The sequence below is a fragment of the Hyperoodon ampullatus genome, assembly GCF_949752795.1.
Source record: "Hyperoodon ampullatus genome assembly, chromosome: 13".
Classification (NCBI taxonomy): Eukaryota; Metazoa; Chordata; class Mammalia; order Artiodactyla; family Ziphiidae; genus Hyperoodon; species Hyperoodon ampullatus.
In genome coordinates, this window is record NC_136926.1 from 37,776,817 (window position 1) to 37,920,995 (window position 144,179).

Consider the following 144,179-nt stretch of genomic DNA (forward strand, 5'->3'; position numbering starts at 1 on the left):
AGGAAGAAGTAAACCTATGTCTATTTACATATAATATTATCTTGTATACAGATATTTAAATTATTTATTTATTTAACATCTTTATTGGAGTATAATTGCTTTACAGTGTTGTGTTAGTTTCTGCTGTATAACAAAGTGAATCAGCTATATGCATACGTATACCCCATATCCCCTCCCTCTTGTGTCTCCCTCCCACCCTCCCTATCCAACCTCTCTAGGTGGAAACAAAGCAACAAGCTGATCTCCCTGTGCTATGCAGCTGCTTCCCACTAGCTAGCTACTTTACAATTGGTAGTGTATATATGTCAATGCTACTCTCTCACTTCATCCCAGTTTACCCTTCCCCATCCCCATGTCCTCAAGTCCATTCTCTACGTCTGCGTCTTTATACCTGTCCTGCCCCTAGGTTCTTCAGAACCTTTTTTCTTTTAGATTCCATATATATGTGTTAGCATACACTATTTTTCTTTCTGACTTACGTCACTCTGTATGACAGACTCTAGGTCCATCCACCTCATGACAAATAACTCAATCTCATTTCTTTTTATGGCTGACTAATATTCCATTGTACATATGTGCCACATCTTCTTTATCCATTCATCTGTCGATAGACACTTAGGTTGATTCCATGTCCTGGCTATTATAAATACAGCTGCAATGAACATTGTGGTGCATGACTCTTTCTGAATTCTGGTTTTCTCAGGGTATATGCCCAGTAGTGGGATTGCTGGGTCGTATGGTAGTTCTATTTTTAGTTTTTTAAGGAACCTCCACTGTTCTCCATAGTGGCTGTATCAGTTTACATTCCCACCAACAGTGCAAGAGGGTTCCCTTTTCTCCACACCCTCTCCAGCATTTATTGTTTCTAGACTTTTTGGTGATGGCCATTCTGACTGGTGTGAGGTGATACCTCATTGTCATTTTGATTTGCATTTCTGTAATGATTAGTTACGTTGAGCATCCTTTCATGTGTTTGTTGGCAATCTGTATATCTTCTTTGGAGAAATGTCTATTTAGGTCTTCTGCCCATTTTTGGATTGGGTTGTTTGTTGTTTTGATTTTGAGCTGCATGAGCTGCTTGTAAATTTTGGAGATGAATCTGTTGTCAGTTGCTTCATTTGAAAATATTTTCTCCCATTCTGAGGGCTGTCTTTTCATCTTGTTTATGGTTTCCTTTGCTGTGCGAAAGCTTTTAAATTTCATTGTGTCCCATTTGTTTATTTTTGTTTTTATTTCCATTTCTCTAGGTGGTGGGTCAAAAAGGATCTTGCTGTGATTTATGTCATAGAGTCTTCTGCCTATGTTTTCCTCTAAGAGTTTGATAGTGTCTGGCCTTACATTTATGTCTTTAATCCATTTTGACCTAAGTGTTCTTGTTTCATTCTTTTACATGTAGCTGTCCCGTTTTCCCAGCACCACTTACTGACGAGGCTGTCTTTTCTCCATTGTATATCCTTGCCTCCTTTGTCATAGATTAGTTGACCATAGGTGTGTGGGTTTATCTCTGGGCTTTCTATCCTGTTCCACTGATCTATATTTCTGTTTTTGTGCCAGTACCATACTGTCTTGATTACCATAGCTTTGTAGTATAGTCTGAAGTCCAGGAGCCTGATTCCTCCAGCTCTGTTTTTCTTTCTCAAGATTGCTTTGGCTATTCCGGTCTTTTGTGGTTCCATACAAATTGTGAAATTTTTTCTTCTAGATCTGTGAAAAATGCCATTGGTAGTTTGACAGGGATTGCATTGAATCTGTAGATTGCTTTGGGCAGTATAGTCATTTTCACAATGTTGATTCTTCCAGTCCAAGAACATAGTATATCTCTCCACCTGTTTGTATCATCTTTAATTTCTTTCATCAATATCTTATAGTTTTCTGCATAAAGGTCTTTTGTCTCCTTAGGTAGGTTTATTCCTAGGTATTTTATTCTTTTTGTTGCAATGGTAAATGGGAGTGTTTCCTTAATTTCTCTTTCAGTTTTTTCATCATTAGTGTATAGGAATGCAAGAGATTTCTGTGCATTAACTTTGTATCCTGCTACTTTACCAAATTCATTGATTAGCTCTGGTAGTTTTCTGGTAGCATGTTTAGGATTCTCTATTTATAGTATCATGTCATCTACAAACAGTGACAGCTTTACTTCTTTTCCAATTTGGATTCCTTTTATTTCTTTTTCTTCTCTGACTGCTGTGGCTAAAACTTCCAAAACTATGTTGAATAACAGTGGTGAGAGTGGGCATCCTTGTCTTGTTCCTGATTTTAGGGTTAATGGTTTCAGTTTTTCACCATTGAGAACGATGCTGGCTGTGGGTTTGTCATATATGGCCTTTATTATGTTGAGGTAAGTTCCCTCTATGCCCTCTTTCTGGAGGGTTTTTAATCATAAATGGGTGTTGAATTTTGTCCAAAGCTTTTTCTGCAAGAGACTGCTGTCTTATTGTAACCACAGACATTAAGATTAGGTGTGACGTAATTCAGTAAGAACACAGCAGCAGCAAAAATGTTTCTGAAGCCAGGCTAAGGACCAGGCTTGAGCTAATGCACCAACTTCTGCCACAGGTTTACTGTCCACCCTTTCTACAGAGGATGAGGGATGCTTCCTACAACTGGTATCACACTGCTGTCTCCAGGTGCTCCTCTGGCTGGGGGAGGTTCAGAGATAAGTTTTAGCTTCTTGACTGGCTTGTTGCACCTGTGTGTCATTCGTCCTGCCTTTACCACAGAAGGAATGACTTGTTCTAAGAGAAGCATTTTATGAAATTGTTCACACAGAGACGTCCTACTTAGGACACACACACACAAACACTCTCACATCAACCTCCTTGGTGGAATTTTTTCATTTATTTTTCTGACCAGAAAATACCTATCAGAAATTGCTAATCATACACATATTTATAGAAATGCTCCCAGGATATCTCAGTCTCCCTTTATCACACTTTCCCCACTATGGCCCCTTAACTGGTCCCCTTCAAGTACTCAGGGTTTTCATGCTCTGAGTACATCCCTTCCCTCTAAACCTGTTCTTAAGAGGTGCTTAATTGTCCCCTTAACACTAGTGTGTGTTGCGTTTGCTGTGTTGCCGCTTCAGACTTCAACTCTAATTGTGGAACTCAGGGTTTTGTCTCCCTTGTAAAAGGATTCCTTGCAAGTAGGGAAGATTTCCTTTAGATGGGTAGTCTTTCCTGGCACAACTGAATCAATATATAGTAGGAAGCTACTGACTCCCACACACCATGCTAAGAATACTATACACCCCATTTTAAGAAGATGCAGACATAGAGAATGGACTTGAGGACACGGGGAGGGGGAAGGGTTAGCTGGGACGAAGTGAGAGAGTGGCATGGACATATATACACCACCAAATGTAAAACAGATAGCTAGTGGGAAGCAGCTGCACAGCACAGGGAGATCAGCTTGCTGCTTTGTGACCACCTAGAGGGGTGGGATAGGGAGGGTGGGAGAGAGACATAGAGGGAGGGGATATAGGGATACATGTATACATATAGCTGATTCACTCTGTTATACAGCAGAAACTAACACAACAGTGTAAAGCAATTATACTCCAATAAACATGTTAACAATAAATAAATAAATAAATAAATACAATCTTATCTTAAAGAAAAAAGAATACATGCTAACTATTTATTAAAACCATCAGAAGAGATGGAAAGATAAAGAAAGGAAAAAAAGTAACCTTTAGTCTGGTTCAGTTGCTTCCATTCAAACAACTGAAGACAAGTCTGGAAGTTCTAGTGTCACGGCTTCCTTCCACTGCTCCCAGAACCATCTTTCCTAAGTTGTCCAATTAACAGTACGTTGCACAATGTAGAAAATGAAACTATGTGAAACAGGGACTAAGAGATTAGCAAACTTCATTTTCAAATATTTCCTCCTACAACTATGATGCTAAGGAAACCCATTTTAATTAGAAAAACACATGGGAAAACTCATAATAAGCACTAAGTAACCACATTTGCAGAGAGATTTTCTCCAGGCGTCAAGCTTCAACGTCAATAAATAAATCCAAAGAGAATTTCTGGGATGCATTGCTACTAATTTTCTCACCAAAAAAAATGTTTTTAAGAGAAATATTACTCACTTTTATATTTGGCCCAAGTTACTGTTCTAATAATTATATTTACCTGTTTGTTTTCCTTCAAATATCAGTTTATTTTGGTCAAGTAAAGCTTTTTCCTTTATGCCACATCAGCCTTACTTTTTCTTCGTTGCCTAATAAATAACTTCTATCTCTATTCTCCTGTCATGATAGATCGTAGCTGTATATCATGTACACATTCATACATTATCCAGAAGCAAATGCATTTCTTAGTGCTTTTGTGAGTCACCAAAGATGCTATGGTTGATGTGTGTCTTCATCCTTAGCCTTTGACTTAGCAAAACAGAATATTTCTAAAGTCTTATATGTGCTTTGTTTAATAGATACTTTAATGGAAACTTCAAATTGAATTTATCTACCAAGACAGAAGAAATTCTCATCCAAAACTGTGTATGTGTTAAATATATATGTATATGTAATATTCACAGACACACTTTTACACTTTTTCTAATTTCTTTCCATCAATTAATATTTATAAGCATAATAATTTGGAAGTCAATCTAAGACAGGGATACAATCTCTAGATAAGACAACACAGATGGTGGCATGCTTTCTTGCAGACTATTTTTATATTGACTCCCTTAAAAGCAATCTGTTTCATCAGCTTTCCAATGAATCCACAGTACGAAAAACTCCAAAAAAGAAAATTCCAAGATTCTAAAAACACTTGGCTGTGAACAGATTTAGCGAGTATAGCTTCTCCCCCCTGCCAAGTCTCTGGAATATAAGAACTAAGAATATAGAGCATCATTTCCTTCTCCCATCCTGTTTCAGAACCTTGTTACTATATTGCTATATGCTGGTGTAGTCACTACCAAACTGACTCTAACGAAGATAGATATATGAGCTTTGGGCTATAAGGATAATGGAAATTTGCTACAGAATATGGTGGAAATGTATTAGACGTAAGAGCTATGTGATCAAGGAATGAATTAACAAACAGAATGACACCACACAAGCAATATTATAGGGTCATAGTTCAGGAACAATCTGTCTGCAGATTGTTATCTGAAAACGATCACAAGTAGACCGGACACGGAGCCTATTTCTTATACGCATATAGTAAATGAATATGCAATCACTACAGTAACATTAAGAGAACAGTCAGCTTCATGTCTACCCATTAATGATCAGTAATAAAAGTGGCAGTGTTTGTTCAGGGAGCAAGTGGGAGAGGAAGCTGTTTCCTATTGAAAAGAACACAACACAATTTAGTCAAAAGCCATTCATCTATGCGGGGATGGTGCCAACTTTGCCTAATTCAAAATAAATGAGTCTGGAGCTAAGCTCTGCTTTTAGTGGTAAAAGATAGCCTATTTCAACATGTAGAGCCTCTGAATTTTGAACTAAGGTAACACAAAGAAAACAAGTTAAATACAAATATGAAAGCATTACTAGAAATTCTAGGTTATTATCATTTAACTAGAAACAGTGCCAGAACTTAGGATCTCACACTAACAGTTTGAACATCACTGTTTTCTAGACAAGAAGATTGAGCTCTGTTAAATAGCTAATTAAAGAAGTTGTTAAGAAGCCATTTCACCATTTAAATAAGTAACTCAATTAGCAGGCAGGCTGAGCTCAGAGCAACTGTGATATGCACAGGAAAATAAAATGAATTTTATTGGTTGGGGAAAATGTTCAAACTAAATATTAATCCTTATGGTCCCTTGGATTTCAACAATATCTGTAAAAGTGTTTGTGGGAACATAATACTATACTATGGTATAAAGAAAAAGTCAAATGTTTTTAAAAGGTTTAGAAATTAGGACTTTATTTCACTTATAACAATCTAATCAAATTTGGAAGAAATTTAATTTTTTAGGTCAAGAAAATTGCCATAGATGGTCTAAAATTTCTGGAATCAGTGGCAAACTCAAAAAAGATATATCATTAAAGAGATACATACATGTTCACATAAAACAGAATTATTCTTCCTCTAAAATTATCAGCAAGAGTATAAATAGAGCCAGCCCCAAAAGTTTAATAGGTAAAGGTAAAATAATCACAATTGCCCTCTGGGTGCTCAATCCCTTACATTTTTCTGTCTCTGTAAAAGTAAGCCACTGACAACAGGGAAAATTTGAGACATCATTTAACTAGAAAATACAGTTTGAACTGAACCATAATGACCCTTCCCACTGTTGCCAGAACTTCCATGAGAAAACTGAATTACTATGCATTCATTTGATGGAATTGAAGATACTCCAGCTAAGTAGCATCATAAAGTAGCTTTCTGTCACCATCTTGACTCATAACCCATCATAGTTCTAATATATAAATGGTTAAGGGTAAGTCTTCAAATTTTAACCCGACAAACATGGAAACTTCAGAGAACTGTACCAATGGGGCAAAAAACATGAAGCTCTGAGGCAAGACACTTTTAGTTCTATCTTGACACTAACTGGCCTTTATACAGAGAATAACGCACTCAACCTCTCTGTGTTTGTTTTCTCATCCGTACAATGAAACAGTTGAACTAGATGATCTCAAAACATCCCACCCCAGCTTTGGTGATATAATACTTCAATCTACTCAAATATTTACCTACCCCATTAAACACCTATTTTCTAGAATAAAAATTAAATCAGTTAATATTTATTGAACTCTAAGTAAAAGCTGGGTATTAACTATATTAATTGCTGGGGAAAACACCCCAATCTAACAATGAAATCGAAAAGAATGTCAGGTTTCAATTTTAAAGGGGGGGCAGGGGAAGACCTACAATTCTTACTTGTTTACATTCTTTAATAAATTGAAATGAGGCATCAAATAAGAGTTTATTTTAATAAAATGTACTACAATAATACTCTATGTTGTTGGTTCGTACAAAATATGACCATAATTTTAAAGTATTCCCTATTACATTTTAGAGTGTTTCTTTATTCACTAAGATATATCATACATTGAGACACAAAACAAATAATAAATTTCAAAAGACTGAGATCGTATATACTCTGGCCAAAATTAATTAGAAATACAATTTCAGGGGAATAAATCAAATATTTGGAAATTTTAAAACACCCTTCAAAATAACCCATGGATCAAAGAAGATAACACATGGGAAATTAGGACTTTTCAACTGAATGGTAATAAAAACATTTTGCAAAAATTATGAGATATTATTTGAAGACTTTCTCTAAATGTACAGTAATTAAGACACTGTATGTAGTAGTGGCAAAAGGATAAAAACACAGATCAACAGAACAGGATGGAGAGGCCAGAAATAGACTATGCAAATACAGTCAACTGATTTTGAATATGAGTGCAAAAGTAATTCGATAAAGAAGGGACAGTCTTTTTAACAAATAGTCCTGAGACTACTGGACATCCATATGCAAAAATAAATAAATAAATCTAAACAATACTTCACATCACATAAAAACTTAACTGAAAATGGATCATAGGCCTAAATATAATATGTAAAGCCGTAAAACTTCTAAAAGAATGTAAAGGAAAAAAAATCTACATGACATTGGGTTTGGCAGTAAATTTTTAGAAGTCACCAAAAACCCAATCTATTTTTAGAATGATATATCACAATTTAAAAACTTATCAAAATTAAAAACTTTTAATCCACGAAGATTTTAAGAGACGAAAGACAAGTCACAGACTGGAAGAAGTGTTTGGAGGTCACACATATGATAAAGAACTTACAATCAAAATATATAAAGAAAAACAAAATTCAACAATTGGAAAACAAAAATCTCACTTTAAAAAGTGAGTGAGAGAAAAGTCTTCACCAAAGAAGATATATGGGTGCAAATAAACACATGGAAAGACGCTTAACATGATTTTTCATTAGAAAAATACAAATTAAAGCCACAATGAGATACTATTACACTATTAGAATAACTTTAAAAATTTTAATGACAATTAAAAATACTGGCAAGGATGAAGAGCACTAGGAACTCTCATTCACTGCTGATGAGAAAATAGTAAAGCCACTTAGGAGGATGGTCTGTATTTTCTTATAAACTTAAACAGACTTAACATACAGCTCATCAATGACATTGTTAGTTATTTACCCAAATGAATTGAACACTTATTTTCATACAACTGCAGGTAAATATTCATAGCAGTTTTATTCATAATCATTAAAAACTAAACAATCAAGATATCCTTCAGCAGTAAAAGGAAAAACACAGTACAACCATACAATACTGTGTATATACAGACAGAGAGAGAGGAATACTATTCACTATGCAGTGATTTTAAAAATTCAACTATTAATACCACAACCTGAATTACTCATTTTTAAAATGAAAATAAAACTAAGTGTTTCCTAAATCTTAATGAGATTTTATTCTCTAATTTTGAAAATTCAGTCACTCCAGCTTTCAAGTACAAAATTAAATGTTTGTGGTATTCCATACCCAGTGGTTCAAGAAAATTTACTAAGATATTTGCATTGCTTAAAATAAAACACCAACACAGAGGACAAAGAGTTATACTATAAAATATATTTTTTCAAATCAAATTAGAGACAAAAACATAAATTATTTGCTTCTCCTATAATTAGAAACATAATGGTATATATGTTTTTGCTATTTTATTTTAGCCCTTAAATTTGTCCATATTTGCAAACTTTAAGCTATGAATTCTTCTGAGTCCTGGCCAAAGATTTAGGACAGTTCTGCTATTAATAGAATACATTGACCCATCTCTATTTATAAAGTCCCAAACCCCAGTTTGTTTCCACCTGACCGGGCTCCAAAAGGGTGAAGGCAATGGAAAAGTTTGCATACGATGGCACAATGGAATGACACCTAGGCAGAGAGCACATTGCATAGAAAGAGGCACAAGGGAAATGCACATGTGCAGCAACTCACTTGCCTAGCAACTCACTTGTCGAATAAAGTAACCCAGGAAGGTACATTTTCCAGATTATGCTAAAGCTTTACTTAATCCCTTCAGTCATTCCTTCTTTATGTTTCAGGGTAATCCGTACAGATGATTATATCATAAAATAATATGGGAATATATAAATAATATATACTGTGAACTAACATAGTGATGCTCTCAGAGGACACTGCCCTACACTGAAGAGCCCAAATGGATTCATCATTAATTTATGTATTCAGATGTATAGGTTTCTATCTCTTCCTTTGCTGTCAGGCTAGCCACTATCTTAATTCTTTACACTATTTATTAGCTCTATCAACTGTCTAAATGTTTGTGCTTTGTCTCAAGTGCTTCTGCTTTTTCACTCTAAGTGAAAGCCTAGAAACTCTATGTAGAATCAAATATATAATACAGACTTTGATGTCAACAGTTTACACACTTATAAGTTTTTTCCTTTATTCTTTCTGAGAATCGTGACTATTTCAAGAGTTGGGGTAATTTAAATCTAATTACTAGATACTGCATTACTATTATTTGTATATATTTGTTCTTTTCAATCAATTTCTATTTTTTGAATCCTTTCTCAAGTTTCGGGTCTTTTCATTCTTGACAAGTATTGGCATTTTAATACAGCTGATATACAGAGTATGACTAAAAATTACTGGAAGATTTCACAGAAGTGTTTCTAGAAGAGTAGGAGAACACTGGGAACACAGAGGTGACTACTATAAGTAGAGTTTTCCCAACTTGAGATGAAGTACTCATAAAATTACTGGCCAATGATAGAGAAAATATAGATATTTCCATTATTTTCTATTCTTAAATTATTGACAATAAGAAAAAATAGATTACTCCATTCTTTAAATCAAAAGCATTTGACAATTCAGAATATTCTGAAGAACTACTATAATCTAAGATGCTACTATTGCATTTTTTTAATGCAAAGGTTTTTGTTTTTTTTTTTTACTTTTTTACTATTGCATTTTTATGAGCACTTAAAGTTCAGAACCATAGCTATGAACAAAATCAAATCAAACATCAACCCATTTGTTAAATCAGGTGCAAATATGCCTTGCCATATGTGATAGCGAGATATACTAAAAGTAATAAGGAAAATTTGTATCCGTCACCAAATCTTTTCCAACCTATTCATTATAATTTTAAAGACAGTTCAATTTCCAATGGATCATCAATTCTTTTCCAACATTTCAGCTCTAGGCTTCTCTGCTAAGCTGGTAAGACAAACAGCTAATGGTCTGAAAAATGCAAAATACACAAGAAGGGGCATTACTAAAGTAAAATATTTTTTCAGTACAAATTATTGCCCTGAATAACTGTTTCATAAACTCTGATTTGAGATGTGCTCCAGAATAAAACATGAATTAGAATTCAGGACACAAAAAGAAGGATGTTCTAGATAGAAAGTCATCCTAAGTTGTCATTGTTTTAAACTATTATGAGTATTTTAAAACAACACGCATAGGTGAGTCTTATTTCCAAGTTCAGACAACTTCTCACTGTCACCCCAGTATAGACAGTAATTTGCAGTCAACAATCATATTAACATAAAACTATGGGTCCCGGGCCAGAAAATAAAATCCAATGAATAAATAAGATCAGATAGTCGTTTTATATTGATAAAATGGTAGAAGACGTGAACCATCATGCACTAAGCATACCAAGCAAAGCCTAATGTAAATACAAGGAGAAACTGACAGAAATCATAAGTGTAGTGGGATATGTACTTCTATCAGTCTATGGCATTATGAAGTAAATGTGTATATGAGGAAAGTAGGTTTTAAACACACATGTATGCTGTATTTCCTACAAAAAATACAAGATTCTTTCAAGTGTCTCCAGAATGTGTATTTTTAAAAAATGGTATTTTGAAAGCTTTGGAACAGAATCTTCAGAGAAAAACCCAAAGTGGTAAAATATAGAGACCACACACTCTAAAGATAATGCAATTAAATTATAAACTAATAATAAAGCTTTAAATGAAAAACTGATTATTTTTTGAAAAACAAAACTATGATCTTATATAACAAATATTCAATTTAAAAGGAAATGTAGGGGCCTCCCTGGTGGCACAGTGGTTGAGAGTCCACCTGCCGATGCAGGGGACACGGGTTCGTGCTCCGGTCTGGGAGGATCCCACATGCCGTGGAGTGGCTAGGCCCGTGAGCCATGGCCGCTGAGTCTGCACGTCCAGAGCCTGTGCTCTGCAACAGGAGGGGCCACAGCAGTGAGAGGCCCACGTACCGCAAAAATAATAATAAATAAATAAATAAATAAATGAATAAAAGGAAATGTAACAAAGCTAAGAACATTCAATTTATTCAAACAACATTTATTTGACCCTTAATAGGTTAAGCACCATGCTTTAAAATCACAAAGGATGAGAAATCTTTAATGCCTTCATGAGAATTAAAGTCTAATAAATGGAGAGAGGCATAAAAACAAACAAATAAGCAAAAATAAAGTGTGTCACACATGCTCTGACAGAATACGTAGAGTATGGTAAGTATCCAAGGTAACCAGGGTTTAATTCTACTTTGGCTAGGGAATAAGTTTCATGAAAGTAATAACCTTTAAAATAATTTGTCTTGAAATAGGAAGAGTTTTAAGAAAACTATAGGGCTTGGTGACTTGAAATGGCAATCTTTTAAGCAGTGGGAAAAGATATAAATCATCCTGGCAGGATCAAGAATGATGGAATGTTGATCTGAGTCTTAAAGGATGAACAGGAGTTTAGTAAATGAACAGGAGTTTACAAGAGAATAAAGATAGAGGGAAGAACATATGCAAGACAAAAAACTACCTGGTATATTTGAGGAATGGCAGCAATTTATGATAAGTAAAACAGAGCTTTGATGGTCTAGCATAGTGAAAGAAGAGATTGAAGTGGTAGGAGGCAGATAATAAAGAATTCTGGGTGTCATGTATGAGAAATTAAGACTTCATCTTGTAGGCATGGTGAACACCCAACAACCTACACATATCATCAATATGTGCTTGTTGAATAAATGTATTAATCATCTTTTGCTGGAGTGGGTTAGTTAGATGGATACAGCTCAGAGTCTCTGATGAGGCTGCAAACATCTCAAGGTTCAATTATAGCTGGAGATGATGCTTTCAACCTCATTCAAATGACTATTGGCAGGAGGCTACCATCCTCTGCAATGTGGGCTTCTCCATAGCACTGCTCACAACATGGCTTCTTCCAGAGTAAGTGATCCGGTGAGTGGAGTACAGGCAAGCAACAAAACACCCAGAGAAGAGAGAGAGTGAGGCAGAAAGCTTACTCACAGAAATAATGACTGGAAACCTCCCTAACTTGGCGAAAGAAACAGACAGCCAGATCCAGGAAGCCAAAAGAATACCAAAAAAGATGAATACCAAAAGATCCATGCCAAGAATCATTATAATGAAACTGTCAAAATTTAAAGACAAAGAATCTTAAAAACTGCAAGAAAAAAGCAACTTGTTATGTACAAATGAACCCCCATAAAATAATCAGTGGATTTTTCAGCAAGCCAGAAGAGAGTGGGATGATATATTCAAAATGCTGAAAGAAAAAAAAAAAACTGCCAACCAAGAATACCTTACCCAGAAGAGTTGTTCTTCAGGATTGAAGGAGAGATGAAGAGTTTCCAGAACAAAATAGGCTGAAGGAATTCATTACCACTGGAATGGCCTTACAGGAAACTTAAAGGGAGTTCTTCAAGCTGAAATGAAAGGATTCTTATTATTAATATGAAAACATATGAAAGTATAAAACTCATCAGTAAAGATAAATATAAAAATTCACAACATCTTATACTGTAGTGGTTGTGGGAAATCACTAACAACTCTAGTATAAAAGTCAAAAGTATTAAAAGTAAAACTATAACTCAATAACATGTTAATGGATACACAATATAAAATATATAAATTACAACATCAAAAGTATAAAATGTGGGGTTGAGTGCAAACATGTAGAGCTTTTGTATGTGTTCCAAGTTAAGTTACTATCAGCCTAAAATAGGCAGTTATAAACTGTATGATGTTTTATGTAAGCCTTATGATAGTCCCTTCATCTTTAATAAATAGTGTTGGAAAACTGGATATCCACATGCAAAAGAATGAAACTAGACCCCTATCTTACACCACACACAAAAATCAACTTAAAATGGATTTAAGACTTGAAAGAACTGAAACTATAAAACTCCTAGAAGAAAACATAGAGAGTAGGTCTCTTTGACATTGGTCTTGACAGTGAATTTTTGGATTTGACACCAAAAGAAAAGGCAACAAAAGCAAAAGTAAATAAGTAGGACTATAGCAAACTAAAAAGCTTCTGCACAGCAAAGGAAACCTTCAACAAGACAAAAAGGAATGGAATGGGAGAAAATATTTGCAAGCCACATATCCAATAAGGGGTTCATATCTAAAATATACAAGAAAATCATACAACTCAATAGCAAAAAAAGAATAATAACCCAATTGAAAACTGGACAAAGGACTTGGATACACATTTTTCCATCAAAGACATGTAAATATCCAACAGGTACATGAAAAAGTGCTCAACATCACTAATCATTAGGGAAATGCAAATCAACACCACAATGAGCTATCACCTCACACCTGTTAGGATGTCTATTAACAAAAGATAAGAAGTAACAAATGTGGATGTGGAGAAAAGGGAACCCTTGAGCACTGTTGGTGGGGTTGTAAACTGGCACCATCACTATGGAAAACAGTATGAAGTTTCCTCAAGAAATTAAATTAAAATAGAGTTATCATATAGTCCAGGAATTATACTTCCTGATATATGTGCAAAGGAAGTGAAATTATTATCTTGAAGAGAGATCTCTACTCCCATGTTCACTGCAGCATTATTCACAACAGCAGAAGTACAGAAACAACCTAAGTGTCCACTGACGAATGGATAAAGAAAATGTGGTACACACACACACACACACACACACACTGGAGTATTATTCAGCCTTTAAAAAGAAGGTAATCCTGCCATTTGCAACAACGTGAGTAAACCTGGAGAGCATTATGCTACATGACATAAGCCAGACAGAGAAAGACAAGTATTACATGGCATCACTTACACGTGGAATCTAAAAAGAATTGTAAACTCATAGAAACAGAATCTAATGGTGGTTGCCAGGGACTGTGGCTGGGGAAAATAGGAGAGGTTAGTAAAAGTGTAAAAAGTTTCAGTTATAAGATGAATAATGTCTGAGGATCTAATGTACAGCATGGTGACAGTGGTTGATAATACTGTACTGTATAACTGAAATTTTCTAAGAGAGTAACACTTTGGTGTTCTCTCCAAGAGAAAAAGGAAAAGGTAAATATGTGAGGTGATGGATGTGTTTATTAACTCAATGGTGGGAAATCCTTTCATACATATATATGACATATATAAATCATGTTATACACTTTAAATACATTATAGCTTTACTTTTCAATTATACTTCAATACAAAAAAAAAAAGCATTTGACAAAATTTAACATCTTTTTATGGGTACAGGCCCAGATTATTTCATTGGTGAATTCTAATTAGTATTTAGGAAAGAAATGTTACCAATTCTACACAAACTCTTCCAGAAAGTTGAAGGTCAAGGAATTCTTCCCAACTCATTCTATAATGCCAGCATTATCCTCATAAAAGAACCAAACAAAGACATTACAGGAAATAAAACTACCTAACAATATCCTTCATGAACATATCTGCAAAAATTCTTAAAACCTGAGCTAATTGAATGTAAAAATAAATAAAAAGGATAATACATCATGATTCAGTGGGGTTTATCTCCAGAATTCAAACTTGGTTTAACCTTTCCAAAAAAATCAATATAATTCACCATATTAGCAGACTAAAAAAAAAAAAACCATATGATTATCTCATAGATGCAGAAATAGCATTTCACAAAATCAACATGATTCCTGATAAAAACTCTCAGAAAACTTTGTGAAAGACTAAACTTTCTCTCTAAAATCAGGGACAATGTAAGGATATTGCTCTCTCGTAAACAATGTACAAAAGGTTTTAGCCAGAATAATAAGGCATTAAAATGAAGTAAAGGCATCTACATTAGAAAGGATATGGTAAAGCTCTCTTTATTTTACAGATGAAAGATCATCTATATGGTCAATTCAATGACAACTACAAAAACAAAAGCTAGATCTAATAAGTTAATATTAATCTAAAAAGTTAATATTTTTAAGATATTAATTCTTCCCAAATTGCTCTAGAGATTCAATGCAATTCCACTCAAAATTCCAACAGGTTTTTTTGTATAAATTGAGAAGATTCTAAATTTATATAAATACCAATTATACCTCGATAAAGCTGGGGAAAAATGAATTCATATGTAAATGAAAAAAAACTAGAATAGTCAAAACAACATTGAAAATAAAGAATAAAATGGGGGACTTATACTCCGTGACTTCAAGACTTATTATAAAGCTACAGTAATTAAGATAATGTAGTATTGATATATAGGCAAATAATGAAACAGAATACATGTAGAGAATACAGAAAGAGACACACATATTTGGTCAATTGATTTTTGAGAAGGTACAGAAGGAACTTAGTGGAGAAAGATACTATTATTCAACAAATGGTACTGGAACAATTGAATGTCCACATGCAAAAAAATAAACTTCAACCCATATTTCATATGATATAGATATAACTCAAAATGATTCACAGACTTAATGTAAACCTCAAATTATAAAACTTCTAAAAGAAAGTATAAGAGAAAAATCTTTGTGACCTTGAGTTTGAATACTTTACCAAAATCATGGCCCATAAAAGGAAAAATTAATAAATTAAGCTTCATCAAAATTAAGGGTTTATGCTATGAAAGACACAAGAGAATGAAGAGCCAAGCCACAAACTGGAGAAAACATTTGCAAATCACATATCTGATAAAAGAGTTATATCCAGAATATATAAAGAACTCTCAAAACTCAACAATACGGAAACAAATATCTGAATTTTAGGAAAAAATGGCAAAATATTTTAAGAGACACTTCATCAAAAAAAAGAGATATGTTACCAAACCAGGTCTGTTTCCCTGAGGAACAGCAAAACAAACGCTGAGATGCCGAGGTTTGCGGCAAAGAAAGGGTTTAATCACCAAGCCGTCAAATCTTAAATCTGCCTCCTCAAAGGCGAGGGACGGGAAATATTTATGGGATATAGATGAGGCGTGGGAGGCGTGGGAAGCGTGGGGAAAGATAACTGAAGACAAGAAAAAGTGAGGTAATCCTGCACAGATGCAACTAAGGTACAGGCTTCTTCCTGTGCCACATACTCAGAAAATAGCGGCCTAGAGGCCTTACCATGCTGAGGGTGGAGCTTTTCGTCCTCTGATGTGAAAACGTCATGCCTAGGGAATAGGGAAATCAATAAAGATTATTTTCATGTTTCAATAACCAAGAATCAATACAATTCGGATGATGTATATCACTGTTTCTGGAAATAAGGAAAAAATAAGAATTTCTAAAAATTTTCAAGCCAACATAATTTCAACTTTCCCCAATTATACTAAATGCACCCCAAAAATCCACCTTCTTTGAATTTTAATTCATCAAAAGAAACTAGATAATCATGGTGAAAGTATAACTTAAGCAAGCATCTGAGTTCCCAAGAATAATATAAAGGGGCTCATATTTTCACTCTTTTAAACATTTGCTTTGGTTTGGATGATCACCAAGTTCCCTCTATGTTCCTGGAGAGGTCCCTGCAATAGTACAATCATGTGTCTCTAGAAGCCCTGATGGATTAAATCACAATCACCCAACTACTAGTAAATAAATGATATGTTGATAAAGTCAAGAGAATGGAAACTTGGGTTGTCTTCATCTCTCTTACTAGTTGACGTAACCAGTATTGACCAAAGGCTCGAAACTTCTCACTCACCACCTCCTTTGCCGATGTGACCTTATTAACTGCAGTTGAGGACTGAAGCCACAAAACTCTCAGAGGTCTACTTCATTACAAGAGCAATGAGAGAGGGCTGATAATGCCATTTTCACATCATTTTCTTTCTCTTATTCTGCTTCTCTATCTAAAGACCTCTCAATAAAACATCCTCAGAAAGCTCCTGTAACTTCTACAAGAGACTGACTCTTTGTCTTTAGGCTAAGCAAGCCAGCTTTCACTCCTCCCTTTTGTCATACAAAGTGCCTGCACTTCAGAAGTCCATATAAATGCTATAAAGAAAAAGAAATGACATTAGACTAAATTTATCTTTACTTTAAAATTCCTCTTCCCTGGGCTTCCCTGGTGGCGCAGTGGTTGAGAGTCCACCTGCCGATGCAGGGGACACGGGTTCGTGCCCCTGTCCAGGAAGATCCCACATGCCACGGAGCGGCTGGGCCCGTGAGCCATGGCCACTGAGCCTGCGCGTCCGGAGCCTATGCTCCGCAACGGGAGAGGCCACAACAGTGAGAGGCCCACATACCACAAGAAAAAAAAAATTCCTCTTCCCTTTTCTCTCTCACATACACATTTATTTCTTTGGGGTGGGGGGTGGGGTGCTGGATGGATAATGAACGTTATTTTCTCCCTAAAATAGAATTCCTTGCTCTCAATGCAAAGGAATCATTCTAAGGTATTTTTCAGGCAGCAACCCCTGGTAATTTTGTTGCATGAAAATTAGAAGAGTGAAAACAAAGTTTCAGCTTTTCCATGAATCTAACACAATAACAACATGGAAAAAGTACTAAGATATATACAAATAAAGATGAAAATTCCTGAATTGTGGATGTTTGAGACAGGCAGGTGTATGTCGGGAGATAATAGAGATTCAGGCAGTGGTGTGCTATAGCAGACTTGTATCAGTTCATGATTATACCAGCTTGTTATACCAGTTTTGTCAATTATTAAATTTTCAGAAATTTTGCAAGGTGGCAATTAAATCGTTGGTACCTTGAAATCGGCCATGGAGGAAGTATTTACATGTAAATCAGCAAATGCTACAAATCAGGGCTTTATTTTTGATGAGCCTGTTGTTAAACATTTATCAGCATACCACTGGAAGAAGGATGAGAGCACAGTCAAATACCCACCTTGCTGTGTCATAAGTACAGAGGAACCTTACTTTCTGCCAGGTTAACTTAAAGGTACTGTTCTGCAAATTTGAAATATTTACACAATCTCTTAATTACCAAAAATAGTGGTAACCTGGCATATTAAATGTAAAAAAACAATTGGAACTTTGCTAAAATGACAAAAATACACTGTATAAAAAGAAATCTAGCAGTTAAGTTGTAAATATGACAAGCTTTTATGTCAAGTTTCTGAAATTCTCTTCCAAAAGTCATATTCCCTAGACCTATCCAAACGACAAGTCCCCAGTTGACTTCCAAATTTAGACAAACTCTAAGTTCTGCAGGTGCTGTTTATTGAGTGTTTTGGCTGCAGACTCATCACCTGTAAATATTTCAAGAGATTCTGAAAGCACAATATGCTTCAAAACAACCACCTGAACAAAACAGAACCTTTGCTCCCTTGCAGGGACCCCGACGCAGCCAGCCCCTTCCTCCTTCCCGGCCGGTGCGCACAGCTCTGCGCGCAGCAGGGTGGGCACCCCACTGTCGCGGTCGCCGTCGCCACCGGGGACTTCCGGGGAAGATGGCGGAAGAGTAAGACGCGGAGATCACCTGCCTCCCCACAGATACACCAGAAATACAGCTACACGTGGAACAACTCCTACAGAACACCTACTGAATGCTGGCAGAAGACCTCAGACCTCCCAAAAGGCAAGAAACTCCCCACGTACCTGGGTAGGGCAAAGCGGAGAGATTCCCGCACAGAGGATCGGTGCCGACCAGCACTCACCAGCCCGAGAGGCTTGTCTGCTCGCCCGCCGGGGCGGGCGGCGCTGGAAGCTGAGGCTCGGGCTTCGGTCAGAGCGCAGGGAGAGGACTGGGGCTGGCGGCGAGAACTCAGCCTGAAGGGAGCTAATGCGCCACAGCTAGCCGGGAGGGAGTCCGGGAAAACTCTGGAGCTGCCGAAGAGGCAAGAGACTTTTTCTTCCCTCTTGGTTTCCTGGTGCGCAAGGAGAGGGGATTAAGAGCGCTGCTTAAAGGAGCTCCACAGACGGGCGCGAGCCGCGGCTGAAAGCACGGAGCCCAGAGACGGGCGTGGGACGCTGGGGCTGCTGCTGCCGCCGCCAAGAGGCCTGTGTGTGAGCGCAGGTCACTGTCCACGCCGCCCTTCTGGGAGCCTGTGCAGCCCATCACTGCCGGGGTCCCGGGATCCAGAGGCTTCCCTGGGAGAACGCACGGCGCGCCTCGGGCTAGTACAACGTCACGCCGGCCTCTGCCGCTGCAGGCTCGCCCCGCACTCCGTGCCCCTCCCTCCCCCCCGGCCTGAGTGAGCCAGAGTCCCCGAAGCGGCTGCTCCTTTAACCCTGTCCTGTCTGAGCGAAGAACAGACGCCCTCCGGCGACCTACATGCAGAGGCGGGGCCAGATCCAAAGCTGTGACCCGGGAGCTGTGAGAACAGAGAAAGGGAAATCTCTCCCAGCAGCCTCAGAAGCAGCAGATTAAAGCTCCACAATCAACTTGATGTACCCTGTGTGGAATACATGAATAGACAACAAATCATCCCAAATTGAGGAGCCAGGAGTCAGTGCTGTGCCTCTGAGGTGGGAGAGCCAACTTCAGGACACTGGTCCACAAGAGACCTCCCAGCTCCACATAATATCAAACGGCGAAAATCTTCCAGAGATCTACATCTCAACACCAACACCCAGCTTCACTCAACGACCAGCAACCTACAGTGCTGGACACCCTATGCCAAACAACTAGCAAGACAGGAACACAACCCCACCCATTAGCAGAGAGGTGGCCTAAAATCATAAAAAGTCTGCAGACACCCCAAAACACACCACCAGACGTGGACCTGCCCACCAGAAAGACAAGATCCAGCCTCATCCACCACAACACAGGCACTAGTCCCCTCCACCAGGAAGCCTACACAACCCACTAAACCAACCTTAGCCACTGGGGACAGACACCAAAAACAACGGGAACTACGAACCTGCAGCCTGCAAAAAGGAGACCCGAAACACAGTAACATAAGCAAAATGAGAAGACAGAAAAACACACAGCAGGAGAAGGAGCAAGATAAAAACCCACCAGACCTAACAAATGAAGAGGTAATAGGCAGTCTATCTGAAAAAGAATTCAGAATAATGATAGTAAAGATGATCCAAGATTCTATTTCCAAGATCCAAAATCTTGGAAATAGAATAGACAAAATGCAAGAAACAGTTAACAAGGACCTAGAAGAACAAAACAGAACCTTTGCAGAAGATAAAAGCAATTAGGGGATAGATTTAGAAGAAACACAGCATTCTCCCCCTTCTTCATTGGAAATCTATGTTGGAGAATGAGGTCATTGTGCGTTGGAAATACATTTGCATCTCTTTATCTACTGATTAAATAGTTTAAGATCAGAGCCAAGGGAATATGAAGTGAAAATAAAATTCATAAGAGTAAGCAGTCCAATTAAAATTGTGATTCCACAAAATTTTCTGAATCGACTGTAGGAATCATAATGTTTTAACTACCAAATTTGGAACACTAACAGTTTACTAAATACTAGCCACATCATTATATACTTTCAAAATTAAATGTGGGAAATAAGAAATCCTTTTTAAAAATTATAAAAGCCCATGGATATTATGAGTACTTTTTTGCACCAAAAATGCACTCATTTGAGGTTAATGAAGTTTAAGACTCAACAAATAACAAATAAAAGCTTGACAACAGAAACCACACAATACTGAAAGTGAGATATGCCTGAAATTTTTAAATCCTGGAAAATACAATCATAATATAAATTTGCTTTAAATAGCAATGCAACTTGATGCAGAGCAATTAATTTTGCTCCTAGCGACTCTTTATTTTTTTTCTGTTTCCCGCAGAAGTAGAGACTGATTTAAACCATGTATTTAAATGTGCTATTAATGGACGGATCTGTTTCATTCAAGGATAGATCAAAGGTTGATTAAATTTTAACCATAACATTCTAAAAAAAATGGAAAACTTGAAAGGAAAAAGTTTAAATCTTCATGAGGGAATTGCCTCCCTCCAAACAGATACGTGACTGACAAAAAATTGTATGAATCCACTTAAGGAAAACTCACAATGCAAAAATTCACTGTCAAGGAAATAATAGTTTAGGAGCATGATCGTTAAAACATAGTGGATATTCGGGAGAACACACGGCATGCCTCAGGCTGTTGCAACGTCGCAGCGTCCTCTGTCGCCACAGGCTCGCCCCTCATTCCACACGCCTCCCTCCCCCCAGCCTGAGTGAGCCAGATTCCTCTAATCTGCTGCTACTTTAAGCCCATCCTGTCTGGGCGGGAACAGACACCAGAGGGCAACCTACATGCAGAAGCGGGGCCAAATCCAAAGCTGAACCCCAGGAGCTGTGCGAACAAAGAAGAGAAAGGCAAATTTCTCTCTGCAGCCTCAGTAGCAGCAGATTAAATCCACACAATCAACTTGATGCACCCTGCATCTGTGGAATACCTGAACAGACAACAAATCATCCCAAAATTGAGGTGGTGGACTTTGAGAGCAACTGCAGACTTGGGGCTTGCTGTATGTGACTGACTAGTTTCTCATTTATATGTTTATCTTAGTATAGTTTTTAGTGCTTGTTATCATTGGTGCATTTGTTTATTGGTTTAGCTGCTCTCTTTTTTTAATTACTTTTTCTAATTTTTTATTTTAATAATATTTTTTAATTTATTCTTTTAATAACTTTATTTATTTTATCTTTCTTTCTTTTTTTTCTCCCTTTTCTTCTCAGCTGTGTGGCTGAAAGGGTCATGGTGCTCAGGCCGGGTGTCAGGCCTGAGTCTCTGAGGTGGGAGAGCCAAATTCAAGACATTGGACCACCAGAGACCTCCCAGCCCCAAGTAACATCAGTCAGTGAGAGCTCCCCAAGACATTTCTGTCTCAAAGCTAAGACCCAGGTTTGCTCAATGACCAGCAAGCTCCAGTGCTGGACATCCCATGCCAAACAACTAGCAAGACAGGAACACAACCCCACCCATTAGCAGAGAGGCGGCGTAAAATCATACTAAGTTCACAGAAACCCCAAAACACACCACCAGATGCAGTCCTGCCCACCAGAAAGACAAGATCCAGCCTCATCTACCAGAACACAAGTACCAGTCCCCTCCACCAGGAAGCCTACACAACCCATTGAACCAACCTCAACCACTGGGAGCAGACACAAAAAACAACAGGAACTACAAACCTGCAGCCTCCGAAAAGGAGACCCCAAACACAGTAAGTTAAGCAAAATAAGAAGACAGAGAAACACACAGCAGATGAAGAAGCAAGGTAAAAACACACCAGACCAGGGCTTCCCTGGTGGCGCAGTGGTTGAGAGTCCGCATGCCGATACAGGGGACACGGGTTCGTGCCCCAGTCCAGGAAGAGCCCACATGCCGCACAGCGGCTGGGCCCATGAGCCATGGCTGCTGAGCCTGTGCATCCGGAGCCTCTGCTCCGCAACGGGACAGGCCACAACAGTGAGAGGCCTGCGTATCGCAAAAAAAAAAAAAAAAAAACACCAGACAAAACAAATGAAGAGGAATTAGGCAGTCTACCTAAAAAAGAAGAGTAATGATAGTAAAGATGATCCAAAATTTTGGAGATAGAATGGAGAAAATACAAGAAACATTTAACAAGCACCTAGAAGAACTAAAGAGCAAACAAATAATGATGAACAACACAATAAGTGAAATTTAAAATTCTCTAGAAGGAATCACTAGCAGATAACTGAGGCAGAAGAACGGACAAGTGACCTGGAAGATAAAATAGTGGAAATAACTGCTGCAGAGCAGAATAAAGAAAAAAGAAAGAAAAGAATTGAGGACAGTCTAAGAAACCTCTGGGAAAACATTAAATGCACAAACATTCGAATCATAGGGGTCCCAGAAGAAGTAGAGAAAAAGAGAGGGACTGAGAGAATATTTGAAGAGATTATAGTTGAAAACTTCCTTAAGATGGGAAAGGAAACAGTCAATCAAGTCCAGATAGTGCAGAGAGTCCCATAAAGGATAAATCCAAGGAGAAACATGCCAAGACACATATTACTTAGACTATCAAAAATTTAATACAAAGAAAAAACATAAAAAGCAGCAAGGGAAAAACAACAAATAATATACAAGGAAATCCCCATAGGTTTAACAGCTGATCTTTCAGCAGAAACTCTGCAAGCCAGAAGGGAGAGGCAGGAGATATTTAAAGTGATGAAAGGGAAAAACCTACAACCAAGATTACTCTACCCAGCAAGGATCTCATTCAGATTTGATGGAGAAATTAAAACATTTACAGACAAGCAAAAGCTAAGAGAATTCAGCACCACCAAACCAGCTTTATGACAAATGCTAAAGGAAATTCCCTAGGCAGGAAACACGAGAAGGAAAAGACCTACAATAACAAGCCCAAAACAATTAAGAATGGTAATAGGAACATACATAGCAATAATTACCTTAAATGTAAATGTATTAAATGCTCCAACCAACAGACACAGACTGGCTGAATGGATACAAAAACAAGACCCGTATATATGCTGTCTACAAGAGACCCACTTCAGACCTAGGGACACATACAGACTGAAAGTGAGGAGATGGAAAAAGATATTCCATGCAAATCAAAAGAAAGCTGGAGTAGCAATTCTCATATCAGACAAAACAGACTTTAAAATAAACACTATTACAGGGGACAAAGAAGGACACTACATAATGATCAAGGGATCAATCCAAGAGAAGATTAACAATTGTAAATATTTATGCACCCAACATAGGATCACCACAATACATAAGGCAAATGCAAACAGCCATAAAAGGGGAAAACGACAGTAACACAATCATAGCAGGGGACTTTAACACCCCACTTTCACCAATGGACAGATCATCCAAAATGAAAATAAATAAGGAAACACAAGCTTTAAATGATACATTAAACAAGATGGACTTAATTGATATTTATTAGGACATTCCATCCAAAAACAACAGAATACACTTTTTTCTCAAGTGCTCAAGGAACATTCTCCAGATAGATCATATCTTGGGTCACAAATCAAGCCTTGGTAAATTTAAGAAAATTGAAATCGTATCAACTATCTTTTCCGATCACAACGCTATGAGACTAGATATCAATTACAGGAAAGAATCTGTAAAAAATACAAACACATGGAGGCTAAACAATACACTACTAAATAAGCAAGGGATCACTGAAGAAATCAAACAGGAAATCAAAAAATACCTAGAAACAAATGACAATGAAAACATGATGACCCAAACCTCTGGGATGCAGCAAAAGCAGTTCTAAGAGGGAAGTTTAGAGCAACACAATCCGAACTCTAGAAACAAGAAACATCTCAAATAAACCATCTAACCTTACACCTAAAGCAATTAAAGAATGAAGAACAAAAAAAAGCACCCAAAGTTAGCAGAGGGAAAGAAATCATAAAGGTCAGATCAGAAATAAATGAAAAGGAAATGAAGGAAACGATAGCAAAGATCAATAAAACTAAAAGCTGGTTCTCTGAAAAGATAAACAAAATTGCTAGACCATTAGCCAGACTCATCAAGACAAAAAGGGAGAAGACCCAAATCAACAGAATTAGAAATGAAAAAGGAGAAGTAACAAATGACACTGCAGAAATATAACACATCATGAGAGATTACTACAAGCAACTCTATGCCAATAAAATGGACAATCCGGAAGAAATGGACACATTCTTAGAAATGCACAACCTTCAGAGACTGAACCAGGAAGAAATAGAAAATATAAACAGACCAATCGCAAGCACTTAAATTGAAACTGTGATTTAAAATCTTCTAACAAACAGAAGCCCAGGACCAGATGGCTTCACATGCGAATTCTATCAAACATTTAGAGAAGCGCTAACACCTATCCTTCTCAAACTCTTCCAAAATACAGCAGAGGGAGGAACACTCCCAAACTCATTCTACGAGGCCACCATCACCCTGATACCAAAACCAGACAAAGATGTCACACAAAAAGAAAACTACAGGCCAATATCACTGATGAACATACATTCAAAAATACTAGCAAACAGAATCCAGCAGCACATTAAAAGGATCATACACCATGATCAAGTAGGGTTTATCCCAGGAATGCAAGAATTCTTCAATGTACGCAAATCAATCAGTGTGATGCACCATATAAACTAATTGAAGGATAAAAACCATATGATCATCTCAATAGATGCAGAAAAAACTTTTGACAAAATTCAACACCCACTTATGATAAAAACTCTCCAGAAAGTAGGCATAGAGGGAACTTACCTCAACATAATAAAGACCATATATGACAAACCCACAGCCAACATCATTCTCAGTGGTGAAAAACTGAAACATTTCCACTAAGATCAGGAACAAGACAAGGTTGCCCACTCTCACCACTATTATTCAACATAGTTTTGGAAATTTTAGTCACAGCAATCAGAGAAGAAAAAGAAATAAAAGGAATCCAAACTGGAAAAGAAGAAGTAAAGCTGTCACTGTTTGCAGATGACATGATACTATACATAGAGAATCCTAAAGATGCTACCAGAAAACTACTAGAGCTAATCAATGAATTTTGTAAAGTAGCAAGATACAAAATTAATGCACAGAAATCTCTTGCATTCTTATACACTAATGATGAAAAATCTGAAAGATAAATTAAGAGAACACTCCCATTTACCACTGCAATAAAAAGAATAAAATATCTAGGAATAAACCTACCTAAGCAGAAAAAAGACCTGTTTGCAGAAAACTATAGGACACTGAGGAAAGAAATTAAAGATGATACAAACAGGTGGAGATATATACCATGTTCTTAGATTCGAAGAATCAACATTGTGAAGATGAATATACTACGCAAAGCAATCTAAAGATTCAATGCAATCCCTATCAAACTACCAATGGCATTTTTCACAGAACTAGAACAAAAAATTTCACACTTTGCATGTAAACACAGAAGACCCTGAATAGTCAAAGCAATCTTGAGAAAGAAGAACGGAGCTGGAGGAATCAGGCTCCCTGACTTCAGAGTATACAACAAAGCTACAGTAATCAAGACAGTATGGTACTGGCACAAAAAACAGAAATATAGATCAATGGAACAGGATAGAAAGCCCAGAGATAAAGCCACGCACATATGGTCACCTCATCTTTGATAAAGGAGGCAAGAATATATAATGGAGAAAAGGCAGCCACTTCAATAAGTGGTGCTGGGAAAACTGGACAACTAAATGTAAAAGAATGAAGCCAGAACACTCCCTAACACCATACACAAAAATAAACTCAAAATAGATTAAAGACCTAAATGTAAGGCCAGACACTATAAAACTCTTAGAGGAAAACATAGGCAGAACACTCCATGACATAAATCACAGCAAGATCCTTTTTGACCCACCACCTAGAGAAATGGAAATAAAAACAAAAAGAAACAAATGGGACCTAATGAAACTTAAAAGCTTTCGCACAGCAAAGGAAACCATAAACAAGACAAAAAGACAACACTCAGAATGGGAGAAAATATTTGCAAATGAAGCAACTGACAAAGGATTAATCTCCAAGATTTACAAGCAGCTCATGCAGCTCAATATCAAAAAAACAAACAACCCAATCCAAAAATGGGCAGAAGACCTAAATAGACATTTCTCCAAAGAAGATATACAGATTGCCAACAAACACATGAAAGGATGCTCAACGTAACTAATCATTACAGAAATGCAAATCAAAATGACAATGAGGTATCACCTCACACCAGTCAGAATGGCCATCATCAAAAAATCTACAAACAATAAATGCTGGAGAGGGTGTGGAGAAAAGGGAACCCTCTTGCACTGTTGGTGGGAATGTAAACTGATACAGCCACTATGCAGAACAGTATGGAGGTTCCTTAAAAAACTAAAAATAGAACTACCATACGACCCAGCAATCCCACTACTGGGCATATACCCTGAGAAAACCATAATTCAAAAAGAGTCATGTACCACAATGTTCACTGCAGCACTATTTACAATATCCAGCGAATGGAAGCAACCTAAGTGTCCATCGACAGATGAGTGAATAAAGAAGATGTGGTACATATATACAATGGAATATTACTCAGCCATAATAAGAAATGAAATTGAGTTATTTGTAGTGAAGTGGATAGACCTAGAGTCTGTCATACAGAGTGAAGTAAGTCAGAAAGAGAAGAACAAATACCGTATGCTAACACATATATATGGAATCTAAAAAAAAAAAATGGTTCTGCAGAACCTAGTGGCAAGACAGAATAAAGACACAGATGTAGAGAATGGACTTGAGGACATGGGGAGGGGGAACGGTAAGCTGGGACAAAGTGAGAGAGTGGCATGGGCATATATACACTACCAAATGTAAAATAGATAGTTAGTGGCAAGCAGCTACATAGCACAGGGAGATCAGCTCAGTGCTTTTTGACTACCTAAAGGGGTGGGATATGGAGGGTGGGAGGGAGGTGCAAGAGGGAGGGGATATGGGGATATATGTATACGTATAGCTGGTTCACTCCATTATACAGCAGAAATTAACACGACAATGTAAATCAATTATACTCCTATAAAGATATTAAAAAAAAACACAGTGGATATTTTCCATTGTATATATTCCTCTAGATCAAGAAAAGCACAAGTTAAACAAGATTAACAGGCAGCATTTATTATGCAACTATTAATAGTATGTCTATGAAACGTGTTAAATGGTATGAGGAATTGTTATAATATAAAAATAATGAAAAGTAAAAATACTGATAGTGTGTCTACAAATATGGCTGAAAGTTAAATATATGATACACACATGTACACAAGAAAAAGATTAAAATATGGCAAAAACATTAACAGTGGGTATTTATGTTCCTTATGTATTATGTATCTATGTATATATATTATATATAACTATAGACTGTTTGTAATAGAAATACGTTATAATTAGAGAATACATATTAGTATACAAATTATTATACACAAATTTGTATACAAATACATATAGTATACTAATTAATACATATCAGAAATTAACACATATTAAACTTGCTTAAGTTTTTAAAGCTTAAAGCTCTTCAAAGTATGGATCTACTGAAAATGCCTTAGCTATAGAAACAATGCAGAAACTAACATTTGTCCAATATTTAGCTCACGCCTTGGGATTTTAAAGGAAAACATTTATTGGGGTTACAGAGGTTCAAGCTTATCCCTCATGGTGGGCAGAACTCTTAAGAATGGCTTCCAATGACCCTCACCCTTGTGTAGTCTCCCCCCTCTTGGAGCATGAATAGAACCCATGAATATAGTAAGAATCACTAATGAGTACATTATCTTATAAAACAAAAGGGAGATTAACCTGATGGGCCCAATTTAATCACATGAGCTCTTTAAAAGTGGATAGTTTTCTCCAGATGATGGCAGAAGGGGTATTTAAAGAGAGTCCAAGTATGACTAGGACCTGAAGCACCCTTGTGGCTTTGGAGACGGAGAGGACCATGTAAGAAGGAATGTGGGTGGCTTCTAAGAGCAGGGAGTGGTCCATGGCTGATGGCCAGCAAGGACCTCAGACCTACAGGAACTGGATCCGGCCAAAAACCCAAATGAGATTAGAAGCTAATTCTTCCCCAGAGCCTCCAGATAGGCGCCCAACACAGCCAACACCTAGGTATGAGCCTTGTGAAACCCTGAGCAGAGAAGCCCATCCCACCTCTGACCACAGGATTGTGAGATAATGAATGGGTGTTTTTTAAGCCACTGTGTTTATTGTAATTTGTTATGTAGCAATATCCCTATTCTGTTCTGCCAATAAAGAATGGCTTTCCAGGCAGGGTCATTTGAAGGAGGATTTCCTTCAAATCAGTTTAGTCCCATGAGAATAAACTTCTGGGAAGTTATTTGCGTTTTGAGACTTGAAGTCATTAATGTTTCACATGATTTTAGTTCTACATAATATAAGTTTCCAAAAGGCACTAGAATATTTTACATAGAGAGTTTTTGTTTTGTTTTGCATTTCATGTTGATATCAAAAAATTTCCCTGAGACAATGTTTCCAATCCATTATGCCAGTCATGGTGAAAACAATTTCATGGTCTGAAATTTGTTTTACAACCTATTTGGAGGAAAAATAAAACAGTATCATTAAATAAAGCACACCCGAATATAGGTATCTTTTTTTAAAATAAAGGATTGAACATTCTCGAATTTCAGTAGTGGAGCAGATTAATAGGAAAGAGAAAGTTTTCTGAAAACTAACTCTTACCCTTGTCCCATTTACTACAATTGGCCTTTTTCTTCCAGCCACCCAACAGAGCCATCCACGTTAGGATATCAGCTACCCAACCTGACAAATTTAAGGCCATCTTCTACACTGAATTTAGCTTTTACTAGCTTTAGATTTCCTTAGCCTGCAAGTCTACTCACTGTTCTTCTAACTTCTCAAATCTAAGCTTCTCTAGAGGAAAACTGCACTTTACACCAAAAGCAACTTTAAAAAATGATTTTTGTTTCCTAACCTCTAAATCCATTCCTCAAAATGCAATTGGAATTCACTCCCTACTGTCTAAGCTTATCCCAGGAGTAAAATATAGAAGATGGACTAAGTGATGTCTGAGATCCCTTCCAAATTTAATATTTGATGGATCAGGCATTTAATGTAATTGGCAATAAAGCTAGAATATAAGCGTGTTTTTACAAGATTTAAGCTAAGAGGTCAAGAGAATAACAAATGCTCCCTGTCATAATATGATAAAATGTCCTTTGAAGATCTCAGGGATCATTAGGTTAATACTGGCTAGTCTTTGCCCACAACCAACTACAGGCTTCACATCATTTCTAGCATCTCCTACTCCAACTAGATGGCTCAGGTACAAAATGTGGAACCGAGAAACTCTCCTGAGCTAAGGAACTATCCTTTTTATTTTAGGTATGTTTCTTTCAAATATTCTATTATTATCAAAAGGCAGGCTAGAAGAACACATTTTCACCCACCCCCAAATCTAGCCAAGTATTGTAACAAATTTTCCACCGGTATTTTAATTGATCTTTCCACAAAATGAAAGAGGAAGGTGTCTATTAGCTCCTTTCATTTCATTTAGCAGTAAAGTATTAAATAGACAAGAGAGAAGGATGAAAAGCAATAAAAGACAGCAAAGAAGCACAATCAGATTTTAATATGTAGAATCTGGATGACTTGTAGATTTATATCCCCAGACTTTAGGGAATTACCATATAATGATTGATACTTTGGAGAAATCATCAGGATATGAAATTAATTTCTTAGCCTAGAACTTTAATTTGACAGATGAAGAATTAAGACATAACTAAAATCAAATATCTTTTATTAGTCATAATTCTCCTCAGCAAAATTACTTTGTACTCCCACCCACCAACCCTCATCTCCACTCTTAAGATTTTTTTTTATTATTATTAGTTTCTGCTTTATAACAAAGTGAATCAGTCATACATATACATCTGTTCCCACATCCCTTCCCTCTTGCATCTCCCTCCCTCCCACCCTCCCTATCCCACCCCTCCAGGCGGTCACAAAGCACTGAGCTGATCTCCCTGTGCTATGCGGCTGCTTCCCACTATCTATCTACGTTACGTTTGGTACTGTATATACACTCTTAAGATTTTGATTTACAATATGATATCACCCACTTTTATTTTTAAACTGGAAGAAATAATGTAATTAAACCCAATTTCATTTGTCACTCCTACCTAAAGAATCAAGTCCAGAATTAAAAATAAGATTAGGAGCACTGCCCTACTAGACTCAGTTAAAAATACTTTCACAAGGAAGCACTTTACACAGGATTTTAAAAGGACAGATTTAAGGACAATCAGCAATTTGTCAAAATGCAATTTCAGTCTTTCAAGGATAACTTTTTCTGCACAGGATATATAATTTTATGCCTCCAGGTTTTATATCCAACTGGCCCTCAACCCCAAACCTCCCCATCCTGAACACTATTCTTATTAATCACACATAATTTCTTCTTTAAAGCCCACTCCAAATGCCACCTCCTTCCTGGAAACTTCCTGTATCAAGAGATCCCAGGTCATTTTTCTAATTCCTACTCCTATCTTTCTCCTCACTAGTCATAGAATAAACCTAGAGTTTCAAGAGAAATAAGAACCTATGCAAGGGTGCCGTATAATATAAACTGGAGAAGGAAACGCTGTCTTAGCATAAAAAAGCCAAGTCTTTCCTGAGAAACATTGGTAAGAAATACTTCTAATATTTTAATTAATATTTAAAATACTAATAATTAACATTAAAATAGTAATTTCTTAGTGTGGAAGAAAGAAACAATTCTTTGATAAAGAGGCAGCCATTTCAAGCTCGGGGAGAAAGCCAACTGCCAAACAGGGTAAAAACCCCTTATGTTTTCTCTCCCTATCCCTATGCTGTACCCATTCAAGGGTTTGTCCTCACCTCTCCCTTCTGCAAGGCCAACACAGCTGAGCAGAAGAGAAAGGTCTGACATTCATTTGACAATGAGGGCAATGAAAATGCAAGGAGAGAATAGTGGATTGAGACAAATATTTGAGAGGATGGAAGGGAAAAGCATGGAACATCCCAAGATAAGTCTGGGAGAACAGAAGGACACTGAAGACACCTACAGGGAACAAGTTAAAGAAAAAGTGAAAAAGAGGAGGAAGTTAGGGAACAGCAAACGGCTTCCATGTGGGACAGCCCTCAAGGTTTAGGCAGGGAGCATCATTTTGTAGAATGCAAAAGAACAAAACTAGATATACATAATGAAGCTAGAGCTGAATTTCTCCCCAGCTCAGGGTGGCTTGGGAAAATTACTTGGACCATTCAGTAGAGAACTGCTTAAACTTTCATCCAAGTTTATTAGGGAGGCATTACCCAAGACAAAGAAGGTTAAAAGCTCTTGCATTTAATCAACCTCCTCTCTGAGGGCCACTGAACAGCAAGGTGCATCAACCACAGAGTAGGACTCCACAAGACAGCCAGCAAAACTGCCCCTACTGCCCCTGCAACCCCCATGTCCCAAAAGGAAAGGAATCCTGTGGTCTACACTTTTATTTGACATTTGTGACTTCCTACTCTACTTATTTGTTTACTTGTCTGCCTCCCCAAACTTATAGAAGTTCTGTTTCGTCTTGGTGCCACGCCCAGCCGTATGCCCGTAATAGTTATTGGTAGTGGACACTGTTCGTTACCTAACCAACATCCACCCCTTCCTTCCTCTCCTAACAAAACTCTGACTTTATTCAGGTAACTCCAGAGGGCTTCTTGATTAATTTCTAAGCCAATCAATGCATTGTATTCCCCAGATGACTATTATTGGTGTGGAGTGGGAATGTAACCCAAGCTGGTACAACCAGACTGAAGGGAAAGACTTGTACTCTATGACTGAGGGGGAAAAAATGTCCTTTTCTCTTTATTTTGCTAGACATGCACCAGGAAATACATGGCTCATCGACACTGGCAGCCATCTTGGAATCAGAAGGGACATCAGGCTTAGGATGAAGAAAACACCAAGGAAGACAGAAGACAGACACTAAAGACACCCTGGACATTGTCGTCCTCACTGAGCTCATGACTTCATCATGCCTGTGCCCTGGCAGACCTCTGGACTCCCAGTTACGTGAGACAGTATTCGGTTATGTTTCGACTCAGTTTGAGTCACAGTTTTCAATACTTGACTATAAAGTTACAAATGAATTTTTTTAATTGAAGAGCAGTGAATGGCAGTTATTTATACATATTTTATAATAGTTTTAAATAGTTGTTAAAAAAATAAAAGGTAAATATCACAACAAAGGCTGTGGGAGCTTGGAAGATGGACAGACCATATGGGACTGAATGGAGAAAACACTAGCCCCTTAGGTATAGAGAAGATAGTGGGCAAACACAGAACTGGGTTTCAAGAGACAAGATTTAAGATCCTGCAATGACCAGATGGAAAAACAGGAATGGACTGGGATACTGGACAGAGAACCAAGTCAAAGATTTAAACACAGAGACTAAAGGCAATCTTGGTTACAGATCCTGGACTGTAAGTCGGTGGCTCGGTCAGAAGTTTTGCAAGACATACTTCCTTGAAATAGAGTATGATACCAAGACAGTTTTCAATAATTCAAGTGACATTTGAGAACCTGCTCTGTGCCAGGCACAGTGCTAGATGCTAGAAATATAATGGTAAGCAAGAACAAAGTCCCTACCTTCATGGATCTTATAATCTAGCGAGGAAGTAGGCATTATTCAAAGTTTAGAATTGTAACATTGCACCAGAAATGTGCAATTTAGGAGAGCCACCCACTTCTGGGAGAACATTTAAGCAGGGGATTGAGTTGAGCTGGTGGGATGGCAATTAAGAAAGGTCTCTCTGAGGTAGACACTCTTAAGCAGGATTAAGATCTATCAGCGGGAATTAACTAGGTAAAGACAGGAGAGAAAAGAGCATTCCAGGAAGAGAAAAGAGTACATGCAAATGCCCTGGGACAGGAGGAAACAAGGATGCTTGAGAGAGACTGGACAAAGCCCACTGTTACAAAGAGGAAGAGTGAGGGCTTCCCTGGTGGCGCAGTGGTTGAGAGTCCGCCTACCGATGCAGGGGACGTGGGTTCGTGCCCCAGTCCGGGAAGATCCCACATGCCACGGAGCGGCTGGGCCCGTGAGCCATGGCCGCTGAGCCTGCGCATCCGGAGCCTGTGCTCCACAACGGGAGAGGCCACAACAGTGAGAGGCCTGTGTACCGCAAAAAAAAAAAAAAAAAAAAAAGAGCAAGAGTGAAAGGGAGGTAGGCAATGAAGCTAAAGAAGTAGTTAGACAAGCAGGCAACACTGAGCCATGTAGCTCATAGTCTTTATCCTAAAGGCAATAAAATCCATTGGAGCTTTCTTAGCAAAGGGGGTGTATGAATTAAGATTTGTGTCTTGAAGTGATTACTCCAGGCTACAGATGGACACATGCAGTTGAGGAGGACCTGACAGGAAGCAATTACAGTCACCCAGGCAACATATGTTGTCTAGAGTAGTAGCAGTGACAATGGTGAGAGGTGGATGGATATGAAATATACCTAGGTGATGAAAAGGATATTATATAGGTGTTATAGAGCAAGAATAAAGGAAGACCAATGCCTAGGTGAAAGAGAAGAAAATGGGGTCATCCTCTGCAAAAGGGTGTACAGGGCATAGGCCAGTGACGTTGAGTTTATTTTTTGTCTTTAATGGATGATTATGAATTCATCAGTGGTGCTAACTTGAATGTCAAGGTCTGGAGGCATGTAGTACCTCCTCCCCCAACAGAATAAAATTTGATTATTCTAGTTGTAAGGACAATAGTTCCCCAGACTGAAATGTTCACTCATGATGAACATCAACAGTTACCAAGTCATTAATACACTCACCTCCAAGCTGACATGTAGCCTCCACTTATTCAACTCTCTTTCCTTCCACTTCTCTTGTTGTCTCCTGGTCTCTTTTTGAAACCCCAATAAAAATTTATTTCTTTTATCTAAAGCTTTTCAAGAACCTAGGGGCAAGACAGGAATAAAGATCCTCAAGTCCATTCTCTATTCTCCAAATAGAGAATGGACTTGATATGGGGAGGGGGAAGGGTAAGCTGGGACAAACTGAGAGAGTGGCATGTACATATATACACTACCAAATGTAAAATAGATAGCTAGTAGGAAGCAGCTGCATAGCACAGGGAGATCAGCTCAGTGCTTTGTGACCACCTAGAGGGGTGGGAGGGAGGGAGATGCAAGAGGGAAGAGCTATGGGGGCATATGTATATGTATAACTGATTCACTTTGTTATAAAACAGACACTGACATACCATTGTAAAGCAATTATACTCTAATAAAAATGTTAAAAAAATAATTAATTAATTAATTAATTAAAAATAAAGCTTTTCGATTGTTTTTTTTCCCCACAAGAATCAGGAATACTCAATGGAGACCCAAAAAATTTTTTTTCAAAGGAAATATATCACCTTTGGCAGAAGTGACAGTGATTCTTAACTGTTATTTTATATAGCCACATGGCATAAAGAAAAATTATCTAATTTATTTAACCTTCTTACTTAAAATTTATTTAAAAGGTAAAAAATACAGTTGTATAAATTATGGCAGTTACTCTTAAAGCAACCTTCTTTCCCTGGGATAATTAGGAAGCTCCTCATTTATACCTACAAAGCAAGAGGCCTGGCCCTGTCTATGCACAGAAGATTTTACTGAAATTAACAGATGATTAGAAACTAACCTAAGGTAGACACTAGATTTCTATTTTTCTTGAAGTGGCCAAAATGGCATGCATTTATGAACAAGCATCCTGACTCAAAGGACAATTGTAAAGCACGGAATTTGCAAACCTAATGGGCTCTATTTCTGAGTGGATAAGACCTCTGACTAAAGATAGTGGTAAGTATACTTTCTTTGATAAAAAATAAGGTTAGCTTTCAAAGTAACTAGACTGACATTTTTTATCAATTTTGCCAATCCAAAACAACCATTCATATTCATTTAGGGATATGAAAACGTGGTAAAACTTCGTTAGTGGGTGGCTTAGTTCAGCAAAAGACTAATGAAAAGTTAAATTCTTTCTTCCTTCATTGCCCTCCACTAAATCATGACAACTGGACCTGTGAATGCCGTCCCTGGCCACACATATGTCAAATTAGGTTGAAAAATAATAATGATACTCTTTGTCAGATAGCATCTTATATGAATTATCTCTGACACCCACAACAATAATGAAAGGCAGAAAATTTTATCTTGATTTCATAAACGGAAAGAAACTTGAAGAGATAATAAATTGTCCAAGGCTAGAATGCCAGGAGGTGATAAAGCTGGGAATCGAGCCTGAATCTCCTGACTCCAAAATCCATACTCTTTACCACATGATACTACACTGTCAGCTTGAACTACCAAAGTCCACTTCCGGTGCATCTTTGGATCCTACAGTTGGAAGAGTTAAAGTTTCAGTAGTACAAGCTCCTTCCAACAAGGGAGAGAGGCAGCTAAATTCTGAGGCAGCCAACAAAATACGGTGGAAAATTTTTTCCTTGGGAGGCATTAGTGAAAAGCTCTAGCTCTGGAATCAGACTGAGTTTGAGTCTCATCTCTATCAATGTGTGAGCTCAAGGAAATTTCTCTCTGAGCCTCAGCCTCCCCATTTATCTGTAACATAAAGTATCTATCATAGGGTTATTGTTAGAGTTTAAGGAAGTAAAATAAGATGTTTAGCACAGTGATGGCACATACCAAATGTTCAACAAATGTTAGCTATAATTATTTCAAAGAGTAAAACTAGCTTCACTGTAACTGGTACCTATTCATTCACCTTGGTGAATGAATGGCTTTCTGGAAAAGCACAGGATAACTCTTACATGGCAATGAAGCTCTTCAGAATCATCCCGCTTTTACTACAGTTTTCATATGGCTGACTTCCTGCTCCCACACATTGTTATTCAGTAAGAGATGGACTAGAGGGATCACTATACAGTTGGTTTCTATTAGCTTGTGGTCAACTTAAATCTTTTTGATATAAACAGATGTTAAGCCACCTCGGTTCATAATATTCATTTACAACTGACTTAGGAATTTAAATGCAAACATTTAAAAACGGGCTTGTTAAATATCACCTTGCTTACATAAGACATTCACAAGGACCCTGAGATGATCCATATGACAGACTGCATTGAAGTTTTTGTGGAGTTAAAAGTTCTCAAAGCAGGCACTAAACTTATGTCAACTGACCTTCAGAGAGTGTTGTTTCTGTCTAATGCCACGATATCAGCACATCACCACAGATGGCAGCTTGAACAAATATAAGAATGTGATCTTTTCAGCTATTACTGGATTCTGTATAATACACCCCCATGGAGTCTATATATGATCATTTCAATTCATGTGGAAAAGAAGTTCTAAATCAGTCATGTTTGCTGACATCAGAAAACAAGCCATTTATAGAAAGAATTCCTCTAAGCACAGATATTTGTGGAAAGGTTCCTCTTCAGGTGGTAATTTGTGACTAACATTTTTGACTTTGTGCTTAATTATGCATTAGTTAGCCAAGAAATATGCATCAAGTGTCACTTTATCTTCCTACATTTGATTAAAAGTATCTGCTAAGGGGACTTCCCTGGTGGCACCGTCATTAAGAATCCTCCTGCCAATGCAGGGGACACGGGTTCGAGCCCTGCTTCAGGAAGATCCCACATGCCACGGAGCAACTAAGCCTGTGCGCCACAACTACTGAGCCTGCACTCTACAGCCCGCAAGCCACAACTACTGAGCCCATGTGCCACAACTACTGAAGCCCATGGGCCTAGAACCCATGCTCCACAACAAGAGAAGCCACCACAATGAGAAGCCCGTGACCGCAATGAAGAGTAGCCCCCACTCACCACAACTAGAGAAAGCCCACGCCCAGCAACAAAGACCCAACACAGCCAAAATTAAATAAATTTATGAAAAAAAAAGAAAGTATCCTCTAAAGGTAGGTACCAAAAGTTTGAACTGCATTAGCAGTTCTCTAATTGGCTGCACATTTGAATCACCTGGAGAACTTTTTAAAAATACAAATGTCGGGCTTCCCTGGTGGCACAGTGGTTGAGAGTCCGCCTGCCGATGCAGGGGACACGGGTTCGTGCCCCGGTCCGGGAAGATCCCACATGCCATGGAGCGGCTGGGCCCGTGAGCCATGGCCGCTGAGCCTGCGTGTCCGGAGCCTGTGCTCCGCAACGGGAGAGGCCACAACAGTGAGAGGCCCGCATACTGAAAAAAAAAAAAAAAACAAAACAATGTCTAGGCCTCACCCTAGATTGGTTAGGTCAGAAGCTCTGCAGTGTTTTTTTTCTTTAATGGTTATTGAATTTTATCTTATTTATTTTTTAATTAATTTTTATTGGAGTATAGTTGCTTTACAATGTTGTTAGTTTCTACTGTACAGCAAAGTGAATCAGCTATATGTATACATATATCCCCTCTTTTTTGGATTTCCTTCCCTCTGCAGTGGTTTTTGGAAAGCTCCTCAAGGCATTCTAATTTGAATTGAGATCAGATGATCTCTGAGGTCCCCTTTACCTGTCCTTCATTTTAGAAATACATTGAAGATTTTCCTCCCCCAAGAAGCTTTCCACGATCTTGCCTACTAACGTTAAAAGTAAAAATTGAGAAAAAGTATTCCGTTCTCAATAACTCTGCATACACATCTGTTATGCTTTGACTAAACATCTGCTATTTTCAGCAGTTTCCTCTAAACAAAATGCACTTAGCCAGAGCAAATTTAAGGATTAAGTGAAAGAAGCTTCTATTTTCTTCTTCCTGAAATCAGAAAGTACAACTCAGACCTTATTCCTTTTTCCCTGCATTGCTGCATCTCGTCCTCCTCCTTTCTCAATTCTGAATCCCTCCCACTTCCTTCCTGTGGGATCTATAGATCCTCACTACTCTTCCAACCCTCCTCCCCAAAAAAACAAGCTAGAAATCGACTGCTTCCTCCCTCAACTTCTACCCCATAAACAAAAGTCCTGAAGCCCAAACTATGAAATGTTACAACAGGGAAACCTAAATTCAATCATGATGTTCCAATAATTTTCACCTTGTCTCTCAGAAGTCACTTAGATTTTCCTAACACTACTAAACTTTTCAGAAATCAAGAATATACTAAGGGAAAGACATGCATATTGAAGTGGACCAGAATGAAGGACACTGATACCAATAACATATTTTGAAATGCATCAAAAACTGGATTGATGGATGGATAGATGGTATAGCAAAGTGATGGCAGTGTAGAACCTGGAAGGAGAGTTTGTGTGTGCTCACTCACAATCCTTTCAATGTCTCAGTGTTTGACTTTTTTTTATTGAAGTATAGTTGATTTGTAATATTATATTATTTTCTGGTGTGTGACATAGTGATTCAATATTTTATAGATTATGCTCCATTTAAAGTTATTACAAAGTAATGGCTACTTTTTAACTAAAATATTGGGAGGGAAAGAATGTCCTAGAGAAAAATCTGGATGCATCTCAACAGATATAATGATAAGTGAAAGAAGCCAAACAGCAAAAGAGTACATATTTTACAACTCCAATTACATAAAGGTCAGGAATAGTGAAATAATCTGTGGGAACCCGAATAGTGGAAACCTCGAGGTGGGAAAATATTGATTGGGAAAGGTCATTAGAAAGCCTTCTGCAGTGCTGGAAATGTTCTGCATCTTGATTTATTTCTTGTTCTGTTTCTGGATGCCTGAAGATAGATAGATAGATAGATGGATAGATAGATAGATAGACAGATACATAGATAGATAGAATCCATTGAGCTCTGCAGTTTAGTTCGGTAAATTGTATCTCGATTTTTTAAGAAAAAGCTTTAAAGAATTTACCAATGAAAGGTAGTCATACGAGTTTTCTGTATTACTTTTAATAACTCAGTGTTATTCATGTGGTACTAACTTGCACTCTGGAGCAAAGAACCACTTAATCATACATAGAACTATAACTCCCACAGATTTTGCTAAGAATCCTCCTTTTCCACACTGAAGGCCTAGGCTAGGGAGACCACAGGTGAACTTCATGGACTGCTGATCTGCCTCTCTGGAGACCTAAAATAAAGATCACTCCAAGCTAAATGTAACCCAATTTAGAAAGTCTAAATGCAGGAAGAAAGGAGGGAAAAGAGGAAAGGAGAAATAAATAACCTACCACAGTTACAATGCTCGTCTGTGGCCATTCAATCTTTTGTGTTATTCGTCCTTTAGCCTTTGTGCAGAGAGAACAAAAAGCCTTGTTGGTCTTTTCCTCCATTTTTCAGCTTAATGCTTCCCAGCCCTTCCCCAGGGAAGTCTGATGGAACAGGATGAAACAACAACAATGAAGCAAAGCTGCAGAAGTGGGTGACAAAAGAGGAGCACCCTTTCCCATCAGTGTTTTTCATCTAAAACTTACAATGATTCCATGTAAAATCCTAAACAATAGGCAAATCAGATCACTTTTTACTGACTTATTTATCATTCTGAGGTTTTGTGATGATAAAACAAAAGAGGAAACACAGCAAAAGAGAGGCAGAAAAGTATATGTGATGTTCATAACAACCAACATAGAGAAGTATCTCTTGAAAAATCTAAGACCGGTTATAGGACACAAACCATGTGAAACATGTGAACAATGTGTAAATCCCCAATAATCGCTATAAAGGAGGTTAGTGACATATTTCTCTTGATATCTTCCGAACTCTGCGTAGACTCAAACTTCTTTCACCTAAACCTTAAGCAGTTTAAGAACCAGAGCTTTTTTTCATTTAAAGCCACACTCTAAATCAATATGCAGGAAAAAAAAATTTTTGTATTTTCCCATTCCTTAGGGGAAGAGAGAAGTTAGTTAGAGTTCTTAATTCTTTGCCTGAATGCTAAAAAGATGCTGAAAATATTTTGACTTGAGTGGGGTAATCCTCAAGAGGGAAATCTGATATTTGCACCAAAGGAACAAGATGAATATTGTCAATCTCTACCAAATTATGCTTTATTCAGCTTCTTACTTTTCAAGATGCAAAGTATGATCTCAGATTGTCTGCTACAAAAATTTCCCAAAAAATTCCACACTGATCAGTGTGATTGTTCGGCCCTGAGCTAAGCTGGAGATAGCCTAGCTGTCAGGAGTCAGAGTAGTCGATTAAGACAACAAACCAAAATGAAAGTAACAGTCAAGCCTTTAATCACTTATTGCAACAGTATCAGCAAGAGGCCAAACCAAAGAAAGTGTCAACTCCTCCCATTCCATTTTCCCCCATGGAACATCACCACTCATCAGTCACCAATCGAGTGTCAGGTGAACCAGCAGAGATGGGGTCATTTCACTGCCAAAGGAGCCCCAAACAAAACGTTCCTGCAGCTTTATGGGCCCAGAGGATAAGGGGAAGGGAGTGGGAAGTGCTAGGCGTGGAAAAGTACTAAGTACTTCGTCAGAGTGGAGGAAAGTGTCTCTAAGGTCTTCCGCTGCCTTCGCCATAAAGAAACCTCTGCCGAAGGCCCAAGGTAAAGAGGCCTCCAAATGGAAGAAGCTGGGCTAGGGATGCAGCCATGTGTAAGAGCACGGGCAGACAGAGAGGCCCAAGCCCTGGACAGTAACTCCTTTCAAAGGCGGCAATGCACTGGCCGTGCCCCAAGTCTGATATGCGGAGGGCAGGTTTCCCCCATGAGGCCTGCCATGTAATTACAGTTGCAAAAATTATCAATAGTCAGGCTGAAAGATCTCATAGATTTTGGCAAAGAGCTAGACTCCTCAGAGGTAACTTTTGAAAAGATTTCATTTTGTTTATCTCCCACATTGACCTTTAGGTTGTGAAAGAAATTCACTGTCACCAAGTTTGGCAAGAAAAAAATATATATATATATGGAACATATTGTAAATGTTTTCGCAAGTACATAAAAACACATAATTTCACCATAAATCAAACCTCAGGAAAGTAGAAGGGAAGAAATAATAAAAATAAGAGCATAAATTAATGAAATTAATTTGAAAAAATTTGAAACAAATGTGTAAGATGGACAATTATCAAAGCGAAAATTTGGTTCTTTGAAAATAATAATATTGGACTAAGATTGATCAAGGAAGAAAATAAGGAAACATAAATTACTGATATCAGGAATCAAAAAGGAGCAGCATCTCAGATGCTGCAGACATGAAAAGATAATACAGACAGGAAAACTAATAAAAGATGAGAGTACTTAAACCTTCAGGCCAATAAATTTGACAATTTGGATGAAAGAAAAATTCCTCCAAAAATACAATTTATCATAGCTATCAAAAGAAGAAAGAGAAAAATCTGAATAGTGTGACATTCATTAACAAAATTGAATTCATGATTTAAACTTAAACACACGCATACTAGTGAATTCTTCCAAACATTCAAGGAACAAAACACAAATTTAGCAAAAGTTCTTTCAAAGAATAGAAATATAGGAAACACTTTCTAATTATTTTTATAATGACAATAAAATGTTTATACAAAACATTTTTTTTAATTGCAGATCTAAACATGAAAGGTAAAAAAAAATAAACTTTTAGAGGAAACGTAGGTCATCACTTTGGAGGAAAAGACTTCTTAACGAAGATACAGAAAACACTAAAACATAAGAGAAAAAATTGATATATTGGAATATATTAAAACTGAGAATTTCCATTCATGAAAAAGTACCATTAAGAGTGAAAACCAACATACAAACCTAGATATTTACAATACATATTACTGCCACCATACTCATATTCGGAATACATGAAGAACTTCTACAAGTTAATAAATAAAAGGCAAACAAGCCAATAGGGAAAATGGTCACTTCACAAAAGAGGGTATCTACATGGCTTATATGCATATGACAGGTTCCCAACATCATTAGTCATCAAGGAAATGCAAATTAAAATCATGAGAAAACACTTGCCAGAAACTAAAAAGATACAATGAGACAACACTCATAAAAAGTTAAAAATAGAAAATACTTTGGGACTGTTGAAGAGGCAACCAGAACTTTGTGGGTGGGAATATAAGTTGGTACATCTATGGGAAACTGTTTGGCAGTATCCAGCAAAGCTGAACATGGGCAGTACCTATAACTCAGTAATTCTACTCCTGGATATATATTCAACTGAAATGCATATAATGTTCACCAAAAGATGTATAATAGAATATGTGTAGAGACATCTTAATAATAGGTAAATGTCCACCAGCAATAACATGGATAAATAGTGGTATATCCTTACATTGTAATACAAAACATCAATAGAAATGGACAGTCTACAAATATACCCAACAGTATAGATGAATCACACAAACAAAATGTTCAGGAAAATAAGCCAGACACCAAAGAGTGTACATAGTGACTACCTGTGTAAAGTATAAAAACATGTGAAACTAACCTATATTGTTAAAATCAAGGTGATAGTTACCCTTGGAAAGGTGCTGAGGAAGGACTGGAAGGGTGTTTGGGGTGTTAGTAGTGTTCTATTTGGATACAGGTTATACACATGTGTTCAGTTTGTGAAAATTCCTCAAGCTGCACACTTATGATATGTGCACTTTTCTGTGTATTATATCCAAGGAAAGGGAAAAAAATCACCTGTATATTTAAAAGATATGATAGGATTTATAAGTATTTAAAACACATCATGTAAACTTGCAACAATGGTTGCCTTTAAAAAAATAAAACTGGGAAAACAAAGACAATTTAGGATGGGATTAATATCTTTAATATCTTTTTATAACCACAAATTTTTCTGTATTATTTAAAATTTTACCTTTTGTACATATTACCAACTTTGCAAAAATTTTAAATACAACATAACAACATTAAATCAAGGGTTGCTAAAGTAAATGCCACCAAGGCCAATAAGCACATGAGAAGATAATCTATATTGTTAGTCTTCAAACAAATGCAAATTAAAAAACCACAACGCGATACAACTACACAACCACTAAAATAACTAAAACTAAAAAGACTGAAAATAACAAGTGTTGGCAAGGATGCAGCACAACTGGAACCCTAGTCCTGCTTTGGGCGTGTAAAATAGTTCAATCACTTTGGGAAACAGTTTGGCAGTATCTTATCAATCTAAACCTGCTCCTACTATCAGCCCAATAATTTCACTCCTAGGCATTTACCCTAAAGAAAAGTAAACATATGTCCATGCAAAGACTTATTCATAGCAGTTTTATTCATAATAACCAAAAGCTAGAGACAACTTGAATGCCCTTCAATAAGTGAATGGATACATAAATTGTGGTACTATACCCATACAAGAGAATACCGCTCAACAATGAAAAGGAACAGACTACTGGTACTCACTACAACATGGATGAATCTCAAAAACATTGTGCTGAGTGAAAAAAGCCAACTCAAAATAGTGAAAAGTTTTTAAATGATAATACCCAAAGCAGGATTAGGTGAAAAAAATTAGATATTTCTATCACTGCCTGTAGAACATAATTGATGTGATTACTAAGGACAATGTAGTAATATGTATCACAAGTCTTAAAAATACCTTATTTTTTGAGCCAGTAATTTTCACTTTAGAGAACTATCTTAAAGAAAAAATAAAAGATTCAGATAAACATATATAGAAAGTCATTGAAAATATTTTTAAATTACATACAATTTACATGTCCAACAATAACCAAGTGATCAAATGATGACATACTCGTGACTACTTTGAAAACATTGTAATGGGATAGGAAGATATTAATTATAAGTGTTATGTGAAAATAACAGGATTCAGCTCAGCATGCACAGTGTGATTCTCAAGATATATTTCTTCTCAAGGAAACTCCTCACCCGAACCAACTGATTAATCATTCAGCCCAAATCCATATATTTTGGTAAAACTCAAGGCACAAATGATCATTGAACTTCATTAGACTTTACCCTGAAAACAATTTTGGATCAAGTTAAGTATTGACAATCATTTCTTGCAATTGAGAGAGTGGTGAATAGTGATGGGTGGTTGCCTTGCTATCCTCTTCCCTACCTGTCACAACATCCCCTGGAGTAGCCAGCTGTGTATACTCAGTATTCTCCAAACAGTCAAGGTGAATAATGAATGCAATCCACCATCCTCCAACTTAATTCTTTTCAACACAGAATGCACTCATCTCAAATCAGCAGTCCTCTATTCAGAAGCCATGAGTCTTCACTGGAAAACTATCGCTACTTAGCAAGAGTAAGAAGCATTCAAATTCATGAAAAGCAAACTGTACCTGTTCATTCCTTTGCTATAAAATGTGTCAACTGTCATGGGTATAACATGCCGAGAGCTTAAAATTGGGGGGACATAAAGCATTTTTCATATACCTTCTGAACTTATGCATTACCCAATTTCTTATCATGACAAGGCATATTTGTGTTAGGTGGGTCATGCAATATTATTACTCCAGATTAAGAAATTAATTTAAGCACTGATAAATGGAAGTGTTAATTTAAGCACTGATAAAAGTATTATTCCAGATTAAGAAATTAATTTAAGCAGTGACGAACTGAAAGTGGCAATCTGACTGTTCTCACTATCCAAGTGTCTTAACCACAATGTGAAATTAGTGGCGAAAGGGGTGCATTTACCCAATATTACTTTTGGTGAAAGGAGAGTAAGATCCAAATTAAAGACCTAATTGATGTGGAACGAGAAGTTTCCAAACAAGGAAACACAATGTGGACTTTAAAATAAAACTGCTGCTCCAACAAACTGTTGGCAGAGAGTACTTACACTGTGTCCTCACTCTTGTAGAATGATGCATAGAACATGACATTCTGAAGCACACAGAGCACACAGCAGCTAGAGAATATGCTCCTGGCCTGAAGTGTCTATCCTTGTCACAGCAATCAGCACGCTGCTCACTAGACAACCTGTTCATCATTGGATTCCAGTGCTCAGTATGGAGTAAGCATTAAATATATTTGCTGAATGATGATTATATGAATGAAATGAAATCAATGAGTGACAGACCCAGGTCTAACCTATGTAATTTTATCCTAATAAAGATCTGTTTCCAGAAGTTAGTTCTGTTTGGCCAGAACTAAGCGGCCAAACGGTTCTGTTTATCATTCTCCTATTAGGTCAACAGGGTTGATTATGCACTCAGTAGGTCAGTTAATTGTGCCAAGTTCTACAGCTAAAGACTGCAACATCAACTGACCAGTTCAACACAGGCACACATTTAGAATCATTAAAACTTCCTAACTTATTAAAATAGGAAAGACATTTGTGTGAAAATGCACAATTGAGTGTGCATTTTGAAAATGTTTCTCCTTTAGTTCACGAGTCAGGTCCAAGACAAGATTATGTTAAAAACAAAACAACATGCCCAGGCAAAAATAGAGACACAGATGTAGAGAACAAACGTATGGACACCAAGGGGGTAAAGTGGCCAGGGGAGAGGGTGGTGGGATGAATTGGGAGATTGGGATTGACATATATACACTAATATGTATAAAATAGATAATAAGAAACTGCTGTATAAATAAATAAATAAATAAATAATTTTTAAATGCCCAAAATGGAGTCTCTTATGCTAAGCTCCATGTCAGCAAACCAAGACTTAATTACCATTTCTGCTCTCCCAGAAACAGAATCTTAAACCAATCAAGAATTACCTAATCAGCACTACTTAGGTAATCTGCCTGATGGACCCCTGCTATGCCCTAAAGGAAAGTTACTTTGCAATAACCAAACCACTTTTTTCTGGGACTTTTAAATATTCCATTTCCTAAAAATGTGAGTGTGCAGCAACTTTAGAATTTAATACGTAATTCTTACGTTAAAACTTAACTCAGGGCTTCCCTGGTGGCGCAGTGGTTGAGAGTCCGCCTGCCGATGCAGGGGACACGAGTTCGTGCCCCGGTCTGGGAGGATCCCGCGTGCCGCGGAGCGGCTGGGCCCGTGAGCCATGGCCGCTGAGCCTGCGCGTCCAGAGCCTGTGCTTCGCAACGGGAGAGGCCACAACGATGAGAGGCCCACGTACCGCAAAAAAAAAAAAAAAAAAAAAAAAAACTTAACTCAGTGAAATAAGTCAGACTGAGAAAAACAAATACTGTATGATCTCACTTATATGTGGAATCTAAACAAAACAAAAAACAAATTCATAGAAACAGAGATCAGATCTGTGGTTGCCAGAAGCAGGGTGGAGGTGTGGCGGAATTGGATGAAGGTGGTCAAAAGGTACAAACTTCTGGTTATAAGATAAATAAGTACTGGGGATATAATGTACAATATGATGACTATAGTTAGCAATGCTGCATGTCTAATTTGAAAAAGAGTAGATCCTAAAAGTTCTCATCACAAGGAAAAAATTTTATAACTATATGAGGTTACAGATATTAACTAAACTTAATGTGATAATCATTTCACAGTGTCTACATATGTCAAGTTATTATGCTGTACACCTTAAATTTATACAGCACTGTATGTCAATTAAATCTCAATACAACTGGAAGGTAGGTAAATAAATACATACATATATATATATATATATATATATATATATATATATATATATATATATATATACACTTCCAGTTTGGCTTTACCTGATTTAAATCGATTTTTGCTCAAATAAACTCTTAAAACTGAAAAAAATAGTTAACTCATTTTCCAAAGTCTCATTTTACAGGATGTTCAAGGAGCACCTAGCAATTTTCTTTAGGAATACCAATTCTGTGGCTAACTTGCCATTTTTTAAAAGCACATTACAAAATAAAAGTGGAAGTATTTAAGACTATCAGATCCATTTCAAAAGAAAAATAGTAACTAGAGCCAGAATAAAATAGAGGAGTTGATTCCAAGTCAGTTGGAATCTCAGGGGCTTTCAATTACTGGGACAATTATTATCATCTATAGAACATCATTCAAAGATCCCCCCTACTAGCTTGACAATTGCTTTTCAGACCAAGTGCCAATCTGAAATACATAACAAGACAGCTCCTTTCCCAGATGGTAATTTTCCACACTTTACTCCTCTAAAGCTGCTTTTAGGAGTCCTGAGTTCAGTAAGAAGATAAAATAGAACCAGTAGAACCAACTCTTTCTAAACTTTCTATTGAAATATGAACGCACATACAGGCCAAAAGTGTAAAGGCCAATGAATTTTCACAAACTACCTTGCACCCAGATCAAGAAACAGATTATCAGCACCCCCAGGAATGCCACCCTGTGCTCTCTTCTAAGAACTAGTCACAAGAATGGTAGTCAGTATCCCAACTTCTGACATCTAGGTATGTTTTGTCTGTTCTGTATTTTATGTGAGTCATCCATATTGTAATTTGTCGTTGTAAATTCTTTGTTCTTGTTGCTGTATAGTGTTCCAGTGTATGGATAGAATACACATTTGTCAAGTCTACTATTGATGGGCATTTGAGTAGTTTCCAGTTGGGGCTATAACAAATAGTGTTGCTATGAATATCCTAGTACATATCTTTTGGTGAACATATGGACACACTTCTGTTGGGTATATAGCTAAGTGTGAAAATGCAGAGTCATAGGAGTGCATATCTTCAACTTTAGTAAGTAATGCCAGTTTTCAAAAAAGGTTGTACCAATTTATACTCCCACAGCATCACAAGAGTTCCCTATTATATCATTTACCTCATATATTTAAATGATCAACGTACATGTGCATCTCCTTAAGTGGTTGATACAAGGATGAAGGGTATGATGGAAGACACCATCAGACACAGACAAAGGATAAAAATTAGTTTATTTATGTGAAGGAAAGTAATCATCTGCATATAGAAAACTATACAGGATAGGGGCACAACGTAGTCCTAGGTGAGGGGAGGAAAAGGCGCAGGTTTCCATAGCAAAGAGTTTCCAACAAAGCTCCCAGCGGACCAAATGTAAAATAGATAGCTAGTGAGAAGCAGCCGCATAGCACAGGGAGATCAGCTCGGTGCTTTGTGGCCAGCTAGAAGGGTGGGATAGGGAGGGTGGGAGGGAGGGAGATGCATGAGGGAAGGGATGTGGGAACAGATGTATGTGTATGACTGATTCACTTTGTTATAAAGCAGAAACTAATAAAAAAAATAAAAATAATAAAAAATAAAAAAATAAAAAAATAAAAAAAATAAAAAAATAAAAAAATATATATACATTGCTCAGCCATAAAAAGGAACAAAATTGAGTCATTTGTTGAGACATGGGTGGATCCAGAGACTGTCATACAGAGTGAAGTAAAATGGAAAAATGGTACAGATGAACCGGTTTCCAGGGCAGAAGTTGAGACACAGATGTAGAGAACAAACGTGTGGACACCAAGGGGGGGAAACTGCAGTGGGGTGGGGATGGTGGTGTGATGAATTGGGCGATTGGGACTGACATGTATACACTGATGTGTATGAAACAGATGACTAATAAGACCCTGCAGTATAGAAAAACAAACAAAAAACAACTAATACTAAACTTTCTTTGGGTTATTTAGATGGAAATATGTTAATATAAATGTTTCAGACACTACGTGAAATTTTGAAAAATCTTATATGTTCTGGTATAATGTTATAAGTCATAATTCTAGTTATTACTTTAAACTGTATATCTCAGAAACAACTAAATTTCCTTGTCAATTGCATTATTATGAACTTTCTTCAAATCTTTAACTGTGGTCATTTTTAAGTCTTTTGTCATTTACAGACAGTTCTGGGTGTACTCTGATGCTTTTGCAAAAATGTTCCTATAAAAGGGTTTCATCTTCAAGGAATTCATGGAAAAGACCCTGACAAGTACAGGTTTCTGGTAACTGACTATACTGCTGAACTGAATGAATAAGCATTTTCAGAACTCGGATGAATTCATAGAAGTGCTAACAAAAGATCAAGATGAAAAAAATTGGGCTTCCCTGGTGGCGCAGTGGTTGAGAGTCTGCCTGCCGATGCAGGGGACACGAGTTTGTGCCCCGGTCTGGGAAGATCCCACATGCCGCGGAGCGGCTGGGCCCGTGAGCCATGGCCGCTGAGCCTGCGCGTCCGGAGCCTGTGCTCCTCAACGGGAGAGGCCACAACAGTGAGAGGCCCGTGTACCGCAAAAAAAAAAAAAAAAAAGATGAAAAAAATTAATTACATGGGACTGAGTGAACTGATGAGGATGATTACAATTTTTGTGACTTTGTTTGAATAAAAAAAATTTTTTTTTAATCCCACAAGGACTCAGAGGCAAAAAATATACAAATCAATTTTCACTGCAAAGTAAAGGAGCTGTTACAGTGGACGATTACTGGACTGAATGTCAATATTATGACATAGTATGAGTGTGTTTCGTGTTTGGTAATTGCAATCATTGTTGCTTTTGTTGTGGTCATCCATTTACAATGCTTGGTGTCCGTTTATTTATCTCTTGTAAAAATAAAATACAGTGTGTGTGTGTGAAAAAAAATAAAATAAAATAAAATAAAATTCCCTGACGACAAAAAAAAAAAAAAGAACCCGCCTGCCAATGCAGGAGACACAGGTTCGAGCTCTGGTCCGGGAAAATCCCACATACTTCGGAGCAACTAAGCCCATGCGCCACAGCTACTGAGCCTGTGCTCTAGAGCCCGAAAGCCACAACTACTGAGCCCATGTGCCACAACTACTGAAGCCCACGCGCCTAGACCCCATACTCCCCAACAAGAGAAGCCACCACAATGAGAAGCCCACGCACTGCATCGAAGAGTAACCCCCACTCGCCGCAACTAGTGAAAGCCCACGTGCAGCAACAAAGACTCAATGCAGCCAAAAATTAATTAATTAATTAATTTTTAAAAAGCCCCCAGTGGCCAATGATACAAATTGAGGTTCTACCAAGAATTCCATCCACCTACCCCATCCTCACAGAATCTTACAGGTTCCTGGGTCACTACTGTTCGGGAAGCTCTTGCTAAATATTTTGTCTGCTCACCTTGGGCAGACAACTGGAAATAATCTGAGTCCCAATACATACCTGAGTGTTTATTATTACTGTGAGAGTTGGAAAAATCAAGTCAACCCCTCAGTAAACCATATTCATAGCAAAAAGCCCACCCGAGTTACTTTCTCCAATAAACTGTAAACTCCTTGAGCACAGCATATTGTTTAATCTTTTATCCCAAATATTAATACACTATATAGAACACAATAGGTTCTCAACAAATGCCCTTTGAACTGAACTGCGTAAAACAATTATTATCATTCCCACTTTACAGTTAAGCATAGTGACAGGCACATAGTAAGCCCCCAATTATGGTAGCTTCAGCTAAATCTTACTCCAAAGCAATGCTCTCTGTACTACACCACTCTACTTGACAACACCACACTGAAAATCAGTTTATTTTGTGTGACCCCAAGGAATAAATTTAGGAAAAGAGACTTCACTTCAATATAAAAACATTTCTAATAGTTGGAGATGTCTAAATATCATTTGCTTCAGAGGTTACTACTAATAAAAGCGCCACTTATGAAGTACTTACTATTCTTACTCCACAGAAGATATTTATTGCACACAGCACAGTTGCTTTGCATACATGGAAAAGCAGAAATACTTCTGGTTTATGTGTTCATCAAAGTGACGGCAAATGTATAATCAAAAAAAGGAATGTATAATTGTAACTGTGATAGAGGTACATGGTCTATGATATACTAGAAGGGTGAGGAGGCTTAAGCTAAACTACCACTCTCCCTAAGAAAGTGATATTTAAAGTTGACATCTAATGACTGGTTAACTAGAAGATAAAGAAAGGCCCCCAACCAACAGGAAGAGTGACGTGTTTGAGGAAGTACAAGGAGACCAGCGTGGCTGGAACAGAAGGCTAAGAGGAGGATGCAAAGACACTAGATTGGGCCAGCTCACAAAGGGTTTTACAGACTCTATTAGGGATTTGGGGCTTTATCCTGATATGAATAAGTGTGGGTTTACTCAGTGTAATGTCCTGACTTTCTCTATCAATTTTTGGTAAGCAGCAAGCAACAACAAGGACACAGAAGGTTAGTGAAGTCAGCTGAAGAATTTTAAGATTCTGGTGAGGACTTTGTTATAATAGCTAACCCTGGGATCAGGGCCAGTAAGGAAACAAATTAAGTCTGAAGGAGCAGGTAATGAGGGGCAGACAAAAACATCGGACTGTCACGATGCACAAAAATAATTCAATCAACAATAGTAAGTGAAAGTGGTTGCAAAGGTAAGGAAACTATTACCATAGAACAAAATTTCAGATTTTACCCAAGTTCAGAGCAATTTTTATCAAGAAGCTCAAAGAGACATGAAGGTGACTAGAGTTAAGGACATCAAGAAAATATTATGAAGCTATAATTTTAGAAGGGTTGACACCATAGAAATCAGGACCTCTGAAGAAGACTTAGAAAAGAAACTTTTTTTAATATAGGAATTAGAATATACAACCCTCAAGTGATCTAAAGAAATTCCACTAAGTATTCTTCATGAAGAACTCCATGTCTTGTGCATTACAGCGTGCAACTTCTAGATCAGAGGAATCTTGACATTTTTCTAAAATGTACTGCAACGTTACTAAGAATGTGGAAAGAGATGAAGGTGAAAAACCGCATCTGAAATGAGACCATTTTAATATCATCAGAGAGTCTGAAGAGTGAAAATTCATGAAATTCTTTTAAAATATGAAATGGTAAGAAAGGGGATTTCTAGAAAGTAATCATCCGCATATATGTTTTCTTGATCAGATAGAAAGGGTAGGTCTATGTAAATCCAAAATATGAACTCTTCATGGAAAATAAGCATTGTACTCAGGCTGCCAAGTAAATGATCACCTGCCACATGACTTAAACATTGTAAACTGACATATTCCGAAGTACATTTTGGAAACTGCTCAAAATTCAGGAAGTGTCTGCTTCCAGCCTGCACGTTTGTTCTGCGACTTCAACTCCAAGCATTCCATATTTCCTCTGAGGCCATGGCTTATAAATCAGATGAGATTGGTCATCTTGCAACAAAGTGAACTTTTAAAATACTATTTTGAAAAGATTGGAAAGTGTAATACAACAGGTTTTTCAGTCTTCAGGGCTGAGAAATGATTGTCTTATTGACTGCTCTATTGAGAATGATATTACTCCAGAGAGATGTAGACCTGTAACATTTCCAGGGGCCACATCATTAGATGTTTTATTTCAGGGACTAAATGGTCAGATACCAATTATGTGATTTACTCCAAAAGGTAAAATAATAATAGCTTAAGGGCTCCAATCATTGCTTTTATTTCTGAGTCAATCATGATATTTTAACAAATCGACAAAGGAAAGCCTTACTGATGAATTCCAGTGAAATTTAAGTACTCCAATATAGGTATATGGTTAATGACAATATAGATGGGTGGTTCACACTTTAAATGTCACTATCACTGAAGAGAAAAATCCAAAGGAATGCATTACAAAATGGTTCTATATTTGCATCTGTAGAAACAATGTATTTCTAGTCTTCAAGTAAACATACACAAAATAAGGAACAGTTTTACAAAGTCAATACCTTGCTAAATTAATTCATTGTTGCCTTTCCAGGTATCCAAGCTCTAGATGGCCTTTCACCTTTTCGCCCGCACAGCAGTTCAGAGAATACCCATTCGCCCCATTTCCCCACCCCCTGGCTTGCATTTAATGACTAGAATTCATGCAAACTGGCTGCTCTTACAGGAGCATAAGGAGATGGCGAAATCTGGAACCAGGTGTATGACAGCCAGTTAATTGGCTCTTTCTTCGCCAAACACCAGGGAACAGCTGGTTTGCATTGTTGTTCTAATGAGCTACGCTGAAAGTGAAGCTGGGCACATTAGTTGGAGCTCTTCTGGTGCTATGTACAGTCTTGGAAATCACGCTTATCACTGCCAGAGGCTTTTATTGTGAAAAGAATAGTTTCTATATTTTAAAAATGCAATCTGATATTAGGAGAAGGCAGCAGTGTGTCTTGGTTGCCCCATTTCAGTCCTCATGTTTCTAAATGGTCATTTCTTCTGCCACCTATTCCCTTGCATGGGCACATATATCTGATATAAGTGCACATGTCTGAGCACCACAGGCACACACACTTCACTGGGTAATCCCCTGGGAGAAGGGGCATTACGGTTTCAAAGGAGGCAGAATGAGTTTAAGCTTGCAAGCCTGGTAGCCAGAGCCAAAGGCCAAAAGCTATTTTAAAAATAAGAATAAAGCACAACTATGGAGTAGCTTTGTAAATCATACTCTTTAGGAGGCAGGCCGGTGTAGTGTTAACACCTTCCTTAAACATTCTGGAATAAAAGAAGGGGAAATTACTTGTAATATTCCCATTATAAATGTAAGATTTAGGAAATGTTAGTAAACTGACAAAAATCCAGAATCATAAGACTCTCTCCTCTCCCAATAATCCAGTCTCTGAGATCCCTCACTGGTTACATAGGCAAAAACTCAACCTTTAGCCAAGACTGCTAAAAGCAGTATAATTGGGTCCCTGTTTTTCTATTAATGTTTAGGAGAGACAAGAGATGCCTTTTTTTTTTCAATATGAACTGTTAAAATGGTTCCAAATGGTGTCAAAATACAAAATATTTAACAAACTACTTAAACTTTGAAAGGTTTTCTCTTTTTTCAGGACAGTGAGAAGGCACACAAAGAATGATGAAGTTAAGCAACTATAAAAATATTGATGAAACTGAAAAGTTTTCTGGCAATGAATTGTTCCTTGGCTCTTGTTTTCACAAATCTCCTTTGATTTTCTCTTTTACTCTGAAATTAAGATCTTTGTTTTTTCTCTTGGAGAATTTAAGTCTTCCTCTTAGCTACCTAGAGGAATGAGGTGTCCTCAACATCCACATGCGTCATGCTGCAACGTTCCCTTGTAAGAGACTCATCTAAATGATAATGAGCATGAAAAACTGATTATTTCCTACATTGAACTGGTCTTTGTGATTTTCATCTGGCAAGTCTAACAGTTCTAGACTAGTCTCAAAGCATAAACATGCCAGCAGTTCAATTAATAGAATAGTTAGAGGCAAATCTGCAGGATGTTACCTACTGTCGGCAAAAAGCTTCTCAAATAATAGTGATTCATATAATAATTTCAACAGAAAAAGGCCAGTGTGAATTTTTAACTTCCTATTTAAACTTGCGTGTGGACTGTTTTCTTCAAACCCTCTATCCAAGGCAGAAGATAGATTACAGAGTTTTCAGGCATACCAAAACATGAATTGCAATGACCTAGTCCTCTAATAAATAAATAATCTGATGAAAATATTTGATGAAAAAAGTAGTTATGTGTTCAGGGTTTCTGGATCTTCATCTTCTTTCCAATTTTCGGTCCTTAATTTTTTATATTCTCCCCTTTAAAAAAATGTATCCCCTCTAAGATTTCAACTTTATTCTATGACATTTCCCAAGCTATGGCTCTAACCTTAATCTCCCTGCAGATCCAAGTGCCCACAGTCTCCACCTGTATTGCATACTACCAAAACATGTTCTAATTCAGCATCCACAAACCATCTTCTTCTCCTGGTTTCCCCATTTCTGTTAATGATGGCCATTCATTTTCTACTACCCTGTGGTTCTCTCTATCATAACATGTTCTGCTATTTGTGATTTTCTACCTACTTCCATGGGCACCACTGGACTGAGATCTGCAAGGTAAATGATACTTTATACCTAGAAATTCATTTTCTATATCCTTAAATATTGTTATTTAATAATGTTGAATGAATGAATATATAATCATCCTATAGCACTTTTTCATACTACTACTATGGGGCTATCACATTCAAATTTGAAAAAGAATAATATAAAAATTCATCGATATCATTATCGAAAAGTGGATAGCAATTGGCAAAATTTGAATATGGACTGAATAGTTGATAATATTAATGGTGACTTTTCTAAATTTTGTTATTGCTAAATGTTAGAATGTTATGTGTTTGTGTATTAGAATATCCTTGTTCTTAGGAACTATGTGCTAGAGTATTTAGGAGTAAAAATATTAAGAAACCTAGAAGTCACATGGTAGTTACCATTATTGTTGATGCTGGAAGTAATGACTTTATTTTTTAAATAAAACTCTTAAATAATGTAATAAATTCAGATTTTGTAGGATCTGGTCCTGTACTAAACCAAGACAATTCTGGAACCTAATTAAGGCTTCTTAATTCCTAAAGGAGTTGTCACGCCTAATCTCATATAATTCTAATATAACAAATACCTGACATCCCAAAACCAAAAACAGTCAGGATTCCAGAAGATGTTTGAGTGGTTAGATGCAATAATAGAACAAAAGTCTGCTTACACAGTCTATACCATACCTGATACATTTTTACTGAATATGAGCCTGATTTGCCTGCCAAGACTTTTGTCAAATATGTTAAGAAATGTTAAAACCTGCAAATTGATAAATTCAACCTCAAAAAATTGTGATCTGAACCCAAAAATTCCATGGAAAGTAGAAACCAAGTCTACAAGCAAGAACAACTTTGCACCGTCAAATGAGACTCAGATATTCTCTCCTCAAATCCCCACCACTTTTCACCTGAGAACTTGGAAAGAAATACACATCCTCGGCTTTCATCTGTTCCAGGAAAAGGAGAAAGAAAAAGAGAAAAAGAAACAGAGAAAGAGACAGAGAGAGAAACAGAAAGAATATGAATCTTCCCTAGACAATTATTTGTCATTGATTTTCATGCCCCCCCACCCCCAAGATGGACCAGGATTCAAACACTTCCAGGACAGAAAAGAAACTTAATGATCACTCACCCACAGGTGTTTCAAACTGTCCCATAAATTCCTAGAATTCTTTGGCAGACTTTAGGGGCCATGCTGGGAATTAAAGGATAACTTGACCACTGCTTCCACCTGAGCCATCCTACTTTTATATGCTTTGCATACTGAGGCTCTGGCTAATATTTCATTTGAAAAACTAGGTTCAGTTCCATCATGAAGATGACAAAACTGAGATCAGAAATGTTGAGTGACTTGTCGAGCCCACACAGCTAGCATCAGAGCAAGACTGGAACCCAGCTAGCAGATATTCAAACTCCCAGTGGTCTTTCCACAGCAGCAGTGAGTCCCAAACCTGCCTGTGCATCTAAATGACCTAAAGAGCTCATTCAAGTAAAGACGCCTGAGGCTTCATCCAGGGATTCCAATTCAGTTGGTCTGAGGTGAGGCCTGGGAGTATGTATTTTACCAGGTGTTCCAGGTGATTCTGATTCAGCCAGTCCACAGACCAGCATTTAGAAACCACTGATGCCTCTATTAATGCATGCATTAAATCTCACAACAAAAATAATTTATATTTAATCAATGTCGAGCACGGGGCTCAGCCTCCTGCTACACAGGATCCTGATCTCAGCTGATTCAGGACTTAAGAAAGCTTAGAAGTTAATTTAGCACCAATGAGAGAAGTGATTTATAGCGTGTGTGTGTGTGCGTGCGTGCGTGCGTGCGTGCGTGCGTGTGTGTGTGTGTGTGTGTGTGTGTGTGTGTGTGTGTGTGTGTGTGTGTTCCCCAGGGACAGCTCTCAGAGGCTGGGGAAACAGCATGTCCGCCTTGGCCCCAAGGCCTCTTCCAGATGGCTCCTAAATGAGCTGGAGGAATCAGCAGCAGCTTTTCAAAATCCTACATACCCACCCACATGGTCTAAGCAAAATGAGTACTTTTAATGAGACTTAGAAAAAGGAAAAGAACTTACTGGGTGCAGGAGACAAATGAAGAATTGCACCAACTGTCCCCCTGGAATTCCCCTGCTCCCCACTCTCTCAACGTGAGCCCCGTAGCAGAAACTCTCAGGGAGAGATGTAGCTGATAACGGTTGCAAGGTGGACCTTGTGTGTTGGCAATGCTAAACCAGCAATATGGTCCCTGCTGGGGAGAAAAGGAGAAAAGTGTGGGAAAATGCCAGCCACAGCAGCCCCTCTGGGAAAATGCCAGCCACAGCAGCCCCTCTTCAAGACAGGAGCCACAGTCCTTTTATCATGTATCTTCCACTGGGTAAACATTACAATTGGTCACAAGCAGCAGGGTCTATTCTCATTCCTGGGAAACTACTCTTTCCAGCCTCCTTGCCATTAGGCAGGGTCGGGTGACTAATTCTGGCCAATGAACGTAGAGGTACCATGAGTCCCTTCCATGTGAAAGCAGGGAAAAGCTCCCACTCAACACTCTGGCTCTGCTTTCCCTGTCACTGTGCACTGGAATCCATGTGCTGATATACAGAAATATTAGAAAGGAGCAGATGGGGTTCCTAAATCGCTGCTTAGGACAGAACAGAGCTACCCTACAGAGCATCAGGGTCTGCAATATATTATGCATGATCAAGAAGTGATTCTTCACTGCATCAAGCCACTGAGATTGCCAGGTTAATTTGTGTCTTGAGCAATCCTTAGCCTGTCCTGACTCCTCTCCTCCTCTCCCTAACCCTACCCCTCCCTTCTCCTGACTGTGTGTCTCCCCAAGACTTTTACATCAGTGTCAGGGGCTTCATTCTCGTTGGCCAGCTCCTCTTTAAAAAGTGGGATCTGAAGTATTAATGAATCCCCTGCTTTGTGATGTTATCTATCAAGGTAATGAAAGAAATTAAGACTAAACACCTGTTTTAACTTAATCCACAGGTAGAAGAAAAGAGAATGTAAAAGAGACAGAGGTCCCTGTGAAGTCGCAACATTATGATTCTGGTTTCAGGTTCTGAAGCAAGAGTGATTGTCTTTTTAAAAAATACATAGTTCAATCACAAAAGTAGAGGCTCAAGGCTGCTCCAAATCAGCCCAGGTCCTTGGGTATGTTCAAAATCCTTAATTTCACAACAGATGCAAATACAGGATTAAGCTACTATGAGTTAAATCTTTCCCTTCACACTGGTAATTCACAGAATTCCCACACTTCCCTGCACAAAGGTGAACTCCCAGACCCATGCCTGCCTTAGAAGTGGCCTTTACAGGACTCAGAAAATAGGCATTAGACATGTTGATCTCCTTACAGAGCTATACCAACAAGCCTGGGTGTGTGCTACATCCAGGCCTGCCGAGCAGAACCTACATGGAAGGTGGATGATGCCCTTGCAGTTGCTGTGTGACTGTCTAAGTGAAGGAACTCACGGTTCATACACACAAGAGAAACACTCCAAGATGTACTGAAGCAGGGCTTCAGGGGCCTCAGCCCAACCGTGACCTGATAAAACCAGTAACAGCAGCAGTCCCATATAAAGGTGGCCCAAGAAGTGAGGAGGAAGGACCTTGGTCAAGGTAGGCTTGCAAGCAGCTGGAAGTCCAAATGGACAGAAATCAATATGGGTTTTTTAGCCACTCTCTCTCACAAACAACACTGATGCCAACCATGACTATGAAATGTTGCAGACTGTTGATGGGGAACAAACGAGGGACTGGTTTTTCCTGCCCTGCAATGTGATCCACAATAGTAAAATCAATTTCCAATTACTAACAGAAATGCAACTACATACACGGAAAAGGAGCAGTCACTCAGAACCCAGGGTGGGAGCCCAAGCACCACCAGAGTGGTTCCAGGTCTCAAATCAAACCAAAAGAGTGCATAACTTAGTAGGAAAGTCCATTCTCCTAGGACAGGGAGTCCAGGCTTTTGAAATCAAGACGGCTTTGGCCCTAAAACCAGGGCCAGCCACTGTCCCTATTCCCAGGAACATTCCTCTAACTTCTCCTTTTCAAGGTAACTCAAAGCTTATGCAATGACTGAAATCTCAGATACCTCTAAGCAAAGAAAGAAATACAGGGGGATACTCTAGGGTCCTTTCCTAAAATTTAGGATCTAGTGTCCTATGACAGCAACTCAATGACACTTTGTGCTACTTTTCATGATCATAAGAAGCATTTTCTGCACATAACTCTACCCACAGTTAAGTATGCACAATAAATCTGCTCTGATTTCTGCTAAGTCATGATGAAATTCAAATCTAAACCTCGTGCTAAGGGATCATATATTACTGGCGTCTTCTGATTTCAAAGCCCCTTTGCCAGGCCAACTCTGAAAACATTGTTTTAGTTGAATAATTATTTAAATGTGTGCTCATAGGAAATATTATCAAATTATAGTGAATGAACAAATGCAATTAAATAAAGCTATGGCTCCTCATGAGCACATAATGATCTGAGATGTTTGGCCCCAGGAAATATGGATAGAGTAGACATTAATCTCTGTCCACTGACTCAGGTGTGCAAAATAATCAATTTTTTAATAAATAAACTTAATTTCTGGCTCGGCCCCCATCCTGCAGCTTGGTGAGGGATGTCCCTTTCTCCAGGGTCATGTTGAGGTCATCTGTCTTCATAACTTATTGCTGAGATAACCTACTGTCATGAACTACATGGTCTCTTCAGATCCTGAAACTTCTTATGGCTTCTATGCTCTGCCAGAGGTAGAGAGATACATGTAAAGCTAGGAACTCTAAGCCCGAGGTCAGGCCCTCTCTTATGCACCAGGTAGCTGTTCTCTTTGGGATCTTGCTGCCTCACTAATTACCACCATGAAAATGCGCCTGGGTCCTCACTGTTTCTGCACTCACAGGGCCCATCTGGGAGAATCATGTCTTCAGTCTGGTAGAAGTCCATATTTTCCTATTGCTTCTTCCAAATCAGTCTGTTTCTTCCTATAAACCTTCTCTTCTCCCTTCTGTTACCTCTGCAAACCATCTCATCCTCTTGTGGACTTAGGTTTTTAGCAACAAACATGATGATGCATCACTGGCTATTTCTGTGTTCAGTGATCCCACTCAAAGAACAAAATATCTCAACCCTTGATTTAAAAACATAAAAGCAAGCCCAAGTATACAGAGCATTCTCTAATCTGTTGTGATATATTCCAATAAATACTAAACTATTTTTAGAGTCTGACCGCAGAGCACAAAGCAAGAAGGGTAAAATATCAGAAGTAAATTAGAAAAAAAAAGAATTTTGAACAACTACAATGCAGAGCCTATTTGATTGCCTTCTCTTCACCAATTAGTGTCACTCAGTTAAATCAGATGAATTTTCATTTAGTCCACTGGATTCAAGACTAATTAAAACAACTGAATGACTTCCATTGAGGTTTTTTTCCTTCTGCTCATATACCCCATCAGATTGGCTCACAGCCCCACTGAGAGGCTGTTGGCAGCTCCAAATAAACTATATTCAAGTTATTCTCATATTTCTGCTAATTCAGTCTAGTTTTTTTGGCTAAAAGATAGTATCTCCAAGTGTTCATAAATATGCATATGGGAGAAATTTTAAAACTTATAATTTTCCTTTTTTTTTTTTTTTTTGGCCTTCCAGGAATTTTTGAAGTCACAGAACTCTGGGCTAAGAAGAAATACAAGTAGTCAATCACCATGCCGACTTTACTAGAACTCAAAGAATTGAAAGATTAAACGAGACACCTACCACTTACCTGCTATGAAATTGGCACTTTTTTAAGCACTATGGAGGCATTGGTGAGACTGAAAGGAATAAGGAGGGGCACCTTCATATGCTGTTAGTGGAGGACAAGCTAGCTGATTTAGATAAGGAAGTACTAGGTGCTGTAAAGGATGAACCCCTAATGTCAGTGGCTTCGCACAATGAGTAGTGAGTAGTTCTTACTTACCTAGAGTCTGAAATAGGTAATTCTGATTGGTAGTAGGGCTCTCATCCTCTCACTCATAAAGAGAATGACAGAATCTGATGGACAGAGCCTCCACCATCTTTTGTGTGGCTTCCAGGTTCACCCGGGCATCAATACTCAGCTGAGAGATGGGAAAAGAGGGAGGCCGTAGAGAAGGCACACCAGGAATTGACACGCATTACTTCTGCTAGGAGTCCATGGATGAGAATCAGTCACATGGGTGCACTGAGATGCAAAGAGGGCTGGGAACAGCTGCTCCCCAGCAATAAATCTGTACTATGGATGTATGGATGGAGGGCATGAGATTGTCTCTGCAAAGGTAACTAAATAAATACATAAACAGTATAATATATATATTATATACATATACACACATATATATGTACATATATACATAATTTTTTAAGTTATACTCTTTGACCAAGCAATTCCATTTTTCAAAATTTATTTAAAGTAAATAATTAGATATGTGGGCAAAGATATGTGCATAAAGATGTCTACTGACATTTTGTTTATGTTCACAAAAAAATTAGAAACAACCTAAAAAATGTTTTTAGGCAGATTGGTTAAATAAATTCTGGCACATTTGTATAATAAAACACTAAACACTATTTACAATTCAAGAATGATGTTGTAAATGTTTATTGATTGATTGATATGGAATTTACAAACCAGGATATACAGGATGAGCCCATTTTTATAACAAAAATATCTGGTAAATATATAGGCTGGTGAATCACCATGTAGAGTTGAGATTCTCCACCTTTTATTATGGATTCTAAAATTCAATTTTTTCCAGTAACTTGGAAGCATTCAAGGTCTGAGGGATTGACTCTGGAAAAAATATTCTGAAGGGGCCAATTGACAAACTAGAATGCTGTTTTATTCTTTTGGAGTGAAAATACACAGTGAAAAATATGCAGTGAAATTTTGCTACTAGAAATGCCTGTTTCTTTTCTCTAAGAGCTTCTTCACTCTGTTATTGAGAAACTAGGAAATCAAGTTTTTTTAATCAGAAGTTATGTCATGAGCTCAGACCTCAAAACAAAGGGAATTTGATGTGCTTGAGACTTTTTTCCAGACTGGAGAATCCTCAGCCAACATTTAATGCACTCCCACTCTATGACATGGATTGTGTTAGACCCTGAGGATGCAAAGATGAGCAGCACAGCTGCTCAGAACTGAGAGAGGACTCTGCAAGGCAGACACAGCAGTTGTGATCTGTGAGCAGAGCTTAGTGAGGGATGGCCATAAAGTGCTATGAGAAGCACCCAGCCCTTTTTCAGGGATCAGGGACTCCAAGACAAGACAGTATTTGAGTTAAATCAAAAAGGACGAGAACAGCTTCCATAGACAAGCAAAGTGAGGAAGGACCTTCCAGGCAAAAGGACAAGCATATACAAAGAAGATACTGAGAAATCAAAGATTGTACAAACACTGGAGAAATACAAACAAGGTTCCCAAATTGAAATGATCTAGTATATACAAAATACCAAGCCTGATGCTTGGGACAGGGTAGGCACTCAAATGTCAATTTCCTTTCTCTTCTCCTTCCCGAACTCTGAGTAACTGAAGCAGAATGGGGGGAAGGTTTAAGTTTTGTAAAGTTTCTATATGTAGGGGGTTCTTTCCAAGAAAAAGAAGCTTTCAGGAACGAAGAACTTACTCCACAGCTGCAAGAAGAGCTCCCTCAGCTGTAAGCCCCTACAGGGATTGCCTCAGAAGAAAGCTGCTCACCCAAGGCACATTCTCCTTCCTGTGGTATCCTGTGAGGTGTAAAGATTACTCCCTCTGCGTAGGTCCAAGTTGACACAGAAACCGAGAAAACTAAAGTACCATCATGGGTCTCATTAGAATAGAGGTATATGGGGCCAAATAATAAACGAGGTCCTGACCCAGGTCCAGTTCACAGTCAGTGCAGTAGGTCCACTGACTCAGCTGGTGGTCATTTTCCCAGTCTCCAAATATGTAACTGGAATGAACCCACTTCTAGCTGCCAGAACGCCCACATAGGTTCCTTGGCCTACGTGATGAACACTAGAGCCATGTGGAAAGCCAAATGGTAACTGCTGAAATTGCAAACCCTTACCACCACCACCAACATAGAAAATCAAAAATAATACCGCCTCCCGGGGAGAGAGGCATAGATCAGTAACATATTTAAATAATTAAATTCTATTCCTTTAATTAACCATTCTGATTCCCCACAAAAATGAGAAGTATTCCACAGTAGACAGGATTACCACAAATTCAACCAAGTAGTATAACCCCGCTTGTAGCTGCTGTGCCATATGTGAAGTCTTCGCTAGAGCAGCTTTGGGTACATAGTATGTGGCATTTGATCTGGCATAGGCATTCTTTTCCACCTCTCTAACAAGAGAGCAGAAACAGTGTGCATTCACCTGAAATGAACAACAGTAAACCTTTATAGTCTTGCCCCAGGACCATGATAACTCTCCCACCTTCTGTTATAATATAATCCAGCATGACTTGGACTGACTGGACATCTCGGAAGACATCAAACTGGCCCACTATATTAATAACACTATACTCATCAGAGCAGATAAGCAAAATTCGGCTGATACATTGGAGGCCATAGTAAGACACATGAACTCCAGAGTATGGGAGATATTCCCTCTGCAGATTCAGGACCCCAACATATCAGTAAAAATTTCAGATGTCTAATTGACTTGGGTAAGACAGGACTTCCCCTCCAAAGTAAAGGACAAATACTAAGATTTGAATTGTCCACTATGAAGAAGGAAGCACAAACCCTGATAGTTTTCTTTGGGTTATGAAGGCAGCATATTCCATACCTGAGAATATTGAGAATATTGCTTCAAACACCAAGTTTCCAGCTTTCAGTGGGGGTCCAGGGAAGGAAAAGTTGTCAGATTTTCATTAGGATCAGAGCAAGAAAGGGCTATGCAGCAGGTCCAGGCTGCAGTTCAAGCAACCTGGCCTTTTGGACCATATATCCCAGCAGATCCTATGGTGATAGAGGTTTCAGTGATGAGAAAAGATGTCATGTGCAATTTATGGCAAGTACCAATAGGAGAATCATAACACAGATTCATAGGGTTCTTGGGCATGACACCTGTAAAGGAGAATTACACACCTTTTGGGAAATGGTTCCTGGCATGTTTCTGAGCCCTGGTAGAAATGGAGTATAGGACCATTGGACACCAAGTTAGGACTGCCCCTTATGAACTGGGGATGTCAGCACCACCAAGTCACAGGTTGGACAGGTCCAGCTATCAGATGGAAACGTACATGGGGGACTGAACACAAACAGGAGCACAGAGCACAAGCAGGCTGCACAGCAAGTAGCCCAGACCCACATGTCATCCACCACTGTGGCGCCAGAGCCTCTTCCTCAGTGCACATGTATGGTCACAGGAGTGATCCCTTTTGACCAGCTGATGGAGGAGGGAAAAAGCCTGAGCTTGGTTCATAAATGGGTCAGCTCATTATGTGGGTGAAAACCAAAAATGGATGGTGGCTGTACTACATCCCTACTCACGATTGGCCCTGAAATTCAGTGGTGAGGGAAGATCCTCCCAAAAAGCAGAGCTTTGGGCAGAGGTGTGTAGATGGACATACAGGAATAGAGACAAGGTATGACAATCTTTATACCACATGTCAATGCCCATCAAAGATGATTCATCACAGAAGAGGAAGTAAACAATCAAGTAGATAGAATGACTCAGCCAGCTGATATAAGCCACCCTCTATCAATAGCCACCCCATGACAGATACAATGGACACATGAAAGAAGTAGTCATGGTGGCAGGGATGGAGGCTATGCATGGGTTCAAAGAATGACCCTTAACCCACCAAGGGTGATCTAGTACTGTGACTGCTGAATGTCTAACCCACCAACAGCAAAGAACAATGCTGAGCCCCCAGTACAGCTCCATTCTTCTAGGGGCCAGTCACCTACTGGTAGCAAGCTGATTACGTTGGACCCCTTCTTCCATAGAAAGGATAATTATTCATTTTCATAGGAACACACATATATTCTGGGAGATACATCTACAAAAGATTTGCCTTTCCTACAATAGGACCTTAGCCAGCATTACTATCCAAAGGCTTACAGAATATTTGATCCACTGGCAAAGTATCCCACATAAATTGCATCAGGCCAAAGAATGAATATTACAGCAAAGGAGCTGTAGCAGAAGGAACTGACCATAAGATCAATTTCTCATATAATGTACTGCAATAACCAGAAGCTGAGAGCCTGATAGGATGATGGAACAGCCTATTGAAAGCACAGCTAAAGTGCCAACTTAGAAAAACTACCTGTCAAGGGCCATCCTCCAGGATGCAGTACATATTTTAAATCAATGATGTTTAATGAGTACTGTGTCCCCAGCAGGTAGAATATATGGGTCTGAGAAATAAGGAGTAGAATCAGGAGCGGCCCCACATACCATTATTCCCAGAGTCCCATTTGGGAAATTTGTGCTTCCCCGCCCTACAGCTTGGGGCTCTGTGGTTTTACAGGTCCTGGTACCCAAAGAGGGAATGCTTCCTCCAAGGGACACAGCAAGAGTTTCATTGAACAGCAAACTGTAGCTTCCACCTGGGCACTATAGCTTCCTCATACCAAGGGCTTAGACCCCTTAGACCCAGAATGAAGGTCTGGGTCACACCAACAAGTAAGCCACTAAGACCAGCAAAGGTATCAATGAAGGGTGGTGGGAATCGAAAATAAAGAGTAGAAGAGGGTGATGATGAACATCAATTGTGGCCCTAAGACTTTCTGCAAATCAGGGGCTATGGTTGTCAAATTACCTTTCTTTTGTTAAGTTTACATAAGGGAGAAAATGGCCCACTGGAATCCTAGAGAAGTTGCTTCCAGAACTGACACAAAGAAGTAGATCATATTGGCCCAAGGAATGGACTGTGGTGACTGCGGGGATTTGCTACCCAGACCCCCATTAGGAATGAAGACTTACTCCCAGCCTCTGAGAGTGCTGAAAGCAGAAGCTCTCAGCTGTCAGATCCCTATGTAGACCCACCTCTGCTGAAGAGAGCTGTCTTACCCAAGATCATGCCTCCTTCCTAGGATGGCCAGAATCTAACAACTGATTGACATGGGAGTATAATGGCCTGGTCCCTGGCTCAACTCAGGGCAACTGTGAAGAGTCGTCCCAGGTTCAGAACTCCCCAGAGAGTTGGCTGAGACATCTATTGAGATGCATCACAGCTCAACCTCTCCCTCTACCCTGTCCTGCTTCCTGAATGTTCCCGTATGTTCCTCTTCATCTCAGAGTCTGTTCTTCAGGGAACTCAACCTGTGATGTGCACCAGAATACAGGCAACCAAAAACATCTGTGTTTGCCAGATAAGTTCTCTCCTTTGAATGGTACTTGATAAACACCAATATGTTCACCGTCCAACTTGCCTACATCAGTCTCTACTAATAGACAAGCAAAACTATAACTGAGTTGTCATAGTTTCTTTTTATTAAATATAAATATTGATGAGACACTATTTACTGTAAGGGGTCAGAATGCCATCTTCCAAGGTGGTTCCAGATTTCCAGAGTTCAATTAGACGTTTTCTTCAAAGATGACTCACTACCGACCTCAGAGAAAATATCTGATTCATTCTTGGTTTGAAAGTAGGCAACTGCCAAAAAGATTAATTACACTTCCGATGGGCTAGCCCTTTCAATTACCAGGTTGCTCTCTGGTTTTCAGCAGCAATACTTGGGGTCAGATCATTGCTTGTGATTTCTTGAAGTTTCTTGTTTTAAGATCTCCCATCTTGGCTGTCCTAGAAAAACAGAAGGCACAGAAGGACTCTCTTCTACCTCCTCAGTTCATTTTTTCCTACAAAGTACTCTCCTATTACCTAGGTTGGCCTGCAGCTCACATAAGCACTCTGAGATCTTTTAATTTCTAGGAAAGAGCAAGAGAGCTACTGTCTTCAACCCTTCCTATCCCTGTTCCCCAACATGGCACTTCCCCTAAAAGATTGCTGTCTTTTCCAACTCCGGAATTACATGAATGTATATGTTGATTAATTTCAGGTGGAAAAACAGTAATTCAACTAGATATGAAACTACAAATCTGTATAAAATAACAGAAAGTTCCAAGTACGACCTGGCCCTCTCCATATCAAAATGGTGTCAGGGAAATTAGGTAACTGAGTAACTCTAGACTAGAAGAGAAGAGATGATAAAAGGATAGTTCTGTGTGCTATACCACTTATGTCACCCAGGACCTACAAATGTTCTAGTGTTGAAGATCGTTTGTTAAGAAATGGTCCTGTTCATAATCAAAATAATAGTAATATATGGCTTCTCTGTTTCCCAAGATCTCACCTTTATATCAAAGAAATGCCTGGACTAAAAACAATGGATTATCATGATATAAAATAACCGTAGTTAAGGCGTTTAGGGTTCTTGGCCCATATATGCTGCCGAAGATGACCCACTTTCATCTCCTGACATCTCCTTTTCATCATCTGTTTACAAAAATGGGGAAAGTAGAGGGAGGGCTAATGTTTCCAAAATATTTTCTAATAAGCATGTATTACTTTGTAGTGGAAATAATTTAAAATATTTTACTATTTCAAAAAATAAAGGTAATTTCTAAGTTTCTAGCCAATGCTAAAATTTTATGAACTTGCATGTCGTCATGGTGAGCTAAATTGCATTAGTTAATCAATCTCAGCCCATATTTCACCCAAAATGTGGTTTCAGTAACAATTTATATGTCAACAACTTCCAAATTTACATCTCCCAGACATACTCCTCCTCTTAGCTCCAGACTCGTATACAACTGTCTACTCCATATATCCATTTGGATATCTGAAAGACACCTCAAATGCTCCCTCAAATGCAAAACAAACTTCATGATTTTCTCTCAAATCTGATTCTCCTCCAGTGATCCTTATTACAGTGACCAGCACTCTTGCCTAATCATTACAATAAATCAGGTAGCTGTAGTAAGACTTGACTCTCTCCACCTCCTTTACCTTCTATTTCCAATCTATCATCAAGTCCCATCAATTTATCACTAAATAACTCAGACCATCCATGGGTCTCCAGCTCCACTTCCACCACCTAATCCAAGCTATGATGACTTCTCACCTGTGCTAGTTAATAGCCTCCTCACTGGCCCCCGACATCCTTGCCCCATATCCCTTCTCCACACTACAATTTGTGATGTTTCAAATAAAAATATGATCATGCCACAGCAGAAACTAACACAACACTGTAAAGCAACTATACTCCAATAAAAATTAATTTTAAAAATAAATAAATATAAATAAAAATACGATCACGCTATTCCCGATTAAAACCTTCGAATGATTTCCCTATTTTCTTAGAATAATCAAAAAATCCTTAACAGTTACTACAAGAGTCTGGATCATCTGGCCCCTACTTATCTTGCAGCTTCATAGTATAAGCCCTCTATTCCTCCCTTAGAGCTCCAGCCACACTGGCCTCTCTAAGTTTCTTAAAAGCTCCCACCCACCTCAGGACCTTTGCACATATTGTTGCAGAGCTTCAGAACTCTGTTATGGATGGAATGTTTAGGCGTCCCCTCAAGAGTCATATGCTGAAATCCTACACCCCAAAACAGGACCCTCACCAGACCCAAATCTGTCAGCACCTTGATCTTGGACTTCCCAGCCTCCAGACTATAAGAAATAAGTGTTATTTAAGCCACCCAATCTATGGTACTTGTTATAGCAGCCCAAGTTAACTAAAACACACTTCATTTTCTTTGCCTAGTTAACTCCTACTTTTCCTTCAAATATCAGCTCAAAAACCACTTTTTCAGGGAGCCCTTCTCTGACTCACAGGCTTTCTGTTACAAGTTCTCATGGTACCTCATGAATTGTCTTTATACCACTTATTATAGTTTGTAATGATGAATGAAGGTAGTTATTTATTCAATATCTCTTTCTTACCAGAAAGTTTTATAGGGCTAAGACTTCTGTTTGTTATTCATTTTATCCCTGACATTTAACTCAGTGCTTAGCACATAACAGGTACCCAATAAATATTTCTTTAATGGATGAATAAAAGCAGGGGAAAATGGTGAGGCATTTTTCTCATTATTGCTTTTGCTCAAAAACCTACACATTTTCCTCTTAACTTTATTGTACTTTGTGAAGATATAATTTGGGACTGCTGGTCAAATTTCATCAATTTTAGAGGAGAAAAGGTATCTACTTATCAAATTGAATTGTTAAGAATGATCGCTTATTATTTCCATGACAGTTATAAGACGTCAAGTAAAATCGACAGTCTTGATAGCCTTTCTGGGGGAGTTATTATCAGGTCAAGGAAACTAGAAGCTAAGAAATGTTTGGTATACTCTCCAGAAATGAGATATCAGCCCTGAGTATTATACAGTGGAAAAGTTTTGAATCACCATCAGCTTTACTTCTCTATAACTATCCTAAGTCAAGTGTCTAACATACGTCAATCTTAGACATTTAATGAGGTCCCCAAACCACTGTCTAACCTGGAGACCACTGGAAAGGGAATGAGGAATGTTTCTAGTGCTAAGTAGGTAGACAGGTACACCAGTCTAATGAAAACCAGAGAAAACACACAAATGGTGTTGGCCGGGGGTGGGGCTAGGAGTGAGTATTTTCTGATTCAGCCTCTGATCAGCTCACTTCCCTATCCTTATGTCCTTGGATGTGAACTTTGTAATGCAATCCCCAACTACAAATATACATAGGACATTCATTATGTCCTTGGGACCTTAGACTCAAGGACACTTGAGTCAACAAGGCACCCCTCTTGTTAAACTTATCCCTCACTGCTGCCTTTTGGCCAGCTCTGCCTTTAGGGAACAAACTAACACCAAGATTCTAAGTCAGGTCTTTCATCAGCACCCAATTCAATTTCTAAAATCCCAAGTGTTACCTCTTCCAGTGAAAATGCTCCAGATGATGCTTTGGAGGCAAGTCATGTCGAAATTGAATCTTATGTCTAACTGAATCCCTAAATGGATTTCTCCTTCCCTCTACACCCTACTACTTTCCTATATTTCTGAACTAAAGGAGGAAAAAATAGAAAGAGCGCCAGGCAGAAATCCATCACTGAGGCCCAAATTCCCTCTTCATATGACCCAGATCAGCAGTTACTGCCTTCTCATGGTCGTCCAATGTGACTTGAATAAATCTCTCCTCCTTAAGGTAGAGCATCGATTGGTCCTGGACTGGAGAGAAATTTACAAAAGGATGCATCAAAAGGGAAGCTTCAGAACCACACAGACAGGCACCTGAAAACAAGATCAGCCACTTGTGCCATTTAAGACCTCCTCTCCCATCAACATTTAGGTCCTCAGGATAAATAGTTCCCATAAGCTCGCAATGCAAAGAATGAGGATCACAGGGAGCATGCATTTGGTATAACTAAGAAAAAGAGAGGCTTAGAGTCTTTTTTTGTGAAGCCATCCATGACAGCTTTAACATACTTAGTGGCACACACACAAAGAGACACACACAGGAACACGTCCCTTCAGTTATCATAACACATGTTTTGTATTTCTATTATATTGCTGGTCATAGTATCACACAATTATTTTTTACACATTTGTGTACTCCACTGTACTGAAGATCTGCTGGGGCCTGCAACCACATTATTCTACATTATAGCTCCATCACACAGCACAGTAAGTGTTCAATCAGTGTTTACTTACTGAATGAATAAGTGAATAAAAGAATGCAGGAATCTCTCAGGATCAGCCAATTAACTCTTTACCTAGTCAATGTAATAAGTAAGATTGCTCAGCCAATTTATTCCTTTTAGCTTTTTATTATTTTTTTAACATCTTTATTGGAGTACAATTGCTTTACTGTGTTGTGTTAGTTTCTGCTTCGTAACAAAGTGAATCAGCTATATGCATAGCTATATCCCCATATATCCTCCCTCTTGCGTCTCCCTCCCGCCCCACTTATCCCACCCCTCTAGGTGGTTGCAAAGCATCAAGCTGATCTCCCTGTGCCATGCAGCTGCTTCCCACTAGCTATCTGTTTTACATTTGGTAGTGTACATATGTCAGTGCTACTCTCTTACTTCATCCCAGCTTCCCCCTTCCCGTGTCCCCAAGTCCATTCTCTACATCTGTGTCTTTATTCCTGTACTGCCCCTAGGTTCATCAGAACCCTTTTTTTTTTTTTAGATTCCATATATATGTGTTAGCATACAGTATTTGTTTTTCTCTTTCTGACTTACTTCACTCTGTATGACAGACTCTAGGTCCATCCACCTCACTACAAATAACTCAGTTTCGTTACTTTTTATGGCTGAGTAATATTCCATTGTATATATGTGCTACTTCTTCTTTATCCGTTCATCTGTCAATGGACACTTAGGCTGCTTCCATGTCCTGGCTATTGTAAATAGTGCTGCAATGAACACTGTGGTACATGACTCTTTTTGAATTATGGTTTTCTCAGGGTATATGCCCCTATTCCTTTTATTTTTAATCTTTTTCGGTTTATAGATATAGTTATGTTTAATGCATAAATGTGCACAAATATGTGAAGACTAGCACAATAAACATTAGGGTATCACCTTTCTTAAGAAGCTAAACATGACCAATACAGTTGGAAAGTTGCTTGTACCCTCCTCCCTTACCCCCACCCAGAAGTAAGCACTATCCTGAATCTCGTAATCATTTTTAAGTGTCATTTCTTTAACTCAGCATGAACAGAGGTTTGCCTTACACAAAACTTTAGGTTATGATTGCGTTTATTTTTTAAAGTTGCACTAATAAAAACAAACTTCATAATGATTTGAAACGGAAACCAAGGGAAATATTTCCAGCCAATCTACATGCAAACAAGGAATTTTACCTATCTGGATCAGGAAGTCTTTTGACTCAAATGTTACCATGCCCCAGTGAACAGATTTTAACCCTTTTTATCCTCCCTTCAGTGCAACAGAGATTACAGTAATCAGGAAAAAGAAGGCATGGTCATAGAGAGTACACCGGGGACCGGGGTTAAGAATGTTCTTCTGAAGCCAGAGGCACAAGGTGAAGATAGGTCCACACCTTAAAAAGTAAATGCAATGGTGACTATAAATGGTGACTATTAATAGGTAACATAAAGAACTACTTACACAATTCCATGTATGCATGTGTGTGTGTGTGTAGACAGAGTGCAAGAGAGAGAAAGGGAGAGAGACAGAGAGAGAGAGTGAAACTAGCTGGAAGGGGAATGATCAAGCATCCCAAGGGAAATAAGAAAGTAAGGCAGGATCAGATCACTTTTTTAAATTAGTCATTGCCAAACTGTTTCCCAAACTGGTATCCTTTCACAACTCCTACTAGCAGTGTATGTGAGTTTCCACTGTTTGTCATCCTTCCAATACTTAGTATTGTCAGACTCATAAATCTTAGTCTATCTGATAGTTGTGTAATGGTACCTCACTGTGGTTTTAATAATTTCCCTAATGCCTAATGAACTCCATATTATACTTATTGGCCATTTAGATATCCTCTTTTCTAAAGTACCAGCTCAAGTATTTTGCTCATATTTCAATTCAGTTTTTTTCTTTTTCTTATTAGCTATTCTTTATAAGTCTTTTGTTTGTTATATGTGCTACAAATACCTTCTACTTTCTCTTGTCCTTTTTCTTTACGATTTTTTGAGATATAATTGACATATAACATTACATTAGTTTCAGGTGTAGAATATAATGATTCAGTATTTGTATATATTGTGAAATGATCACAATAAATCCAGTGAACTTACTACTTTAAATGAGTTCAAGTCTTAAGGACCACACAAATTCTACTCCAAGAGGATGAAAAATTACCCAGGTTTTATCTCTGAACCACCAAAGATATCTTTTGAGGAATAATTAGGAAAAAAGATCATTGCTCCAATTTATCAAAAAAGAAGTAAAGGATGAATCCCAGAAACACCAGAAAAGTTTTAGACCAACTTATGAAACAATGGATTCATGAATATACAGAAAATAATGTGTTAGTAATCTCTAAAACCATTTCTATAATGATTTTTTTGGATATGAAACCTAAGGCACAAGCAACAAAATCAAAAATAAACAAGTGAGATACATTAAACTAAAAAATGTCTACACAGCAAAAGAAACAATCAACAAAGTGAAAAGACAACCTATGGAGTGGGGAAAAAATATTTGCAAAGCATCTATTTGATAAGGGGTTAATATCCAAAATATATAAAGAATACAACTCAATAACAAAATAATAATAATAATGATAATAATAATCCAATTAAAATGGGCAAAAGACCTGAATAGACATTTTTCTAAAAACAATACACGAATAGCCAACAGGTACATTAAAAATGCTCAACATTGCTAATCATAGAGAAAAGCTAATCAAAACCACAATAAGATATCATGATTAGAATGGCCACCATCAAAAAGACAAGAAAGGGACTTCCCTGGTGGTCCAGTGGTTAAGACTCCACACTCCCAATGCAGGGGGCGCAGGTTCGATCCCTGATCGGGGAACTAAGATCCCACATGCCACATGGTGCAGCCAAAATAAAAAGACAAGAGAACAAATACTGGCATAGGAAAAAAGGAAACCCTTGTGCACTGTTGGTAGGATTATAAACTGATACAGCCACTATGGAAAACAATATGGAGGATCCTCAAGAAAACTAAAAATAGAACTATTATATGTCTCAGCAATTCTACTTCCAAAGAAAATGAAAATGCTAACTTGAAAAGAGATTGGCACCCCATATTCATAGCAACATTATTCACAATAGCCAAGACATGGAAACGAGCTAAGTGTCCATGAACAGATAAATGGGTAAAAAAAGTTGTGGTGAATACATATACAATGGAAAGTCATGCAGCCAGTAAAAAAATGTGGAAATTCTGCCATTTGTAACAACATGGATGGACCTTGAGGGCATTATGATAAATGAAATAAGTCAGACAGAGAAAGACAATTATTACTGTATGATCTCACTTAAATGTAAAATCTAAAATAAAAAACTCATGGATCATATTTGTGGTTACTGGTGGTAGGGGGTGGAGGGTGGGGAAACTGGAGGAAGGTGGTCAAAAGATACAAACTTGCAGTTATAAGATGAATAAGTAATGTACAACATGATGACTATAGTTACCACTGCCATATGATATATATGAAATTTGTTAAGAGAGTAGATCCTAAGAATTGTCATCACAAATTTTTTTTGCTTTTTTGCTTTTTCTTTTTATTATATCTATATGAGATGATGGATGTTAACTAAACTTACTGTGGTGATCATTCCACCACAACATATGTAAGTCAAACCATTAGGCTGTACACTCTAAACTTATACAGTGTTGTATGTCAATTATATCTCAAAACAACTGGAAGGAAAAAAACATTGGTAGGTCACTAATAATGTTATGGCAATTTATTCTCATTTTCTTTCTTAATAAAGCATTTGACAAATTCTCCCATACTGTTTCTGGATAAGATGATAAAATGCAAGTTAGATGATAATGGAATTATAAGGATTTAAGCTAGTAGAACTAGAAATCAGGTAGAGAGATGATAGATAGATAGATACAAAGATTTAAGACGACTGCAAGCTGATCCATTCTGTTCCTTGTTCCTTTATTTCATCAAACATTTCTTTGGTTTCCTGTAGGCACTGCTGATTGCCCATTCCACAGCCAACTCCCTCTTTTCCTTGGTAACAAAACAGTGATTTTGTTTAGACAGTAATAGTTCATTTTCCAGGTAATCAATCTTGGTCTACACCAAGCACAGCAATCTCAATCCATTTGGCCCAGTGATTTGGCCCAATAAGAAATAAAAAAGAAGTCTGCTGGACAGTTCTGGGAAAGATTTTCCTCTCTAAAAAAAGAAAGGTGTGCAAGAAGAAGGTTGTTTTCCCCTTCACTCCTGCTGTGGATATTTTTATGCAAGAATGTGATGCTTGGAACTGTGGTGGCCATTTTTGAAACCATGAGGTCACAAACATGAAAATGAACCTAATCCTCTGAAGATAACAAAGTAGAAAGAAGAAAAGAACGTAGATCCTGATGACATCATTTATCCATCAAACAAGACTGAGATCACATTCTTCCAAGCTTCTTTTAAGTAAACACTAGATGTCCTTATGGTCTGAGTCACTATTAGCTGAGGACACCTTAACTGAAATATTTGTAAATACTCAAGAAATGACAAAATGACCTAAGAATTTGCAGTTAGCAAAAAAAGTTTTGTGAAGCTTCTAAAACTGGTGAAAAAAAAGTCTTGGTGTACATATTTATGTATCATATAAATCATATATCACTGGAGTATCATGGAGACCAACAGTAACATTCTATAGTCTCTTGGTTCAACTTTACTTAGTAAGTTTTCTTTAGATCAGGGCAATATATGTTAGGAGACACAGTGGGAAAGTCAAGTTTAAGTAGCAATTAAAATGATGTATGAACAAAGATATATCTTAAGAATATAGATGAATTATTTGAGGCTGTGTAATAGAAGACATAAAGTATCATGATGGCTAATTCAAACGTCTGAAGGTTTTTGATGCTGTATAGACAAGAGAACAAAATGTTCTGCCCTACCTTGTCATAAAATTCCTCCTCTTGCCTTCTCTATCTCGATAATTACACAATTTACCCAAGTGCCAGTGTCAAAAACTGAGTCATTTTTCACTCCTCCCTTCTCTCACCTAACCTCCATATCTAGTAAATTACAAAGGTTTCTCGCTCTATCTTTTTAGAGTCTCTCAAATCCCCCTAATTCTCTCCATTTCCAATGTCACATCTTAGGCCACCATCATCTCTCACTGGGACCACTGCAAAGCCTCCTGACAGGTCTTCCTCCAGTCTCACTGTTCCCTAGTACAGCTCCCAAAATATGCTCTCTAAAAAAACAAATTTGACCAAGTTGCTCCCCTACTTAAAATCCTTTAGTGTTCTCTGCTTGCCTTCAGAGTGAAAATCTTTCATAGTTTGGTCCGTATCCTGTCTTTCCACCCTCATCTCATTACTTTCCCACAAATACCCCGTGCTTATGCCAAACTACTTGCAGGCTCTTTAAAACATGCCAAATAATTTCAAGCTTCTGTGTCTCTATCTTCTCACTCCATGTCCACATGAAAAACCCCAACATTCCCTTCAAAATTCTGCTCAAAATTCTACTCCATCATTAGAGTTCCTAAAGCTTTTTTCTCCCAGACAGAAAAGTCTGAAGGACACTAGCACAGTACTGCAATATAAGTATGTGTGTGTGTGTGTGTGTGTGTGTGTGTGTGTGTGTATACATATATATAAAGTATTCCAATACCCTGGGTCAGGCAGGAGAGCAGGGAAGGCACGGGATGCAATAGAGAGGACCACCCAGGAGGCTGGATTCAGATAAACTATGTAAATGAGACTTTGCCCTCATGGAACCAGACAGAAAGGTAGAATTCGGTAAAAATCAACAGTATGGAAAGGAGAGAAACCAGCAAATAACCAATATCTGAAATGAACATGAGGAACAGAGTCTGAATTAACTACTGGAGCCAATTTTAGGTGTGACTATTGAAATTATGTATTGCTATCTGTTTCCCCCTGTTCTATTTGCTCATCTGTAATCTATACTTCCCCAAGCCATACCAGTGAAGGCATAAAAGAACGATGAAATTAACAGTCAAAACTGTTATTTCTCTGTCTCTGTTCCTACGTATTCTTTGGGGATCCTCCAAATCCCTTCAAATTTCTCCTCACTCGGGAGTCAGCTAGGGGTACTCAGCTAGTCCTGTCTGTCACCATGTGCTCTCTGCCATTTCCCTTTTCTTCTGATCCTGCCCCAGCTCAAGGAGTGGTGCCTTCTGTGACAGTTAAGTCCCTCCTGTGAAACTGCTCACAGCACCAGCATGTCCAGTGAAGCTACCATGTGGATTACCTCTAGAATCCACCAGAGAAGGCAATGTCCCTGTCCTTGTCCTTGAGTCAATCCACTTATAGCTTCCTGCTGGCCCAGTCCTCTGCTCAAGTCTCAGCATTTTCTCTGCCTTTATCTAATGAGCTCCAAAAGTAAAGAGAACTGAGCTCTTCGTTGCCATCTGCTTTATGGAGGCAACATTTCTGTGAGCTCATCACTGAAATTTTGTTAAATGATTCTGAGTCTTATCTGTGGCTCCCTGACTCATGGAGGGTTAAAGCAGAGGCCTAAAGAGTCTTAAAATCCTCCTCTCCTCAGAATAGTCTTTCTCACCTGAGGCTTCAAGGGCCTTGACAATCTGCCTTTAGGATGAGCCTCTCATGCAAAACAGATACATTAGTCATTAGGGAAATGCAAATCCAAACCACAAAGTGAAACTATTTTACACTCACTAGGATGGCTATGATCAGAAAGATGAACAATAACAAGTGCTGGGGAGGATGTGGAGAAATCGGAACCCTCATGTATAGCTTATGAGAATGTAACATGGTGCCGCATTTTATCGTAGAAAACAGTCTAGAAGTTCCTCAGAAAGTTAAACATATAATTACGATCCGAGCCAGCAATTCACTCCTAGGTATAGAGAACTGAAAACATACATTTTCATCAAAACTTGTAGTCCTAATGTTCACAGCAGCATTATTCGTAATAGCCAAAAAGTGGAAACAATCCAAATGTCCATCAGCTGATTTATAGATAAAATATGGTCTAGTTATACAATAGAATATTATTCAGCCATAAAAAGAAATGAAGTAGTGCTATATGCTACAACAGGGATGAACCTTGAAATCCCATGCTAAGTGAAAGAAGCCAGTCACAAAAGGCCATAGGTTATATGATTGCATTTATATGAAATATTCAGAAAAAGCAAATCCATAGAGACAGAAAGTAGTGGTTTTAATGGGTTGGGAGAAGGGAAGAATGTACAGTGACTGCTAATGCATGCAGGGTGTCTGCTGAGGGTAATGGATTAGATAGTAGCGACGATTCAGAACTTTGTGAACGTACTAAAAACCACTAAATTGTACACTTTAAAAAGGTGAATTTTATGATACACAAATTATATCTCAATTTATAAGTGCCTCTAAAAATAATTAGGAGGGTTAGGTAGACATTATATCATTACAAAGTATAAATCACAAAGCAGATTTTGGTTCAATTTTTGAAGTACTTTCTACTTTTAGAACTAGACATGCCCACCTGTGGAAATAAATTCCTCATTCCAGTAGTGAGCTGCCTATCCCAGGCATTATTCAAGATAAGCTTGTCAGGGGAGCTACAGGAGGAATTCCTACACTGCATTTGAGATTGGACTATCTCATAAATTTCCTGTCATGTTAGGTACCCCCTAGTGCCCTACGCAAAGCAGGCACTCAATCATAAATAAACAAATGTCAACAAACGCCTGGTGCATAAGTTAACAAATCCTCACAAAGAATTTATTAAGCATATCTTTGCACATGATGCTGTGCTAATTGGCAAACGCCAAACTTTTCATTGAAAGCTTAGTGTGGATGGAAGCCGATCTGTCCCTGATAGGCAGAGAAGTTAACTTCACATATTCTGTGTTGGGTTTTGTCAGCTGTTAGAGAAGTTATTTAGAAGAAAACCAATAATGGCTGATAAACTCCAATTGCTCAGCTGAGTGAATCTAAACACCACTGGCCAACGTGCTCACAAGTCCCAATGATGGAGGGCAGGCAGCCCCCATGGAGAAGGGGGCTGGAGGTCAGTGTTAGTTTTCAAATCCTGGGAGAACAAGAGACATAATCAGAAGAACATCATTCCCGGGGCATCAGAATAATGTCAACAAAGTCTGCAGAAGACACTTCATGCCAACACTTACAGTACTCAGCCCAGTGCCGGGCAGAGAGTTGGCACTTTTTTTTTTCCTCTTTCTCTCTCAAAAATAAAATTTCTGGGCTTCCCTGGTGGCGCAGTGGTTGAGAGTCCGCCTGCCGATGCAGGGGACACAGGTTCGTGCCCCGGTCTGGGAAGATCCCACAAGCCGCGGAGCGGCTGGGCCCATGAGCCATGGCCGCTGAGCCTGTGCGTCCGCAGCCTGTGCTCCGCAACGGGAGAGGCCACAGCAGTGAGAGGCCCGCGTACCGCAAAAAAAAAAAAAAAAAAATTTCTTTTTTTTTTTTACATTCCCCTACTCCTATGTTATGAGTTGAATTGTATCCAAAAAAGATACATTGGAGGGAATTCCCTGGCAGTCCAGTGGTTAGGGCTCTGCGCTTCCACTGCATGGGGCACAGGTTTGATCCCTGGTGGGGGAGCTAAGATCCCACATGCTGCACAGTGCGGCCAAAAACAAACAAAAAAAAGATACGTTGGAGCTTTAAACCCAGTGTCTCAGAATATGACCTTATTTGGAGATAGCAGGTCTTTAAAGAGGTAAACAAGTTGAAATGAGATCATGAGTGTGGGCCCCTAATCCACTATGACTGGTATCCTTATAAAAAGGAGAAATTTAGATACAGACACACACACACTTGGACAAGAAGGCAGAGATCAGGATGATGCAGCAGAAGTCAATCAACACCAAAGATTGCCAGCAAACCACTAGAAACTAGAAGTCAGGCAAGAACAGAGTCTCCCCAACAGCCCTCAGGGGGAACCAACCCCACTGATACCTTGATCTTGGACTTCTGGTCTCCAGAACTGGGAGACAATCAATTTCTGTTGTATAAGCCACCCAGTGCTTTGTTTCTGCATCTAACAGCACCTAGCAGACTAACACACCCTACCACTCACCTTGCTATTCTTGTCATTTTCTGCTCCTGACTTCCCCATACCAAGGGGCTAAGTTTAAAACCCACACTGAAAGTCCAGCCAGCCCAAGCCTCACAAGTGTACAAGATCATTTTCTCTTTGTGAATGTACTCCATCTAATAACCTGCAGCAAATGAAAGGGGCTAAAATGTCATGATCCCTCCCACACCCATTCTTTTTTATTATATCATTCATTTTTACAGAGTGGGGGAAAAAGTTGCCCTTAAACTGGCAATTTCATGAAGTTAAGCATAATTTTGGATAAGTGAGCCCCAGGGGCTCAATAAACAAATATGAACAGATGTTCCAAACTGTGGAAGGAATGTGGCAATAGAAGAGGGAATAATGTTGCCAGACTGACATTTCATACCCAAGGCCCTGTCTGAGATCCCAGTCACCAGTACACCTGCTGCAGGAACAGCATTTCAATATGATTTAATATACTCAGTAATAAGTTCAAAAGTGCATCATGCACATAACTTCATTCTAAGGTCTGTAAATTAGAGTGCTCTTCTAATCAAGGGTAATAAGTCGCATTTCCCAGCCTGCACTTAGGAAGCCACAGCAGAGCCACTCTCTGGCTCACAGAAAAGGGTCCTTCTGCTCTCCCCTCCGTGCTAGAGCCTTTGAGGTCAGACGTCCAGAGGATGGCACCCCTACCCCAGCTGCAGCCAAGCTCCTGTCCAGGTACTGGTGGATCTACAGAGCTGGTAGGAGGGGAGAGGGTACACCAGCCAGTACCACCCAAGTACTGCCCTCCCCAAGCTCAAAGTCAGAGCCTCACGGTTTGCTAAAGGCAGGAGCAGATGAAGAAGCTAACAGAGAAAGTAGAACCATGTGCCCTATAGAGAAAAAAATGTTTTGCACCTGATCATATAAAGGTTATTTCAAAGAAAACATATTTAGTTCAATGATAAGGTTACAGCTTTAGAACAAGATAATTCCTTTGTGTGCTTCAGCAGCAGCCAGCCAATCTGTAAGTCATCCTTGCATACCTACCATGTGTCAAATATTGTGCAAGGTGCTGAGGTAAGCCAGTGAAGAAGACAGGCACAGTTGCTGTCCATGGAGATACAGTGGTGGGCATGGGAGTCAGACCCCGCTAGATTCCAATCTTGAGTCCACCATTTATTCGCTGGGTGATCCTGGGGAGGTCACATGAGCTCTCTGAGCCTCCGCTTCCTCATCCGTAACACAGAAATAATAATATGTCCTATAGAATGTTTTGTAAATTTTCCAGTACATAGTAATCACTCGAAAATGGTAGTCATAATTACTATAAACTAATGTATAAATGCTGATGGATACACTGTCTTTGCAGATTTGTCTTTAACTGTCCTTCACAAACATATTGCCTTCCCAGCTAGAGGTGAATATTCTTAAGGGCAGAAACCATGTCTTCTTTTTCTTTTGTGTCTTTAAACTGGTTGCAGCACAGTGATGGCTAGCTGAGTTCCCATACAAATATCTTAGACCATCCATAAGAAAAATGCCAGAAAATTACATAGCTGAGAATTGTAAGCTATGATGCTTCTCAGGAAGAATTAATGGGGTACCACTGAGGTAAGACTTGTAAACTAATGATTACCATGACTGGAGTGCCTTGCTCTAGTTCCAAAACAGAAAGCTTAAAGTTTTGCTCTTCTCTCTCTTTAATGCAAAGCAGTCTACACTTAAAACAACACATTCTCTGGCCCCAGAAGCAATGAAAAGATTATTAATCCTATAGAACTTCTTGGCATTATGTAACTTCATATAGCATGTGCATGTTCCTATAGAATACTACAGTTTTGAAATCCACCTACTCCTGAATTACACAAAATATCCTTCAAACAACTTCCTCATCCTGAGATGAGAAAATAAACTGTTTCTTCTGAGAAATCAACAGCTTTCCTAAGGAACAAAATGTTCTCCAGGACAAAAATCATTCGCCTTCCAAAGAGAGACTATTTTCTCTCTTCATCAACAAGAGATAGAGTCAGCTGCTTTTAACTCATAAGGTACATTTAACCTAAAATGGTTCAAGAATGTTCTCATGCATTGTTTGGATATTTCAAATAATTCTATGGAATATAGTTTTCCATGTTTTATCAAAAGTTACACTGATATCTTCTTAGGGAAGAATAGAAATAAATTGGGTTATAAAATTCAATAAATTCCTCCTTTTCTCAAAAATGAGGTATTGAATGATTAAGGGGGAGGTTATATTTGACAAGGGAAAAAAAGATCATTAACTGTTTCCAAGAAAGTCACTGAACATAAAGGAGACTGTCACACACATTCAACCCTTCAAGAGGCTTACAGCTCCCCTAGATGCTCCTAAAATAATTGATGAGGTAGACAGTGGCTTTATGGGGAGTAGACAGTCCATAATCTGGCCACCATTCCTAACTCTTGATTCATTCTCCAGCCTCTGCAGCTCTGCTCACTGGGCTTGGCATGCCCATTTATATACTCTCACAGGGCCTAACCTTTCCAGGCTTCAGCCAGGTTGCTCTTCCCATGAACTGCTAATGGGCCTACAATGGCTTGTCCCATCCTCCCTACACCTGGGCCCTGCCTTCAGGGGAAGCCCTGACAAGCATTGACCATGACCCAGAAGAGCTGATTCTAATAGCCAAATGCTTGTTTTGAATGATTTAATCTGCTCAAGACTAGCAGCTGGAATGGATAATATCTTGAGACTTCCAGTTTCCATAATAACAATTTATGAATAAATCTTCCCACTAGAGCTGGATAGAGATATGTCCTGCACATTTAAACCCCAAACAGAGAAAATATGACTGGTCCTATAGAATGTTTTAGGACCAGTCATATTTTAAACGTTAAAATATTTTAACCTCAGTCCAGACCAATTATCAACAGCAGACTAGCAGACTGGTTGAGTCCTTTCAAGCTACAGGCTCTTCTACAGCACAGATGTGTCATAAATTAGGTGAGGGGGGCAAACGGGTGAGAGTAAGATGAGCATCTGTATCTTAACCTACTAAGAGCAGATTACCCCTCACCTCTGAGGTTTGAATAAAAGAGAAAGAAAGCTGAGGAAAGCAATTAAGATGGCTTAATAAGGGTCTGAGAAAGTTTTGCTGCAAGCAATAATATAGCTTGGAACATGGAAAGCAAGAAGAACATTTCAATGCTATTTAGAACCTCTAAAGCCATATCTGCATGTGGAACTGAATGAACACTGGTCATTTGTATTTGGATAATTCACCAGTTGCCACTAAGAAATTACCCTAGGGAATGTTTTCTGGGAAGGATCTGGGGGAGGGGAGCTAAGGACAGGCTTCATCCTTTCACCTTATTGTTCAGAGCCTGGACTCATTTGCATAGCCCTCCGAGGATGAAGTCTTTTCTGCCATTTGGTAGATTGCCATCAAATTTCAAGTGACATGATGCACAGTCGATTTATGCACTGTGAAGCAGATACTGCAGGGGTTTGGTGTATTTGTGTTTCATTTCCAGTTAAACAATACACAGGGGGCTGTCACACTAACAAGGTTTATAATGATTGACTTGTTCAGCCATATCGAGACCTTTACTTCAACAGAGCAGAAGCCTCAATAAACAGGAAATTTATATTTGAACAGATGTCTGTCTAGAAGGGTGGTACCGTATTTCTGCCTGACTTGGTTCAGAGTGAATCAAGCGCATTTACCCCCCTCCCCAACTCTCCCAAGCACAGCACACAGCTAAATTCTGGACAATTTGCAGGATCTCTGAGACACTGACATCCTACTCTTATAAAACAGAATCCCATAAAATGTCCTCTGAAAGAAGTATTACCAGACATAATTCAACATTTGGCTGTGCTCATTTTAACATGAATTCATGATTTTGAAAAATGTAAATATCATATCAGAACAAAAAGAAAGCATTTTTATCTCTGTGTTTTGGATCAATTTAAGTTCCTAAACCTCAACTTTCTCACCTATAAATTAGGAATAGTTTAACCTACTGTAAGGGGTTATTGTGAGAATTAAGTGAGAAAAAGTCTGAGAGTAGCACACAGTTGGTGTCCAATAAATGCTTGTTTAAAAAAACACACAAATGATATGTGACCCTCTAAACACACTTGATTTCATCTTTCACAGGTGGATTCATATTATCTGTTACAGAATTAAGAACAGTCAAGACATTTAGGAACAAAGCAATGCCATACACAGAGAAGAAAATGCTTTCCTGGAACCTGATAAATCCAGTGAGCCAGGCAGATATGACAAATGTGGCCACTGCCAGGGACTGGGTCCCTGAAGAGCCAGATTTAACTTGCTAAGGAATACTAAGATATGAAAGAGTCAAAGAAAAGTTGAAGAGAGTAATTTCTTCCTTTGGATTCAAAAATACCTAGATATGTGTTGAATGAATGAATGGACAAGTGAACAAACAAACACTCCTGACATAATCACCTCCTACTGTTTCAGGGTTTTTTAATGAATGATTTACTGATTCATAATATATTATTGGGCACATACCACGTGCCAGACACTGATACAGGGGTGGGAAGACAGAATAGTCCTTGCCTTACAAGCTCATAATCTAGTAGAGAGACAGATAAATAATCACATAATTAAAGATAAAAATCATAATAAGTGCTATGATGGAAAAGTACAGAATACTACCAGAGAGTTTTTACACCTTACGAAGCTAACTTCTGAGACCGGAAGTATGTGTAGGAGTTAGACAAGTAAAGAGTGGGGGAGAGTTCCAGGCAGAAGGAATAGCATGTGGGGAGTCCCTGAGGTAGGAGAGAGCTTGGGTCATTCTGGGAGCTGGAAGAAGGCCTCAATGGCTGGAACATCCTAAGCAAAGGGAAGATTGGCAAGAGTTGGCAGGAACCAAACTGGTCAGAGTCTTACTGGCTGTGTTATTTACTTTGTAGTTTATCCTAAATGCAATGGGAAACGTCGATTTGATCAAATTTCGCCTTTAAAATGTTATTCTGACTACAGTGTACTGAATGAATCAAAACTATAAAAGTGGATTGCAGAGACCATTAAGAAGCTACTGCAGTAACCCTGACAAGAGCTGATGTCGGCCTGCGTTAGGATGTGGAGATGGATTTAGTGTGCATTTCTGAAGCAGAATTGACAAACTTGGAGTTCAATTCGCTGTGGCCCGAGCAACAGGACACATAGTGATACTGCCCACTAAACAGAGAATAACAGAGGAAGAGCAGCCTGGGGGGAGAGTGTGGGGGGTAAGATCAAGAACTTCATTTTAGACGATTTGAGTTTGAAATTCTGCAACCACTAAAGTGGATGTGTCTAGAATGCAGTTGTATATAAATGTCTAGAGCTCAAAAGAGAGATCAGAGTTGAAACTATAAGTTGGGGCGTCCCATGCAGAGACAAACAGTAATTAAGATCACAGAAGGGGCTGAGATTGCCCACGGAAAGTGCAGAGGAAGAAGAGAAGCAGGCTTGCATTTCAAGGTCGGTGGTCGAGGAGACTGGGAAAGAGGAGCCATGGATGGGAGAAAACCAGGAGGGCGTGGTGCCAGGGAGAGCCAGAGAAGAAGGCATTTCAAATAAAGGAATGCTGAATGTTGCTACATATAAAGTAAAATGAGAATGAAAACAAGTCCATTGAATTTAACACATGCAAGTAACCTTAGTAAGTGCAGATATAATAGAATTGTGAGAACAGAAGCCAGGCTGGAGTGGGTTAAAAAGACAGTGGTGAGGAAATACACAAGCCATGAGCAGACCAGGCTGGTGGCTGTGAAAGTACAGTAACAGGACAGACTCGGGTCAAAGGAGGGTGGTGGTTGTTTGTTTGTCATCATGGTCTTTTTTGTTGCTGTCACTGTGGTTGTTCCTGGTGGGAAATACTACAACATATGTTAATATTGATCAAATAAATCCAGGTAGATGGAAAAGGAGAGAGGGAATGGGGTTCAAACCACACGTGGAGCAAGTGGCCCTGGATAAGAGGAAGGTTGTGTCCCCCCATCATAATTTGTGAAAAGAGCCTGCAGACACAGGCTGCTGTGTAGATCATGCAAAGGGAACAAGAAGGAGTTTCCATCTGAGAGCTTCTACCTTCCCTTTTACATATGAGACAAAGTCATCTTCTGAGACTGAGGGAAAGTTAGTTCTAAGGAGAATGGAAAAGGTATGAAATAGTCCTTGAGGAAAGCAGGATGGAGCTTACTAGAAAGAGTAGTACTAAGCTTGCCACACAGTGGGGAGAAACTAATTAAGTTTGATTATTGTGAATCCATAGTGTTGGCATCTGCCAGGTTGTGTCCAACAAAGCCAATACCTTCGGGGCTTCCCTGGTGGCGCAGTGGTTGAGAGTCCACCTGCCAATGCAGGGGACGCGGGTTTGTGCCCCCGTCTGGGAAGATCCCACATGCAGCGGAGCCACTGGGCCCATGAGCCATGGCCGCTGAGCCTGCGCGTCTGGAGCCTGTGCTTCGCAACGGGAGAGGCCACAACAGCGTGAGGCCCACGTACCACAAAAAAAAAAAAAAGCCAATACCTTCGGAGTGGGCCTGGAGAAGGTTGATGGCTGGGTTCATCCAGAGCTGGAGTTTTGTCAGGTGGGCAGGACAGAAAGAGATTGAAACATGAGGGTATTTGCAACAAAAGAATGGTCATAATGGACAGTGAAGGATAACCTAGACCAAGGAACGTGAACACAATTCTGATGGGGAGAGAAAACAAAAGGGCCAATGGACTGGAGATGCAGGGGGAATGGGAGCAAGTGAGCAGGGAAGATACAAAAAGTGGCTCTCAGGGAGCGAGGTGTGGGATTTAGATACCGTGCAGATGTGGAAGTCTCTGGTGATGACAGCAATTAGGGCGTGGCTATGGGAGAGGGCTGCTTAACACAGGAGTGGAGGAGAAAGCCAATGCAGATGAAATGTTCAAAAACCAAAAGTTTGGAATGAATAAATATAACTGTGGATATTTACATTACCTCTGATGAGGGCGGAAGTTAAAGGTGACAGAAAGATTGAGAGCCATGGTTCTAAAATCTTTAGTGAGAGAGAGTAAATACCAAAGAGATTTACTCACAAAAGAGTAAGTAAATTACAACAAATGGGAGGGGGAGAAAGTGGTGCAGCTGGACGGTTTGAGCCTCAAAAGACCAGGAATTTTTGTACAGGGAGAAGGTAGTTATGGTCTGCAAGTGTCACGATGAAGGAAGGAGAGCATCTACCCACTGTCCAACCCCAAGATAAATCATATATGAGAAAACATTCTCTACTCAAGAGCACCTCAAGGAATATGTAACAAAAACTACAAATGCTGTGAGTGCCAACCCTGTGCTAATAACATTTTACACAGTACTTCACAAAAACTGTTAGGTATTATGACTCCCATCTTACAGATAAGGAAACTGAAGCTCAGACAGAGTTAAAGTTACTTGTGTTAGTCATGTATCTTATAAATGGCAGAGATGAAGCCATAAGTACAGTTACTGAAATGTTCTCAAGGGTTTATCATACTGACAGGATGCAATGCTTTATTTCTATCCAGAGGGGTCTTGGAGAAGCCATCATTCTATGGGGTAATGATGAAGTGATGATAGTTATGGTGGACTGCCACATCCAGGCAAAGGTAATCATTTCATCCTGTGCCATTAGGGAAGATCTGGCCTTGGTCCTTCTCCTCCCCTTCCTTCTCCCTCCCCTCCCTCCCTTCTTAGAATACAAACATGTGAAAGCCCTATCATTCATCTTTGTCTCCCTGAGTCTGACAGACAAAGTTCCTGAACACATAGTAGTTGCTCAACAAGTATTTGTTGAACTGGAACAAGGAAAACATACAGAATAAACCAATTTACTGATTTTCTCTTGCTCAAAGAGACAAGGAGAGGGGAGAAGACATGCAATGGTTTCTCTTTACTGTCATTTTCCTGCATCCCCAGCCCCTCAAGAACAAATCAGAAATGCACTCACCTTTTCTGACATAACAGGAAAGTGAATACATGGGCACACTGAATCATTAGGTCTTGGTCTTGGTTTTATGAGAGGTCTCAGGCCGAGAGAGAGCAACACAATTTCACATTGGCAAGGAATCTCTAATTCTCAGGGTTTAATCTTCATATCTTCTCCAGGGCATAGGACAGAGGAAAACTGCTTCTCCTTTACTATGAACTTCTCACCCACTCTCCCCAATTTTCAACCTTGAAACATCTAGGCTTTTAAAATAAAGAAATATAGGAAGAGACCTTCAAGATGGTGGAGTAGTAAGACATGGAGATCACCTTCTTCCCCACAAACACATCAAAAATACATCTACATGTGGAACAATTCCTACAGAACACCTACTGAACGCTGGCAGAAGACCTCAGACCTCCCAAAAGGCAAGAAACTCCCCAGGTACCTGGGTAGGGCAAAAGAAAAAAGAAAAAGCAGAGAAAAAAGAATAGGGATGGTATGTGCACTTTCTGGGAGGGAGCTGTGAAGGAGGAAAAGTTTCCACACACAAGGAAACCCCTTCACTGGCAGAGACGGGGGTTGGGCGGGGGGTAAGCTTCGGAGCCACGGAGGAGAGCGCAGCAACAGGGGTGCAGAGGGCAAAGCGGAGAGATTCGCACACAGAGGATTGGTGCCGACCAGCACTCACCAGCCTGAGAGGCTTGTCTGCTCACCCGCTGGAGTGGGTGAGGACTGGGACCTGAGGCTCAGGCTTCAGAGGTCAGATCCCAGGGAGAGGACTGGGGTTGGCTGCGTGAACACAGCCTGAAGGCGGCTAGTGTGCCACAGCTAGCCGGGTGGGAGTCCGGGAAAAACTCTGGACCTGCCTAAGAGGCAAGAGACCATTGTTTCGGGGTGCGCAAGGAGAGTGGACCCAGAGCACCGCCTAAATGAGCTCCAGAGATGGGCATGAGCCGAGGCTATCAGCACGGACACAAGAGACGGGCATGAAATGCTAAGGCTGCTGCTGCAGCCACCAAGAAGCCTGTGTGCAAGCACAGGACACTATCCACACCTCCCCTCCTGGAAGCCTGTGCAGCCCGCCACTGCCAGGGTCCCGTGATCCAGGGCAAACTTCTCCGGGAGAACACATGGTGCACCTCAGGCTGTTGCAATGTCACGGTGGCCTCTGCCACTGCAGGCTTGCCCCACATTCCAATTATGACTACGGTACCCCTCGCTCTCCCCAGCCTGAGTGAGCAAGAGAGCCCTAATCAGCTGATGCTTTAACACCCTCCTGTCTGGGCGGGGAACAGATGCCTGAGGGGGGGCCTACACGCAGAGGTGGAGGCAAAACCAAAGCTGAACCCCAGGAGATGTGCAAATACAGAAGAGAAAGGGAAATTCCTCCATGCAGCCTCAGGAGCAGCAGATTAAATCCCCACAATCAACTTGATAAACCCTGCATCTGTGGAATACCTGAATACACAACAAATGTTCCCAAAATTGAGGCGGTGGACTTTGGGAGCAACTGTAGACTTGGGGTTTGCTTTCTGAGTCTGATTTGTTTCTGGTTTTATGTTTAGCTTAGTTTAGTTTTTAGTGCTTATTATCATTGGTGGATTTGTTTATTGGTTTGGTTGCTCTCTTTTTTTATTTTTTTCCCTTTTTTCTATTTTTGTGATTGTGTATGTGTATGTTTCTTTGTGTGATTTTGTCTGTTTAGGTTTGCTTTTACCATTTGTCTTAGGGTTCTGTCCATTTTTGTTTTGTTTCGGTTTTCCTTTTGTTGTTGTTGCTTGTTTTCTTTTTTATGAGTGTGTGTGTGCATGTTTCTTTGTGTGATTTTGTTTAGTTTTGCTTTTACCATTTGGTTTGGGATTCTATCTGTTTGGTTTTTTTGTTTGTTTTTCTTCCTTTTCTTGAGAGCCGTGTGGCTGGCAGGGTCTTGGTGCTCCGGACTGGTGCTGGGCCTGAGCCTCCGAGGTGGGAGAGCAGAGTCCAGGACATTAGACCACCAGGGACTTCCTGGCCCCACATAATATCAGTCGGCGAGAGCTCTCCCAGAGATCTCCGTTTCAAAACTAAGACCCAGCTCCACCCAATGGCCAGCAAGCTCCAGTGCTGGACACCCCATGCCAAACAACTAGCAAGAAAGGAACACAACCTCACCCATTACCAGAGAGGCTACCTAAAGTCATACTAAGTTCACAGATACCCTAAAACACACCATCAGATGCGGCCATGCCCACCAGAAGGAAAAGATCCAGCCCCACCCACCAGAACACAGGCACCAGTCCCCTCCACCAAGAAGCCTACACAAGCCACTGAACCAACCTCAGCCACTGGGAGCAGACACCAAAAATAATGGGAACTACGAACCTGCAGGCTGTGAAAAGGAGACCCCAAACACAGTAAGTTAAACAAAATGAAAAGACAGAGAAATATACAGCAGATGAAGGAGCAAGGTAAAAACCCACAAGGCCCAACAAATGAAGAGGAAATAGGCAGTCTACCTGAAAAAGAATTCAGAGTAATGATAGTAAAGATGATCCAAAATCTCGGAAATAGAACGGGGAAGATACAAGAAACATTTAACAAGGACCTAGAAGAACTAAAGAGCAAACAAACAATGATGAACAACACAATAAATGAAATTAAAAATACTCTAGAAGGAATCAATAGCAGAATAACTGTGGCAGAAGAACAGATAACCGACCTGGTGGACAAAATAGTGTAAATAACTGCCACAGAGCAGAATAAAGAAATAAGAATGAAAAGAATGAGGACAATCACAGAGACATCTGGGACCACATTAAATACACCAACATTCAAATTTTAGGGGTCCCAGAAGAAGAAGAGAAAAAGAAAGGGTCTGAGAAAATATTTGAAGAGGTTTTAGTTGAAAACTTCCCTAACATGGGAAAGAGAATAGTCAATCAAGTCTGGAAGACAGAGTCCCATACAGGATAAATCCAAGGAGAAACACACCAAGACACATATTAATCAAACTATCAAAAATCAAATGCCAATATTAACAAATTGAAGGAGAAAAACCATATGATCATCTCAATAGATGCAGAAAAAGCTTTCGACAAAATTCAATACCCATTTATGATAAAAACCCTCCAGAAAGTAGGCATAGAGGGAACTTACCTCAACATAATAAAGGCCATATATGACAAACCCCCAGTCAATATCATTCTTAATGGTGAAAAACCGAAAGCATTTGCTCTAAGATGAGGAACAAGACAAGGCTGTCCACTCTCACTACTATTATTCAATAGGTTTGGAAATTTTAGCCACAGTAATCAGAGAAGAAAATGAAATAAAAGGAATCCAAATCAGAAAAGAAGAAGTAAAGCTGTCACTGTTTGCAGATGATATGATACTATACTTAGAGAATCCTAAACATGCTACCAGAAAACTACTAGAGCTAATCAATGAATTTGGTAAAGTAGCAGGACACAAAAGTAATGCACAGAAATCTCTTGCATTCCTATACACTAATGGTGAAAAATCTGAAAGAGAAATTAAAGAAACACTCCATTTACCACTGCAACAAAAAGAATAAAATACCTAGGAATAAACCTACCTAAGCAGACAAAAGACCTGTATGCAGAAAACTATCAGACACTGATGAAAGAAATTAAAGATGATACAAACAGATGGAGAGATATACCATGTTCTTGGATTCGAAGACTCAACATTGTGAAAATGACTATACTACCCAAAGCAATCTACAGATTCAATGCAATGCCTATCTAACTACCAATGTCATTTTTCACAGAACTATAACAAAAAAATTCACAACTTGTATGGAAACACAAAAGACCCCAAATAGCCAAAGCAATCTTGAGAGAGAAAAATGGAGCTGGAGGAATCAGACTCCCGGACTTCACACTATACTACAAAGCTACAGTCATCAAGACAGTATGATACTGGCCCAAAAACACAAATATAGATAAATGAAACTGGATAGAAAGCCCAGAGATAAACCCACACACTTATGGTCAACTAATCTATGACAAAGGAGGCAAGGATATTCAATGGAGAAAAGACTGCCTCTTCAATAAGTGGTGCTGGGAAAACTGGACAGCGACATGTAAAAGAATGAAATTAGAACACTCCCTAACACCATACACAAAAATAAACTCAAAATGAATTAAAGGCCTAAATGTAAGGCCAGACACTATAAAACTCTTAGAGGACAATATAGACAGAACACTCTATGACATAAATCACAGCAAGATCCTTTTTGACCCACCTCCTAGAGAAATGGAAATAAAACAAAAATTAACAAATGGGACCTAATGAAACTTAAAAGCTTTTTCACAGCAAAGGAAACATAAACAAGATGAAAAGACAACCCTCTGAATGGGAGAAAATATTTGAAACTTAAAAGCTTTTTCACAGCAAAGGAAACATAAACAAGATGAAAAGACAACCCTCTGAATGAGAGAAAATATTTGCAAACAAAACAACAGATACAGGATTAATCTCCAGAATTTACAAGCAGCTCATGCAGCTCAATATCAAAAAGACAAATAACCCAATCCAAAAATAGGCAGAAGACCTAAATAGACATTTCTCCAAAGAAGATATACAGATTGCCAACAAACACATGAAAGGATGCTCAACATCACTAAGCACAAGAGAAATGCAAATCAAAACTACAATGAGGGGGCTTCCCTGGTGGCGCAGTGGTTGAGAGTCCGCCTGCCGAAGCAGGGGACACGGGTTCGTGCCCCGGTCGGGGAAGATCCCACATGCCGCGGAGCAGCTAGGCCTGTGAGCCATGGCCGCTGGGCCTGCGCGTCCGGAGCCTGTGCTCCACAATGGGAGAGGCCACAACAGTGAGAGGCCCGCGTACCACCAAAAAAAAAAAAAAAAAAAAAAAAACTACAATGAGGTATCACCTCGCACCAGTCAGAATGGCCATCATCAAAAAATCTACAAAAAATAAATGCTGGAGAGGGTGTGGAGAAAAGGGAACCCTCTTGCACTCTTGGTGGGAATGTAAATTGATATAGCCACTATGGAGAACAGTATGGAGGTTCCTTAAAAAACTGAAAATAGAACTACCATAAGACCCGGCAATCCCAGCACTGGGCATATACACTGAGAAAACCATAATTCAAAAAGAGTCATGTACCACAATGTTCACTGCAGCTCTATTTACAATAGCCAGGACATGGAAGCAACCTAAGTGTCCATCGACAGATGAATGGATAAAGAAGATGTGGCACATATATACAATGGAATATTACTCAGCCATAAAAAGAAACGAAATTGAGTTGTTTGTAGTGAGGTGGATGGACCTAGAGTCTGTCATACAGAGTGAAGTAAGTCAGAAAGAGAAAAACAAATACCATATGCTAACGCATATATATGGAATCTAAGGAAAAAAAAGGTCATGAAGAACCTAGGGGCAAGACGGGAATAAAGACACAGACATACTAGAGAATGGACTTGAGGATATGGGGAGGAGGAATGGTAAGCTGTGACAAAGTGAGAGAGTGGCATGGACATATATACACTACCAAACGTAAAATAGATAGCTAGTGGGAAGCAGCTGCATAGCACAGGGAGATCAGCTCCGTGGTTTGTGACCACCTAGAGGGGTGGCATAGCAAGGCTGGGAGGGAGGCTCAAGGGGGAGGGGATATGGGGATATATGCATACGTATAGCTGATTCACTTTGTTATACAGCAGAAACTAACACAACATTGTAAAGCAATTATACTCTAATAAAGATGTTAAAATAAGGGCTTCCCTGGTGGCGCAGTGGTTGAGAGTCCGCCTGCCGATGCAGGGGACGCGGGTTCGTGCCCCGGTCCGGGAAGATCCCACATGCCACGGAACAGCTGGGCCCGCGAGCCATGGCTGCTGAGCCTGCGCGTCCGGAGCCTGTGCTCCGCAAGGGGAGAGGCCACAACAGTGAGAGGCCCGCGTACCGCAAAAAAAAAAAAAAAAAAAGATGTTAAAATACGAGATAAAAATTTTTTAATTTTTTAAATAAAATAAAATAAAGAAATGTGGAAGGGTTAAGATAAGAGCCTACCACTTAAGCAGAGGGAGCTTGGTCCATGATGATATCAGGTACCTAAAAATGGCAATTTATTAAGTCTGAGATTTCCGTCTTGCCTGATTCAGAATACAAGTGTTGTGTTTGAATGCTTCCACAGTGGGCCAATTGATCCCTGCTAAAATCCCACAGAAAGTTTGCTTCTCAGGAAGATGACTATGGTTCCGATAATTACCTATTTCACTTATTCAATCGGTTATCACTTCATTCCTATTTAACTAATAACTGAAGCTACAAAATGTCCCATGATTGTAATTTGAGTCACAGTCTGCCAACCTAGCAAGGTCTCCCTGACTGATGCTAATCCTGGAATGACAGTGGGAGGACCAGAAGCTTCTGCATCAGAGGTGGGTGCAGTCCATGCCGACATAGATCCAGGTCTGACGTGCGAACAGTGTGGACACAGGTGTGGCCAAACTGCTCTAATTTAATCCATCTTTGTCCTACTGTGTACCTGAAAAAATATGCCAACTTCACGAAAAGGGCAGCCCTGGGGTCCCAAGGCCCAATCTCCATCCTTCTAGGAGACATTGCTTCTTTACTGTGAGCCTGTTTTGTTGATGAGGTTCCAGGTGTGTCCTTTCAAGAAAGATGGAGGTGGGCTGGTGGTCTGAGCCAAAGATATAGACTAAGAAAGACTGAAGGGAATAGCTGCAGAAGAAGCCATTTCCAGCAGCCACCACTTTGGATCCTTCTACATCTTTGTGTATCTGCTCAGACCCTCCTCAGGGAGATACAAGAACACTATGGTCCATTTACCAACTTCTACCTAAATTTTATTGGCTCAATACGGTCACCAAATAATAATACCAATGCTTACTACATGCCAGACAATTTACTGAGTTCTTCAAATGCTCATGTCATATAATTCTTACTAGAATCTTACTATACATTATTCCCCTCCCCATTTTATATATGAAGGAAACTGAGGCACAGAGGTACTGCTAATAAGTGGAGGTGGGATTCAAACCCACACGTCTCAGGCTCCACAGCCCCAGTGTGCAGGAGCCTGGGGAACAGAATGTAAGAGAACATGAAATGTTCTTGGTTTCAATCTCATATACAAATTATGAACCAGTTGGGATTCATCAGAAATTTTTTGTGGGCCAACTTTTCAGTGAAATGCTTTGCTCAGTCTGGAGAAGTGTGAAGAACTGGCAGCTGACTTGTGATGGCTTGTTCTGAGTTGAAATCTGGGTTCATCCCAGCAGCTTACGTCTCCAGGGCCCTCCGAGGCCCAGGCAAGTCGGCAGTGTAACCACAAAGAAGTTTGTCACCGGGGACATCACACTCAATTAAATCGTATTTCCTTCCAAAGCACAGTACTAAATAGCGTGCTCCTCCCTGAAGGGCTACAGGCTTACTTCACAGGAGCATGTGAACCAGAGCACAGCTGTCTCCCCCTCCTCAGGGAAGACACCTAGTCCTGGGTGTTTTGACTTCTGCTCCCAACTTTCTCAAGTTTCAGATACCTCTCCTTACTCTTCATGAGTAACACAGTGAGGACAGTAAGGTGAGTAAACTGAGGCACAGGTGGGGTAGTGACTTGCCCACATCCAGGTTGTAAGTTGGCACAGCTAGGATCCAAGTCACTTCACAGCACAGTCTAGGGGGTCTACTCTGCACCAGGCACAGTGTTTATCCAAGATGACTAAGACACTGCCCCATACTTGGGAACTGACAGTCTACTGGGGTGTGCTTCATCTCATGGGTTTCAAATCCAGATTTTCTGGCAACTTTTTAAAATACCATTAACTACCCCAAATCACCTATTGTCTCTTTTGTTTGTTTGGGATGTAGCAAAACTCTCTGAAATGATAGTTCTATTTCTATGGGCCATATTTCTAACTGGATTTTTAGCTCTTTTAAGGCAAAGGCATGTGTCATGAACCCTTTCGCATCCCCTTACCTAGCACTGTACCCTGCACTTAATGGGCTGGCTCAATAGGTGGGTTTTGATACTGTTGGTTGTGGCGTTCAAGCAGGAGAATGTTTCCAATTACACTAGGACTGAGTAGAGAAGCAAAAGGGTTAGAGAGAATTTATTCCCTCAATATCAACAGAAAGGTGTGTCTGTATGAACATATTAGAGGATTAAAACTCATTTAAGCAAAGCACTACAAACTAGTAACCTATAATGCAGAGTACAGGCTCTCGAGCCAGACTGTATACATTTGAAAGCCATTCCTACCATTTATTTATTAGCTGTGTGACCTTAAGCATGTTACTTAATTTCTCTGTGCCTCAGTGTTCTTATCTGTAAAACAGTAAGATTATTAGTAAGAACACATTCTTGTGAAGATTATATGAGTTAATACATGTAAAACACTCAGAACAGTGTTTGACACATAGTAAGTCCTCAACAAAAATTAACTCTTGCTATTATCTTAAGTAATTCTGCTTCAGTGCAGTTAATCATAAAGCATATAATCATAATATTGGCAGAGACAAATCACAGGATAACAAACCCTGTTCATAGATTTTTTTTTCCTTTTTTTTTGAAGTATAGTTGATTTACAATGTTTCAGGTGTACAACAAAATGATTCAGTTATATGTGTGTGTGTGTATGTATGTATATGTACATTCTTTTTCAAATTCTTTTCCATTATAGTTTATTACAAGATATTGAATATAGTTCCCTGTGCTATACAGTAGGTCCTTATTGTTTATCTATTTTATATATAGTAGTGTGTATCTGTTAATCCCAAATTCCCAATTTATCCCTCCCCCCCATTTTAAATAATAACTTCTAAGTGACATTCTGGGTTCAGTATGCATTTAGTTCAATGTTTCTTCATCTATAGAATAATAATTTATTCAACAAATATTTATTAAGCACCCATTGTGTGCTAGAGGACAGAGACACGAAATATAGCTTCTCTCAAAGAGCTTGGAGTCCAAAGGTGAATTTAGCACAGGAAGTACAGGGACAGGGGTACTGTGGTACAGGTGAATTTAGCACAAAGTATCAATACTATGGAACACAAAGAAGGGACATATAACCTATCCTAAGGGGGTCAAAGGAGGTGTCTTGGAAAGGCCACATCTGTACCAAATTTTGAAGAACAAGTATCAATAGAAGTGAGACAGATAAAGAAGGGAGAGAAAAAATGATGAAACAATAATTACATTTATAATTACAGCACCACGCATTTCCGTGTATTTTTACAATTTACGAAATGTTGTACTGTCAATTACCTTGTTGGTAACTGGTCTAAAATGTGGGCATATGAGCTGCACCAGACCAAGCAGGGTCTTTCCCTGAGGATTTTTCTTAGTTTGTGCTGTGGGGAAGAGTGTCTTTATCTCTCTGGTCACAAGCTCCAAAGATGGGAGGACAGAGCTGCCTGCTGCCATGTCCCCAGCTGAGCAGAGAAGCAGCTTATAAGAGAGAATGAGGCTTCCAGGCAAAGAGACAGAAATGAGAGATGACGTTTGATATGCTGGATCTAGTTGTCCCTAAAGCCAGCTCACCCTGACCTTTCCACTTGGGGTTACATGCACTGATGATGACGATGAACACCTACAGTAACAATACTGCTGATGAACAGGTACTGGGTCCTTCATATGTACCAGGGGCTGTGCCAAGCTCTGCTCACTTCCAGTAGCACAAAACTCTCCTGTAAAATGAGTTGCAGGCAAGGAAGGAATCAGCTACTGTGTGGCTGACTATTTCTCATCGAATTGAATTCCTGCTTAGCGAACAGCTAATAACTGTGTCTCACCTAGGCAGCAGCACTAGATATTTAGTATAGACAATAAAATCTTGTTGCTTGTTGCTATTTTTTAAATCTCCTTCCCTTTAATTGCTCTATAAGTCCAAAGATGCTTTGTACTATGGAAAGAACCATTGTTAAATATAGCCAGTTTCGGATCCCTTGCAGTCTTGTATATGGGAAGCAAAAGGAGACACAAGCTCTCACAGAGCATACATCCCAACCCACCATCACCTTGTTAGTCTCTAACGCCCTGAAGGCCACCATCCCCTGCCAAACTCATCTTAAAACAAATACCTCTTTTCCGTCAGCAATGGCTGCTCAGGTGTGAATCTTAACACCATCCATCTGCACATCTCAGACAAGGTGCCACCTTCTAGCAAGTGATCAGAAGGGTCTTTAAAATATTCCTGTGGTCCCTGGGACTTCTTTCCATTGCCAAATGCAAATTCTCCCTCCATCAGCAAAGGCATTTCACTCTGCGCCACAGCTCCAAACTGCCTGCACGCTCATCCCCAAAAGTATAAATTGTCCTTCTTCAATATTCTATTTACTGCTGTTGCCAAAGACATCAGAAAACAAGTCGTACTCCACACTGTAAAAAGTATTGGAAAAATAACAGCAATAAAACCTCACAGTGTTTTAGTCCTTTACCATATTCCAAGTACGTGTGATTTATCTCATTGATTTTTTTAACAATATGGGGATTCTGTAATGTGATTTAGACAGATATTTTTACTCAATTTTACCCACACTGATTTCCTCAAGTTACCAGACCATAAGTGACAGACCCAGGCAAGGACCCCATACATCTTTCCTATTGTACTGTCAGTAAAGGGCAATCATTATAAGGACATGAATCCCAAACCAATAATAAAAGTCATTTAAGTTAAAGCCTTGATTGCCTTTTCCTTCATATTCCTTTCAGGATATATGATGCTTGGCTTTAATAGATGCATATTATGTTCGGAGAGAAATTATTATTTATCTCCTTTGGATAAAGAGTCCAAAATGTTCCAAATACAACACGATTTTTTTTTTCATTAAGTGCTCTGTGTGGGATGAGCAGCAGTGGCTCTCAGGCAAACCATTTCTCTTATCATACCTTGAAATGAATAGACAGCAGTGGCACAAAACTGACAGATAGAAAATGTCCATTATAAGGACCTCAGACATGGCTTTTGGAGTGATGTCTGAGTGTCTCCCGTGCCTTTACATCGTTGTTGCTTCCTCATGGATAAGTCAGAAAACTCTAGAGAAAGATGTTTTCTTCCCATTTCCTTCCCCAAGAGAGATTTTAAATGTTGATCACTTTCTCATTAGAGAAGCAGTGTTCATTCGAAAAGGAGGATTTTCCGATCCTCTTTAAAACAACCACTACACAGCCCAAGAGATTCAAGCAAGCAATCATCAAATGGAACCATTTTGATGGAAAGGCGGAATGACAGGAACTCAAGCAGCAGCAGCTAACTGGGGACTGTACCACAGAGCCGCTGTACCCTGTGTCTCTGGCAAAGAGAAAACCGAAGGATGATATCTTTCTTTAACTGAAAAGTTAAAACAATAAAATTATGCCAGTGACACTTCACGTCCCAGACTCCAGGGGCCGCTGTTAAATGTCGTAGCCATTTCTCCAACCAGCCAGCCTCCAACCATCCAAGGCAAAACAATTCTTTTCCAGCCAGAATTTCATAACCCTTGCCAAATACAGGCGACACCTATTAACACCTCTCACTGTTGTGGCCTCTCCCGCTGCAGAACACAGGCTCCGGAGGCGCAGGCTCAGCGGCCATGGCTCACGGGCCCAGCCGCTCCGCGGCATGTGGGATCTTCCCGGACTGGGGCACAAACCCGTGTCCCCCGCATCGGCAGGCAGACTCTCAACCACTGCACCACCAGGGAAGCCCCTGACCTAGGGTTTTAATTAGAGCCCAGAAGACTTAAGAATGTTTAAATGTTGTATATATTTACTTTTATTTTGTTCTTAACTTTTGGAATTTCCTTTTGGGAGATTATCTTACCATCCAGAAAATCTATGTCAATATACATTATAATCCAAGTCTGTCCATTTTATTTCCATTTATCATGGTCTAGTGCTATAAAAATTTACAGTCAAATGCTAAGCTTTACCATTTTCACATAATAGTAATATTTCATATTTCTCCAAAAGAAGCTCTAAGTATACTGCAAGCATTTCGTAACAGACTTTCATAACACCACTGTGACACAGGTGGAGATTTTACAGATTTTACAGATGTAGAAAAGGCATCTTAGAACTTGGAAATAAAACTCACTTACTGAGCCTTCAGAATGTAATCTTTCATCTAGATGGCAATGTTCTTCTGTTAATTAAAAGTATGGTTCTCTCTGTGTACAGCCATCTCCTTGGAAAAAAATAAAATAAAATAAAGAACAAGTGAAAAGTGCTATCTATGGAATCTTCTCCTCAGTAGGAACATTTGATCAAGGATCTCCGCCTCAAAGATTCTGAATAACAAGCTAAGGGAGCAACACACTCCCCCCACCAACCCCTGCCTCAGGCAGGAGGAGAGAACACTTGGTGATATAATTCTCACGGTGAACCAAAGAGCTCAGTATCCATCATGAATTTACAGCCATCTACTTTTCCTTTTCAAGAGCTACCACCAGGGATTGTATAGTCGTTTGCCCTAGGCCACAAAATAAAATACAATACAGCCAAATCAGCTGAAATAACTTAAAAATCCTTTAAAATAATTGAATCTCCTGCATTCATTGAATATGCTGAAAAGAGTTAATGATTATTGAATCACAGTTATTGTTATTATTCTTACCCTCAAATGGTTTGGAGGCTATCATTTAAGGAAAATCTTCCTAAAAGCTTTCCCAGTACCTTACATCCTCTTACACACACACACACACACACACACACACAATTATCTTCCCATCCCTGCCAGGACATTTCTATTCCTTTCACCCAAAAAAAAAAAAAAATCAAAACAGCAACTATAGGATTTTTTATTTTGTAACATTTTTATTTATAACATTTAACTTGGCCTTCTGGTTCATTTTACCCAGCAGAAATGCTTATTTGGGCAAAGCCATTTGTGTCTCCATTCCTAACATAATGACAACCCAGCCCACTATCCCAGAAGTTCTCACTTCCACACCTATCCGCGTAGTCCTAATCTCTAAATTTAGGCTAATACTTAGCCAATACTTTTACTTTTCAAAGGGAATTTAGGAATCCACAGGCTGAGGTTTGATGCTGGAGTAATGCTCTGTTCCTTTATCAGTGGTGCTCTTCTGCCTTTTGAGTCCTCCTCGGAACCAAAGTCTAGTCCCAGAATCTCATGCCAAGGCTGGGCTCAGCTTTTGGCTACTCCAGCCCCCTCAGATGCCACCCACTGTCTTCATGGTCTTGACGGAGTTCCATCCTCTGTCACCCACTGCTCTTGTGGCTGGGCTCTGCCAACTCACTTAGATCATTTCCCATTTCCAGCCTCCAGGCAGAGTCCCCAGAGACCTAGTTACCCTGAATGCCATGTCTGTTCTCCAGTACCTTCCTCAGCCACCTAGACAGTCCATCAAAGTGCTAAGTTTCATGCACTTGAGTATAAGCATCCTGAGTGTTCAACTATTCCAAAGACACTGCAAATCTGGAGGAACCAGCATCTGAAAGTTTCACTAGGCAGACAGTAGACACCCACAGTGACAAGTACAGGGAAGATGCTCAATACGTACATTGAAAGAACAACTTGAGAGCCCATCACTACACACAGATACCCCCCACCCCAAACTCTGCCCCTTCCCTGTGAAACTGACCACCAGACATCAATGAAGAGAAGCTGAATGGTCAGACTGTGGTGTGGTGGCTCACTATACAGACTTTGGGTTCCGAATGCCTTGATTCCATCCCAAAGCATCACTTACTATCTGTATCATCTTTGGAAGGTGATCTTCCTAACCTCAATGTTCACATTGGTAAAGTGGGGGAGGTAATCACTTAACTCACTAGGTTTTTGCAAGGACTAAATGAATTTATCCACACAAGGCACTGAGCAAGTACCTAGGCTAGAGCTGACACTGGATAAATGTTAACTATTATTAGCATTAAGCCCTTTGCCATCAGTTACACCCAAAAAGGGGAATAAGAAAGAAAATAAACAAAACAACTGGTACCAGAGAATATCAAAAGAGGCTGTGCCTAACTGTTGTATTTTTCCCCCACTTTCACTTTTATTCCCCACTTTCATCCTGTTTGCTAGGGGCAGCAGCCCATGACACTGGGAACCAACAGGTCAACATGGCAGCATTTCTCAGCCATATAATGTGCCCCACGAACTTCACAAGTCACCTGAGTTCTCAACGTGCCTCAGAGGGGTGAGAAGTGTGTTTCTGCTCGAGGAACTACTAAAAATCAAGATTACTTGCATCCTTGAATATTCTTGAAGAACCCTTGCCTGAAGCTGGTCAGGCTTTCAAGTCTTTATTCACTGGCTGGATTTGTCCATAAGGTATTAGGCTGCTGGGACCAGCTTCTAAGGTTGGAGTTCTCAGTGGTCCAGAGCAAGCCAAATTTACAGCCTTGACCTCCTTCAGAGAGAGAATGCCACCTTCTTCAGGGTCCTCTAACAGCAATTTCACCCTGGCTATTCCTCACAATGTGAAAAATCCTCTAGAAGGATGCTGAAATGAATAACATTGTGCAGAGGATTTCTAAAGAATAGCAAAAGCTATCCAGCAAGGGACTGTTTTTCAAAAATGTGGGCTCTGACCCATTAGTGGAAAGTGAAGTGAAGTTGATCTCAAGAGGCTCGTTTTTAGTAAAGTAGAGCAGAGGAATGGAATGGAATGGAATGGAAAGGAACGGGATAGAAGAGACAGTATCAGAATATGTTCCACATAATAAAAGCTATTGTACTGTGTTTTATATTACATATATATGTATGTGTGTGTTGGATCGTAATGTAAAAATATAATTCTTACTACAGATTAAGATGAAATACTTTTTAAATCACATGTCTGATGGGATGACAATCAACATTGATCCATTCTTCTGCATATATCAATAACATTTCAGTCTAAAGAGATTGAACATTGGAAAATTATCAGGAATACGCAGTAAAACTTAGCTGCATGTCTGAAAGTTATTCAGACAAATTCTGGGGAACTTAATTCAAGACTCAGCTTATATCAAACAACTACAAACTAAGCAGTAGTTAGAGAATATAGGCTTGACCCCAAGCTGCAGGGACTCAAATCTTTGGCCCTCATTGGCTGTGTGATCATGGGCCAATTTCTTAGTCTCTCCAAGCATAAGGCTCCTCATCTGTGGAATAGGGATAAAAGTAGAGTGACTAGAAAAATTAAATAAATCAAAAATTAAATGAATTATTATAAATGGATTAGACAGCTCTTAGCACAGTGCCTCTCACAAAGTAGCTCTATTAGCTGTTATGATATTTGCCACTGAAACTGGTGGTTATCATTGTTGCTTATTACCTGCAAAAATACACTGTTGTCTAAACAACTGTCCCAGAAGATAACACCAAGCACGCCATAAAGACCAAGTAGCTATATTCCTTCATTAAGCCACCCAGCCTAGTAAAACTCCAGGTGACTTGAAACATCAAATCTACCTGCACAGGCAAGAGAAGGCTAGAGCTTCATTTCCAGCCCGAGCTTCCCCCACAGTGGGTGTAAGTTTGGAGATGTGGGATCAATACTCTGATAGTTTGTTTCATGTAGTAATGGCCAGCATGGGTTCAGAAACAAATACAAATACTATATCTAAGTGGTCATGTTTGAAGAAAACTTTGCCTTTTAATCATTTTTTCATAAAATACCAAAAAAACTTCCAAAGCGCTTTCAATTATTTCACAGCCATAATATTTAACCTGGAGCTAGTTCTTTTTCTTCTTCTTCTTTAAAAAAGAAAAGTTCTTTCTTTTACCTACCTGCATTAGTGCTTTAAGGACTTTCTCCAGGGCTCAACAAGAACACTCAGCGAAGGAGGGTGAGGTGTAGGTGGGGGGTGGCAGAGTAGGAGACAGAACTGGGACACCAGAAACCCAACCATGCCTAAAGATTGAGAAGGACAGCGTTTTCTTGCTCTTATTTCTTTGGTCTATTCCCACTCAACACTGTGTTCTTCACAGCAGCAAGGAAAAAATAATGCAGAACTTTCCTGCTGCTTTAGGGTGGGTTGAATGTGGAAATCTTTCATAAAGAGGAAGTTTCTCCAAGACCCACATTGCTTGAGCAGTTTATAAATGAAATTACAATGACCTAGACATGGACTTTTTTTTTTTTTCTTTTTTTCTTTTTTTTTTGCTTTATAACAAATTTAATCAGTTATACATATACATATGTTCCCATATCCCCTCCCTTTTGCGTCTCCCTCCCACCCTCCCTATCCCACCCCTCCAGGCGGTCACAAAGCACCGAGCTGATCTCCCTGTGCTATGCGGCTGCTTCCCACTAGACATGGACATTTTTAAAACATCCTCCTCCTGTGGGGCTGTCTTCATCCTAGCATGCAGTCCCACTGGCCCTCAGGTCCAGTGGCCAGTCCCCAGACAGCCAGCTAATCATATTCTTCAAGCTACCCTTCAGCTGAAGGCTAGCTTCAACGTGTGACAAAAGGAATTTCTTAGAGCAATGGCAACAGATGATTCTGTTTCTAATTTGGATACCAGATTATAGAAATAAGCAGACATGTGAAAGAGAACTATATGCCCAGCGCTATGGTAGTGCTTTATATGTATATTATCTCACCTAATCTTTATCCCATGAAATATGTGTGTTTATTCCCATTTTACAGATGACAAAACTGAGGCTAAGAGCAGCTAAATAATTTTACAGCAAACACCCCAGTCTTCACACTCGCCTTCACACCTTCATGAAGCATCTCACAAACCTCTAAGAACAGAGGGGAGGGTGTGAGTGGGGAGGTGAGCTGAGCAGAGAAAAAAGGAAGGCCAGTGGCTATTTTGTAACTGCCTCGCATTTGCAAATACCCCCACAGATGAGGGTCAACGGTGACATCAACAGAGGTTGGGTTCTCATCCCAGCTCTGGAAAAATGTGTTCAAGAGCAGTTTAGCACCAACCAAAGTGAGAGCAAGAGAGGGTAGAGCCAGACTTCTCTTAGGAGTAGGGTGACAGAGCAGACAGGCTGGGCATTCTTAGTGGACAGGAAGCCTCGCTCAATTTTAAAGAAATAGCACTGTAAAAGACATCACATTTTTAAAATACTCTCAATTCGCCATGTCTCAATAAAAATCACCTACACTTGAAACAACAGGCTGAAGATATCATAATAACTAGTTAGTTTTTCTAGTGCCAAGTAATAGTATCATTATGTTCTAGCCATGTTTGAGCTAGAAAAAAATGCAATGAAATTTTAATGAAAAAAAAATCCTTTAAATTCATATAAAATTTCCTAACTGAAAATGAATGCTCTGTATTCCCAAAGAAATACACAGGATGCAGACTATGGTTATTGTTTTAAGAAGCAGGCAGTCCATATTAATATGTTGTCTTAAGAATCCTTTTTTCTGTTGAACATTTGCCATAACTCAGGGAAATGTTTGCACAACTCAGCATCACTCAAAATCAAAATGCATACACAATTCAATCTGAGATCATTTTCAAAGCCCTGCTCCTATCAGATGTTCAGACAAATGAAGAAATTTCATACAAAGCCTCTATTCTTAATGAAAATACATCTCTCTTTCATTCCTCACCTCTGGCCGATCATGACAAAAAGAAGCTTTTCCCTAAAGAAAGTGGATTAAGTAAGAATGTGGAAAGAAGAGACATAATATGTATTCAACCCTCTGCCTGCTTCCAGCTCTTGGGACTTAACTGGCTTTGAAATATGTATAAGCTAGGGTGATTGTTGTATTATTCATCAAAGATTTAACAGACCTTTAAACTCAAGTACACATAGTGACCATGGGACACTTTACAATAACAATAACAACAAAATGTGTAATAAAATAAATCTTTTAAAAATATGTTAAAAAAGAAAAAACAGAACAGTTGTTTAAAGTTAGTATCTCATCCTCTAAATAAAAATTGTGGCAAGGTTCCCCATCCCCCAACACTTAGTTTTTAAATTAATAACTCAGTATGCAAGGGTCCCTTCTTTACCTGGGGCCCCTGAGAAGCAGGGTTTACCTACAAAGAATCAGCACCTTCGACAAGCATTGCAACAAACCTCTGCAAAAGTCATTGTGGCCCAAAAAGTTCAATTATCCTTTAAAAAAAGGAAAAGAACAGAAAATACTCTTCTTTTCCTTTGCAGTCCTAGCTTTGGTTTTTGTTTGTTAAACACAAGAGAACTTGGCAGGCATCCACTGTGACTTTCCAATTGTACACATCATACAGATGGGACTTCACAGATCTAATTGCACAGATCTGAGCCCCAGCTATGATGTGACTTGGCCAAGGTCACAACCAGATAATCATATTCATCACTTTATTCAACAAATATTTACTTAGTCCCTAGTATGTGCCAAGTATTGTCTTAAGCACCAGTTATAGTGATAAACAAAACAGCCCTGGTCACTGCCCTTCAGGGGTTCAGTGGCTACAAGGACCACTTGCATGTGTACCTCCACTGATGGTCCACTCCTATGCCTGGGACCAGGCCAGCCCATGACAAGGTTTGCACCTGTTGGAGGCAAAAGGTAAAAAAATACAGAGAGTGTAGGTTTCCATGAAGCTAGATGTACTCAGCTTTAAAAGGTATCCTTTTTCTCAAGACTATCTTCCTTATTTTGTTTTGTTAAAATTTCCTTCCTTTTTATGAAATGATAGTGGTAAAAGATTATAGGGGCTTTTTTACATCCTCACTCAGGAAATTAGTTTTCCTTTTTCAAATCTACTGGTTTATAAAATCCAAGTCTGGGATGCTCTGCTTTGCACCACAATACCCCCTCTTTTAGGATTAGCAGATGATGATGTCTTCAAATATCACGAAAGCAAGGGCAGGAAACACCCCAACTGGGGGGTCAGTTGAAGTGGGCTAGTTTTAGCAGCTATTTCTTCCTACATCTGGAACTTCAGCTTGAAAACCTGTGGTAACAAAGTTAAGAAGGTGTGTCCCTTGGCTCTGGGACTAGCTGTTACAGTTAATATCTGTGAAGTTCTTGAAAGTGGTAACAGGTTCTACTCATGCCACACACCATCAAGGTTACAGAAATGTGATTAGAACTGAGGGGGTGTGTATCTGCAGTATGCATTTCAGGAAATCTCTAAGGATTACATCATTAACCTAAACATAAATGAGCAAGCTTCTTATCATTTCTTGGGTGTATTTCCTCCTGAGCAAAGGATCAAGAGCTCTCCAAGTGGCTTCTCTCCCCTCTGGATACAGGAACAGCAGTGGCCTTGTTTCTATGGTTGGATTTTCAAACTTAGCTTATCCCAATTCTGGGCCCTTCTGCCAGAGCAAAGGCAACAGCTAGGAGAAGTAAAGGGGTGGGTTCATAAATGCTTCAGCATTGAGTGTTGAAGCGCAGCTCTTTTTCATCCTCTGTTGCCAAAATCCATCACTGGACTCTACTGTGCTCCTAGTGGGAAATGCTTATGCCCAAAAGTTGTGTCTTATAAAATTCCTAGAATCCTAAAACAGCGGCCACTATGGAGTGCTTACCAAGCATCAGGTCTTGTGCCAAGTGCCTTCCACACATCATGTTTTTCCACTCCCATAGCAGTTCTTACTAATAGGCAGCAGCATCCTCAATTTCTAGTCAAAGAAATTGAAACCTAAAGAGACTAAGTAACTTGCCCAAGACACCGAGAACAGGACTTGAACCAATCCCAAAGCCCTGCTTTTAAACCATGATGTCGTGCTGCCTCCTGCAAAAGACCTAAATAAAGCCTAAGGAAAGCAGGCAGGTTTCCTTTCCAAATGAAAATTAAATCGATTGCAGTGGATGCTGTGATATAACCGAGGTGCTCATTTCCGGGGCTGCTGAGAGTAATGTGTACTGAGAGCTCAAAGCTTGTCCCTCTACAAGCATTGCCCTCAGCCAAACTGGGGGCTGGTCCTTCTGCCTCAACTCGGGACAACTTTAAAAGCCCTCCCAGCTTCAGAGCACACCATGGGATCAAATGAGGTCTCTGCTGCTGCTGCAGCCCAGTTCACCTCCCCCTTTGTCCAGTCCTGCTTTGCATAATTCCTTGTAAGAGCTGTTCCTAAGACCACTCCCCAATTAACCACTTGCACACAAATCCATCTCAGAGCCTGCTTCCCAAGGAAGCTAGAATACAACATTTATAATAGCATATGACTCCATGGAACACACCTACTATTATAACAAATGCTATTCTGCAGATTTCTCTATAACAAGAAATTTGTTTTACCCAACAGTCTATGACTTAACGTTCCAAATGCCCCTTCCTGACCTGCAATACTGAAGCATGATATGCCGTAAGAAACTTCCTGTCCCTCTATTAATTACTGATATTCTATTATTGATATGAAAAGACTTGAGGACAATATTCTTGCTTTGAGTGTAGAGGCTGCTGAATGAAGGGCTGGACCGTGGAGAGAGGAGGAATTTAAGCCCCATGGCAAGAGGCAGGATTCAGGGAAATATAAGAAATATTTTGAAGAAAGACCTTAATTGGTACCATCACCTTTATCATGATCCCTTATCCTTTTTATCAACAGATCATTTAATCACAAAGTTGACAATCTAGAGTTGTACTGTCCAATACAACAGCTACCAGCCAACACATACAGCTATTTAAAATTAATTAAATTCAAAAAGTTAAAAATTCAGTTCCTCAGTCACACTTGCCATATTTCAAATGATCAATAGACACTTGTGGCTAGTAGCTACCATATTGGACAGCACAGAATGTGAACATTTCCATCACTGCTAAAATGTTCTATTGGGTAGCACTGGTTGATGACACAAACAGATGGAAAGTTATAACATGTTCTTAGATTGGACGAATTATTATTGTTAAAGTGACCATACTACCCAAGGCAATCTACAGATTCAAAGCAATCCTTATCAAAACACCAATTTTTCACAGAACTAAAACAAATAATTTTAAAATTTGTATGGAAATACAAAAGACCCTGAATAGCCAAAACAATCCTGAGGAAGAAGAACAGACCTGGAGGAATCACACTTCCTGGTTTCAGACTGTACTATAAAGCTACAGTCATCAAAACAGTATGGTACTGGCACAAAAACACACATAGATCAACAGAAGAGAATAGAGAACTAAACCCACACACTTATAGTCAATTAATCTATGACAAAGGCAGCAAGAATACAAAATGAAGAAAAGACAATCTCTTCAATAATTGGTGCTGGAAAAACTGGACAGCTACATGTAAAAGAATGAAATTAGAACATTCTGTAACAACATATACAAAAATAAGCTCAAAATGGATTGAAGAGCTAAATGTAAGACCGTATACCATAAAACTCCTAGAGGAAAACATAGGCAGAACACTCCTTGACATAAATCATAGCAATATTTTTTATAATATATTTTAACTAAACTTAAAAGCACAGCAAAGAAACCATTGACAAAGTGAAAAGACAACCCACTGAACAGGAGAAAATATTTGCAAATGATATGACCAATACGGGGTTAATATCCAACATATATGAACAGCTCATACAACTCAACATCAAAAAAACAAACAACCCAATTTAGCAATGGGCAAAAGACCTAAATAGACATTTTTCCAAAGATATGCATATGGCCAACAGGCATATGAAAAGATGCCCAACACCACTAATCATCAGGGAAATGCAAATCAAAACCACAGTGAGATATCACCTCACACCTGACAGAATGGCTATCATCAAAAAGGTCACATATAACAAACGTTGGTAAGGATATGAAGAAAAGGGAACCCTTGTACATTGTTGGTAGGAATGTAAATTGGTACAGACACTGTGGAAAACAATATGGAGGTTTCTCAAAAAACTAAAAATGGGCCTATCATAGGACCCAGTAATTCCACTCATGAGTATATATCCAAAAAAAAACCAAAAACACTGTTTCACAAAGATACATATACCCCAATGTTCATAGCAGCATTATTTACAATTACCAAGATGTGGAAACAACATAAGTGTCCATCAACAGATGAATGGATAAAGAATATGGGGTATATATATACAATGGAATAGTATTCAGCCATAAAAAGAACAAAAGTTTACCATTTTCAGCAACATGGATGGACTTGGAGGGCATTATGCTAAGTGAAATAAGTCAGACAAAGACAAGTGCTGTATGATATCACATATATGCAGAATCTAAAAAACTAGTGAATACAACAAACTAGTGAATATAACAACAACAACAACAAAAAAGCAGACTCTCAGATATAGAGAACAAACTAGTGGTTACCAGTGGGGAGAAGGAAGGGAGGAGGGGCACTATAGGGGTAGGGAATTAAGAGGTACAAACTATTAGGTACAAAATAAACTACAAGGATATATTGTACAACAAGGGGAACATAGCCAGTATTTTATAATAACTATAAATGGCATATAACCTGTAAAAATTGTGAATCACTATACTGTACACCTGTAACATATAATATTGCACATCAACTATACTTCAGTAAGAAAGACAGAAAAAAAAAGATCCAACTAATCTCACAAACAAAAGTCCTTCTGCTATTACACTGTCGGTAACATAGAAAACTTTATCAGCTCCCAACTCCTGATAGCCTATATATATATATATATACACACACATATATATACACATATATATACATATATATCATTGAATCACTTTGGTTCCGTTACCTGAAACTAACACAACACTGTAAATCAACCATACTTCAATTAAATTTTTTTAAGTAAAATAAAATGGAAACCCCTTTCTAAATGAACCAATAAATATGGCCACCACTTATTGGGTGTTAACTAAATCATTTGTGTATATTATCTCATCTAATTAAATAATCTAGTGAGGTTGGTATTATGACTGCCATTTAACAGACAGGAGACAGAGCCAGAGAAATAAGGGAACTCTCCCAAGGATAGAAAGCAAGTAAGGAGGAGAGTCAGGGCTGAAACTGAGGTCAACTGACTCTAGAGCCTTGAAGGGAGATTCAAAGAGGCCACAAAATATGCTTCAGCTATTTCTTTAAAGAACTTTGAGCCACTTCTGAAGATACACCAGATTTTCCTGGAATGTAACCTCCTTCTAGGAATAAAGTGGCCTGTCAGACAGAGGATATTAATGCTCTGTGTTACTGGGGCACCACTTGGTAGTAAACTGCTGCTTTCAAATACAAAAGGACTCTGAAAGGATTCCTCCAGCTTTTCAAACTCTGAAATGAACAATGGAATTGTCTATACTCATAGAAAGTCAAATACTTTTACATGAGAATTTGTAGAAATGTAAGGAGAAGCAGGAGTGAGCCTAGAAAAGTGAAGACCCATAACCTTCCCCCACCACCTCAAACCATCACTAGGACTCCTCTGGGAGTCCCCAGCTCTACAGCCACAGGAAACTGAATTCTGCCAACAACCAGTGAGCTTAGAATACTCAGGGCCTCCAGATGAAAACGGAGCCTGGACAGCACCTTTATTACAGCCTTGTGAGGTTCTGAGCAGACCAGCTACGCTGTGCATAGACTCCTAGCCCACAGAAACTGTGAGATAATAAACATGCGTTGTTTTAAGCCAGTAAGCTTGGGGCAATTTGTTATGCAGCAACAGTAAACTAATACAGGCTCATTTCAGGAGCAACAAAACTGGCTGCTGTTTTATAGCGCAGGTTTGCAAGCATCCAGGGGTGCAGGTGTAGGACACAGGAAAGGTTTTCCATTTAGGCAGAGAACCAAAGTGGACAGGTAGACAGGGGACAAAATCACAGAACCATACCCCACCCCACCTTGTTTGTGGAAGCAGTTGACTAAATTGTTTATTTGCCAGATGATGGCCTTGCCTTATTAGCCTTATTAACTTAAGGGCTTTCTCCTTTTCCCTCTCAGAGACTGCACAATGGCACCAGCAAAAGCCCATGAACTGGACCCAGTGTTAATCTTGCTTACACCATTGGCACTTGGGAAGCAGAGCAAGACAGTGTGTGATTAGCTGCTCACTGTCTAAAGTAACAAAGTATTTCCAGTTTTATCAAATCTATTGTTTATTTGATAATTCCTAGGGTAAGACCTAAAGTCCAAATTGTCCAATGCATTCTTATCGTAACTTTTTTAAACTGGCTCTGAGCTTTAAAACTTTTCCCCTCTGGTTCACAAAGTACTCCATTTATTTTACCAATTTAATCTCCCAACAAATCTATCCTTACCCCTGAATTACAGGTAGGGAACTAAAACCCAGGACTATGGTTAGATTTATCCAGAGCCATCAAGTAAATTCCAGATGGGCTGGAATACCCCAAATGCTCTTCGTCTAAGCAGTTACATAGCTCTTTAGTATGTGTGTGTACGGGTATGTGTATACATATTTTACCTGATATTTCCCCAGGAGTTATTTCCACAGTCTGGGTTGCTATCTCAATAGCCTCTTATTTCTGACCCAATCTACTAGAGTTCAAGAGGTACCCAGCACAGCTTGAGCTAATTATTACTAGAGGGAAGCATAAAGGTGTCATTTGATGAGGCAGCAATTCACATATGATAAAACGGTTGGTTTTTTTTTTTTTTTTTTTTTGCGGTATGTGGGCCTCTCACTGTTGTGGCGTCTCCCGTTGTGGAGCACAGGCTCCAGACGCGCAGGCTCAGCAGCCATGGTTCACGGGCCCAGCTGCTCCGCAGCACGTGGGATCCTCCCGGACCGGGGCACGAACCCGTGTCCCCTGCATCGGCAGGCGGACTCCCAACCACTGCGCCACCAGGGAAGCCCAATAAAACAGTTTTTTGAATTAAAAATAAGGACACCTCAGGGTTAGACAATAGAGCAGAATATGTAAATATGAGAGCTGCCCTCAAACCTAGAATATATGTTTACATACATCCACAGATGTATTTTAAAGACATCCACACTTTTATATGTTCAACATCACCAGTAAAAAAAAAATACCTTGTTGAAGCAAGCCTTTGCTCATAGGTTAAGCTCGACAAATACTCTGTAACTGAGTAGTTTGTGCAGTTACAGACTTGAAAGTAACACAAAGTTACTAAACAGACAACCTAAATCCCAGGAGTTGAAAAGACTAATTATTACAAGTAACACTGTCATCATCTATGCATAAAGGAAAATGTCATCCATTTGTTAAGAAGTTACTAGGGAAACTAACATTTGGGGGTACCTCCTATATGCCTGGAATTAGGTTAAGTGCTTTGCATAAATCATTCCACTTATTCTCAATAAGAACCCTTTAAGGTAAATATTGCTACTGCCATTTTGCAAACAGGGAAACTGAGATTCAGAGGGGTTAACTAACTTGCCCAAGGGACACAACTACTAACTGCCTCTTGAATAAAACACACACAGGTAAAGAAAGGCCGAAACCAACAAAAGTCCTACTGGAAGGAGCTCCAAGGGCTTCCCTACTATTTTGTTATAGTAAAATTGCATTTCACTATTCTGGTAGAAGGCATATTACTAGCCTATCAGACCCGAAGATAAAACAGAACTGACCTCCAATTTACTTTAGTATTGTCAGGGAGTGGGAAATTTCTGCCTCTAACCCTCTTAAGTTCTTGTGGCAGGACTAATGATAAAATTGACACAAGACAGTGTAACAGGAGAAAAAGCAACACATTTTAATTCAGACTCACGGAGGTCTCAGAAATGGTACCTAAGAAGTGGCGAAAGCAGGTACCTTTTATACTTTTTAGACAAAGAAACAATAAATTTGTGAGGAACTGACAGGACAAAGAAATAGGTTTGGGGTGCTCAATTAGTGAAGAATCTAAACAGTCTGGGCTTGGGATATTAAATTAAATAAGTAACAAGGTTTGTTCACATAAGCTTCTTGACCTCCGTAAACAAATTCCCTATCCCTAGTGATAAGGGTGTCTTTCTACTTCCAAATGTACAGAGTGCACGTTTCACATGGGAGATTTATTTCCTGCTTTCAGAGAGACAGGGAGGAGGGTCTGAGTGTCCCTCTTGCACTGGCTGCTTTTTAAGTAATTTTGATTCAAAATAATCAAAATGCCATTGTGGCATATTTTAGGGCTGCCCACCCTGAGTCGCAACAGTATGTAATCAAGTAAATCAAATTATATATTTAAAGCCCAGTTGGGGCTATCCCTTTCCCCTGCCCCTGTTTGGGGAGGCGGGTGGGTAGCTTTATTTAGGTGGAATCTCTTTATGTGAAAAGTATAATCTTGAAGCATAAAGAGATGTAAGAATTACAAAGAAGCCACTATTTGATGGGGGAAGTGAAGTAGCAACAGGAGAAGTTGTATTAACCATAATGATTGTTGTTATTATTATTTAATGCATTATTTTAAGCACTTTCCATAAGATAACAGTTAATCCTCACAACAATCCTATGAGGATACTATGATCATCTCCATTTTATAGGTGAAGAAACTGAGGCACAAAGAATTAAATAGCCTGCCCAAGGTCGCACTGAGCATATGGAAGAATGAACACTGGAACGCCGGAGTCTGGGCTCTTAACTACTAAGAATTATGAGGAATTAAGGTCCTCCTGGCTTTTCCTCTCACCCCCACCCCTCCATAGCACAAAAGCTCTTAACCCTTTCCTCTGTTAGGGGATGATCATGATTTAAGAATGGAAACTGGTTTTGAATAGGACTTTTTATTATATAAAATGCAGCCTAGTCTATTTTGTTACTCGGGGAAAACTGTTCTACGCCCACCCCACTGCAGCTTCCAACTAGACATCGTCCCTTTTCCATCCCAACCAAATAGATCTGTCTTATGTCTGAGCTACAGCAGCAAAGCATACTGATGACACAAAGCTTGACACTCACAGCCAACACGTATGTGTTTTAACAGAGACCTTCAAATACTGCTTGAACCTAAAGGACAACTGCTAACTATAGAGCTGCAGGCACCAAGGCAGGTTTGGGGAGCTGCATTAAGAAGAGTGGGTATGGCACTTCCCTGGTGGTCCAGTGGTTGACTCCGCACTCCCAATGCAGGGGGCCCAGGTTCGATCCCTTGTCAGGGAACTAGATCCCGCATGCCACAACTAAAGATCCCGTATGTCGCAATGAAGATCCCACATGCGGCACAAAGATCCTGCATGTCACAACTAAGACCGGGTGCAGCCAAATAAATAAATAAATAAATAAGAACGGGGGTCTCATAGAGAACAGACTTGTGGTTGCTAAGGTGCAGGGGAGGGAGAGGGATGGACTGGGGGTTTGGGGTTGGTAGATGCAAACTATTACATTTAGAATGGATAAACAACAAGGTCCTACTGTATAGCACAGGGAACTGTATTCAATATTCTGTGATAAACTATAATGGAAAAGAATAAAAAAAGAATGTATGCATGTGTATAACTGAGTCATTTTGCTGTAGAGCAGAGTCTGGAACAACATTGTAAATCAACTATACTTCAATTAAAAAATAAACAAAAGCATCAAAAATACCAAATATAAAAAAAAAAGTGTCTCTGGAGGAATTCATCCAATTAGGGGTAACCAGAATGATACTGAATTGTGTATTATGTAATATATGGTATTATAAATATGCAAATATATGGTATTATGAAGCAACACCAATGAAATTTTAGTTTTAAATAAAAGTAAATTAACCCTAAAACGTACACTGAGGGATTCAGAATCAGATGGCAGATACAACCCATGACTATAAACAGTAGTAGAGGGCTTCCCTGGTGGGGCAGTGGTTGAGAGTCCGCCTGCCGATGCAGGGGACATGGGTTCGTGCCCCGGTCTGGGAAGATCCCACATGCCGCGGAGTGGCTGGGCCCGTGAGCCATGGCCGCTGAGCCTGCGCGTCCGGAGCCTGTGCTCCGCAACGGGAGAGGCCACAACAGTGAGAGGCCCGCGTACCACAAAAAAAAAAAAAAAAAAAAAAAATTAGTTAAACATTACAGAATTAGAATCTCCTCTAGAAACTTTTAAAATTAGGATATTGTCCTATCAATATGAGAACGTTTAGGTATAGATATTTCTTACCGTTCATTCCTGGCCCTGACACTTGAAGACATATACTTAGTTCACACCTTAAGAATATCCAAGCAAAGATCAGTCTATACATTCTCATGTAAAGTAGATACAAACGAAAGGACCGGATCCAAAGATGACTGTAAAATCACTAACTCTAGGATTCAGACATATCCACACATGCTGAGGTTGGCTTTCCCACACCTCTCTTTTTGAGCTGGATTTGAACTGTGTAGGCTACTGCTACAGAACTTTAGGAAGGGCCTCTAGGATGGATGTCAGGAGACTTGGGATCTAACTGCATCTGTGCTATTAACTAGCTTTGTAAATTTGGGAAAAACACTTAACATCTCTGGCCCTCACTTCCCTTTTCTGGTAAATGAGAAGATTCTCTCTACTTGATTGAAAATTCAGGGAATTCCCTGGTGGTCCAGTGGTTAGGACTCAGCACTCTCACTTCCATGGGCCGGGTTCAATCCCTGATCTGGGAACTAAGATCCCACAAGCTGCATGGTGGGCCAAAAAAAAAAAAAAATTCAATAACTCAGAACAAACCATTGTTACATGCATCACAGATTGAACACAAATACAATACTGCACAAAGGGAACTGGACACAAACGAGCACATTCTGTGTGATTCTTTTTCTATTTTAAAAAACAGACACAATAATCTACCTTGTTAGAAGTCTGATAGTGCTACCTTTTCCAGAAGATAGTGAGGGCAGGCCTCTGGGGTAATTTCTTCATCTTGTTACCGGCTAAATGAGTGTGGATACTTGGTGACAATTCACTGAATTGTACGCTTATGATTTGTACACTTCTCTGGATGTATGTTATGCTTCATTAAAAGGTTGTTTTAAAAAACACGTACAGTGGGGCTTCCGTGGTGGCGCAGTGGTTGAGAGTCCGCCCGCCGATGCAGGGGACACGGGTTCGTGCCCCGGTCCGGGAGGATCCCGCATGCCGCGGAGCGGCTGGGCCCATGCGCCATGGCCGCTGAGCCTGCGCGTCCGGAGCCTGTGCTCCGCAGCGGGAGAGGCCGCGGCAGTGAGAGGCCCGCGTACCACACAAAAAAAAAAAACAGGTACAGTGGTTCTACTCTTTGGTGCAGTTCTCATCACCCTGAGGAAGCTGCGGCTCAGAGAGTGTAAGAGACTTGACTGTTACCGGCAGAGCCCATAAACAATTCCTGGAAAATAAAAATAGAGGCTGGGTAATAAAGTCTAACCTTTTTTTTTTCCCCCTTTGGGCTTCGTCTAGTTTCACTTGCTCACGGGGTGCCACAGGCAGAGTCCTCACACTCGCACTTCGTACCAGGGTTCCTTGTGGGAAATGGCTGCGCTGACGCCTCAGCTCGGCGGGCCGGGTGCAGCGGGGCTGCGCACACCTCAATCCAAGATGGTGGCTGAGGCGGGCCGTGCGCAGAGACTCCGCCCCCGAGGAGCACAGCTGTGCCCCGGCCCCTCCCCTGCCGGCTGATGAGATTCCTGTAAAGCAGCCCTGCCTCCAGAGAGCGTGTGCTCCAGAGCGGCAGCTCGCACCTCTCCATTCTTTGATCAAAGAATAAAATTTTCCTTTGCTTCTGAACTTGGCTCCATTCCATTGGCTCAAACGACCCCGGGCAGGAGGGCCCTTGTCGGGTCTGGCGACTCTGTCAGGTCGGACTATGGCCTCTTCGCCTGCGCCCATCAGCTAAGCTCCGGGCTCGCCCCGGCTCCAGCAGGAGGACGGCGGAGGCTTTGGGAGGTTGACGTGAGGATGATCACCTCAGATCTCTGAGGACACCCTGCCCAGGTAGGACGGCCGCAGCCTTCAGACGAATTCAGAGCAACTCCTCACAGCAACCCGTATTCGGGAGATTCTTTATCGACTGAGGTTCCACAGGCTCCTCTCCCGGGATCAGCACGGAATACCAGCTGCCCCAGCGAATGGGTGCAGACGCCACGGACTCCCTCGTGCTTTCAGCTCTCACCGGGCGGGAGGTCCAAAAACTCCTCCTTTTCAACCAAAGGAGGAAAGAGAAGACCCTGCCTCAGACAGCGGTGCAACCCCCAAGGGACCAAGTTGGGCGGGAACTCACGCAGCTGAGCTGCTCTGGCCACAGGTGGCCCCATCTCACCTCCTGTGCGACATTCTGGCTGAGGAGGGGCTGACTGTCTCAAACCCAGGCTGCTACAGAGTCAAGGGGGACCCCAGTTATATCAGAGTCCACGCCATTTAGACGCCTCCTACTTTGGTCTTTTGAGGAATCCATTAACCACCAAATTTCCCGAACTGAAAGTCTTATTTCGGTCAAATCTTGTGGCATTTGTGTGCCAACAAATCACTCCGACCGCCCCCTCAGTAGCTGGAAAAAAATCCAAGACAGAACATCTAACGTATGGGGAACAAACCTCCACCATATGAAGGACAGCCCAGTGGGGTGCACCCTGCAGAATCGGAAGTCTTTTGGGTATCACCAAACTGGAAGTAGACCCAGATACCCCTACCTCTTGCCTGGTTGAGATTGCCTACTGGGTGTTTAATAACCTGGATGCAGAAGAGGAAAAGTCAGGATAAAAAGGTCCGACGCAAGCCCACCTACTGGCTGCTGCCCTTCAATGACTAACCGCCCACAGAGACGCTCGACTCCGGTGAGTGACCCCTGCCCCCCACGAGGGAGAGCAAGCCAAGGACTAGGACCCAATCAGTGTGCCATCTGTAAACAAGAGGGACGCTCGAAGGGAGGACGCCCTAGCCACCCTCAAAGAAGGAGGGAAATGGCAGATCCCAGCCACTAGCCTGGAACACAGATGGTCCAAATAGATGAAGAACGACGGGGTCAGGGGGCTCCACTTGACCCCCAAGGAGCCCCGGCTGACCTTGGACATGGGAGAAAGCCTGTCGAATTGTTAGTCGAAACTAGTGCCACTTACTGGGTTCTGACCACCGGACTGGGCAAACTCAATAACAAGAGTTGTAAAATTAAAGGGGTATCAGGGAAGGCCTAGGAATAAGCATTCATAGAGCCATTAGAATGCCATTCCTTCCTTTATGTACAAATCGGAGATTGGCGTCCCCCTTAGACAAAGGGCACAGGATGATAATGTTAATGGCTGAGGGCAAACCTCCCCAGACAGAGCAATTCCATCTCCCCAGAGTAAATCCTGAAGTCTGGGCCCAGACGGGTGGGATGAGCTGCAGGAGCCAGTCACGTGATAGTCCATCAACAACCTGGACATGTATGCCCAATAGAAAAGAGCACCCCCTTTGTCGGGGGGCTTTATTGGGCACTGCCTCTACAATACAAGGCCTAATTGACCAGGGCCTTAATAGACCAGGCCAATCAGCCTGTAATACCTCCATTCTCCCTGTAAAGAAACCCAGCGGGGAATACCGGATGGTACAGGACCTCAGAGCAGTCAGCAAAGCCCCAAGGATATACATCCAGCAGTCCTCAATTCCTACACCCTGCTGGCCATTCCACTGTCCTCCAGGGCCTGATAGTCTGTATTAGATTTAAAAGATTGCCTTCTTCTGTATTCCATTAGCCCCAGAGTCACAAGAAATTTTTGCTTCTGAGTGGCAGGACCCAAACACACAACAAAAAGGATACTGCTGGACAGTCCTGCCCCAAGGATTCAAAAATTCCCTCACCATCTTTGGGGAAAATTTAGCTAACAAACGACCCAAAAGATCTACATCTGGAGGAGGGAACCCTCCTCCAGTATACAGAACATTCTGATCACCAGCCCTACTATGGAGGCCTCTGACAAAAATACTGTAACCACCCTGAACCACCTGGCCGAGAAAGGATATAAGGTATCCAAGAAAAAGGTTCAAACATCACAAACTAAGGTGACCTACCTAGGCTTCATTCTCACAGAAGGTCAGAGAAACCCACCCCAGGAAAGGAAAAAAGGCATTTGCAGCCTTGCCTCTCCTATAGAAGACAGCTTAGGGGCTTCCTGGGGATGGCCAGGTTTTTCCTCATCTGGATCCTTAACTATGGTCTAATAGCTGGATCTCTGTATGAAAAGTTGAAAGGAAAGAATGATGACCCTTTTGAATGGAGCTCAGAATGTGAAGGGGCCTTTCAAGAATTGAAAAAGCAATTACTGCAGGTCCCTGCCCTGGCCCTCCCAGACTTAGCTGAAACCTTTGACCTTTACATTCACCAAAGAAGGGGAATCACCCTTGGGGTATTAGCTCAAAAACTGGGATCCCTTTCTCAGGTGGTTGCTAATTTCTCTGGCATTTGTGTGCCAACAAATCACTCTGAACAATTAGTTCAAACTGCCAAAGGATGGTCTCCTTGCCTATGGGCAGTAGCAGCTACTACAACCCTGCTGAAAAGTTAATGTTTGGTCAGCCAATCACTATATGGACTCCACACCACGTTCAGCCTTTAGTAAGTTCCAAGGGAACAGAATGGCTATCCCCCAAAAGTTGATTCAAGTTCAAGTAATGTTTTTAGACAACCCAGTGGTTACTGTAAAAATCTGTCACACACTAATCCTGCCACCCACAGAAACGGGACCCTGGAGCATGACTATATGGAAACCATAGACACAATCTATTCCAGTCGCCTGACCTAGGAAGTGAGCCTCTCCCAAACACCGAAGAGGAGTGGCTCACAGATGGGAGCAGTTTTATGAGAGGGGAGAAGGCTGGCAGGATATACAGTAATCTCCCAGACCCAAATCAGAGATGTATGAAGGGTATCCCCAGGGACTTCTGCCCAAAAGGTGAAGTTGATAGCCCTCACCCGAGCCTTAGAGTTCGGGACAGGGAAGATCTTTTTTTTTTTTTAATTGCATTGAAGTATAGTTGATTTACAGTGTTGTATTAATTTCTGCTGTACAGCAAAATGATTCAGCTATACATATATATATTCTTTTTCATATTCTTTTCCATTATGGTTTATCACAGGATATTGAATACAGTTCCCTGTGCTATATACAGTAGGACCTTGTTGTTTATCCATCCTGTATATAACAGTTTGCATCTGCTAACCCCAAGCTCCCAATCCTTCCCTCCCCCTTGACAACCACAGTCTGTTCTCTGTATCTGTGAGTCTGTTTCTGTTTCATAGATATGTTCATTTGGGTCGTTATTTATTTATTTATTTTGGACTGCGTTGGGTCTTGTTGCTGCACGCGGGCTTTCTTTAGTTATGGCGAGCCGGGGCTACTCTTCGTTGGGGTGCGCGGGCTTCTCATTGTGGTGGCTTCTCTTGCTGTGGAGCATGGGCTCTAGATGCGTGGGCTTCAGTAGTTGTGGCTCGCGAGCTCCAGAGCACAGGCTCAGCAGTTGTGGCGCACAGGCTTAGTTGCTCCACGGTATGTGGAATCTTCCCGACTAGGGCCTGAACCCGTGTCCCCTGCATTGGCAGGCAGATTCTTAACCACTGCGCCACCAGGGAAGTCCCTGGGTCGAATTTTAGATTCCACATATAAGTGATATCACATAATATTTGTCTTTCTCTTTTTTTTTTTTTCCCTTGGCCACGCCGCTTGCAGGATCTTAGTTCCCCAACCAGGGATTGAACCCGGGCCCTCGGCAGTGAAAGCATGGAGTCCTAACCACTGGACCACCAGGGAATTCCCTGTTTTTCCCTTTCTGACTTAACTTCAGTTAGTGTGATAATCTCTAGGTCCATCCATGTTGCAATAAATGGCATTATTTTTATGGCTATGTAATATTCCATTGTATGTGTATACCATATCTCCTTTATCCATTTACCAGGACAGGAAAGATCTTGAACGTTCACACAGTTGCCATCCTACACATACACGGGGCTATTTGGAAGGAAAGAGGTATGCTTACTGCAGAGAATAAACAGGTGAAACATGGCTTAAGCATATTGAAGCTCTTAGAAGCAGTACAGCTTCCAAAAAAGTGGCAGCCAGTTATTGTAGGGGCCACCAAAAGGGGTGGGGGGTTCAGAGATAATAAAGGCAAACAGAGCAGATGCAACTGCCAAAAGGGTGGCCCAAGAAACAGTGTCTTGGCAACAACCTCTTACATCTCAAAGGCCAGGTCCATCCAATTATTCCCTAATCTACACAAAGGAAGAATTAGACAAAGCCTGAAAATGGGTGGAGACCCCAATCATCAGGGAAAGTAGAGAACCAATCAGACATTGAAACCGGCCTTAGCCAAGCTATGTCAGGAAACTCAAAAAAATTGGATTACTTTGCTTCCAATTGCCCTGCTCCACATGCATTTTAGCCCCAAGGGATAAGATAAAGTTAAGTGCATTTGAGCTCATGTACGGTAGACCCATTCCCTAAGCCCAAAGAAGGGACACCTTAACCCCTTGAAATGGAACAACTCAAATATGCCCTCCAGGGAGGAGAAACCATGAAAGCTCCAGTGGTCCAGTGGTTAGAACTCCATGCTTTCACTGCTGTGGGCCCCGGTTTGATCAATTGTCTGGAACTAAAATCCTGCAAGCTGCACAGCACAGCCAAAAATTTTTTAAATAATTTAAAAAATTTTAAAAATAAAAAACCTGTAGTCCTGAGGTCCTATATACAAAAATAGTTTGGGAAAGCTAAAAAATTACTTTCCCAAAGTTAAAACCCTCTTCAAGATTAAACATTTACAGCAGTTCCTGGAAGTTACTCATTTCAAAAGAGGTAAATAGAGGCACTTGGCCCATCTGAGCTCATCACATGATGTGTGTTTTGAAAATAAAATCTCTACCTATGAACCATCCCTCTCAAAGATTTAAAATAACTCTCAGAGCCTGAAAGATCCTCTTCAACTGTAAAACAGTACATTAGCCACTGCCTCAAACAGGACTCAAACACTGACCCTGCTTATTCCAGGAAACCCATTTAAATGGCAAAGTAAGAAACAAATAAAATGAAAAGGCAGCTTACAGAATGGGGGAAAATACTTGCAAACAATCTATCTGATAAGGGGTTAATATCCAAAATATATAAGGAACTCATATAACTCATAGCAAAAAAAAAAGGTCAGAGGACCTCAATAGATATTTTTCCAAAGAAGACATACAGAAGTCCAACAGGTACATGACAAGATGCTCAAAATCACTTATCATAAGGAAAATGCAAATCAAAACCACGAGATACCACCTCACACCTATCAGAATGGCTATCATCAGAAAGATAAAAGATAACAAGTGTTGGTGAGTATGTGGGAATGTAAACTGGTACAGCCGTTATGGAAAACAGTATGGAGGATATTCAAAAAATTAAAAATAGAACTACTATATGACCCAGTAATCTCACTTTTCAGTATACGTCCAAAGAAAAAGAGAACAGGATATCAGAAAGATATCTGCACTCCTATGGGCATTGCAACATTATTCACAATAGCCAAGTTATGGAAACAACCTAAGTGTCCACTGATGGCTGAAAAGATAAAGAAGATCTGGTTGTATATACATACAATGGAATATTATTCAGCCATAAGAAAGAAATCCTGCCATTTGAATGGACCAACATGAATGGACCTTTAGGGGATTATGCTAAGTGAAATAAGGCAGACAGAGAAAAATAAACACTGTACCATCTCATTTATATGGGGCATCTATAAAAGCCAAACTCATGGAGACAGAGAGTAGAATAGTGGTTGCCTGGGTCTAGGGGATGGGGGAGATGGGGAGATATTGCCCAAAGGGTACAAACTTCCAGTTATAATTTGTAATTATGTGAGGTGATGGATGTGTTAACTAACCCTACTGTGGTAATCATTTTGTAATGTATACATGTATCGAATCATCACATGGTATACCTTAACCTTACACAATGTTATATGACAATTACATCTCCAAAAAGCTGGAAAATAAATAAATAAGACCACTGCAACCTACAGTCAGAAAAGTTAAACATACACACACACACACACACACACACACACACACACACATATTCAGTTTTCTGATTGCTTCAGACAGTATATAGCATTCTTAATTTATATGCTTCCTCTACCAGGAAAAAAAAGAAAATGTTAAGTGGATTCAAACCTCTTTAGGTAATTCAGTTTGAGACAAAGTGGAAAATTGTACTGCCCTTCTCTCTCCCCTATACCCTCTCCCTTCATCTCCCTGAAGTTGCCCTGGTCCTTCCCGGAAGCCTGCATCAGGACCCTGCATCAGGACCTCCCCAGGACTGCTCTCCTCGTACTGAGAGGGCCAGCATTCCTCTCTCCCTCCCTCCAAGCCACCAGTGTGGCTGACTTCAGCAAGGTAACAGAAAGAAAGCAACAGGACTGAAAAACATTCATTCTAAGATCAGTTCTCCAAGGTAGTCATATTTTAAAAGTAGAGCTTATTTATCCACATAAACTCCTATTAGATGAAATATGGATTTCAACTTGTGTGCCCAACGAAATTAAAGAATTCCAGTACTGTGAGGAAAAGAGGGACCTTATTGTCACTTCTTAAAGAAGGTGGCTACTGCCCATGGTACAAGGAGCTTCACGGTTTGACTCCTCACAGCCTTTGTTCCCATTTCTAGATTGACAAGATTTCAATAAATTATAGGCATATATTTGTGCAGGTAATATTTCAAGTGTCATACCAAAATGTTGTTCAGAAACTGATGTTCAAATAAATGGTGAAAGAATTCTAACTTAGCTAGAGTATATGGCCATGATCTCTAAATGGGAGTCTGTTATTCTCAATTTTCCCAGCTCCACAAACTCACTCTTTTTAAGACTGCTTCATGCTTTCCATTTACATTGTTTCATATACATAAATACAACCACAAAGTAAAAGCAAAGCAGGAACTAGATTTATGGTCATTAAAACATCGGTGTTCTAGTGGCACTGTTAATAGAGGTCTAAACCTTTATGGTGGAATCTCTGGCATAGTGTGGGGTTACAATATTCAACCAACTTGTATTAAGCATCTACTAAATGTTAGCCATTGAGATCCAATTCCTGCTATATCCCAGTTCTTTCATCCCTGGAGAGAGATGCTGGCATTCACCCAAATGCCTTTGATCAGGCCATCACTACATATCCCCTTGGACCCCACCATCATATAGTCTAGTCATGGAACAAATAGGAGAGTCAACCCAAGTCTATACATTTAGAATATGACTCCAAAGAAGCATAAGATAAGTGATAAGAAGGATTTCGTATTTGCAGAAAAGAGCCATTTTTAGAAGAGGAATGCTTCTAAACTCTATAATTTACATTTTCTTAAGCAAGTGGAAATCAAGTAGTGGTGTTGGAAAACAAGAGCATGTTATGAATCGAGAAATATTTTCTAACCAAATAATCACCCCCATCCTTTCTGGGAAACTCCTAGACTTTTCCCTCTCTGAGCCTGAATCTCCAATTTACTGCATTGTGTCAATTGTTTACAAGATGCAGATCCAGTCAGTATTTATTTAATCATCAATAGTATTTGGTATCACTAGAGTGCCTAGTACAGTGCCTGGTGAGTATCTATTGGGTACGCACTCAATAAATATTTGTTGCATGAATGAATAGACTGCTGAAATCTGTGACTCATATTTATTCAGCCAAAATACAAATGGTATTTTTACTTAATTCAACAACATATGGTATTGATTCTAAATGCGTTTCATTAAACTATAAGCAAGCACTGAGATACTGATACTACAAAGGTAATTCTGCTACTAGAGTATAATTATACTAATGCCTTACTAGACTTATTTGTTAAGTACAGACTATAAATATGCTTTAATTGGGCCTTCGTTAAGTTATACAGAAATTTTAAAATGCTTAGGCTACCAGATTTCTCTTTCCTCAGGAATAGGAAGGAAGTACCTCCCTTAGACCCAGGCAAGAGGGCCGTTGTCCTGGATCCCCTCTCTGGCACTTGTTCAGCTGCAACCACCGCCCCTGCCAGTGACAGAGTCTGCAGGGCCAAAGGGATATGCATACCCAAAGCCCACATCCCCCCTCCTAGAACACGCTCTGGGTATCTAGGACCCCAGAGTTTCCAGGTCAGACAACCCCAAGCTACTTCCAGAACTTGTGCAGCACCACTTCCCAGGGTCCCTCCTCTAGAGGGTGGACCACACCTAGAGTGCTCATGCCTCAGCCTGAGGGGGTGAATGTACACAGTGGAGAGGGATGCCCACATAAGTGCATGCAAGAGAGAGCCAGGGATGGGGAGAGAGGCAGATGGCCTCAGGCTAAGAACCAGGGCTTGCCTTCCCTGTGTCACCATATTTCAGCACAGACCACCAAGAAGACCAAGAATTCTAAATTCAAAGCTGCCTTCCAAAATTACTGGAAAACAGGCATCAACTGTTGGTTAACTTTGGAGGATAACATTATGGGTCATTTTTTTCTATGTGTTTTATGGTTTTTTTGCCTCACATTTCATGTCTATAAAATGGAAATAACAATAGGTCATCCCCCATCAAATTGTTATTAAGACTAAATGAGATCATGCAGATAAAGTTGAAGCACAGTACCTGACGTAGGATAAATGCTTGATAAAATAATTGTAACTACAATTAGTATTACACACACGTACTAATTTTGTATCTAGGAACACAGGCAATAAATGCTATTTTAAAGTACTATTGAAAAAAAAAAGCAGACTTCTGGGTTGCCATGAAAATGTGTGTGTCAAGATGGAAAGTAAAACAGTTAACAGTTTCATAGCTTGATGTATAATGTTTCAGAATTTAGACACATGGTTTGTGGATGTCTATGTACACTAGTGCCCCTGGCTTTGCAAATATTAGGAGTGCTCTCCTCAAATTCTTTTCTTGAACTTCAAATATCCAAATATCCTGAATATGCTTAATGAAGTATCACAGGTGAGAACCTGCCCATTTAAACCTTTGAGATTTCTTATGATCTCAAACTTACCAACTGAGGGGCTTGGTTCAGATGAATAAGTTTTCTTTAAGCAGCCTATAAATGTCAACAGTGTCCATCTCGGGTGGTAATAATATTCACACATAATAATGAAGTTTATTGAGCATTTAGCAGATGCCAGGTACACCAGCAAGTAATTTGCATACATTATTCCATTCAATTCTCAAGACTCTAAAGTGGGTAAAAATATTATTTTATTCAACAGATAAGGAAACTAAGGTATAGAGAAGTTCAATAATTCAATAACTTGTCTGAGTTTCCACAGCGGAAGGGACAACCTCTGGGTGCCAGCTGGCTGGGCAGCCTGCAAAGCGCCTGCCGTCTGCCTTGTACTCCACTGCCTCGAGCACCACCATCTGCCCCTAGGTCTCTGCCTCTTCTCTTCCTGAGGCTCTCTCATCTTCACCTTTGCTCAACTTTGCCCCATCCCACTCAGACCTCAGGTCTCTGACCCCAGGTTATAATTGCTAATTGTGTTGAACCTAGAAATCGCTTGGGGGCGGGGGATGGATGCCTTTCAACACACGCACAGGAAAGGAAAGATACTCCGGAGTTGGAGGTACCTGGGAATCAGGCAGGCTATGCCCCATGATGGCATGAGGGAACCAGAGCTGATTCATGGAGATTCCAGAGGGAGTGGTGATAAGTGAGAGCATGGGGCATGTACGGTGCACCTGGTGCCAGGAGTGTGCTGTGGGTGAGTGTCTGCTGTACCTTGAAAAAGAAGGGACAGAAAAGGAAAGAACTGAGAAGATGTGCAGCCATGAGCCTCAGTCAGTGCTGAAGTGAGGGAAATGGGCATCCAAACTGAAGGAGAGTTTCCAGGCAGGGAGCACAGTTTGGGTTAGACTCAATAAATAAGTAAAATTCACTCTTCTTCATTAAACACCAAACCAAACCTACTCTTCCTGGTTTAGTTAGATCATATCTATGTTTTTAAAAAGTGAACCTAACCCATGTGTTTTGAAATATAGAGATGGGGGAGGAGTTATAAATTTCCTCAAAACTGATATGTGTTTGGGTTATAGTCCATGAGCCCGAGAGAGGCAAAATATTTCCAGAAGCATGTCACTGGATGAAATAGTTTGGGAAGGAGCAAGGGGAAAAGGAAGCCTCCTTTCTCTTCATCTCCCTTCCTCTTTTTTCTTTCATCTTCAAATGCACTGACTGAATATGCTTACTCTTGGGGAATAGATTGAGGCATAATCATGACATCTGCCCTCTACGGAGAGAGAAAGATGAAAATGATATTTCATTTCAAGTCCACATTTCAATTCAACCTCACCCCTCCCCCTGTACAAAAGCATCTAGGGCACTCAAATACTCTTACTTGCTCTTGTTTCTGTTACCATGACAACAGGCATCTGTTCTGAATGGACCAGAAGTGTAGGGAAACAAATACATTTCAACCTCCTTGAGAAATACTTTCTTGTTGATAGTGTAGGGGAGGAAAACTTCTCCCTTCTCTCTTCTAGGTTCTTTGGCTGGTCTAAGAATTCAATTGACATAAGGCAGATTAACAGGTGAAAATTTTAATTTCATATGTACAGAAGCCCATAAAAATATGAAACTCTAAGAAGTGACCAAAGCAGGCAGCTTTTATACCTCTTAGACAAGGAAAAAATTAATTTGTGAAGAATTGGCCAAACAAAGGGGTTTGGGCTTGGGATTAGTGAAGAAGTAACAAGGTTTGTTTATGCAGACTTCGTGGCCCTGAATTCCCTATCTTTGACAATAAGGATGCCATTTACCCTCCTGGTACAGGAAGAGTAACTTCACATGAGAGAATTATCTCCTGCTTTCAGGGAGACAAAGGAGTGTCAGAATGTTCTTCTTGCACTGGCTGTTTCTAAAGTAACTTTGATTCAAAATAATCAATGTGCCAAAGAGTCATATTTTGGGGTAGCATACTCTGCTCTCCTTCAGTCCTACCTTCGAAACTTCCAAGAAGTTTCACAATTCAGAAGCCGCATTGGCAGATTGCTCCATTATTTCATTGAATTCCTCTTTTAGTCTTGAAAACAGGTTGGTTCAGTCAAACTTATTTCAGGAGGTGGTGATGCTAAGGTGGGCTCCCAAAGTTAGGCCTGTATTGTGCTAGCAACAAGGTATTTAATAAACATTTCTAAGGAAACAAAAGAAAAACAAAAGATCAATGGTTGGAGCAAGTTATAAACCCAATCTGAGCTTTGAGAGTAGTCAGTCAAGAAGATTTCTAGATATTGGGCTCAAAACGTCTTCAGATGGAGTGAAGGCAGGCAGTGGCAATCTGACAGATTTCCTAGTTTGCAGTTTGAATGTCTTTGATAACCTTTCTGAGTGATTACACAGCAACAGGCCTGAAGATTGTCCATATAGGAGCTGTTGTGTTGACTTCTCTGTAGTTTATATCAAGTTGTCCAACTTTAGTTTGCACAGCTTTGGGAAAAGGGCAGTTTTAGTTCTCAGTGATTCCAAGTCAAGAAGGGTAGTAGAGAAATTGGAAACATTAGTTTGGAGAGTTGTACCCAAACACTGGAGGAAACTAGAAGAATTCAGGGTCCAGTCCAGTTTACAGGTAGAAAACAAACCTCAAAGACAATTAATAGCACTAGAATCTGATATCCACAGAGGTGTATTACTGAAATGTAATGGAACATAATTTTTCTCTCTATGATTACCCCCATTTACATCAAAGATAACCGCAGTAAGACTAATTTGTTTACAAATTGAGTCTAGTTTCAATAAACTTGACTTGATTATTTACATAAGTGCAACAAGGATAGTGATTGACCATATAGGCTCTTTTAAATATTCTTTGCTGGAACTTTTCATAAAGAATCTCAGACTGAGCTCTAAAAAGCCTCTCTTCTAGGAGAAGCCAAGCTGAGAATTTGCCATCAGACTTTGCTTGCAATACTCATAGATTTGGGTAAATTTCTCTCTTCTTGAGGTCCCCAAAATACCCTGAGTTTCTTGCACCTGCCAGGAAGTAACCTTCCTTACTTGCCTGGTAAGGCTGCCAGGAACCCTGTAAGCAAGGTACCAGGATGTTTTTCCAAGGGACTTTATTGGCTACTGAGTATATATACATCTCTCTCAAATATGACATTCCAATCAAAGCCTTGGTAACATAACCAATGTTTTTAATTGTGTCTTGTTACAAGGAGAACATTATTATTGAACTTATACAAATAATTGTATTGCCATAAAAATAATACTCAGTTTTCCTAATTCTCAAGGGATCAGGTAGGAAGACAGAGTAATTGCTTCATCTTTATTCACAAAGGTATACTTTATCAAATTGCCCTAAATCATAGGTATCTTAAGAGAAAAATGTTTCCTTAAATCTAGAAAAACAAAACACTAAAAGAACCAGCAATGTTTCAGTCATAAAAATTAAAATCATCCACCTTAGTTCTTTCAGTCCTATGCAATTAATTCTTATTGACCTTGAACTTTGTTAGCAATTTTATGAATCCAGTTTTTCCTTAAAGTTCTGTAAGTTCTTACTCAGTTCAGTTGTATGATCTGAAAGTTATCAGAAACCTGTATTCTAGAGTACTTGTCAGAGTCCTTTCTATGAATTTCTCTAAAGATGAAACACATTTGCCAAAGCCATCAAACAATAACTGTAAATGCCAAAAGACTTAAAATGGTCATGGTTAAAGATCAGATGAGAGTTCATTATAATGCAGTTGACAAGGAAATTTGATTATTTCTGTGACACACAACACTTCAAGATAATGACCTGAATTATAAGTGATAACATACCAGGAGATATCAGATTTCTAAGAATTTTATACAATTTATGGAACATTTATATTAATAACATATATCCATACAAAAGTAACCTAAAAAGGTTTAGCATCACTTATTTGACAATGCTTCTCATGTAATTTAACATATCAAATAAGCCAAATTAGTGTAACATCTCTCTTTTATAAGGAGATGGAACAAATCTTTTAAGATGTTTCAGGGACCCTCTGGAAAATCCCATACTCAGTTTGAGGTCAACAGGACTTCATTTAAAGCTTGATTTGGGGAAGTTTTTCAAAAATATCAAAAAGTTTTGGACACTTGACTCAAAAGGATCACAGATCATTATGAAACAATACTTAATTAGCCATTTAACCAAAGTGACAATAAAAAATTTCAAGGGCACATACAGAAAGTTACATAGTTCTGAGCAAAGTTTAGCTCTTTTAGTATCTAGATGATTCAGTTCACTTAAGTAATCAAAGACCTGATGATAAAGATAACATGAAACACAAAAAATTATTTTGATAAAACACAAAACCTTTGCTTTCTTGGCAGATTACTTAAAAGGTAAAGAGAAATCTTTCACAATGTCTTATCGAGAGCAGACCCATAGTCCAAAAGAACTTTCTCCTTTTAGCAGATGAAAGAAAATTAAATTGTACTTTTACATAAGTATACTATTGGTGTTAAAGCTTATTTTTAAAACCCTTATAATAACAATTCAATTTTTAGCCAACTTGACCACACAAGATTCTTTTTCTCTCTCCCCCACCATCTATCTATCTCTCTTTCTCTCTTCCCAAATTTCTATGTCCATAGATTTCCCTTTAAACTGCTCTTTCCCTTTCTAAAACATCCAACCTTACTTTACTTCTTTTCCCTTAAAAAAGTGCATCTCCATACCTCATACCTTTTCTAAGCCAAAAACACAACTTACTTTCCTTGTATACAGGGTTACAAGGAAAATTTGCAAATATTACTATTTCTAATAGTTTAATTGCATTAGAATTCTTAACCCTTAAAAACCATAATTTCTATTGAAAATTAAGAAGTAAGCATTTCAAAGAATTGAACTGTTATAACAGCATTCTTTAGATTTGCAAATTTATGAATACATTTCATAACCTTTAGAAATGCTTTCTCATAGTACAATTTTTTTTTGGTAATGAGCTAAATGTGGATAAACCTATGTTTAATAACTGTTTCTGTATTTTATTTTATTTGGAAATGATCTAGATATTAAATAAATTTCCATCACTTACTTTAACTTAGCAAAACCCTAAGGGTGTAAGTTACCTAAGAGATTTAGGAAAATATTTAAGTAGACATATCATAAAACATAATGGTTATTGAAAAGTTCACTTAAAATTTTTATTCCACTTGCATTTAATTCACTTGCTGTTCACAGCCATACTTAGATTACTCATGAAAATTTCAAGAGACATTAAAGCAGCTAGTCATCATCTTATTTTTCTTGTTCACAAATTTTATAACAGGACATCACAAGCTTATTTGACTTTAAGTAAACCAAGTAAAATAAAAGCATTATGCTTAATGTTGATAACTCTAAAGATATGCATGTTTTAATTAAACCAAGAAACTTAAACTAGTTTTTATTTACTGAATATTATCCTAGATCACATGAACTTGAAAAACATTTGGATTAGTTTTTATATCTCTAAGAGTATAATTAATTTATATAGCACTTGTTTGTCTTTATGCCAATTAAATGAGCTCTTTACAAATTAATTTTAGCAGTACCATCTGGAGGTAGAAAAACATGTATATATATACATAAACATGCATCCATGAATATACATAAACACAGAGACAGTATAGACGGGCATAGAGACCCTATAGCTTCTGTTACAAAGTTTTAGTTGTGAATGGGGTACAATAATATAAAACTCACTAGCTAATAAATAACAGTTGAAATAAGTTTACCAGCTCAGGTGACTAAAACTTTTTACTATTTATGGAGAAGATTTTCAAAACTTGTATTTGCCCTTGACAAATAATCTTATGGAGGCTGTGGACTACAGTTTGGGCCAGAGAGCTTTTGTAGTAGTTTGTATTTTAGAAAGCCTCTTTTCCCTATTTTTTTCCGTCAGTCCCAAGCATGTGTGAGCATTGTTTTAGTTATCTCTTAGGGTGTTTACATTTCAAAGACATGGTAAAATTGATATCTTCAAGGGACATAGAAAGAACATAAATTTTTCCTAGGAGGTTTGGAGTATATTTGTCTATTATCAGAAGTCTAGGATAATTACTATTTAAATTTCCTTCTCTTTCTTAAATGCTATTATACTTCCAATGTCCTGATTTTTTACAATATCTGCAAATGTCTGAAGGCAAATAAGAAAGGGTCTGAGTGGGCTTTGAGTTGCTCTCAGAGTTATGCTTTTGTTTTTCTAAAGTTTCAAGTTGCAACTCAAGAATTTAACTCTTTTTTTCTCTTGCATCCCTGCAAACTATCTTCAAAGAATTGAGTGATGCTTTCATTGTAATGCTTAGAGGTTGATGAGCCCACTAACCACACAATTTTGAATCTGCCTTTTTATATCAGGGAGAAATTTTCCTACTAAGGCGAAAATTAAAAGATTTTTTATGTTCTAGAGCTTCGGAGTTTAGTGAAGTATACCTTTCAAAACTCTATAAAACGTTCAACAAAGGCCTTGGATGCTCTCCTTCCTTCTGAGTGCTCAGTTTAAACTTAGACCAATTCACCTTAGAGGGGAAAGCCTCCACTGTCTCTAACAGCCCCTCAATCTCAACCTCTGGCTGAGCCATTTCCTGGTAATTTGCAGGAAGGCCTGGGAGAATTTCTGGTCATCTGTTTCCTCCAAGGGAGATTTTCTCCAGGAGGGCTGTCTGACTTATCTGATAATTATAGTCTAATATGGGTGGGAAGAACACCCCTTGGCAGCCAAACAAGGTCACTGTGAATAGGGTTTTGAAAAGCCATTAATTCCTCCTTAAATTTGGTAGAATCTTCCAAAAGTAGAAGTGAAGGGGCTTTATAATTTAAAAGATCTGCTGCTGTCTGAGGAACATGAATTCTTTGAGTGGGGTTCTAGACTATATATCTGCAAAGGGCATTGCATAGGAAGGCCTAAGGCTAGCAGGGCCTGATTACAGAGCCCTGGCGAGTAGGAAGAGTTGTAAGGGACAGCAAAGTGAACCCCACTTCTTGTCCTGGGTGCTTCTGCTAAATTCACTTCCTGACTTTCAGCATTTATGTGAATAACCTGTATACCCTAGATATTAGGCTGGAGTGTTCTCTGTAAATCTTGCAGAGAAAGGGAAGTTAAAACAGGGAGCAGGGTGTTTAAGGGATTTTCTGGGGAAGGTGGAGGAATTTGTGGAGCTAAGGGAATTTGCTGAGGAGACAGGGCCAGATCTTAAAAAGGGGAAATTATGTGAGACGTAGACTTTACTTTTTAAGTCTAATCTCTGTTCTTTCGTATTGTTAAGGGAGTCCCTAAGGCTAGGATACTCCTTTGTAGCCATTTTTTAAATTTGGTCTTTCCACAGGTACCAATAAAACAATTGTTTAGAATGAGAGGTCTCTAAAAGAAATTTTTTTGAAATACAGAAGTTTTTCCAATTCAAACAATCTTTTGTCTGGTCATTGATGAGTAGGATCTTATATTAATTTCAGTAATGACTCAAACCAGTAAGCTTTTTTATGGCTTAACCATGGACACAAGAGACATCCCAAAGGAGAATGCAAAAGATGCAGCCCTCACAAGATCCAGAAGGTTCACCCCCAAAGCCTGTGAAAGCAAAGACCTTCACTGCCACAGGCAGTAAGAAAGTTTTAGTGAAAAGGGTGTCTCCAGTTCCTCACAAGATTGTGAGATGCCCTCAGTCACAGACCCACTAATATGTAACTCTGGGCAGGTACTACTGGAATGGGACTTTTCCAGTACTAACCAGACAATGAAAGTTGAGAAACAAAGGCCCCTTGTAGACGGGTGCACCCTTAGGCCGAATTCCTCTGAGAGCTGGACAATGAGAATGCTGCTGTGACTTCATGTCTCGTAACCCCAGTCTATTCAACTGGCCACCAAATGCAAGATGCTATTTGCACTTTCTAGCTGGCAGAAACTAGAGAGAATATTCTCACTGGTCACAAAGACAAGCTTTGGGGACATAGAACAAGATTTCATATGTCCTTGAATCCCTTCACCATTTTCGTGCTCAATGGCTCCCAGTACATATTCACTCCCAACTGCAAGCACCTGTGCCTCTTTTCTGGTGCTCTCCCTCCCACTGTCCAAACCCAAATGTATGTCCCCTGGGGAGCCTTACCCTGTATGACCACAGGTGCAGATGATAAAACCCTTCTTCTCTGCAACCTGAGGTAGACGACTAGAGGGAGTGCTCCCCTTTTTGGACTTGGCTTCAGGCTATGCCCTCACTTGACCTCTTCCCCTTATAAGTCACACTTCCCAACCCCCTACCAGGGGACACTTCCTAATCAATAAATTGCTTTCTCGAGCATCCTCCTCAGGATCTGCTTCTAGGGAACCAACCTAAGACAGGCTAGTGTTAATGGCCGGAGTAGTTGCTTCAAAAGCATGGTTAGAAGTAAACACTTGGGTGAGAAATGTTTCAGTCTTTGCAAGGCTTGACACACAAGCTTTAGTATTTGAGCATTTGAGAGAGTAGCAATAGGCATTTTGTCCTTCAGTATGAAAGATGGAGGACTATTAGAGTTGAGAAGTATAAACACAGTGATGCATTTTGGAATAAGATGCACCTTCTGTGCAGCAATCACTCCTAAGTTAGAGTAATCAGACTCTTCACTGTTGCTTGTTTCCAAATGAAATGTTTCTTAAACGAAATTCAGAATGTACCAGAACAAGCAAGGCTTTCTTAGGTGCTCAAAATTGCAAAGAAATCATAACCTTTTAAGTGAAGTACAATTAAGTAGGAGTGAAATATTCGTCATTTGAATGCTTAATGGAATTCTATCTAAGAGAATCTATCTTTAGAGCTTAATTGTGGATACAACTTGTAGACATGCAACAATGGTGTCCGCCATTTCAGGGTGGGATTCAGTTAGATTAAAATGTACCTAGGTTTTTATTTAAGACTAAAAAGTAAGGCAGCTCTGGTTAGAAATGATATTTGAGACAGCCTCCTTCATCATGACTTTTGCCATTTGGCCTTGGATATGAAATTTTTGATATTATGGTCATAGCATTCAGAGTTTAGAGATCATCTAGCCCAATTTTTTCTTTCTAGTGTTCTACATTTCCAGCTTTTCCACAATGGGTATATGGATATATATAATGTATATATTTACATATATGGATATGCATAGCCATGTGTGCTTTATGTATGTATATAAATATATATGTATGTGTGTGTAAATATACAAAGAGAGAGATTACTTCTATAATTTGAAGTTTCTAAATTGGACCATGTTCAACATGTGTAAGTATAGACACTTAAAGGAATTTAAATTAGAAAAAAGAAACAATTTTGCTTATATATTATCAAAATGTTTTTTAAGTAATAAGATTTACTTGCTGATGAAGGGAAGGTAAACTCATATACTCCTTTGAAAGCAATTTAGCAAGAGCCTTTAAAAGGTTTGTAATCCAGTAGTTCTATGCCTATAAAGCTGAAATAAATAAAAAGCTTTTTGTACAAATATGCACATTTTGATAAAATTTAATAGGTTGTCTACTTTTTATTAAAGTATAACATACTTACAGAGGAGTGTACAATTCCATAAACATCCACAAACTCTACCCACCCATGTAACCATCCTCCAATTAATAAGCAAATATTTTTTTCTTTTTTAGGAATTTTTTTGAAGTATAGTTCCTTTGCAATGTTATATTAGTTTCTGGTGTACAGCAAAGTGATTCAGTTTATATATATATATATAAATATATATATATATAATTAAGATTCTACATATAAGTGATATATGACATTTGCCTTTCTCTGACTTACTTCACTTAGTATGATAATCCCTAGGTCTATCCATGTTGCTTGCAAGTAGCATTATTTCATTCTTTTTTATGGCTGAGTAATATTCCATTGTGTGTGTGTGTGTGTGTGTGTGTGTGTGTGTGTGTGTGTGTGTGTATCACATCTTCTTTATCCATTCATCTGTCGATGAACATTTAGGTTGCTTCCATGACCTGGCTATTGTAAATAGTGCTGCAGTGAACATTGGGGTACATGTATCTTTTCATCTTATGGTTTTCTCCAGATGGAAAGCAGATTATTACCAGCACTCCAGAATGTAATAGCTTTTTTTAATATTTATTATTTGTTTGTTTATTTATTTGTTTGTTTATTTATTTATTTAGGCTGTTCTGGGTCTTAGTTGCAGCACGCAGGATCTTTGTTACAGCATGCAGGATCTTTTAGTTGCAGCACGTGGACTTAATTGTGGCATGCAAACTCTTAGTTGCAGCATGCATGTGGGAGCTAGTTCCCCAACCAGAGATTAAACCCGGGCCCCCTGCATTGGGAGCATGGAGTCTTACCCACTGGACCACCAGGGAAGTCTCCTGTAATAGCTTTTTAAAGTGGAAAAAAATTAGTGTCCAAAATAGAGAAAATTTTAAGATGGGACAACCTGGGCAAATTTTAAGCTGTTTAAACAAAGCCATCTAGAAATCCCAAAGGCAATGAGACAAAGCAGTAAATATGAAGATCCCTGTAGACCAGGGGTCCCCAACCCCCAGGCTGTGGACCGGTACTGGTCCACGACCTGTTAGGAACCAGAGAGCACAGCAGGAGGTGAGCGGCAGGCAAGCAAGTGAAGCTTCATCTGCCCCTCCCCATCGCTCCCCATCACTCACGTTACTGCCTGAACCATTGCTCTCATTACCGCCTGAACCATCGCCCCCCTCCCACCCCCCCGGCCATGGAAAACCATGAAACCAGTTCCTGGTGCCAAAAAGGTTGGGGACCACAGCTGTAGACCTCAGTCACAAGCTTGCAAGAGCTATATTACTGGAGGTGTGGCCAAGGCAATGGGAAATTGTACCAAGTAGCCTCTATGCAGAATGCCTGGGAGAATCATAGCCACACAAGCACTGAATAAGCATTTGGCTCAGGTCAGGGCATGCCGCGTGGGTATGCAAAGGAGGTATTAATTGATATGCTCCCTAAACCAAATGCTGAAAGTGAGTAGGCAATCACAGAGGGGAGAAGCAGATCTGGGTGGCTGTCTGACTGAGGGTGGAAAATACAGAAATAAGTCCTCCATGCTGAGAAAAGATGGAGTCCACCATTTTGAATCATACAGTGAACATTAACATCAAACCAGATTATAGCCAAAGACACTGATGAGAAGGCCAAGCTTAACTAATTGGTATAACCTGCTAGCACCATCTGGTTTATGCATAAGCGTAGCTAAATTAAACGATATAGACCAAGTAGAAGAGGCTCAGAAGCTAGAACAAAGAAGCTTCCAGATAGGTGAAATATGTATCAGCAACATTCCAACAAACAAACCTAATACAGTAGGATCTTGAAGCTAGGATGGGGTGGACCTTTCTTATTCACTGGTCCATGCTTGAGGGGGCAATGAGAGCACCAGGTAATAACATTAGTGTAGAAAATCCAGGTTTTAGGAGAACTGCCTTAGAGAGAAGAGTGGGCTCTGAATGAAGAGATTTCTCAGGCCTTCCACGGGACCAAGGCTGGGTAAAGACAGAACTAACCTGTGCCTCCTCCTTCATCTGCATAGATTCATTATTTCTCTCAACAAATAGTTACTGAGCCCCTACTAAGTGCCAGGCGCTGTGCTATGTAGAGGATCCATCAGTGAGAAGGATTAATATAGGATCTGCCCTGAAGAGACTATCACCTAAACTGTGACAAGCAGCGGTACACATCTACCACCCAGCTAACTAAGTCGTAGCTTCAGACTGCATTTCAAGGCCCGCACCTAATTTTTTTTCATAATTGTGTATTCTGTTCTTTCAGTGAGCCCACCAGAAATGTACAAGCTTTGGGTCCCCCAAAATCTGGGCCCACCTCTGCGAATGAGTTCTGTGAAGACCAGATTCCTGTGATGGCACCTCTCACACTTCCTTACACACATTTATTTACGTATCTGTCTTTCTCTAAAACCCTGAGCCCCTTCATGTTAGAGGCTTCTAATTTATCTGTCTCTGCTATTCAATGCAGATGTGTTAAATGAATTAGTAAGTGAACAGACTTTAGTTGACTTTTAGTTATTAGTATACTGAATAATCAATTTTTTTATGCTTTCGAATATCATTTGTTCCCTTTTTGCTTTCCCTCAGTAAAGGTCCTTTTGAAAATTCCAGTCTGATAAGGCTGGAACAAATGAGGAATTACTGATTCTTATCCAGACTAGAAAAGAACAGCCTTTTTGTGGCCAGGTGAGGTCATGGTAGCAAGCAGTCCCAGGTAGCAAATCAGTGAAGTTTGGAGTTGCTGAGTCAAATTTTCGCGTGCTCATGTGGAGAGCTTGTTAAAACACAGATGGCTGGGCCCCATCTCCAGAAGTTCCAATTTTGTAGGGCTCAGATGGGAACTGGGAATTAGCATTTCTAACAAGTTCCAGGTGATGGTGATGCTGCTGGTCCAAGGGATCACACTTTGCCCTGTACCACTGATACCCAATCTTAGCTACACATTGGAGTCACCTGGAGAGCTTTAAAAATTCTGACGTCTGGGACCTCCACCCCCACCCTGATATTGATTAATTGTGTCCATCACAGTCTGGGCATTATGATTTGCAAAAGCGCAGTCAAGACTTCGAACCAGTGCCCAACACCATGATGCATGAGTCATGTGAAAAGGTGTGCAGGTCACAAGTCCTGACCACCAGAAACAAGAGTATCTGAATCCTCATCTTTGGAGAATCTTAAAAATTGGTTAGAGAGGAATTTAAAGACTCTTAAAAGCTCTCCAGACTCCCTCCCTCTGCAACATCCACACAGGATTCCTTGGAGCAATTCCAGCTGGAGGCAATTTTTCTGCATTTAAACATCCCCAGATGGTAAAATCCAAAGGGGACTCAGGCCTTACTGCTCCACACACGCCATGTTTCCTAGCCTTTGCATGCATCAGTCAGTGACCGCCTGGAGTGGCCACCTCAGCCCTGACCTTATATTTCTCTCCCTGCATCACAATTACTTTGCATTTCCATCTTCCTCCCAGAATAATAGGAGCTCCTTGAGGGTAATTTCTCTCCCTTATGGCCCTAGAATTTAGATCAGGTTTTTTGAATGAATGTAGAACAATGTATTTTTCAGATCTTTGACTCCTCCCTTCGGAGCAAAAGAATTTCTTACTCTTCCCCATTGTCTCTCATTTCCATATCAAATTGCTGGAGGCTTTTACCTTAATCAAAATTTAAAGGTAAAACTCAACTTGGTAACATCTTGTACCATGAATTGCAAAACAACCAAACTACGCTCAAACTATTTGAATGGCGACCCAGAATAGAGCCTAAAACAGAAAGCTATATTAAGTGAACTAATTAAATAAGGAAAATGAGAATTTTGCTATTGCATTACAAGTTCTTGGTTTTACCTAATGAATGTTAAAAAACAGTGTGGAAGAGCAAAATGACTTCACAGTAAAACTCTAGGCCCCAGAAGATCCTAGCATCCCTTCTTTTCTAAACTTAGCTCAGCCACTGGCCCACCATGTGAATGAGTCACTGCTCTTCCTTGACTTAAATCATCCCTCTTATAAAACTTGTTAAAGAAAGACGTCACTGGAAATTAGATGTTGTAGCTAAGTTTAGCCATCCTTAGGACATAAATATTGTAACTTATGTAAATTCAATCATTTTTAGTTCATGACTTATATTTGGGCATGTGCTTGAATATGTGTTTTTATACGTACTGTAGCTAAAGATATACCTTTTAAATAGACATAGATTATATATATATAAATATATTAATATGTATGCAAATATCCACAGAAAGCACCTTGCACAGAAACATCCTTGAGCTATTTTAAGAGGCAGCATTATTTTACTGACAAATGTTCAGAATTTAGCTATCCAAATTGCCCCCAGCCTAACCTCTATGAATGACTGTTCTCCTCAGAGAGTCTGTGTCTGAGTGAGTGTGTGTGTCGCAGGGAAGACAGGAAAACCCACCCTCCCCCAGCCCAGCTTCTCCTCAGATGATGCCATTTGCACTGAGCCATGCAGGCAGATGCCACATGGTGTGTCTTGGTGATTAACGGGGGTCTAGCAGAAATACTCCCCCACAGGCTTCTCAGAGAAACCTGAGGCTCCAGTCACCACCAGCACTCCCTCCATCCTTTAAGGGTTTTCTTAAAGAGCGCATGCATCTTACCTGGATCAGGAAACTATTACCTGGCAATGGTTGCCCATTTAAAATCTGAGTGATTAGGGCTTCCCTGGTGGCGCAGTGGTTGAGAATCTGCCTGCTAATGCAGGGGACACGGGTTCGAGCCCTGGTCTGGGAAGATCCCACATGCCGCGGAGCAACTAGGCCCATGAGCCACAACTACTGAGCCTGCGCGTCTGGAGCCTGTGCTCCGCAACAAGAGAGGCCGCGATAGTGAGAGGCCCGCACTCCGCGATGAAGAGTGGCCCCCACTTGCCACAACTAGAGAAAGCTCTCGCACAGAAATGAAGACCCAACACAGCCCTAAATAAATAAATTAATTAAAAAAAAAATCTGAGTGATTAGAGAGCTTAGTTTGTCCAATCAGCCAATTACAGCCAATTTATAGTCACTCCTTTGAGATTAGGATTCTGAAAGAATGAGGTAGAGGAAGGCTACATACAGGGAGGCTGAGAAGCCCTGAATCTTGCTCAGGGAAGGAAGTCAGAAACCTGGCCAATCCAGCAGCCACATGGGGGTCTAGGCAGGAGGAGCAAGCAGCACATGAGAGTAACAGGGACACCAGAAGCCAGGTAAGTAGAAGCAAAAGGCCAACTCAGGCCAGTGACCATTGCATGGGAATTTACAGTTTACAGAGAACTTTCTCATCTCATTTGAATCTCATAAAGTCGTGGTGAATTAGGTATTGTTATTTTCATCCTCATTTCATAGAGGAAGAGTAAGAGATTCAGAAACTGAGTGGCTGATCCAAGTTCACTCAGCTGGTATAGGGCAGACCTGGGCTGCTAACCATGGACTGCAAAATCCAGCAAGTCTTCCTGATATAGCTCATACCCAGCAGGGCCCTGTGGGGCTCCTGGACATAAAGCCTTTCTGTGTCCCCCATTTCTTTGATGACAAGAAATAATGCCTTCTTTCAGCCTCCATGACCTTCCCTGAGTTCCAAAGGGCAGATTCAAGCAGTTGTTAATTAGGGAAGGGAGGTGATCCTAGACAAGGGAGAAACAGAGTCAAGAGAAACAATAGTTTAGCCTTGGGGCAAGGTCCTGGTTCCCCATCAATAGACACACACAAGATATCTTTGAGCTGTTTTGCAGACACTGAAACCCCCTCCAGGTGGGAAAAGTTAACAATTAACGATGGTATGCTGCCCACAAACACTTAAACCCCAGACCAGTTGGACCCAGAAGGTCAATGATGCTGACTCCCACTTACCTCACCACCAACCAATCAGAAAAACGTCCCCGAGCTGATCACGCCCTCTTTGAACCATTACTATAAAAATTTCTCACTACCCTCTCCAAGGGGGGGCACAGTTTTTGGAGGCACTAGCCTGCTGTGTTCTCTCTTTGCTTGGCAAGCAAATAAGGCTACCCTTTCTCTTTCCTCCTAAATTCTGTCTCCGTATTTCTATTTGGCACCAGTGTAGAGAAGCTGAGATTTTTGGCAACATACCTTTCTGCCTACATGTGTCAGGCCAAGCAGTGGCTGTACCAAATGGTTCTGTCCCCTCCAACACACACAGATGTGGCCAGACTCCACCCCTGGGTTTCTACCTCCTGTGGCCAGAACTGACCCATGCTCCCTAGCAATAGTCTACAGGCTGCTCATATCAGGAGAGCCAGTTTACCCTAAAGTGTGGGGCAAACGGCTAAAGGAGAAACTTAAGAGGGAGGCAAACAGTCAGATAGGTAATGAAGGTATCCCTACCCTCCTAATCCAGGACAGTATGTTGCTAACATCTTCCCATGGGTCAAAGGGAGATCTGAGACCACAGACTACAGGTTCTGGGAGAGGCCTCGAGGGTACAGCCTCACCCACCCCTCAACTCTAGCCTGGATGTAAATAGTGAAAAAGAAGCATGCTTCAATTTTCTTAAGAAACCCATTCCCATGTTCAGTCATCTTTTCTTTTTAAAAATGTGCTCTTTTTGGGGGGCTTCCCTGGTGGCGCAGTGGTTGAGAGTCCACCTGCCGATGCAGGGGACACGGATTCGTGCCCTGGTCCGGGAGGATCCCACGTGCCGCAGAGCGGCTGGGCCCGTGAGCCATGGCCGCTGAGCCTGCGCGTCCGGAGCCTGTGCTCCACAACGGGAGAGGCCACAACAGTGAGAGGCCCGCGTACCGCAAAAAATAAAATAAAATAAAATAAAATTCTAAAAAATGTGCTCTTTTGTATCTAACAAATATTTTGTTAGCTTCCTTAGGTCTGCTCTAGAAGAGATAATCAGTGCCATTTAAATAATATATTTAATGTTTTAACGCCCGCTAAGAATCCCTTCAGTATTTCATCTCCAGTAAAATAGCCACATGTCCTTTGACATCTCATAAGGCATGAGTCCTATTTTTCATGCCTTAATCAATTCCATTGCTCATCTGTGGTCCCTTTCCAATTTTACCACATGCACCTTTAGATATGAAAACCAAAACACAGTACTCTAGATGTAACACTCTCAGGAACAGACCAATAAAAGGTTGGTTTCCAAGCTCCTGAAAGGAGATCACACAATAAGAGCCGGGGTCATATTCATTCCCAAATATCACTAATAACAGCACCACCTTGTCAATTCATTCAATGTGGGCTCCATTCACCACAGCTCCCCTGGTGCCTTGCCCTCCCTCCTCAGCTGTGTCCCTGTGACCCACATTGAGTGGTCCTGTATATAACCCTACCCTGACCCTTCCTGAGCAGGACCGTTAGAGAGGAGAGATCCAGGGCAGCTCACAAGCTTAAAATATGATGAGAGTAACCACTTCTCACTATCACAGATGACTGGAGAATCACAGAATTTCAGAACAAAATGGACTCTCAATCTAGCACCACAACAGGAAAGAAGGAATTCGCAGTATATGTAGATGCTCAGTGAAGCCTCTGTTGATACAAATAGCCCAAGAACATGCGTAGGTGACTTATACACCTAGGTCTATCTGTATAAAGGGAAGCCTTACCCTCATTCGCCTGCTCACAGGTTTGATCAGCAAAGAGGCTGAAGCTGAGAAAGCCAGATGTACCTGGAGCTTGTTAGAAAATTTATCACTGCAGGGCCAGCAATCACTCAGCCTGCTTTCTCTCTTTTCCCTTTGCACCTGCATATTAAACCAAGCTATTTGCTCCTCACAAAGGGAAGCTATTGTAACCTGAACTTCCCCATTTTTCTCCCTGAAGCAAAACATGATTGTGTAAGTAAAAGCCCCAGAAACACCCTAATCAAGAATAAGAACTAAACCCCCAACAACTAAGATTTAGGCAAACAAGAAACAGATTGCAGAATCAGCTAAGAGCCAGCCGATGCTGCTAGAGGCATTGCTAACACATAAAAGTCAAGCCTTAGCTCTCAATGGTAAGGTCCTCTGTCTGAATGCCCTAGGTCTCTCTGCCTGGAGGGGCTGAGGCCCTGCTGGCAAATATTTACTCAGTCTCAGAGCATCCTTTCCAGAGCGGTATTTTTCTTTACTCTGCTGATGGAATGCAGCCATGCAGAGGTCAGGGAGGCAGCACCATGTGTCACTGACCCTCACAGAGAGTCCACCGTGGGGCTTGGACCATCTCATGTTCTCCCAGAATGGGTTTAGTCCTCTGGAATATTAGCTCGATGCCTGCATTGCCAGCTGGGTAACCTAAGATGGTCATTTCAGTAGAGAGCAGCCTGAAAAAGCAGTAAAATTATTCTATTTTAGTCATTTAACAGTTGAACACTATTTCCAAAAGAATGTACTGTTTTTCTTGTTTTTATTTATTTGT